A 144,179-nucleotide genomic window follows, 5' to 3' on the forward strand; every position below is an offset into this window, starting at 1 on the left:
ATGTATGAATGACATGCATTATACCATTATTGTCTGGAGTCAATATATATGACTTTACTAGTACAGTCTTAATCTGATGCTGATGATACCATGATTGTTGACTTTTCATGGAAATAAAAATATACGACAGGTTAAGGACTGGAGGCATCCATCTGACAAAGAAAGACTGGCTGAAGAATCTGGATAAACATCAAAGTTTGGTTCAATCTGTGAAATTTTGAGTAACTGTGTGCCATGGATATGTCATCCATAGATATCCCTGAAAATATTAGAAATATTTTAGTTTTCCAACCTCACCATTTAAAAGTATTCCAAGCATCTGTCATGGCTATTTGGGTTCAGATAAATCCCATTTCCCACTTAGGAATTTTACTGGCTATTACTTATAAGATTGCCAAAAATGAATAGAAGTTGGGATTGGATTCTGAGCAGAGGGGGAAAAAAAAAAAGATTAACAAAAGGCAGTTATTCAGGAACTCTCAGTAGTACATTATAACGGCTCAAAAGATTTTAAATATGCTTGTGATCAGAGCTTTATGTAGACTGAATTCTTTGGCAGAAATGAATTCATCCAAAACTTCTTGTGTTTTGAGCTCTAAAATAGCCTGACACAGGTACCTTTCTTTGAAAGACACTTTCTAATTTGTTAGTGGGTGTTGAAGGAAACTGCTATTGCCACTGAAGGATATCAGATAATTCTGAGACCATAAATATCTATCATGTTTTAGGTAACACTGGAGAAAGTCCAATAGAGAGAGTAGCTATGTTCATTGATAAAATGGAGCTAGTGTTTCATTATGAGTTCACACCTCTGAAACCTGGTTTCTTCACTGCTTTCAGAGTTCTATGATAGAGTCCTTGAAGGGCCTCCCTGTCCTTATCCCAGAATAGTCTGAAGACGATATTTCCTTTTCAGCAAAGCTAAATCATGCTGTTTGGCTCACATTAGTGTTTTAAAATTAAGAGTTGAATAGGTGTTTTGGAAACTGGCTGCAGTATACTTGATAGAAAGTATAAAAACTTATCGGGGAAGGACAGGACACAGTTAATACTACTTGAAGCTGGGAACAGTTTATTTAGCAGGCATGGGTGGAATTAGGCTCCCACACTGAGAACAGCATTTGGAACTTTGTTGACCCTGTGTTATAGCCAGTGGCCTTACAGTATAGATTGATAAGGAAGTCTAGCTAGTGAGATAAAAAACTCTACTCCTGTTTGAATTACTCAGTTATGGAAGTCTGTTTGGAAATTTACAGAAATGATGAAGGGTAATTCATGTAGATGCCCTCCAAAATGGCCAAATTGCCAGATAAGAAAACAGATGGAAAACTCTGGAGATACCTAGATGAGATCCAATTTGTTATTTGATCTCATAAAATGAATAGGCATGGGTATGTTTGGGCTTGTCACCCTGCTTATTTAACTTATGTGTAGAGTACATCATACAAAATGCTAGGCTGGATGAAGAACAAGCTGGAATCAAGATTGCTGGGAGAAATACCAACAACCTCAGATGCGCAGATGACACCACCCTTATGGCAGAAGGCAAAAAGGAACTAAAAAGCTTTTTGATGAAAATGAAAGAGGAGAGTGAAAAAGCTGGCTTAAAACTCCACATTCAAAAAACTAAGATCATGGCATCTGGTCCTATTGTTTCATGACACATAGATGGGGAAACAATGACAAATTTATTTTCTTGGCCTTCAAAAATCAATGTGGACCATGAGTGCAGCCATGAAGTTAAAAGATGCTTGCTCTTTGGAAGAAAAGCTGTGACAAACCTAGACAGGATATGCAAAAGCAGAGACATTACTTTGTCAACAAAAGTCCATATAGTCAAAGCTATGGTTTTTCCAGTAGTCATGTACAGATGTGAGAGCTGGATCATAAAGAAGGCTGAGCACCAAAGAATCAATGCTTTTGAACTGTGGTGTTGGAGAAGACTCTTGAGAGTCCCTTGGACTGCAAGGAGATCAAATAAGTCAATTCTAAAGGAAATCAAACCTGAATATTCATTGGAGGGACTGATGCTGAAGCTGAAGCTCCAATACTTTGGCCACCTGATGCAAAGAGCTGATTCATTGGAAAAAACCCTGATTCTGAGAAAGATTAAAGGCAGGAGGAGAAGGGGATGACAGAGGATGAGATGGTTGGATGGCATCACTGACTCAATGGACATGAGTTTGAGCAAGCTCCAGGAGATGGTGAAGGACAGGGAAGCCTGGCAAGCTGGTCTCAAAGAATTGGACATGACTGAGTGACTAAACAACAATAACAACAATGCTCAAGCTGTGTAGGGTTCAACCTCAAGTCAAGTGAAACCACTAATGTGGTAAGAGACTCTCAGCTCCTGCCAATAGGAAAGAAATGTCCTTAAGATGCCACTGTGTAAAATTCTTATTTCTCAGGAACCAGCACTTTGTTGGAATACATGGACTCCTATTAGGGGCTTTAGGGGACTACAAATGGGTATTGTTTAGAATTGAGACTTTTTTTCACTCTATGTATGCTAAGTCATTTCAGTCATGTCCAACTCTCTGCGACCCCATGGACTATAGCCCACCAGGCTCCTCTGTCCATGGGATTTTCCAGGAAAGAATACTGGAGTGGGTTAGCATGCCCTCCTCCAGGGGGTCTTCCTGATCCAGCGATTGAATCCATGTCTTTTATATTTCTTGAATTAGCAGGCAAGTTCTTTACCAGTAGCACAACCCATTTCACTCTGTTTTATTTATTAAGTTTCATAAGCATCGTGGAAAATATAATTGAAGTTTGGAATAACAAATAGGCTATCAAATTTCTCCACCAGCCTGTATTTCTTTAGATCAACATACAAACTTTACTGTTATCAATGTATGGTCATACCGAGAAAATATATTAAACAGATATATATCCTATTCCTTAATATACTGTGAATTGTGATTTCATTGAATATACAATTTACTCAGTTCAGTTCAATTCAGTTGCTCAGTCATGTCTGACTCTTTGGGACCCCCTGGACTTCAGCACACCAGGCTTCCCTGTCCATCACCAACTCCCAGAGTTTACTCAAACTCGTATACATTGAGTTCGTGATGTGATCCAACCATCTCATCCTCTGTCATCCTCTTCTCCTCCCACAATCAATCTTTCCCAGCATCAGGGTCTTTGCAAATGAGTCAGTTCTTCACATCAGGTGGCCAAAGTATTGTAGTTTCATCTTCACATCAGTCCTTGCAATGAATAGTTAGGACTGATTTCCTTTAGGACTGGTTGGATCTCTTTACAGTCCAAGGAGCTCTCAAGAGTCTTCTCCAACACCACAGTTCAAAAGCATCAATTCTTTGGTGCTCAGCTTTCTTTATAGTGCAACTCTCACATCCATACATGACTACTGGAAAAACCATAGCCTTGACTGGATGGACCTTTCTTGGCAAAGTAATGTCTCTGCTTTTTAATATGCTATCTAGGTTGGTCATGGCTTTTCTTCCAGGGAGGAAGTGTCTTTTAATTTCATGGCTGCAGTCATCATCTGCAATGATTTTGCAGCCCAATAAAATAAAGTTTGACACTGTTTCCACTGTTGCCCCTTCTATTTCACATGAAGTGATGAGTCCAGATGCCATGATCTTAGTTTTCTGAATGTTGAGTTTTAAGCCAAATTTTTCACTCTCCTATTTCACTTTCATCAAGAGGCTCTTTAGTTCCTTTTTGTTTTCTGCCATGAGTGAGGTGTCTTCTGCATATCTGAGGTTACTGACATTTCTCCTGGCAATCTTGATTCCAGGTTGTGCTTCATCCAGTCCATCATTTCTCATGCTGTACTCTGCATATATGTTAAATAAGCAGGGTGATGAACAAGCCTTGCCATACTCCTTTCCCAATTTGGAACAAGTCTGTTGTTCCATATCCAGTTCTAACTGATATTTTTTGACTTGCACAGATTTCTCAGAAGGCAGGTCAGGTAGTCTCGCATTCCCATCTCTTTAAGAATTTTCTACAGTTTCTGGTGATCCACACAGTCAAGGGCTTTGGCATAGTCAATAAGGCAGAAATAGATGTTTTTTTTGGAACTCTCTTGGTTTTTTTGATGAGCCAATGAATATTGGCAATTTGATCTCTGGTTCCTCTGCCTCTTCTAAATCCAGCTTGAACATCTGGAAGTTCAAGATTCATGTACTATTGAAGCCTGGCTTGGAGAATTTTAAGCATTACTTTGCTAGCATGTGAGATGAATGCAATTGTGCAGTAGTCTGAGCATTCTTTGGCTTGCATTTCTTTGGGATTGGAATGAAAACTGACTTTTTCCAGTCCTGTGGTCACTGCTGATTCTTCCAAATTTGCTGGCATATTGAGTGTGGCACTTTCACAGCATCACATTTTAAGATTTGAAACAGCTCAACTGGAATTCCATCACCTCCACTAACTTTGTTCATAGTGATGCTTCTTAAGGCCCACTTGACTTTGCATTCCAGGATGTCTAGCTCTAGGTGAGTGATCACACCATTGTGATTATCTGGGTTATGAATATCTTTTTTGTACAGTTCTGTGTATTCTTGCCACCTCTTCTTAATATCTTCTGCTTCTGTTAGGTCCATACCATTTCTGTCTGTCATTGTGCCCATCTTTGCATGAAATGTTCCCTTGGTATCTCTATTTCTTGAAGAGATCTTTATTATTTCCCATTCTATTGTTTTCCTCTATTTCTTTGCACTGATCATTGAGGAAGGCTGACAGAAATCAGAAAGTATCCCTAAGTGAACTTTAGGTTAAGACATAATTCTGGCCCTTGTAACTGTTTTAGATATGACACTGTCCCCATTACCAAGTGCTAAGGACAGTCTTGTAATTTTTATTCAAGTCTTAAGACTTCCTCCTGGAAAGAGGTAAAAGCTGGACTTCTAGCAATTATTTTTGACACTTATGTCTTTGTTTAGATAAGCACTTTGTCCAACCAGAGCCCTCCAGTAAGAAGTGTATGAATTAAAACATGTAATAAAAAGAAAAATAAATTTATGGGAAATATGAAGAACACCCATATATAGGTTGTAATTTCAGGGAAAGATGCAGTAACTTTATTCCCATAAAATGTCTCAGAGCAATAGAATAATACCTCTAGCTGTCTCTAAGATCTAGTATTCATTATTGGAAAATGTTGGAAGAAATATCTCACTTGTTTTGTACAAAGAATGGAAATTGACTTATGCTGACTTATGTGTTCTGCCTAAAAGCTCAGTTTTGACAATTTGGAGAAAAAATATGGTCACACAGCACCTTCATGATTCAATTAATTAGAACTAATATTGAATTCATGATACATAGGAACTTTTTGTTACTTTGTTTCTTTTAGAGTGTGTCACACTGCTTAGCTTCTGCATATGACATGGATTTGAAATGAGTATGATGAGAAGCCAATTGATGTCATTTTCCCATAAGGTTAGGACTTGACTTGCTTCTTTGATATACTAAATGGGAATGTAGATTAAATGACTTTTTAGAGAAGCAACATGGAAGTGAGGTAGTCTCAGGAGAAAAAGATTTCAGGTTTATTTAGCAGACATATCACAAATAACTATCTTTTTGAAATGTGTATGTCCCATTTATGGTAACTCATAATAAGCTGTATTCAGGTTTACACTCTGCCCAGTGGAGAGTTAATGGGCTCCACAATTTTTCTGCACGTGTATCCAGCCTATCCTTTGTCAAAACCACCCTGGTAACAATATATGTGGTGACTTGATGAGAACAGACGTGTTCGGCAAAATGTGGTACAACTTTTAGTTTAGTGTCTCATGGTTCTAAGAGTATAATGGGAAAATTATTTCAGGAGACACATCAGCAGTCAGTTAGGGAAGATGATGAATAAATTATGAGTTGTCTAGGCATGCTAGTAAACTAATAAAATACCAAACTCATTAATAGTTCTGACAGAGGGCTTATTCCTTCTCTTAAGGAAGGACAGAATGGATTCTGGTATTTTTGAAGATCTGTAGTAAGCAATGTTAATGTCCCAGATTAAAGTGGTCTATTTTTAAGGATACTTTACTTTGGAAAGCCTAACCTATGAAAAGATGCCACAGGGGGCAAGATCCTGGTTTGCTATTGTTCCAGGTGCCAAAGATAAAGAGAAACCCTCCCCCCCCCCCCCATTATTCAACTGAGATTGAGTACATAAAGAATCAATGCCATGCTGTCCCATGTGGGGAACTGAAGTGTTAGTTGCTTAGTCATGGCCTGCTCTTTGTGACTCCATTGACTGTAGCCCACCAGGCTCCTCTGTTCATGGAATTCTCCAGTCAAGAATACTTGGATGGATAGCCATTTCCTCCTCCAGGGGATCTTCCCAACCTATGGATCAAACCCAGGTCCACTGCATGGCAGGAAGATTCTTTACCACTGAGCCACCAGGGAAGCGCTTTATGTGGGGAGGCAAGGACAATGTCATTTGGTTTTGAAAACCTATATCTGTGAAAGTTTATGGTATGATATTTAGGATATGCTTATATTCATAAGTCAGAGAGAATCTGTACTTTCCTGAATAATGGCCTCTAGTTGCGAACCTCACTACTGAGAATATGGGGAAAGGTCATTTCTATGGAGATGAAACAAAACATAATAGTGTGACTTTTTAATTTCTCTGTCATGTCTATGTGATGTAATAAAAATTTGTATATTCATTAATAGAATTAAATGAAGTAAAACCTATATATATGATGCCCCTATAACATCCAAATGAGAAAATATTTAGGAAGACTGATTTGAAACACACTAATGATGAAAAATTATTGTCCAGGGAAAAAAGTGAAAGTGGCTTTAAATTATATAAGAAGATAATGACAGCAGTATTTCCTTTCTCTGAGATCCAGGGTACAAGCAACTGATCTAAGACTCTGTTCCTAAACATGATAGGATATTTACTAGTGGAAAGGTAGGGGTGGTGTTCTCTAGTTAGGAAGAAATGCCTTTTATTTGGATCTGTTAGTAGGCCTAGATTGCTGATTGTATAGTACACTTGAGAGTTTATAGATTTTTTGAAGAACAGCTGACTGTAGAATAGTAGTAAGGCATGTAAACATATTTTATGTGTGAAACTGAGGAGCCCCTAAAGCAAATGACTTCTTCTGAGAATGTTTCCACACACATTGTTCAGAACTTTTCCATTAATCCAAAACCACAATGCCTAGTAAATTGGGAGTAGTGATTTGTTTTTCTCTGAAAGTATATCCAAGATTTGGTTTATTTTATATAAAATATATCTATCTATATCAATAGAATTATTATTTATCTTTGGTATTGGCTAAGAACTATATTTTTTATGAGTCTTTGACCACCTAACTTCTGTGTTATTATGTCATGAATTTAAATGTTACCTATGTATAGGATAATTTCACTTTATCCAGCTGGGACCTATATACTGACCTGCAGACTCATAAATTTTGTTTCCTTGATGTGTCCACTTGAATTTCTTACTTAATTTAAAATTTCATCACTTGATTTACATCTCTTTGATCCATTTCAAATCTGATTTTTTTTTTGCCTTTTTTAACCCCCATTTTACATTTATTCTCCCCCTTATAAATGGGCCAGACATAGAAATTTTCATTTATTTCTCCCTTGCCATTACCTTTAACACAAAAAATCCATGCTATTTTCCAATATCTCAACCATTTATCTCAGAGTGAAAAACATGAGTCTTTCTCACACAGATCATCACAGACCATCAAATTCGGTTTTCCAAGTTCCCATTTGCAACTATGGCCATACATTGTAATAAATATTATTGGAAAACTTAAAACGTGTTTACCAATTTGTTAATCACGACTGATCTCAAATAGCAGTCCCTATATCCCAGCAGAAATCCTAGTATCACTAATCTTCTTAGGTGGATGGAATATAAGATAAAAAGGGTAAAAACCCTAGCTAGGAAAAGCCAATAAGAGAATAATAAGAGCTTTAAACTTATTATCTCACTTAATCCTTGCCACACTCAAGCCTGTTAGATACTGTTATTGTTCCTGTTTTGTAGATAATGAAACTGAGGTGCTTAGAGATCAGTGGTAGCACCAGAATTCAAAATTGCAGCAGAAGCTGCTGCAGGGTACTATACGAAAGGAGGAGGAAAAGAGCCAGACACAAGAAAATGGAGAAACCCGAGAATCTGAAGTAGGAGATGGAGTAACCGAGACAGGATTTATCTTCCCGCTTAATCAACAAATAAAAATATATGGAACAGTAGTTTATACGACAGTGGGCATCAGACAATGAAAGGCAGTAATCTCTGAAAGAAAGGACATGAATGAGGGTGAGTCATATGATTGCCCCAGTTTACTACCATGAGAGTAAGCTGTATTACAGAGAGGAGACATTCAGATGGAGCACAGTGAATTTGCTGGGTTGAAGAAGTGGTAGTCTAGGAAGACAAAAACAGCAGCAAGAAACACATGAGCTGTATAGACAGAGAGCTCCAGTGTATTCCACTATAGCTCATGATTTTAATGTCTTACCTAAGAAATCTTTACCTAACAAAAATTCCTCCTGTTTTCTTCCAGAAGCTTTATAGTTTTAAATTGTACATTTAAGTCTTTAATCCATTTTAAATTAAACATTGTGTGCAGTACAATGTATAGAAGTTTGCTGTGCATATGAATACCATCTATTCTAGTACCACTGGCAAAAGACAATATTTTTTCTACTGTATTCCTTTCAAAGACCACTTGACCATATGCATAATTCTGAACTATTCTGTTCCATTGATCTATTTGTCTGTCTTTAAACCACATTGTCTTTTCTTCATCTTTATTGAGCTGTAACTGACAGAGGATGAGATGGTTGGATGGCATCACTGACTCAACGGGCATGAATCTGAATAAACTCCCAGAGTTGGTGATGGACAGGGAGGCCTGGTGTGCTGCAGTTCATGGGGTTGCAAAGAGTGGGACACAACTGAGTGACTGAACTGAATTGAACTGACAAATGAAACAATAAGATATTTAACATGCATAATGTGATATTCAATATACACATATAATACACTGTGAAACAACTGCCCCCATTGAATTACTTAACACATACATTATCTCATCTACTTATATTGAATGTGAACAGGAATGTCAGATGTCATTCCTGTGATACATTATAGTATGAAAGGAAATTTTGCAGATGTAATTAAGAATACAGATGAACTGACTTCAGGTTAATCTTTGTTGTTCCGTCACTTAGTCATGTCTGACTCTTTGTGACACAATGGACTGTATCACTTCAGGCTCCTCTGTCCTCCACTATCTCTTGGAGTTTGTTCAGACTCATGTTCATTGAGTCGGTGATGCTGTCTAACCATCTTGTCCTCTGTCATCCTCTTCTCCTGCCTTCAATCTTTCCCAGCATCAGGGTCTCTTCTAATGAATTGGCTTTTTGCATCAGTTGGCCAAAGTATTGAAGCTTCAAATTCAGCAACTATCTTTCCCATGGATATTCAGTGTCAATTTTCTTTTGGATTGACTGGTTAGTACAAGGAACTTTTTAAGAGTCTTCTCCAACACCACAGTTCGAAGTATCAGTTCTTTGGCACTCAGCCTTCTTTATGGTCCAACTCTCATATCTGTACATGACTACTGGAAAAACCATAACTTTAACTATATGGGCAAAGTGATGTCTCTGCTTTTTAATATGTTGTCTAGGTTTTTCATAGTTTTCCTTCCAAAGAGCAAGCATCTTTTAATTTCATGGCTGCAGTCATGGTCCACAATGATGATGGAGACCAAGAAAATAAAGTCTGTAACTGTTTCTTCCTTTTCCCTTTCTATCTGCCATGAAGTGATGAGACCAGATGACATGAAATTAGCTTTTTGAATGTTGAATTTCAAGCCAGGTTTTTCACTCTTTTTCACTGTCATCAAGCAGCTCTTTAGTTACTCTTCACTTTATGCCACTAGGGGACAGAAATAGTAAGTACCTAATTGAAGCACAAGAGCGGTTAATCACAAAGCGGATTAAGAGTCAGTTTGAGTTAGTTATATTGTCGAAGACTCTACACATGGACATCACCAGATGGTCAACACTGAAATCAGATTGGTTATATTCTTTGCAGCCAAAGATGGAGAAGCTCTATACAGTTAACAAAAACAAGACCAGGAGCTGACTGTGACTCAGATCATGAACTCCTTATTACCAAATTCAGACTGAAATTGAAGAAAATAGGGAAAACCGCTAGACCATTCACATACGACCTAAATCAAATCCCTTATGATTATACAGTGGAAGTGAGAAATAGATTTAAGGGACTAGATCTGATAGATAGAGTGCCTGATGAAGTATGGAATGAGGTTCGTGACATTGCACACAAGACAGGGATCAAGACTATCCCCATGGAAAAGAAATGCAAAAAAGCAAAATGGCTGTCTGGGGAGGCCTTACAAATAGCTGTGAAAAGAAGAGAGGTGAAAAGCAAAGGAGAAAAGGAAAGGTATAAGCATCTGAATGCAGAGTTCCAAAGAATAGCAAGAAGAGATAAGAAAGCCTTCTTCAGCAATCAATGCAAAGAAATAGATAAAAACAAAAGAATGGGAAAGACTAGGGATCTCTTCAAGAAAATTAGAGATACCAAGGGAACATTTCATGCAAAGATGGGCTCGATAAAGGACAGAAATGGTCTGGATCTAACAGAAGCAGGAGATATTAAGAAGAGGTGGTAATACACGAAAGAACTGTACAAAAAAGATCTTCACGACCAAGATAATCATGATGATGTGATCACTAATCTAGAGCCAGACATCTTGGAATGTGAAGTCAAGTGGGCCTTAGAAAGCATCACTATGAACAAAGCTAGTGGAGGTGATGGAATTCCAGTTGAGCTGTTTCAAATCCTAAAAGATGATGCTGTGAAAGTGCTGCATGCAATATGCCAGCACATTTGGAAAACTCAGCAGTGTCCACAGGACTAGAAAAGGTCAGTTTTCATTCCAATTCCAAAGAAAGGCAATGCAAAAGAATGCTCAAACTACTGCACAATTGCACTCATCTCACATGCTAGTAAAGTAATGCTCAAAATTCTCCAAGCCAGGCTTCAGCAATACGTGAACTGTGAACTCCCTGATGTTCAAGCTGGTTTTACAAAGGAAGAGGAACCAGAGATCAAATTGCCAACATCCGCTGGATCATGGAAAAAGCAAGAAAGTTCCAGAAAAACATCTATTTCTGCTTTATTGACTATGCCAAAGCCTTTGACTGTGTGGATCACAATAAACTGTGGAAAATTCTGAAAGAGATGGGAATACCAGACCACCTAACCTGCCCCTTGAGAAATCTGTATGCGTGTAAGGAAGCAGCAGTTAGAACTGGACGTGGAACAACAGACTGGTTCCAAATAGCAAAAGGAGTACGTCAAGCCTGTATATTGTCACCCTGCTTATTTAACTTCTATGCAGAGTACATCATGAGAAACGCTGGACTGGAAGAAGCACAAGCTGGAATCAAGATTGCCAGGAGAAATATCAATAACCTCAGATATGCAGATGACACCACCCTTATGGCAGAAAGTGAAGAGGAGCTAAAAAGCCTCTTGATGAAAGTGAAAGAGGAAAGCAAAAAAGTTGGCTTAAAGCTCAACATTGAGAAAACGAAGATCATGGCATCTGGTCCCATCACTTCATGGGAAATAGATGGGGAAACAGTGGAAACAGTGTCAGACTTTATTTTTTTGGGCTCCAAAATCACTGCAGATGTTGACTGCAGCCATGAAATTAAAAGACGGTTACTCCTTGGAAGAAAAGTTATGTCCAACCTAGATAGCATATTCAAAAGCAGAGACATTACTTTGCCGACTAAGCTCCGTCTAGTCAAGGCTATGGTTTTTCCTGTGGTCATGTATGGATGTGAAAGTTGGACTGTGAAGAAGGCTGAGCACTGAAGAATTGATGGTTTTGAACTGTGGTGTTGGAGAAGACTCTTGAGAATCCCTTGGACTGCAAGGAGATTCAACCAGTCCATTTTGAAGGAGATCAATCCTGGGATTTCTTTGGAAGGAATGATGCTAAAGCTGAAGCTCCAGTACTTTGGCCACCTGATGCGACGAGTTGACTCATTGAAAAAGACTCTGATGCTGGGAGGGATTGGTGGCAGGAGGAGAAGGGGACGACCACAGAGGATGAGATGGCTGGATGGCATCATGGACTTGATGGACGTGAGTCTGAGTGAATTCCGGGAGATGGTGATGGACAGGAAGGCCTGGCGTCCTGCAATTAATGGGGTCGCAAAGAGTCGGACACGACTGAGCGGCTGAACTGAACTGATATGGTCTACAGATAAGGGACAGAGAAAGACAAAATTTGGAAGCAACAAATACGTTCTTCAGTTCAGTTCAGTTCAGTTCAGTCACTCAGTCGTGTCCGACTCTTTGAGACCCCATGGATCCCAGCACGCCAGACCTTCCTGTCCATCACCAACCCCCGGAGTTCACTCAGACTCACATCCATCGAGTCCGTGATGCCATCCAGACATCTCATCCTCTGTCGACCCCTTCTCCTCCTGCCCCTAATTCCTCCCAGCATCAAAGTCTTTTCCAATGAATCAACTCTTCGCATGAGGTGGCCAAACTGCTGGATTTTCAGCTTTAGCATCATTCCTTCCAAAGAAATCCCAGGGCTGATCTCCTTCAGAATGGACTGGTTGGATCTCCTTGCAGTCCAAGGGACTCTCAAGAGTCTTCTCCAACACCACAGTTCAAAAGCATCAGTTCTTTGGTGCTCAGCCTTCTTCACAGTCCAACTCTCACATCCATACATGACCACAGGAAAAACCATAGCCTTGACTAGACGGACCTTAGTCGGCAAAATAATGTCTCTGCTTTTGAATATGCTATCTAGGTTGGTCATAACTTTTCTTCTAAGAAGTAAGCATCTTTTAATTTCTTGGCTGGTTTTTATGAAGAAGCAAATGCTATAATGTACAAAAGACCACATGGCTAGAACGGTAGGCACCTACTAAGATCCAAAAACAACCCCTGTTTGAAATCCAGCAAGAAAATAGGGTCCTCAGTCCTACAGCTGTAAGAACTTTAGTTATACCAACCATCTGAATAAGCCTGGAAGAGGCTCTTGAGCCCCAGATGACTTCTCGATTTCCACCATGTGAAACCTTCAGCACAGTACCCAGCTATGATATGGCACACTTCTGACCAATGAAAACAGTGAGATAAACTTGTTTTGTGTTTAGCTGATGAGTTTGTGGTAGTATTTTTGAAGTAAAATAAGCTAAAATAGTTATAAATTGTGTTTATAAGATACATTACATGACAGCAATATCACATGCTATTTGTTCTCTTGGACTGTCTAAAGAAATGGCAAGACTTAATTCTCAAATAGTTAAAAACATGATTCTTATGGAAGTACTTTGTTAGTAATGACTAAATTTTACTTAACTAGTTAAGAATGGAATCAGGAGGGCAAAAATCTTTGTTTAAATAAATATATAAATGGAAAACAAAGAATGGTATAATAAGACTGCTCTATGAAGAAAAAGGAACACTTCTACACTGTTAGTGGGAATGTAAATTGGTGCACTCACTATGGAAAACAGTCTGAAGATTCCTCAAAAAACCAAAAATAGAGTTCCTATATGTTCAGCAATCCCATTCCTCTGCATATTCCAGACAAAACTGTGATTAAAAAAGGTACATGCACCCCTATGTTCATACCAGCACTATTTACAATAGCCAAGACATGAAAGCAATCTAATGTCTGTCAAAAAATGAATGAATATAGAAGATGTGGTATATGTGTACAATGGAATTCTACTCAGCCATTAAAAGAATGAAACAATGCCATTTACACCAACATGGATGGACCTAGAGATTATCATACTAAATTCAGTCACACAAAAATAAATACCACGTGATATTACTTATATATGGAATCTAACACCTGACTTAAACAGATTTATCTGTAAAAGAGAAATAGACTCACAGACCCAGAGAACAGAGTTGTAGCTGCCAAAGTAGGGTAGGGGAGGAATGGATTGGGAGTTTGGTAAACTGTAATGAAAAGGAATATGAAAAATAATGTGTTATATATATAGCTGAATTGCTTTGCTATACAACAGAAATTGACACAATATTGTAAATCAACTACATTTCAATAAAATAAATATTTAAAAATCAAAGATTGCTCTATGAGATCTAAAAGTTGTCAGTATCCTAAATGGACACTAAAGAAATACCTCCTCTACCAGACAAAGAATCATTTTCACATTAATTCTCTACAAATTAACCCCTGATGTAGCATTTGCTTTCTAATCAATAGCAACTTCAAGTCAAACAAATTAGATCCTCTAAACAAATAATCCTTAGGTGATTTTGTTAGGCAGTGTTCTAGTATGATATTGAAAGGACATGAAATCACTTTTCCCTTTCATTTATAAGTTTGATTATTATTTATTAATGAGTGCTATTGGGTATGGGATAAAATGATGACAGAGGGCCAGCCCTTTAATGAATTAATGATCTGAATATTAAAGTGATTTTATGGAAACAACCTAGATGTCCATTAGTAGATGAATGGATAAGAAAGCTGTGGTACATATACACAGTTCAGTTCAGTTCAGTCGCTCAGTCGTGTCCGACTCTTTGCGACCCCATGAATCGCAGGACGCCAGACCTCCCTGTCCATCACCAACTCCCGGAGTTCACTCAGACTCACGTCCATTGAGTCCGTGATGCCATCCAGCCATCTCATCCTCTGTGGTCGTCCCCTTCTCCTCCTGCCACCAATCCCTCCCAGCATCACAGTCTTTTCCAGTGAGTCAACTCTTCGCATGAGGTGGCCAAAGTACTAGAGCTTCAGCTTTAGCATCATTCCTTCCAAAGAAATCCCAGGGTTGATTTCTTTCAGAATGGACTGGTTGGATCTCCTTGCAGTCCAAGGGACTCTCGAGAGTCTTCTCCAATACCACAGTGCAAAAGCATCAATTCTTCGGTGCTCAGCCTTCTTCACAGTCCAACTCTCACATCCATACAAGACTACTGGAAAAACCATAGCCTTGACTAGACGGAGCTTAGTCGGCAAAGTAATGTCTCTGCTTTTGAATATACTATCCAGGTTGGTCATAACTTTTCTTCTAAGGAGTAACTGTCTTTTAATTTCATGGCTGCAGTCACCATCTGCAGTGATTTTGGAGCCCCCCAAAATTAAATCTGACACTGTTTCCACTGTTTCCCCATCTATTTCCCATGAAGTGATGGGACCAGAAGCCATGATCTTCGTTTTCTGAATGTTGAGCTTTAAGGCAACTTTTTCGCTCTTGTCCTTCACTTTCATCAAGAGGTTTTTTAGTTCCTCTTCACTTTCTGCCATAAGGGTGGTGTCATCTGCATATCTGAGGTTATTGATATTTCTCCTGGCAATCTTGATTCCAGCTTGTACTTCTTCCAGTCCAGCGTTTCTCATGATGTACTCTGCATAGAAGTTAAATAAGCAGGGTGACAATATACAGCCTTGACGTACTCCTTTTCCTATTTGGAACCAGTCTGTTGTTCCAAGTCCAGTTCTAACTGTTGCTTCCTGATCTGCATACAGGTTTCTCAAGGGGCAGGTTAGGTGGTCTGGTATTCCCATCTCTTTCAGAATTTTCCACAGTTTATTGTGATCCACACAGTCAAAGGCTTTGGCATAGTCAATAAAGCAGAAATAGATGTTTTTCTGGAACTTTCTTGCTTTTTCCATGATCCAGCGGATGTTGGCAGTTTGATCTCTGGTTCCTCTTCCTTTGTAAAACCAGCTTGAACATCAGGGATTTCACAGTTCACGTATTGCTGAAGCCTAGCTTGGAGAATTTTGAGCATTACTTTACTGGCATGTGAGAGGAGAGCAAAGGTCTTGTAGGTCTTCATAAAACCATTCAACTTCAGTTTCTTCAGCATTACTGGTTGGGGCATAGACTTGGAGAACTGTGGTATTGAATGGTTTGCCTTGGAGATGAACAGAGATCATTCTGTCGTTTTTGAGATTGCATCCAAGTACTGCATTTCAGACTCTTTTGTTGACCATGATGGCTACTCCACTTCTTCTGAGGGATTCCTGCCCTCAGTAGTAGATATAATGGTCATCTGAGTTAAATTCACCCATTCCAGTCCATTTTAGTTCACTGATTCCTAGAATGTCGACGTTCACCCTTGCCATCTCTTGTTTGACCACTTCCAATTTGCCTTGATTCATGGACCTGACATTCCAGGTTCCTATGCAATATTGCTCTTTACAGCATCAGATCTTACTTCTATCACCAGTCACATCCACAGCTGGGTATTGTTTTTGCTTTGGCTCCATCCCTTCATTCGTTCTGGAGTTATTTTCCCACTGATCTCCAGTAACATATTGGGCACCTAATGACCTGGGGAGTTCCTCTTTTGATATTCTATCATTTTGCCTTTCATACTGTTCATGGGGTTCTCAAGGCAAGAATACTGAAGTGGCATGCCATTCCCTTCTCCAGTGGACCACATCCTGTCAGACCTCTCCACCATGACCTGCCCAACTTGGGTTTGGAGTATTAGTCAGCCATTAAAAAGAATACATTTGAATCAGTTCTAATGAGGTGGATGGAACTGGAGCCGATTATACAGAGTGAAGTAAGCCAGAAAGAAAAACACCAATACAGTATACTAATGCATATATATGGAATTTAGAAAGATGGTAAGGATGACCCTGTATGCGAGACAGCAAAAGAGACACAGATGTATAAAATGGACTTTTGGACACTGAGGGAGAGGTTGGGATGATTAGAGAGAATGGCATTGAAACGTGTATACTATCATATAAGAAACGCATCGCCAGTCTATGTTTGATACAGGATACGGGATGCTTGGGGCTGGTGCATGGGGATGATCCAGAGAGATGATATGGGGTGGAAGGTGGGAGGAGTTTCAGGATTGGGAACTCATGTACACCCGAGATGGATTCATGTCAATGTATGGCAAAAACAATACAGTATTGTAAAGTAAAATATAGTAAAAATAAAAAGTTAAAAAAATACAAAATAAAAATTAAAAAAAATATTTTATACTGGAAGAAGTCTAGAAATATTCAGAGCCTATAATAATCAAAGAGACTTAATCTATTAAATAACTGTATTTGTGATAACTAAATATAATCACATTAAAATTATTTTAAAATTAGTGCATCTATATTTCTATATTATTTGAATACATATTAGCAAAATAACAATAAACAATTCCTTTTTTATGTCAATTAGTTGATTGAGAATATGTACAAGAATGTTTTTTCAAATTATTTGCCTTAGATTTGTAATGAGAACTCTAGATTCATTTATTATTATTTATTTATTTTATTTATTTATTTTTTAATTTTAATTTATTATTATTTTACTTTATAATATATTATTGGTTTTGCCATACATCAACATGAATTTGCCACGAATGTACACTTGTTCCCAATCCCAACCCCCCCTTCTCCCTCCCCCCACCACACCATCCCTTTGGGTCATCCCAGGGCACCAGCCCCGACCATCCTGCACCCTGCATTGAACCTAGACTGGCGATTTGTTTCTTATATGATATTATACATGTTTCAATGCCATTCTCTCAAATCATCCCACCCTCTCTCTCCCACAGAGTCCAAAAGACTGTTCTGTACATCTGTGTCTCTTTTGCTGTCTCGCATACAGGGTCATCATTACCATCTTTCTAAATTCCATATATATGCATTAGTATACTGTATTGGTGTTATTCTTTCTGGCTTACTTCACTCTGTATAATAGGCTCCAGTTTCATCCACCTCATTAGAACTGATTCAGATGTATTCTTTTTAATGGCTGAGTAATATTTCATTGTGTATATGTACCACAGCTTTCTTATCCATTCACCTGCTGATGGACATCTAGGTTGCTTCCATGTACTGGCTGTTATAAACAGTGCTGCGATGAACATTGGGGTACATGTGTCTCTTTCTATTCTGGTTTCCGTGGTGTGTATGCCCAGCAGTGGGATTGCTAGGTCATAGGCAGTTCTATTTCCAATTTTTTTTTAATGGTTTTAAGTGAAAAAGAATTTTTTTTTAATTTTTACTTTATTTTTCTTTACAATACTGTATTGGTTTTGCCATACATTGACATGAATCAACCACGGGTGTACATGAGTTCCCAATCCTGAACCACCCCCCCCGCCCCTTCCCACCTCCCACCCCATATCATCTCTCTGGATCATCCCCATACACCAGCCGCAAGCATCCTGTATCCTGTATCGAACATAGACTGGCAATTTGTTTCTTACCTGATAATATACATATTTCAATGCCATTCTCCCAAATCATCCCACCCTCTCCCTCTCCCACAGAGTCTAGAAGTCCATTCTATACATCTGTGTCTCTTTTGCTGTCTCGCATAGAGGGTTATCATTACCATCTTTCTAAATTTCATATATATGTGTTAGTATACTGTATTGGTGTTTTTCTTTCTGGCTTATTTCACTCTGTATAATAGACTCCAGTTTCATCCACCTCCACACTGTTCTCCATAGTGGCTGTACTAGTTTGCATTCCCCCCAACCATGCAAAAAGGGTTCCCTTTTCTCCACTCCCCCTCCAGCATTTATTGCTTGTAGACTTTTGGATCGCAGCCATTCTGACTGGCATAAAATGATACCTCATTGTGGTTTTGATTTGCATTTCTCTGATGATGAGTGATGTTGAGCATCTTTTCATGTGTTTGTTAGCCATCTGTATGTCTTCTTTGGAGAAATGTCTATTTAGTTCTTTGGCCCATTCTTTTGATTGGGTCGTTTATTTTTCTGGAATTGAGCTGCAGGAGTTGCTTGTATATTTTTGAGATTAGTTGTTTGTCGGTTGCTTCATTTGCTCTTATTTTTTCCCATTGAGAAGGCTGTCTTTTCACCTTGCTTATAGTTTCCTTTGTTGTGCAGAAGCTTTTAATTTTAATTAGGTCCCATTTGTTTATTTTTGCTTTTATTTCCAGTATTCTGGGAGGCAAAACTGGTCAACCACTTGTAAAAGAATGAAACTAGATCACTTTCTAACACCATACACAAAAATAAACTCAAAATGGATTAAAGATCTAAACGTAAGACCAGAAACTATAAAACTCCTAGAGGAGAACATAGGCAAAACACTCTCTGACATAAATCACAGCAGGATCCTTTATGACCCACCTCCCAGAATACTGGAAATAAAAGCAAAAGAAGATCCAATTAATATTTTAAGATTTCTGTCAATTAATCATTTCCTCCTAAGTCAGTCTCATTTTTATCTGATTTCTTCTCAGCGCTTTCACCCACTTGATAATATAGTCATAATGTAAGTTCAACAGGTTAGTAACATTTGTCTGGGCAAGTTGACACCAATCCATTAATCACTAACCTTTACTGAAGAAAATCTCACAATACAATGTATTTATCTCCATAAGGATATAAGAATACTGTGTTTTATTGTTTTATAGTTATTTCCACCAGAATATTTCTCAGAAGGAAGAAAATATACATTACTGCTTTTTATTTACACAATCTAATACAATGAATACTGGCATGTATTCAAAGAGTAGGTGTAATTTAAGAGAGAGGTTAGTTAAGGATGAAAGCTTACATTCTAGTGGGTGATTACTGACCATACCTATGAAGGAAACAGCTTCTTGAGAAGGTTGGAACACCCTGTGTTGAACTAACTAGATTTAGGATTCTAATTTAAGATTTTTTAAGCTTCTGGAAGCTCCCTAGTATTATTCTCTGTTAAATCTATTACTATCATCACAAGTTTCTATGGTGTTAGAAACCTGTCTAGAAATCCAATGCATATAGATCAAATAAATATTAAAGAAAGAAAAGCAGTTACATTAGTGTTCTCTTTGTTTCTTCAGCAGCATTTGTCATTTTAACTCATACTGACCCCAATTGATGTCTATTTTATAATAGTAGTTTAAATTTATTATAAATTAAGGATATATGCCTGTGTATTCTAATAGAAATCTCCAGTGTGATACAAGTCAGTTGCTTGCTTGTTAGGATCGTGACCAATTGTAGTATAGAGACTGTGGAGTTTAGTCTTTGTTTACATTTAAATTAATATAAAAATTTTGTTCTTGGAGGACTTTGAACTGGTGTCACTTTTTCAAGCTCTTTCACCTTGTGCTAAATGAGAACATTATCCCTAATATTGCTTTGCTCTTCTCTATTTCCTGTTGGATGGATCAATCTACCCTCTTTCAAATATGATTACCCTCTCTTCACTTTTACTATTCTTGTGGAATTAGATCACCTTATCAAGTACAGCAGTTCAATAATAGCCTTCCTTAAATAGGTACATGAAGGTCAACTTGAGACTTCCTTCTCCACAGGGATCAAAAAGAGGTATGAAATGCCATTACAGCCTAAATTCTGATTGTCTCTAACCAAGCGGAAGGTGTTTTTATAAATAAATCCAAGTTTATAACAGATGGTTTAGCACAAGCAGAAAAAGAATCAATGTGAAATGTGAAAACATCTATAAGCCAGTGAATATTAACAGCTTAATATTAAAAGGCCTGCATGAATTCACAGCAAGTATGTATGTTATCAATATTACTTCAGAACTCTTATTTTTAATAAAGAAAGGATATATTACAGCCATGTGATACAGTTTATTCTTTCAGTATATACTTATCTCTAACAGCTGTTTTCATACAATTCTAAACTAAGGCAAATTACAGATAAGACTATAAATAAATGGCATGCTTATATTTCTGCATAATCTGTGAATATACCATTTATTGCTTTTATAACTATCAGAATGCCATGAGTTTTCAGCTCTACCACCTGCAATAGAATTTGTTTAAAATGATTTTTATAATTTCCCAGATGGTAGGATAGAGAAGTTTTTGTACATGTTTATGAATTTTTATGTCCTTGAATATTTTTTCTTTAAAAATGGAATGAATTTTTCTCTTTTCATTCAAAATTTTATTGCCAGTGAAGAGCTTAATGATAGAAAATCTCCCCTGAAAGTGAACTAGAATTCAATTACTTTCAATTTCATTTTAACTTTCTCTTAAGCTCTAGATAAAAATATGACTTGTTATGTAGTCATATATTTCCACTGAACTGAATTTCTTGTCAAACTGACTTCTTTTGCAAATCCGTAAGAGAACTATAGAAAAAAGATCTTCATGACCAAGATAATCACAATGATATGATCACTTGCCTAGAGCCAGACATCCTGCAATGTGAAGTCAAGTGGGCCTTAGAAAGCATCACTATGAGCAAAGCTAGTGGAGGTGATGAAATTCCAGTTGAGCTGTTTCAAATCCTGAAAGACGATGCTATGAAAGTGCTGCACACAATATAACAGCAAATTTGGAAAACTCAGCAGTGGCCAAAGGACTGGAAAAGGTCAGTCTTCATTCCAATCCCAAAGAAAGGCAATGCCAAAGAATGCTCAAACTACCGCACAATTGAACTCATCTCACACACTAATAATGGAGAAGGCAATGGCACCCCACTCCAGTACTCTCGCCTGGAAAATCCCATGGATGGAGGAGCCTGGTAGGCTGCAGTCCATGGGGTCACGAAGAGTTGGACATGACTGAAACGACTTAGCAGCAGCAGCAGCGCACTCTAGTAAAGTAATGCTCAAAATTCTCCAAGCCAGGCTTCAGCAATACATGAACTGTGAACTTCCAGAAGTTCAAGCTGGTTTTAGAAAAGGCAGAGGAACCAGAGATCAAATTGCCAACATCCTCTGGATCATCAAAAAAGCAAGAGCGTTTCAGAAAAACATCTATTTCTGCTTTATTGACTATGCCAAGCCTTTGACTGTGTGGGTCACAATAAACTGTGGGAAATTCTTCAAGAGATGGGAATACCAGACCAGCTGACCTACCTCTTGAGAAACTTATATGCAGGTCAGGAAGCAACAGTTAGAACTGGACATGGAACAACAGACTGGTTCCAAATAGGAAAAGGAGTATGTCAAGGCTGTATATTGTCACCCTGCTTATTTAACTTATATGCAGAGTACATCATGAGAAACAATGGACTGGAAGAAGCAAAAGCTGGAATCAAGATTGCCGGGAGAAATATTAACCTCAGATATGCACATGACAGCACCTTATGGAAGAAAGTGAAGAAGAACTAAAGAGCCTCTTGATGAAAGTGAAAGACGAGAGTGAAAAAATTGGCTTGAAGCTCAACATTCAGTAAATGAAGATCATGGCATCTGGTCCCATCTCTTCATGGGAAATAGATGGGGAAACAGTGGAAACAGTGTCAGACTTTATTTTTTTGGGCTCCAAAATCACTGCAGATGGTGACTGCAGCCATGAAATTAAAAGACGCTTACTCCTTGAAAGAAAAGTTATGACCAACCTAGATAGCATATTGAAAAACAGAGACATTACTTTGCAAACAAAGGTCCATCTAGTCAAGGCTATGGTTTTTCCAGTGGTCATGTATGGATGTGAGAGTTGGACTGTGAACAAAGCTGAGTGCTGAAGAATTGATGCTTTTTAACTGTGGTGTTGGAGAAGATTCCTGAGAGTCCCTTGGACTGCAAGGAATTCCAACCAGTCCATTTTAAAGGAGGTCAACCCTGGGTGTTCATTGGAAGGAATCATGCTAAAGCTGATATTCCAGTACTTTGGCCACCTCATGCGAAGAGTTGACTCATTGGAAAAGACTGATGTTGGGAGGCATTGGGGGCAGGAGAAAAATGGGACGACAGAGGATGAGATGGCTGGATGGCATCACCAACTTGATGGAGGTGAGTTTGAGTGAACTCTGGGAGTTGGTGATGGACAGGTAGGCCTGGTGTGCTGCAATTCATGGGGTCGCAAAGAGTGTGACATGACTGAGCGACTGAACTGAACTGAACTGAATACTACTGCAGACACATTCTATCTTTTCCATATTCTCTCGAGTCTTGAAACCTGTTTGTCTCATATAATTATTATGCTTTCAGTTCAGTTCAGTCATTCAGTAATGTTCGATTCTTTGCAACCCCATGAACTGCAGCACACCAGGCCTCCCTGTCTATCACCAACTGTTAGAGTCTACCCAAACCCATGTCCATTGAGTTGGTGATGCCATCCAACCATCTCATCTTCTATTATCCCCTTCTCTTCCTGTCCTCAATCTTTTTCAGCATTAGGGTCTTTTCAAATGAGTCAGCTCTTCGCATCAGGTGGCCAAAGGATTGGGAATTTCAGTTTCAACATCAGTCCTTCCAATGAACACCCAGGACTGATCTCCTTTAGGATGGACTGGTTGGATCTCCTTGCAGTCCAAGGGACTCTCAAAAGTTTTCTTCAATACCACAGTTCAAAAGCATTAATTCTTCTGTGCGCAGCTTTCTTTATAGTCCAAGTCTCACATCCATATATGACTACTGGAAAAACCATAGCCTTGATTAGATGGACCTTTGTTGACAAAGTAATGTCTCTGCTTTTGAATATGCTATCTATTTGGTCATAACTTTCCTTCCAAGGAGTACGTGTCCTTTAGTTTCATGACTGCAATCACCATCTGCAGTGATTTTGGAGCCCCCAAAATAAAGTTAGTCACTCTTTCCACTGTTTCCCCATCTATTTGCCATGAAGGGATGGGGCCAGATGCCATGGTCTTAGTTTTTTGAATGTTGAGCTTTAAGCCAACTTTTTCACTCTCTTCTTTCACTTTAATCAAATGGCTCTTTAGTTCTTCTTACTTTCTGCTATAAGGGTGGTGTCATCTGCATATCTGAGGTTATTGATATTTCTCCTTGCAGTTTTGATTCCATCTTGTGCTTTCTCCAGTCCAGAGTTTCTCATGATGCACTCTGCATATAAGTTAAATAAGAGGGTGACAATATACAGCCCTGATTTACTCCTTTTCCTATTTAGAGCCATTTTACACTTTAGTGAAACTTTAGTTACACTTCAGTGAAACTTGATTCTATCTCTGAAATGTCTAGGACACTGTAACTCCAGAGTGGAATATTTGTAACCTGGGGTATGGGGACAAGATTAAATTATTGGCCAGGTCCATGAAGTCTCTTCTTAGCAAGTAGTTAGAGTATTTGTATGGTCAGGTCGTTCGAGATGACTGTTCTCTTGCTCTCTGTACATGCCCTGCTCCATCAGGTCCTGCTTCATTCACATGACCATACAATCCTCTCAATTATAGGGCTTCTTCAATACTCCCTATGTACTTACATGTGGTTTCCCTGGTAATTGATGAGCCAACCTGATGTCAATTCCCTCTGTAAATTGCAGTTTCTTCCCCCATTAATGAGGATTGCTGCTGATTCCTGCCTCTCAGCTGCACATACAATGAGAGCATCACTTCAGGACATTCTCCTTCAAATAAGTAAGTTGCCTGGATCCATAAACCACCGATGCGCCTGTCACTGTCTCTGGGCTCTTTTTTGTCTTGAAGCTGAACAACTACAAAGCTTACAGGCCTGAAGTGTGCAGCCCAGTGATACCACGTTTCAAATATATTGTTAGCCTACATTTCTGCTCAGAACCCACCAATGGTTTTTCTGCATTATTCAAACATAACTGTCCGAAAAGATGACTGAGTAAACTCATCTCTTACTTTTCTCTACTTTGCTCATTTAGCTCCAGCCACACTGGCCTCCATACTCTTCCTTCACTACTCAGGACACACTCTACCTCAGTTTTTGCATTTGCTGTTGTCTTTGCCTGGTCCACTCATCTCAGGTACACGGCAAAGCCATGGCTGGTCTGTCGCCTCTTTTGGGTCTTAATATAAATACTGCCTTCTCAGTGAGGCCTTTTCTGTCTGCTATGCTACTTAATATTGTAACCATACTGCACTATGTTATTTAGTCTTTTGTTGCTTTAAGTTTTACTTATTATTATCTAATATTGTGTGTGTCTATGATGTACTGGGTTGTCCAAAAAGTTTGTTCAGGTTTTTCTGTAAGATGTTACAGAAAAGTTCAAAGGAACAATTCGGGCAACCCAATATTTCCTTACTCTCTCTATATATTTTTAATTATCATTCTCTCTCTCTCCCTGCTCCTATCTTCATTTTCCTGACCCTGTGTTCCAGTCTGTAAATAATCCTTGGTTTACCTTCCAAGTATAGCTAAGGTCCTAGGCACTTGTAGACATCCTCTGACATTCTGGTTACATTTCAGTTTCTTGTACTGCACTATTCTGGCATGAGATCGCAGGTCTTTATTTCCTAAACTTGGTTTTCCACCATTCCCTTCAGATGAATTCCACAGGGGGCCTGCCTCTGCTATTGACTGTGGATTCTCTTAGAACGCTGCCTCTTGCATCCTTTCTCATGACTCAGATTGTATCAACTGTAACCTGAATCAAGCAGGTGGACTCACCTCATCACATGTGTGTTTGTAGATTAGGTAAGGGAGGTGTCAGATAATTTATTAACATGTGGAAATGAAGTGGAGTATGGATAGCACCTTTCTGAAAGTAGTGGTAAGTGAGCCTGTAACTGGCTACTTGTAGTGAGGACAGGTGCCGACAGGCAGAGAGCTGAGCCAGCAGCCTCCTATCAACAGACGATCAGCGTGCCCTGCTAGCCTGTCACAATCGTCTCCAATAGAAACAGGGAAAAATAAGATAATTTTTCTCTTATTTTGTTATCCCAACAAATTCTTCAAGGTAATATTTCTTTCAGTTCAGTTCAGTTCAGTCGCTCAGTCATGTCCAACTCTTTACTTAATACTTAATATTCAGATAATACTTTACTTAATATTCAGATCAATAGTTTCCAAAATAGATTACGATTTTAATTTGGATTTAAAAGGAATTCAGCCTTTCAATTAATCTTTAAAACATGGCATTGCCTTTACATTTCAAAATACACTAGATAAAAATGTATTTTGGGGGAAAAACCCATCATTTTAAGATGTTATTTGCCTGATACTAGCTGATAATAATCATTTGCTCTTTGCAAATTTATTAACAAAATATTTCTTTTGTAAATGATTAATGATTTTGAATAGTTTTCCATTCACAATCAGCATAGATTTCTATTTGAAATAGAAATCTGAAAGAGAAATTGAAATAGAATTTCTATGAAATCTGTTTCTAATCATTAATAAAGCAAAGACATCATGTCTGAGGAGTTAGATTACACAAAGCTTTAGCTAAAGTGAGTGCTCATTAATGAGAGAAAAGATGGCATTTTCCCCAAAGATAGATATCATTATTTTTAGAGCGAATTCAATATTTAACAGAAAACGAAGTTGCTTGTAGTTTCTATTTCCTTCTATTGCTTAGAGAAAGATTATAATCTGACGTGTGAATGAAGGAGAAATAATGGAGAACCTAACTATAGAATGTTAAAGATGCCAGAGTCTCTAGATAAAATCTAGTTTGGCAATCTTTATACAGGTGAAAACAGTCTGAGACCTGAATAATAACACTAGTTAGTATCAGATGCAGGTCTGAAATCCAGTTACCTGGACAGCCTAGTCCTGCTTTTTTTCATCTGATGTAGATAAAACAAGATAGTTAAAGAAACAGCTCACTAAATCATCAGTTAAAAAGAAACAAGTTAAAACATGTTTTTGTTAGCTTGAAGTCATAGAATATAGTCAAAGCCATTAAAGGATTTAGAAAATACCTAAATCTATGGAAAGACAAAAAAGAATTAGATTTGAATGAGAACTAATCTCCCAAACACTAGTATAAAAATGAAGATAGGAATTATAGCATTTACTGTATTGACTCTATAATTTTCTTTCTCTCTCTCTCTCTTTGTTTTTTTGCTACATGTAATTTTTGCTTGGTGTGATTTAGGAATTGTATATAAGTATTTAATGTATATATTTAGATATATTTTTTATGAATCTAGAATCAATAAGCCTGTTGCCATGTATCTTCAGAGTCAATGAGTCACAATTTTGCTAAAGAATTACACCAGGCACCAATAAATATCAATTTAGATGGAGGAGCAATTGTGAGTAATCTCATTCTTTTTTTTTTTTTTTAAGTTTTTAAATTGAAGGGTAGTTGACTTGCAATATTATACTACAGTGATTTCAGGTGTACAACATAGTGATTTAATATTTTTATAAATTACATACCATCAGTTCAGTTCAGTACTCAGTTGTGTCCAACTCTTTGCGATCCCATGAATCGCAGCATGCCAGGCCTCCCTGTCCATCATCAACTCCTGGAGTTCACTCAAACTCATGTCCATTGAGTTGGTGATGCCATCCAGCCATCTCATCCTCTGTCGACTCTGTCTCCTCCTGCCTCCAATTCCTCCCAGCATCAGGGTCTTTTCCAATGAGTCAACTCTTTGCATGAGGTGGCCAAACTGCTGGATTTTCAGCTTTAGCATCAGTCCTTCCAAAGAACACCCTGGACTGATTTCCTTTAGGATGGACTGCTTGGATCTCCTTGCAGTCCAAGGACTCTCAAGAGTCTTCTCCAACACCACAGTTCAAAAGCATCAATTCTTCGGTGCTCAGCCCTCTTCACAGTCTAACTCTCACATCCATACATGACCACAGGAAAAACCGTAGCCTTGACTAGACAGACCTTTGTTGGCAAAGTAATGTCTCTGCTTTTTAATATGCTATCTAGGTTGTTCATAGCTTTCCAAGGAGTAAGCGTCCTATAATTTCATGGCTGCAATCACCATCTGCAGTGATTTTGGAGCCCCCAAATATAAAGTCAGCCACTGTTTCCACTGTTTCCCTATCTATTTCCCATGAACTGATGGGACCAGATGCTGTTAAACATCTGTTCCTGTGCCGATTGACCACATGTATGTCTTGAGAGTAATGCCTATTCAGTTCCTCTGTCCATTTTTAAATTGGATTTTTAAAAATGTTAAGTTGTTTGAGTTTTATATTTTTATCAACCCCTTGTGGGACATATAACTGACAACTATCTTCTCCCATCCAGTAGACAGCCTTTCTGTTTTGTCAATTGTTTACTTCACTGTACAAAAACTTTTTAGCTTGATTTTCTCCCATTTGTTTGTGTTTGCTTTAGTTGTCCCTGCCTGAAGAGATGTTACCAAACATATCACTAAAATTGATGTGAAAGAGCATATGGCCTATGTTTTCTTCTGGAAGAGCCATGGTTTCTGATCTTACACTTAAGTGTTAACCCATTCTGTGTGTGTGTGGGGGGGGGGGGGGGCGGGGGGGGGGCGTTGCTTGTTTTGTATATGATATGAAAAAAATGGTCTAGTTTTATTCTTTCACATGAAGCTGTCCAGTTTTCTTAATGCTATTTATTGAAGAAATTGTCTTTTCTGCATTGTATATTCTTGCCTTTTTTTGCTGTAGAGTAACCTCATATGTGTAGAGGGTTCCCTTTTATCCACACACTCTCCAAAATTTATTACTTGTAGACTTATTAATTATGGCCATTCTGACGGATCTGAGGTAGTACCTCATTATAGTTTTGATTTGCGTTTCTCAAAAATTAGTCATGTTGAGCATCTTTTCATGTAGTATTGGGCATCTGTCTATCATTGGAGAAGTCTCTGTTTAGGTCTCCTGCTCATTTTTTTCATTTTTCACTGGGTTGCTTGTTTATTTGATATTGAACTGTATGAGCTTTTTGAAAGTTTTGGAGATAAATCTTTTGACAATTGCTTCATTTGAGAATATTTTCTCCCATCCTGAGAATTGTCTTTTCCTCTTGTTTATGGTTTCCTTTGCTGTTCAGAAGCTTTTGTTTTCTCTCTGATCTTTATTTCCTTCTTTCTGCTGACTTTAGGATTTGTTCTCTTCTAATTCTTTTACAATTCACACGCTAGCAAAATAATGCTCAAAATTCTCCAAGTCAAGCTTCAATAGTACATGAACTGTGAATTTCCAGATGTTCAAGCTGGATTTAAACAAGGCAGAGGAACCAGAGATCAAATTGTCAGCATGCATTGGCTCACTGAAAAAGCAATAGAGTTCCAGAAAAACATCTACTTCTGCTTTATTGACTTCATCAAAGCCTTTGACTGTGTGGATCACAACAAACTGTGGAAAATTCTTCAAGAGATGTGAATACCAGACAACCTGACCTGCCTCTTGAGAAATCTGTATGCAGGTCAAGAAGCAACAGTTAGAACTGGAAATGGGAAAACAGACTGGTTCCAAATTGGGACAGGAGTGCATCAAGGCTGTATATTGTCACCCTGCTTATTTAACTTATAAGCAGATTACGTCATGAGAAATGCTGGGCTGGAAGAAGCACAAGCTGGAATCAAGATTGCCGGGAGAAATATCAACAACCTCAGATATGCAGATGACACCACCCTTATGGTAGAAAGCAAAGAAGAACTAAAGAGCCTCTTGAAAGACGAGAGTGAAAAAGTTGGCTTAAAGCTCAACCTTCAGAAAACTAAGATCATGGCAACTGGTCCCATCACTTCATAGCAAATAGATGGGAAAACAATGGAAACAGTGACAGACTATTTTTGGGGGGTCTCCAAAATCACTGCAGATGGTGACTGCAGCCATGAAATTAACAGACACTTGCTCCTTGGAAGAAAAGCCATGATCAACCTAGACAGCATATTAAAAAGCAGAGACATTACTTTGCCAGCATTGGTACATCTAGTCAAAGCTACATTTTTTCCAGTAGTCATGTATGGATGTGATAGTTGGACTATGAAGAAAGCTGAGCATCAAAGAATTGATGCTTTTGAACTGTGGTGTTGGAGACAACTCTTCAGAGTCCCTGGGACTGCAAGGAGATCCAACCAGTCCATCTTAAAAGAAATCAGTCCTGAATATTCACTGGAAAGACTGATGTTAAAGCTGAAACTCCAATACTTTGGCCACCTGATGTAAAGAATTGAATCTTTTGAAAAGTCCCTGATGCTGGGAAAGATTGGAGGTGGGAGGAGAAGGGAATGGCAGGGGATGAAATGGTTGGATGGCATCACCAACTGAATGAACATGAGTTTGAGTAAACTCCAGGAGTTGATGATGGGCAGGAAAGCCTGGTGTTCTGCAGTCCATGGGGTCTCAAAGAGTTGGACATGACTGAGTGACTGAACTGAACTGAATTCTTTTACAGGTTAGGATAGGTTGTTTGGAATTTTTCTTGTTTCTTATTGCCTGTATAATTAATTTCCCTTTAGAACTACTTTTGCTGCATAGATTTTGTTAGGTTATATTATCATTATCAATTATCTTGAGGTAACATGATTTCCTCTTTAATTATTGACCCATTGGTTTTCTAGTATTATGTTTAATTTCATGTGATTTTTCTTTTTTTCTCTTTTCCTTGCCTGTGGTTGATTTTGAGTTTCATAGAGTTATGGTCAATAAGTCACCTGAAATAATTTCTATCAAGGTAAATTTTAATTTTGAATGTGTCATGCCACTTCCTTCTGACCGGAAAAGTTTCTGCAGAGAAGTCAGTTGATAGGCTTATGGTGTTTTTTGTTTTGTTCTTGTTTTCAATAACTGAATCTGTTTTTCTCCTGTTTCCTTTGGAATCCTCTCTCTCTTTATCTTTTGCCGTTTTAATTATAGCATATCTTGATGTGAGTCTTTTTGAGTTTATCTTGTTTAGGACACTCTGTGCTTCCTGAAACTAGACATCTGTTTCCTTTAGGCTTGGGAATTTTTTAACCATAATTACTTCAAATACATTTTCAATCCCTTTCTCTCTTCTCCTTCTGGAACACATGTTATGCATAGGTTGGCATGCTTTGTATTATCCCATGGATCTCATACGTTGCTTTTCTTTCCCTTATTCTTTCTGTCTCCTGTTCTGATTGGGTGTTTTTCGTTATTCTAACTTTCAGACCGCTTATTCATTCTGTGTCATTTACTCTGCTACTCATTGCTTCTACATCGTTACTCTGCTGTTCATTGCTTCTACATTGGTTTTTATCTCAGCAACTGAGTTGATCTAACTTTTCATTGATTCCTGTTTGTAGTTTCCAGCTTCCTATTTTAGTGATCTACATTTCTCTAATAATCTTAATTTCTTAAGCATTTCATTACCTCTTTTTGAACTTAGGGTCTAGACTGTTGAATTCTGTTTTCTTGTTTGTTATTTCAGGATATTCCTCCTTTTTAATGGAGTAGCTCCTCTGCTTTTTCATTTCACTTAACTTTCTCTGTCTCTGTGACTTAAGGAGATACAGCTTCCTACTGTGATCTGGAAGGAGTTTTTTCTTTTTCTTTTTTTCAATTCCTCATTCAAATTTATTTTTGTGTATTTTTGACTCACAGAGTGTCAGACTAGTACTGTTTGGGAATAGGCTGAAGTCATCAGCATTTTTGGGGGGGGGTCGGGGGGAGAAGTGGCCTTATGCAGACTGGGTGAGTGTAGTGTTTTTGTGGAAGGTCTATTCTTGGTACGCATGCCAATCATGTTTTTACTCAGTGTGTCCTTGATAAAGAGTGTGATTGGTATCCAGGTTCTGGTATCCAGAACCTGTACCAGATTTTGGATGGGGACTCCTCTTTGCTCCATGGCTGTTACAACCATTTTGGGGGTGGAGTCTCCTTCCCAATTGTTGGATTAGAAGGCCTAAGGGTCCAGTTCAATAAATATGTCTTTAAGTGCATATTCTGTGTCAAAGGAAGTGAGCATGGGAGCAAGTGAGGCCTGTGTAGTCACAGGGAACCTATTCACTGCCCTTGTAGGCATCCACAGTTCTTCCTATCAGCAGCCCGAGATTGTGTCCCTTTCTTTGTTGTGTTCATCTCAGACCTAATGCTAGGTTAGGGACTGTGGCTAGAGCACTGTGACTGCCTGAAGCAAGGTGGTTGTGCTATTGCCTGGGACCTGGGCTACCACTGTGACTTCAAAGGAACTGTTTGCCTCTGATCCAACTCCAAGTTGGGGTATGAGGTGGGAAGCAGAGAGCTCCTGCTAGGAAAGGAGCCACTGCATATTCCTTCCCAGAGGCGACCTGCTGGAAACCCGTGATTCCACAGCACCACCTGGTGAGCATACCAGCAAAGTCTGTCTCTATGGGACCCACCCCCACTGTTCACAAGCTGACAATGGGTTCTGAGTTTTAAGCTAAATCACAATCAATGCCATCCTGGCTTTCTGCACGCAGTTCCACCAACACCAAATCTTCTCCCAGAGCCTGAGATTCAATGCTTAGTCACTGGGCATATTAGCAGCCCTGCCCAACATGAGTTTTTGCTAGGAAATGTGGCAAAGTGGTAACTGTCAGTGCCTATCTTTCTCTACCCTGATTTCTAGCAAGCCAACACATGCCCACTCTTCTAGTAGAAAGTCCAGACTCCTCCAGGCTCTCTGTCTGTCTCAGTGGACCTTGTAGTAGTTAGGAGAACTTCCCAGGGTGAGGCTTGCCTATGCTCTTTACATATTCTTCCTAGGGTCACCAGTCCCTTTCTGATGCTTTTTTTTTTTTTTTTTTTGGTGGGAGGGGGTGGGAAGAAGTCCTACCCAATTATGTGGGAATTTTTCTTGCATCTTTGGTTGTATAATTCTGCCAATTTCCTGGAGTTTTTCCTGTGTTTGTGAGTGTGTATGTGTGAGATTTGTTCTAATTCTGATGTATTTCAAACTGGACATCAAAAAAAAAATCAATGTATTTTCATATAAGCTTTTCTTTAGATATATAAAATAGAGGCCAAGATTAGATCATGTCTGCTCTATGATTATTGTTCTTTATTAAAGAAAATGACCAGTAAAATCAGGGAAAATCTGAAGTTGAATAGTTATTGCTCATGATTTAGGGACAAAAAGTATTGTTGTTCAGTTGCTAGAAAATAAATGGAAGACATGAACTGAAATAATATAACATTCTAGCTTTTATAAATTAGATTACTATAATGAGATAATGGATAAAATATTTCAAGCAGTTTGCTTTTGGGCTATCTGGTGCCAGACAAAACTGCTTCATGATTTTCATGCAATGCACATGAGTCTAATTTCCCCATCTTTCAGGGGTTACTATTTGAATAATATGTAACTAAAGGAACTCCCCAGGTCATTAGGTGCCCAATATGCTACTGGAGATCAGTGGAGAAGTAACTCCAGAAAGAATGCAGGGATGGAGCAAAAACAAAAACAATACCCAGTTGTGCATGGTAATAGAAGCAAGAGCCGATGCTGTAAAGAACAATATTGCATAGGAACCTGGAATGTCAGGTCCATGAATCAAGGCAAATTGGAAGTGGTCAAACAAGAGATGGCAAGAGTGAACGTCGACATTCTAGGAATCAGCGAACTAAAATGGACTGGAATGGGTGAATTTAACTCAGATGACCATTATATCTACTACTGCGGGCAGGAATCTCTCAGAAGAAATGGAGTAGCCATCATGGTCAACAAAAGAGTCCAAAATGCAGTACTTGAATGCAATCTCAAAAATGACAGAATGATCTCTGTTCATCTCCAAGGCAAACCATGCAATATCACAGTTCTCCAAGTCTATGCCCCAACCAGTAATGCTGAAGAAACTGAAGTTGAATGGTTTTATGAAGACCTACAAGACCTTTCAGAACTAACACCCAAAAAAGATGTCCTTTTCATTATAGGGGACTGGAATGCAAAAGTAGGAAGTCAAGAAACACCTGGAGTAACAGGCAAATTTGGCCTTGGAATGTGGAATGAAGCAGGGCAAAGGCTAATAACGTTTTGCCAAGAAAATGCACTGGTCATAGCAAACACCCTCTTCCAACAACACAAGGAAAGACTCTACACATGGACACCACCAGATGGTCAACACTGAAATCAGATTAATTATATTCTTTGCAAGCCAAAGATGGAGAAGCTCTATACAGTCAACAAAAACAAGACCAGGAGCTGACTGTGGCTCAGATCATGAACTCCTTATTACCAAATTCAGACTTAAATTGAAGAAAGTAGGGAAAACCACTAGACCATTCAGGTATGACCTAAATCAAATCCCTTATGACTACATAGTGGAAGTGAGAAATAGATTTAAGGGCCTAGATTTGATAGATAGAGTGCCTAATGAACTATGGAATGAGGTTCATGACATTGTACATGAGACAGGGATCAAGACCATCCCCATGGAAAAGAAATGCAAAAAAGTAAAATGGCTGTCTGGGGAGGCCTTACAAATAGCTGTGAAAAGGAGAGAGGCAAAAAGCAAAGGAGAAAAGGAAAGATATAAGCATCTGAATGCAGAGTTCCAAAGAATAGCAAGAAGAGATAAGAAAGCCTTCTTCAGCGATCAATGCAAAGAAATCGAGGAAAATAACAGAATGGGAAAGACTATTAGAGAAATCTCAAGAAAATTCGAGATACCAAGGGAACATTTCATGCAAAGATGGGCTCAATAAAGGACAGAAATGGTATGGACCTAAGAGGAACAGGAGATATTAAGAAGAGGTGGCAAGAATACACGGAAGAACTGTACAAAAAAGATCTTCACGACCCAGATAATCATGATGATGTGATCACTAATCTAGAGCCAGACATCTTGGAATGTGAAGTCAAGTGGACCTTAGAAAGCATCACTACGAACAAAGCCAGTGGAGGTGATGGAATTCCAGTTGAGCTATTTCAAATCCTGAAAGATGATGCTATGAAAGTGCTGAACTCAATATGCCAGCAAATGTGGAAAACTCAGCAGTGGCCACAGGACTAGAAAAGGTCAGTTTTCATTCCAGTCCCAAAGAAAGGCAATGCCAAAGAATGCTCAAACTACCGCACAATTGCACTCATCTCACATGCTAGTAAAGTAATGCTCAAAATTCTCCAAGCCAGGCTTCAGCAATACGTGAACCGTGAACTTCCAGATGTTCAAGCTGGTTTTAGAAAAGGCAGAGGAACCAGAGATCAAATTGCCAACATCAGCTGGATCATGGAAAAAGCAAGAGAGTTCCAGAAAAAACATCTATTTCTGCTTTATTGACTATGCCAAAGCCTTTGACTGTGTGGATCACAATAAACTGTGGAAAATTCTGAAAGAGATGGGAATACCAGACCACCTGACCTGCCATTTGAGAAACCTGTATGCAGGTCAGGAAGCAACAGTTAGAACTGGACATGGAACAATAGACTGGTTCCAAATAGGAAAAGGAGTATGTCAAGGCTGTATATTGTCACCCTGCTTATTTAACTTATATTCTGAGTACATCCTGAGAAATGCTGGGCTGGAAGAAACACAAGCTGGAATCAAGATTGCTGGGAGAAATATCAATAACCTCAGATAGGCAGATGACACCACCCTTATGGCAGAAAGTGAAGAGGAGCTAAAAAGCCTCTTAATGAAAATGAAAGAGGAGAGTGAAAAAGTTGGCTTAAAGCTTTACATTCAGAAAATGAAGATCATGGCATCCAGTTCCATCACTTCATGGGAAATAGATGGGGAAACAGTGGAAACAGTATCAGACTTTATTTTTTGGGGCTCCAAAATCACTGCAGATGGTGACTGCAGCCATGAAATTAAAAGACGCTTACTCCTTGGAAGAAAAGTTATGTCCAACCTAGATAGTATATTCAAAAGCAGAGACATTACTTTGCCGACTGAGGTCTGTCTAGTCAAGGCTATGGTTTCTCCTGTGGTCATGTATGGATGTGAGAGTTCGACTGTGACAAAGCCTGAGTGCCGAAGAATTGATGCTTTTGAACTGTGGTGTTGGAGAAGACTCTTGCGAGTCCCTTGGACTGCAAGGAGATCCAACCAGTCCATTCTGAAGGAGATCAACCCTGGGATTTCTTTGGAGGGAATGATGCTGAAGCTGAAACTCCAGTACTTTGGCCACCTCATGCGAAGAGTTGACTCAGTGGAAAAGACTCTGATGCTTGGAGGGATTGGGGGCAGGAGGAGGAGGGGACGACAGAGGATGGGATGGCTGGATGGCATCACGGACTTGATGGACATGAGTCTGAGTGAACTCCGGGAGTTGGTGATTGACAGTGAGGCCTGGCATGCTGTGATTCATGGGGTTGCAAAGAGTCGAACATGACTGAGCGACTGAACTGAACTGAACTGAACTGAATATTCTGTAATCCCTCAAACAGTAAATGCAGAATTTTCAGTTTTTTCTCACCTTTCCTTAGAATCACTGATCTCTGTATGGAACTGTTCAGAAGTTGCAGAAATGTGTCATAGTTTCCCCCTTGTCATATTCTACTAATGGTCACTGCTCATATTTCTCATTTTGCTTCTTTCCTTCTTATAAATAAGTTCTTTATTTTGTTTCAGCCTAATTCCCAAACAGCTCTAAGCTGAAGTACAAAAATAGGTAGAAAGTTTAAAAATACTAATACTATAAGGGAATTGCAGTGCTGTCACAAAGTACAGTGTATTCATATACACCAAATTGTCAATATTTATAAAGTTTACATTCTTTACCCCTTTAACAGTGTGCTGTGAACATTTTATATACCATTATATATGATCCAAAGACATATTATAATGCCTACAAATTAAAGTCAATCCTTTTTGTTGTTATAACTAAAAATGAGACATGTATTTTATACTTTAATCATTTCTTTTAAACTCTTATTTCATAAACTCTACTTTAAGAAGGGGTAAGATAACATATGCTGGGAAACATTTTCAACTGGCCAATGTAAATATTTATTACATATGATATCACCTGTTTCAATCCCCAAAACAACTAAATTAGAAATCAAGATTACTGTAATTTTTTTTTTTCAGAGCCTGTAATTTGTGTACTGGTTTTTTGCTCATTTTTTGCTTGTGTAGAATAAGTGATGAGAATTGGGTCTGTGATGCTCAGTATCCATACACAAAAGCAATATACATTTAGAACCCCTGATCATTCTTCTGGCTTAGGAAAATAAGCCTATTTCCTATTTTACTTAGGAAAATGGTAGGTAAATACAGACTATAACAGAAGCTTAAAATGACAGATTTCTATTATGAAATCTGTAAATTAATCTAGTTTATCCTGTCCAAAGAATTTTCCGAGTTTCATTCAGTTCGAAGAGCTGCAACATTTGTGCAGAAAAGATTCAATGACTGATTTGATTCTGAACCAGCTTATCTGAGGAAATTTCACACTTTTCTGAAGATAGTTAGAAATTATTTTTCATAAGTATGTATATTTCAAGCTAGACTTTGCTTGGAGGATCAGTGTTTTTTGGGAGTCATTATAGTGGAGTTTATTTCCTGTAAAAATACTAATCATCATATAGTGTTTATAGCTATTAAGGAGGAGTTTATGAAAAGAAAGGATAAAATTAAGTAATTAAAATTGTCACAGTTTAAGTTTAAAAATAAGATATAAAATCCCTCTTCGGTTATTGGTATAAGATGAGACTTGGTGTGAAAGTCATTTAAGTGGAAAAAAGCAAAATTCCAGCTTTTTGGTTAGGAAATATTTATTAGAACTTCTTCAAACTCAGTCAAATAGCCAGAGTTCTCATGGACCACACTGTGGCTGATATAATTGAAAGTTTATTTTTACTCTATAGTGTCCATTTGAAAAGTATCTGTGAAACCATTACTAATAGTTTCCATCCTGAACATAATGATAAATGAAAATAAAGACTTCCAATATTTTTAGATTAAAAATAGTATAGTTTTAATCATTTTTTTCAGAATTCCATTTAATCACACAAATACCTTGCTTAAGAGAGTCAAGTATAGAATGTTAGCTTTCACCTTGCTCTTGAATTTTGGGGAGGAAAGCTGCAGTTTTGAGTAGAGGAGGACATGTCTGGGTGTAATAAAAGCCAAAAGGGTAGATAATAGCATAGCTGTTTGTTCTGGTCACGGAAAAGACACATATTCAATATCAGTCAAGATTTTAAAAAATAAAAGTATTTTAGGAAGTAATCATGTCAATTTTTCTCAGAAACTCCCCACATTTCCTGATATAGAAAAATAAGTGATTGCTTAGAGTATCAAGTATTTTGAGGAAGTAAACACAAGTCTTGAGAAAGATAAACAAATAATAAGCCAATTATTTGGTAGGTGCCAGCTTACTTCCTTATGCTGACATGTAAGGAAATGTAGTTTACACTGATATTTTCACTAATTAAAAACTGTGTTACACCAATCTAAATTTACATTAGCCATTTAAGTAATAACAATCTGTAAAGCATCACTACTGTCATCTACCCTGTTTCACAGCAGCACAAATCTAAATTACCACAACTGGGTCAATCAGTGATCAAAGAGAGAAAGACACTCAGCAACTTACACAACCACATAGGTGCTATGTTCAAAAGAGGATTTTATTTCAATGTCATTTACAGAAAAAATTTAAACAGCTTCATTTAGAGCTTTTAATATCAATATGCTTTAGTAAATACATTCATTCACATTCATTTCCAGGACCTCAACATGACAAATTCTGTCACAGAACTAGAATATACTGAGCAATGTTGAAGTCAACATGCTATTTATTTATTAAAGTTGAGTTTCAAAGTATACAGTCTTTTATTTAAACCAGTGTGTGTGTGAATTTTCTGTGTAATTTAAGATACTTCCAACTTGTGATTTAGGGATAGAAATCTTCACAGTAAATCTATATATTATCTATATAGGTTTACAACATAGTATTTGATAGCATTATATAAAATAATCATAATATATTCCAGTGTCATCTGAATTATAAACAATTAGCTAGCATCTGATTTTCACATTATGGGAGGTGACTAGCACTGTGTACTTTACACTACGTCATCTTTTGTGGTTGGTCAAAGGTAGACATTCATGAGCACGCATATCTAAACCTCAGTCAGTGATTGGCTTAATGTTTATAGAAAAATCATTTTAGTTGGGGTAAGACTTGAATTATGGTGCTTGATTGTTACATAGAAAAGTCATGACAATAAATTTTCCATGTGGCATTGGTTTTTATTTAAAATGCTAAAAAAAGATGTTAAGAGCAAGAAAGAGAAAGGGTCATTTTTTAATGAACCATGTATTATGGTTGACGTCTCTTTAAAAAGGGAGTAACTTTGTTATCAATTCAAGAATTACCGTAAAAGTGAGACTCTGTGCACTTAACCTTTAAAAAATATATATAATGGAGAAGATATCTATTTTTTTACGATTTTTGTGAAATACCAGCTTTGAAGTTATAGCTGTGCAAAATGCCAACCTGAAATGTTGGGTTAAATGACAGCAAACAATGTAAATTGACAGCATTTCCCTTTGCAACACCAGACGCACAACTAAGCATTAATCTCTAAATCAGATCGAAAGAGTAAAAAAGAAATGTGAACTTTCTGAGGGTTTTAACTACTTGACCATATCCTGATATGCTTAGAAATGAACTGATTTTTATCACATGAGTGGTTTCAAAAAGTATAGTAGCAGAAAATTTTCTTAAACCCTGTGAAATACCCCAATATGTGTTTAAGTGAGATGGAATTCCAGAACCTCCAAACTCCTTCACCATAGTTATTTTTCTCTGCCAAACACCAAGGGAACTTTCTTGGGAGCTCCTGAGACTACACTGCTAGCCATGAGAGCAACTTTCAGTTTTAAAACTTTCTCCAAATCCTCAGCTTTGAAATTTTTTCCTGTATTTCTACCAATGAAAATACCTTTTTCGATTTATGCTGCTGTGAGGTCCATGACAAATGTTTGATACACATTGGGGAAAAGATTTCTGAAGAAGCTGGAAGGAGACTGAGGGTCTTGATGGATGTCTCTTGTAAAATACCCTCAATGAGGTGATTGCAAGGTGCCTTTGGATTTACAAAGGAAGGTAACCCTTAGCTCTGAGCCAATCTCTGACACAAAATCTAAGGTATACTACTCCCTTCGAACTGACTTAAACTGTTAATACTCAGTCTAAGAGTAAAGTTGGAGGAATGCAGTTTTAAGTGACTGCTCTCAATGAATCCAGTTCTGAAATGCAAATAACCATTAGGAGCATTGTGAAAGCTTCAGCCAAAGGAAATAAGCTATCCTATAAAAAGACAGACAATATTAAGATCTTCAGGTTGGAGAAGTCACATATAAACATTCTGACTGACAACCTGGCCCAATGGCCATCTGGGAGTAAGTCACTTTGAATGTGCAAATGAGGCAAACCTTCAGACTTCAACTCCATTGACATCTTATGACAATTTTATGAGAGGGCTCAAGTGAATACTTCCTGCCCAACTTTTCTAAAGTTCTGACCTACAAAATTTTGAACTTAATACAGTAGTTATAAGGCACTGAGATTTGAGGTAATTTGATATATACGTTCAGAAAACAAAGATTATGGCATCTGGTCCCATCACTTCATGGCAAATAGATGGAGAAACAGTAGAAACAGTGGCTGACTCTATTTTTTGGGGCTCCAAAATCACTACAGATGGCGACCACAGCCATGAAATTAAAAGATGCTTACCCTTGGAAGAAAAGTTGTGACCAACCTAGACAGCATATGAAAAGGCAGAGATATTACTTTGCCAACAAAGGTCCATCTAGTCAAGGCTATGGTTTTTCCAGTAGTCATGTATGGATGTGAGAGTTGGAAGATAAAGAAAACTGAGCACCGAAGAATTGATGCTTTTCAACTGTGGTTTATGGAGTAGACTCCTGAGAGTCCCTTGGACTTCAGGGAGATCCAACCAGTCCATTCTAAAGGAAATCAGTCCTGAATATTCATTGGAAGGACTGATTCTGAAGCTGAAACTCCAGTGTTTTGGCCACCTGATGCAAAGAGCTGACTCATTTGAAAAGTCCCTGATGCTGGGAAAGATTGAGGGCAGGAGGAGAAGCGGGTGACAGAGGATGAGGTGGTTGGATGGCATCACCAACTCAATGGACATGAGTGTGAGTAAAGTCCGGGAGTTAGTGATGGACAGGGAGGCCTGGTGTGCTGCAGTCCATGGGGTCACTAAGAGTCAGACACAGAGCAACTGAACTGAACTGATATATATCAAGAAAAACTGGAATGGCAATTTTCAGTCACACTTGCTTACATGAGCATAAGAATTTTATATATATATATACCGATTCTGAATTTGATTATATTTTACTTTAAACCCTATAGTTAAGGTAAGTTGAGGTTAAGATGTCAAATTTGGTTTTTATAAGTTGATTTAGGGAAGCACGCCGTTCAAGAGGAACAAAAACCTCTTGGTTCTACACTCTGAGGAAAACTGATTTACATCAATCATTAAATAACAGAATTTGAGCAGTGTGCATTTAGTTATTCAGCAATGATTTTTGAGGACTGTTAAAAGCCAGACATTATTTTACTAATTTTAAAATGAACAGTGTCCTTTTATATTGGGGCTTATAGTTTTTGAATTATGTGTGTAGGAATTCATTTCTCCAATCTCTTATTTTTCAATTATCCAGACAGTGAAAAATTGGAAGTATAGCATAATGAACCTACATTTATTAAAAACTGTCTGAATTAGTATTTTGTTAAATTGCTTTCTTTTCTTTTTTGTAAATTCTCCTCCTCTTTGTTCCCTTCATATCTCTGCTTTCTTTTCCCTCCACTCCCCCAATTTTAAAGGTACGATATAGGAATAAATTCTAAGCAGGTTGCTTCTATCAATTAATGGGGTAGACATTTAAGTTACATCAAATGTAAAAAGGTCCACAAATTAGGCTATTTTTCAAGCTATTAAAGGGATAATATAATGGGAGACCAATTCGAATTTTGTGGTCAGGGGAGCCCTATCTGCGGAATTGGAATAAACTAAGATGAATAAGAAAACATCCTGGTTAAAGAGGCAAGTGGGAGGATAGGAGAGTGTGCTGTGCTCACAGATTTAGAATGTGATTGCCAACATGTATAGAGCAAAATGCAAGCTTGATTTCATATGACTTAGGAAAGTTAGGTAGAAGTAAGATCATATGTGGTCTTCATGATTATTTTATGAAGATTGCTTTCCATCCCAGATGTGACAGTCACTGAAATGTTTTTAAACATTCATGTGATGGGATTTAATTAACATTTACTTAACATGCACTCTGAATGCTGTGTAGAAAGATCTTTGGAATAGCCAAGAATATGTTTAAAAATACTAGGTTATTACAGTATGAAATAAAATACGATAGTGGATTGGACTGTGCTATGGATAGAAAGAAACATATTTTAGATATATTTTTAGCAGTTTTGAGATAAAGTTCACTTTATAATTTACCAATTTAAAACATGCAACTCAACCGTTTTTAGTATATTCACAAATATGTACAATTATCACCAGAGGTAATTTGAGAGCATTTTACTATCCCCAAAAGAAGCTCTGTATGGTTAGTTAGCACTGACCTTCTGTACCTCACACTACCTCCCTCACCCAGCCATAGGCAGCCACCAATAAACATCTTTATAGATTTCCCAGTTCTGAACATCTCATACAAATGAAATCATATGTGATCTATTGTGACTAGCTTTTTATCATTTAGCATAACATTTTCAAAGTTCATTTATGATGTACATGTGTTAATGTTTTATTCTTATGCCTAGATAGCACTCCACAGTATTTTCATACCACATCTTGCACCTTTATTCATTGATGAACATTTGGGTTGTTTCCGCTTTCGGCTACTATGAGTAATTTTGCTATAACAGTTATGTACAAATTTTTATGTTGATTTGATTTTGTTTCTTTTGAGTTTATACCTGAGGGTGGAATTTCTGGGTCTTATGGTAACTTTTGAATCATTTGAGTGACTGGCAAACTCTTTTCAACAGAGTAGTATCATTTTATATTACCATCAGTGGTGCATGAGGGTTCTGATTTCTCCACATCCTCAGGAACACTTGCTACTATCTGACTTTTTGATCTTGCCTGTTCTAGTGAGTGTAAAGTGGTATTTCATTGTGGTTTTAATTAGCAATTTCCTGATGAATTTGACCATTTTTTCATGTGTTTAGGATCATTTTGTATGTTTTCTCTGGAGCCTGTTTGAATAAGTACAGACATGATTCCATTAATAAGTGGAAAAAATCAGAAGATACAGTCACTAAAGAGAAATCCCTAATATAGAAATAAGTAGAACATAGTAGATAAATGAAGGAATGGAAGAAAAATATGTATACCACAACTATATATATTTTATGAATTTGATTCCAGAAAGATGCCATCCCTCAGACACACCAGCTGAAAGTGAGATGGGAACAAGAGATTTGAGGAATGTTTTGTGGCCCAGCTGGTAAAGAATCAGCCTACAATGTGGGAGACCTGGGTTTGATCCCTGGGTTGGGAAGATCCCCTGGAGAAGGGAAGGGCTATGCACTCCAGTATTCTGGCCTAGAGAATTCCATGGACTGTATAGTTCATGGGGTCACAAACAGTCAGACTCTTTCAGTTAGGAGAAAGAAATTGATGTTGTACTGTTGGAAGAGCATAGTTACTAGGAACAACAAAAACAAAAACTAAACAGGTGTTCTGGGTAGTGTGGAGTGACAATTTAAAAATAGTGATCATGAAATAAAATAAGGAAAGAATAACAAAAGGATAGTAAAGTTTAGAAAGTTATCATGATACTAATAACAGTGACTGTTACTATTTACAGCATGTCTGGAATGTTCCAGGAATTGTTGCAAGCATTTTCTTAATAAATTAAAAAAAATGTTTATTATATTTTGACTATGGTGAGTCTTTGTTGCTGCGTGGACTTTTCTCTAGTCACTGAGAACAGGGGCTACTCTCTTGCTGCGGTGTATGGGCTTCTCATTGCAGTGACTTCTCCTATTGTGGAGCATGGGCTTTAGGGTGCATGGGCTACAGTAGTCCTGTTGCATGGGCTCAGTAGTTGTGGTTCCCAGGCTCTAGGGAACAGGCTTAACAGTTGTGGCATGTGGCCTTAGTTCCTTTGCAGAGTGTGGGATCTTCTTAGACCAGAGATTGAATCCATGTCTCCTGCACTGGCTGGTAAATTCTTTACCATTGAGCCATGATAGAAGTCCCTGTTTGAAGCATTTTATTAAAATTAACTAACTTATTCTTTATATCTTTATATTAAAAGAACAATTATGTTTATTTAACATGTTATGGACAGATGTCAAATAGCCTATTGAAGATCAGATAGCAAGATCTGCAAGATCACTATATTTGAGTTTTGTTGATGTTGGGAACATATTATAGTAGGAAGTTTAAATTAGTGATTCAAGAGAGTTTATGATAATGACAGTATGCAGAGTGTGACAATGATAAGGTAAAGTAAAGGAAAAGTCTTTGGAGTTGAATATGTTAAGGAGCAAGCTGAGATACACAAAGAGTACTGAAATAACATAGAATAAAGTTGAAGTTAAGTTCCATGGGCTACCAGGTAAAGTCTATAATGAAGGGAGTAATGCCCGAGACTTTGGTTGAGAATCTTTTAAAGTAATAGTGCAGTATGAAGCTAAAAAGCTAAATGTTGAGAACTTCCATGACAGAAGAAATAATCTGGAAGAAACAATGGAGAGGAAAAGAGGATACCAGTCCTGGTCTCAAGTGTATGATATATGGCATGTGAAAAAGTATTTTCTTATTGAAAGGACTGCAGGGAATGTTATATCAAGGAGGAAAACTATTTCATTGAAGGAACATGTGAAGGGAAAATTCAGCAATGAGTTTGAGAGTATATGGTATTTGATGAGCAGACAATCCAGAGAACAAAGTAGGGGAAGGAGCTGGGGAGAGGAAACAAATCAGCTCCATTGGTGAATTAGACAGATGGGAATGAGCACTCAGAAATGAATGGGTGAGCAGAGAGGTTGTTTACTCCCATGCTGACAAACAAGTAAGGATGATGTGACATTTGGTGGACTTCAACTTGCTTGTATCTGTGGATGCAGTGGGCATTTTCAGGCCTATAGTAAAAGGGTATTGGCCTGGACAATAGGGCCTATGGGTATAATCATTTTTAATCCTTCAAATGGAGAAAAATATCTTAATATGGTGAAAATTACTTTTGTATGTGATATCTCACTTTATCATCCTCCTCCCAAATATTCTGACTTTTACTCCTATTAGATAGTAGAAACAATATTAGAGTTTCCTGGGCAATGTAAGTTCAGATTTGTAGCAAGTTTTCCTGAAGAATCAGAGCACCTAGTTGCCTCATAGTTCGTTTTTAGAATTGTCATATTGCAACCTAATAACTGGTGCTTTAAGTATTAGAAATAGAGTTCAGTTCAGTTCAGTCACTCAGTCGTTTCCGACTCCTTGTGACCCCATGAACCACAGGACACCAGGCCTCCCTGTCCATCACCAACTCCTGGAGTTCACCCAAACCCATGTCCATTGAGTCAGTGATGCCATCCAACCATCTGTTGTCCCCTTCTCCTCCAGCCCTCAATCTTTCCTAGCATCAAGGTCTTTTCAAATGAGTCAGCTCTTTGCATCAGGTGGCCAAAGTATTGGAGTTTCAGCTTCAACATCAGTCCCTCCAATGAACACCCAGGACTGATCTCCTTTAGGATGGACTGATTGGATCTCCTTGCAGTCCAAGGGACTCTCAGGAGTCTTCTGTAACACCACAGTTCAAAAGCATCCATTCTTCAGTGCTTAGCTTTCTTTATAGTCTAACTCTTACATCCATACATGACCACTGGAAAAACCATAGCCTTGACTAGATGGACCTTTGTTAACAGAGTAATGTAATGTCTCTGCTTTCTAATATGCTGTCTAGGTTGTTCATAACTTTCCTTCCAAGGAATAAGTCTCTTTTAATTTCATGGCTACAATCACCATCTGCAGTGATTTTGGAGCCCAGAAAAATAAAGTCTGATACTGTTTCCACTTTTCCCCCATCTATTTGCCATGAAGTGATGGGACTGGATGCCATGATCTTAGTTTTCTGAACATTGAGCTTTAAGCCAACTTTTTCACTCTCCTCTTTTAATTTCATCAAGAAGCTCATTAGTTCTTCTTCACATTTTGCCATAAAGGTGGTGTAATCTGCATATCTAAGGTTATTGATATTTCTCCTGGCAATCTTGATTCCAGCTTGTGCTTCTTCCAGCCCAGCGTTTCTCATGATGTACTCTGCATATAAGTTAAATAAGCAGGGTGACAATATACAGCTTTGACATACTCCTTTTCCTGTTTGGAACCAGTCTCTTGTTCCATGTCCAGTTGCTTCCTGACCTGCATACAGGTTTCTCAAGAGGCAGGTCAGGTGGTCTGGTATTTCCATCTCTTTCAGAATTTTCCACAGTTTATTGTGATCCACACAGTCAAAGGCTTTGGCATAGTCAAGCAGAAATAGATGTTTTTCTGGAACTCTCTTCCTTTTTTGATGATCCAGCGGATGTTGGCAATTTGATCTCTGGTTCCTCTGCCTTTTCTAAAACCAGGTTAAACATTTGGAAGTTCATGGTTCATGTATTGCTGAAGCCTGACTTGGAGAATTTTAAGCATCACTTTACTAGAGTGTGAGATGAGTGCAATTGTGCTGTAGTATGAGCATTCTTTGGCATTGCCTTTCTTTGGGATTGGAATGAAAACTACCTTTTCCAGTCCTGTGGCCACTGCTGAGTTTTCCACATTTCCTGGCATATTGAGTTCAGCACATTCACAGCATCATCTTCCAGGATTTGAAACAGCTCAACGGGAATTCCATCACCTCCACTAGCTTTGTTTGCAGTGATGCTTTTAAAGGTCCACTTGACTTCACATTCCAGATGTCTGGCTCTAGGTGGGTGCTCACACCGTCGTGATTATCTGGGTCGTGAAGAACTTTTTTTTTTATAGTTCTACTGTGTATAGGAGAACTTCCCTCGTGGCTCAGCTGGTAAAGAATCCGCCTGCAATGAAGGAGACCTGGGTTCAATCCCTGGGTTGGGAAGATCCCCTGGAGAAGGGAAAGACTACCCACTCCAGTATTCTGGCCTGGAGAATTCCATGGAATTTATAGTCCATGGCATTGCAAAGTCAAGTCCATGGACATGACTGTGTATAGGGGACTGTAATGCAAAAGTAGGAAGTCAAGAAACACCTGGAGAAACATGCAAATTTGGCTTTGGAGTACAGAGTGAAGCAGGACAAAGGCTAATAGAGTTTGGCCAAGAGAATGCACTGGTTATAGCAAACACCCTCTTCCAACAACACAAAAGAAGACTCTACATGTGGACATCAACAGATGGTCAACACAGAAATCAGATTGATCATATTCTTTTCAGCCAAAGATGGAGAAGCTTTATACAGTCAGCAAAAACAAGACCGGGAGCTGACTGTGGCTCAGATCATGAATTCCTTATTGCCAAATTCAGACTTAAATTGAGGAAAGCAGGGAAAACTACTAGGCCATTCAGGTATGACCTAAATCAAATCCCTTATGACTATATAGTGGAAGTGAGAAATAGATTTAAGGGACAAGATCTGATAGAGTGCCTGATGAAATATGGATGGAGGCTCGTGACATTGTACATGAGACAGGAATCAAGACCATCCCCACAAAAAAGAAATGCAAAAAAGCACAATGGCTGTCTGAGGAGGCCTTACAAATAGCTGTGAAAGGAAGGGAAGCAAAAAGCACAGGGGAAAAGGAAAGATATACCCATTTGAATGCAGAGTTCCAAAGAATAGCAAGGAGAAATAAGAAAACCTTCCTAGGCAATCAATGCAAAGAAATAGAGGAAAACAATAGAATCAGAAAGACTAGAGATCTCTTCAAGAAAATTAGAGATACCAAGGGAACATTTCATGCAAAGATGGGCTCGATAAAAGAAATAGAATAGCATCTCAAAAAAATCTTAATTTCTGCATCTGCCAACCTGCCTCCTTTTTCTTACTTTTGTATCTGGTTGCTTTTGACTCTGTTACACAGGGAGTTCAGTCATCTAATCTTCAACTGATTTGAGAGACATTGATTTGTTTTACTAATTTTTAGGTTGATAGCTAATAAATAAAGAGAAATAATGTCAAAGTTTGTTTTTATCCTGTGTAAAGTAGTACTTACCTGGTGAGTAAATTAGTTATTGGGTAACACAGCAGGTTGGTTTTAGTAAAACGTTGTAGTTAAGTCAGTCCCGTTATGACTACCATGTTTCTTTTTTCCTTTTTAATAAAAATTAAGAGAAAAAGAAAAAGAGTTTAAGGGTATTTCAGAAATTGCTTATAGATAAAAAAAATATTATTTTAAACTTTCAAGCACAGCAATGCAACAGAATTCGTGTGGTGAGAAGCACTTCTCACAATGCACAAGCTGTGAAAATCACACATTTCATTAAAAAAAGCATCTGAGCAAACACCAAGTCACACAAGCAAACATGGGAGGGAGAAAGGAGTTTTAGGAAAAGCAGTTATTCTCTAGAGATCCTGAATCAGCTGCTTTCAGCTGTAAAAATTCCCTATTCTTATTGTTTTGTTATCCTCAGGTCCCCTGAGCTTCCATTAAGTAATGGCAACTCTTGGAACTTTGAAAAGGGATTTTAAAATTTGTGGTTTATATATATATATATATATATATATATATATATATATATATATATATATATTTGGGATGGAGTGGAAGGAGCAGAGATGGGGAATGATGAAGTGAATAATATTGACCTTATACCAAGAATACTTCATCAGGGGTTATGTAAATGAGCCCTCTCCACCACAGATTTAAGAACTCAGGCAGAAGGGACTTGAACAAAAATTGAGGCAGCAGATGAAGAAATTTACTTTTCAAAATATTTGCAAGAATTCTTTAGAAATACACATAGCCTTTTTCTGCTTATAAAGTTAAAGCATGTTTCTTATTGAAATGTATGTTCAGTTCATTTCAGTCGCTCAGTTGTGTCCGACCCTTTGCGACCCCATGAACTGCAGCATACCTGGCTTCCCTGTCTATCACCAGCTCCTGGAGTTCACCCAAACCCATATCCATTGAGTCGGTGATGCCATCCAACCATCTCATCCTCTGTTGTCCCCTTCTCCTCCAGCCCTCAATCTTTCTCAGCATCAGGGTCTTTTCAAATGAGTCAGCTCTTTGCATTAGGTGGCCAAAGTATTGGAATTTCAGCTTCAACATCAGTCCCTCCAATGAACACCCAGGACTGATCTCCTTTAGGATGGACTGGTTGGATCTCCTTGCAGCCCAAGGGACTCTCAAGAGTCTTCTCCAACACCACAGTTCAAAAGCATCAATTCTTTGGTACTCAGCAAGCTCTTTATAGTCCAACTTTCACATCCATCCATGACCACTGGAAAAACCATATCCTTGACTAGACAGACCTTTGTTGACAAGTAATGTCTCTGTTTTTCAATATGCTGTCTAGGTTGTTCATAACTTTCCTTCCAAGGAGTAAGTGTCTTTTAATTTCATGGCTGCAATCACCATCTGCGGTGATTTTGGAACCAAAAAAATAAAGTCAGCCACTGTTTCCACTGTTTCCCTATCTACTTGCCATGAAATGTATGTAGAAAGGGCAGAAAACTGTAATAACAAAAATAAAGTGATCCATAATCCTATACCAAGGTATGTAAATATTAATATTGAGGTGAACTTATTTCAGAAATGGGAGTGTATATTATCTCTGTAAGTTAATGCTTTATATGCACAAAAATAACCATATATAATGATGAGTATCTGAATATATGTATAAATATATTTCAAATATATTAAACTTGCTTAAATTATTCAAATACTCAGTTTTTACACATGTATAGTGACTGTGTCCTAGGTAAAATGATTAATTTTGCAAATTTAGTTTACTTGACAAAGAAAGGAAAGAGAAATCTAATGATGAATATTAAAACCTTTCATAAAACATTTTTACATTGGTTTTATAATAATTATGAATATTATACTATATCTAACACAGTTCATTATTTAGTATCTTCCATTGATTAACTCATTTTTCTGCATTCTTCAGCATTTATTTTGTTTAATATCTATTTCAGCAGAATTCTATTTAAGTAGCTATTTTAAAAATATAAAAGAGATGTTTTGTTTTCTAAAAATTTACCTATGTAATTATTTTTCATTGTCATCACACACACAAAAAATAAATCTTCTGGGATTTTAGTTTGTGGATGAGACATTTTTCCAATGTAAAAATTCAAAAGGTGCTCTATTCTCTTAAGTATCAATGTTTTATTTTATTTTTTGTTAATATTTTATTTATACATCAACTACTGAAGTATAGTTGATGTACAATATTATGTAAGTTTCAGATGTATAATAAGTGAGTCATGACTTTAAAGATTATACTCCATTTATAGTTATTCAGAGAAGGCAATGGCACCCCACTCCAGTACTCTTGCATGGAAAACCCCATGGATGGAGGAGCCTGGAGGACTACAGTCCATGGAGTCAGTAAGAGTCAGACACGACTTCACTTTCACTTTCACTTTTCACTGTCATGCATTGGAGAAGGAAATGGCACCCCATTCCAGTGTTCCTGGCTGGAGAATCCCAGGGACGGGGGAGCCTGGTGGGCTGCTGTCTATGGGGTCGCACAGAGTTGAGCACGACTGAAGCGACTTAGCAGCAGCAGTAGCATAGTTACTCTAAAATATTGACTATATTCTTGTTTTGTACAATATATCCAGTAGCTATTTTATACATAATAGTTTGTACTTGAGACCCTAACCCTACATTGTCCATCCCCCTTTCCTCTCCTCACTGGTAACCACGAGTTTGTTTTCTATATCTGTGATTCTTCTTCTTTTTTTGATTATATTCATTAATTTATTGTATTTTTTAGATTTCATGTTTAAGTGATATCATATTTGTCTTTGCCGGATTTATGTCACTCAGCATGATACCCTACATGTCTATTCATATTGCTGCAAATGGCAAAATTTCATTTTAAAGGTTGATATTGGATGGCATCACCAAGTTGATGGACTTGAGTTTGAGCAAACTCTGGGAGTTGGTAATGGACAGGGAAGCCTGGTGTGCTGCAGTCTATGGGGTCACAAAGAGTCGGACATGACTGAACAACTGAACTGAACTGTACATTGCACTGTGTGTGTGTGTATGTGTGTGTATACTACATGTGCATATATATATATATATATATATATATACATATATATATACACACCACATCTTTTTTATCCACTCATCTGTTGATGGATATACTTAGGTTGCTCCTATGTTTTGGCAATTGTAAATAATGCTGCTATGAACACTGGTGTGAATGTATCTTTTCAAATGAATGTTTTTGCTATTTTTAAGATACATACCCAGAAATGGACATGCTGGGTCATATGATGATTCCATTTTTAGTGTTTTGGGGAGCCTCCATAATGCTGCAATAATTTACATTCCCTTCAATGGCTTGCACAGTTTCCATTTTCTCCACAACATTGGGTATTGGTATTCTTTTTGATGATAGCCGTTCTGATAGGTACGAGGTGATGTCTCATTGTGGTTTTGACTTGCATTTCCCTTGTAGCATTAATGTTAAAGAATAAATCTAAGGACAACACCCTTTAAAAAGAGACACTAGTTCTTTTAAAGGAAAAATTGCGAAAAAAAGTTGGCAGCATTCTTTTTCCTGCTTCCCTCCCTTATTCTCAAGTCTAACTTAACAGAAGACAACTGTGACATATTCAGTGTGGACTATTGGCTGTGAAAAATCCATTGCTGATGATAACCCACAGGAGATACTAAATTTGCCTCACCTAACCCACCCCTGAACTTCCTTCCTTGAAGCTAAAACAGACAATATATGAAAAAATGTAAGCAGTTTATTGTATCAGCTTGTGATATAAAGTCTAAATTTAAGGCTGATAAAATGTACTACCTTGTTTTTTGGTAAAATTGGGAGGACTTTGAGTGACCTAATCACGGGTTCTCCTTCCCTCGGCTCCTGCCGAAAGGTCCCCTAACCAAACAGGCTTCCTTACTAAAAGGACAAAGCAAGATAAACCTATTTATCCCTGAGGAGTGGGTTTCAGCCCACCAAATTATTCAAATACAGCAATAAGTTCCTCCTGTGGGGACCCCAGGGAGAGCCCCACTCTATCGGTACTCCAAAGTTTACCTTCCACAGACCCTAGTTCCCTCTCTTCCCAGGTGTAACCCCTATGTCTCCTGTGTGGGGTTTGGTGTCCTCCTCCCTTTGGCTGTGGCATATATGTCTTTCCAGGGTCAGGTATAGTGTGTTTGGCCATCTCACAACCCCTTGGGCAGGGATGCCTCCCTCATTAATGGGGTGAATAAGCTGTAATTAAACATTGGTCACCCTTATAATTCAAAACCGTTTTCAGGATTTACCGCCTATGAATCTTTTTTTGTTTTTGGTAATTTTAAATGGAATTTTATAATTCCCTCTGAATTCCTTTTGAATTATCTTTTCACATCTTCTAATTTCCCCTCTGTTCTAAAGTTTTCCTTCACTTAAATTTTTATTGAGCAACTATTTTATACTAGACATTTATCAAGGTACTGATAAAATAGTAGTGAATACGGAAAGACAAAAATCAACGTGCTTATTGAGCTTTTATGCTAGAGAATATATAGTGTATGAGATAGCAGTGTGGGTCATAGAGAAGGGAGATAGGAGCTGAATGTGGTAGCTACAAGTTTAGTAGGGTGATATTACAGCTCTGACCTGGAAAAGTGAAGGGAAAATCACATGGATATTCAAGGAAGAGTTAATGTGTCTTTTCATCTTGAGTACTTAAATGATTGGTTTGATCTCCATTTCTTTGCATCAAAGCCATCTACATAGGTATGATCTTTTATCACTACTATTAATTTTTTTTTCCCTCCCCAAGTGTGTGAATAGGTTCTTGACATGACAGAAAATTGTTAAGGCTAGGGAAATATTTTTCAGAGTAAATTAATTTTACCCTCTTTTCTCTCAGAACCTTCTCAAGGGGCAAATATGCATTTTATGCAGGCATCTTACACATTTTATATGCCCATTCATGGCTATTCGAGACAATACATGGTATTAATGGAATTAATGAGTAACAGTCTTTGCACAGATGCTTAATACATTTAATATAAAATATACAGACATGTAGGTTTGGCCCTGGAGAGTTTGCACACTCATTTACATGACAAGCCTCCACTCTAATACAGGGATTATGAAAAACTCTGATTTCAATCTAGTTAAATTGAAAATTTAAATTAAGCTTTTAATTTGAAGTTAAATTCAGCTTTTGACTTTGGAACTATATTCAGTGTGGTCAGAGATCTCTAAATAAACCTAAGTATTTGAAATTAGTGTAAATTCAAATTTAATTTCTCCTGGGTGACTTTGGGCCAGCGACATAACCTGTAATACTTAGATTCTCATCTGAATGTAGTAACACATTTTACACTTTCTTGTTAAAATACAATAATGCATGGGAAACAGATTATATAAACCAGCAAAAAAAGCTTACACTTATTACACTGTATGCCTTATGCCTGTATAAATGTCTCACATTCACTCACTTCTGGAGAAAATTATGCAGAGCATAAAAGTGTGAGAGAGTGAAAGGATTTTATTATATATGTATTTTCAAGAGGAGAAAAAGGAAGATGTAAATTTCACACCTGTATATTTTCTAAGTGAGTTGTTGATATGTAAGGGAATGCTGGGATTTGGAACTATAAGAGTGAAGAAAAAACAATTAGAAAATGTGTCATAGGAAATTCAAAACAAATGAATTGTATAAAACAATTGAACTAAAAGGGGAAAAAAAAACAAACCTAGAAGGAGTAAAAGTGTTTAAGAAACTATTTGCTTGAATATAGGAAAAAAATCCGTGACAATCTGCTCAAGAATAGAGTTAAAAATCAGAATATTCTGTGAATGTTGGTTTTAAAGTCTTCCCTTGTAAACAGTAGTAGCATAAATGGAAATTAATTCTTGTTAATTTATTAACCTAAATTTGTCTGTAATACAAAGTTACTTGATGCAAAACTAACAGACTAAAGCAAACTACAACCTTATAAGTTAGCATACCTAATGAAAGACAAATCAGTTAAAATGCCCATCAATTAAGTTAACTGTTATTTCATGCCAGTATAGCAGGTAATTAACATGCTATAACCTTACAGAAATTGCTTTTACTTCTGCCCATTCATCCTCACCCCAGTTTATGATCTCATTTATCTACACCTATGAGTGTCAAATTAGATTGTACTTGGGAACATATTTCTGTTTTTACTAAAATATACTTAACCCTGAAAAGATGTGAGGCTTGGCATTTAGATAGCAATATAACATGTGTTTTATTAGATACACTGAGTTTTTTCCTGGGGTTTTCTTGACAATTTGAAACTCCAATACTTTGGCCACCTCATGTGAAGAGTTGACTCATTGGAAAAGGCCCTGATGCTGGGAGGGATTGGGGACAGGAGGAGAAGGGGACGACAGAGGATGAGATGGCTGGATGGCATCACCTACTTGATGCACATGAGTTTGGGTGAACTCCGGGAGTTGGTGATGGACAGGGAGGCCTGGTGTGCTGTGATTCATGGGTTCACAGAGAGCTGGATGTGACTGAGCAACTGAATTGAACTGAATTGAACTGAAAGTTTTAGAAATCCCACTGTGTTCTGCAGAATGGCATTTTTATTCTCTTGGATCATCTCTATCATTTGAGTTCATTAACTATCAGATATTTTTCTGACATTTTCTGTTTATATTTAAAGTAACTTTACCCATTTTCTTCCCCAAACTTATTTTCCTCTCAACAATATATATTTCTGACCTTAAAGAAGGGGTAGGTTTAATAGATAATCTCAGTTAAGTTTGAGTTTTAATTAAACAAAATAGATGTTTTACATTTAAATATGTCCCAATTTTTTGTGGATTTATCAATTAATTTTTATTGTTCTTACCAAGTCTAGAAACCCTAAGAGAAATAAACAAAACTGAGATACAGTAAATATAAAATATTTAAAAATTCAAATGAGGACACTGCTTATAATGTAATGTTAAAAAGATGTGCATGTGTACACTAATGTATTCCTATTTTTTTTCTCACATTATATTGTTGTTGTTTAGTCACTCAGTCATGTTCATTTCTTTGCGACCCCACAGGGTGTAGTCTACCAAGCTCCTTTGTCCGTAAGATTTCCCAGGCAACATTACTGGAGTGGGTTACCATTTCATTCTCCAGAGGATTTTCCCAACCCAGGGACTGAATCCAAGTCTCTTAAGTTTCCTGCATCGGCAGGTAGAGTTTTTACCACTAGTGAGAGGGGAACCGCTCAACATATGTATTTCTTGCAAGACTGAATCTCCAAAAAGATGCTTTAATATTATATCATAAATAAAATTAGATTTTCCTATATTTTACTTTTATAAAATTTTCTCTCTAGGAAAGACTTGAAAACAGTTGAAAACTGTTAATATATAATCATGATAAGTAAAGTAATATTTTATTGGAAGCCTTAAGAAGCCACATTTCTTTTTGGTGAAAATGAATTAAAATTTCTAGAAAGTGGCGCTTCCACTTTTAGGTCATATGGAATAGTAAAGGAAAACATTACTCCCACTAAAAAGAATCTTCTGTTGAGAGACATCAAAGAGTAGTTAAAACAACATGGGCTAGAAAAGCTAAAATTCTGGAGAGGTGAGGTCCATGGAAAGATGAGCTGAGTTTTATAGCTGGTTATCCATGGGTTCATTAACAAGTACAAGGAAGTCATAGTTTGAATTTAATTAAATACATAAGATTAGAAGCTGGGAATTCAAAGTTTGCCCGGTTAGATGGTTAATGCTGGAGAAGAAAAAACAGCAGAAATTTTGGTTATTACATGAAGCTAGAGAGACAAAAGTAGCAGTTTGTTAGCTTGTAGTATTGAGTTTTTTCCATCAAGACATTGCAGGTCTGAAACTAAGCTGCACAGAGAGAAAATGCTAGGCAAAGAGCCTCTGGAAATTAAAGGATGCTATTCTACTTACTGTGTTCTGCAAAACTATCACAGCTTTTTTTATTAAAAAAAAAAAAGTTATTTGGCTGTGCCAGGTCTTAATCATGGCATGCATGATCTTCAATATTTGTTTAAACATTTGGGATCTTTAGTTGCAGCATACATGATCTATTTAATTGTAGCAACAGTCTAAATATTTTGTGTTGCCTAGTAAACACTTCCTCTATTTTTTCTTAACTCCTCTGAATCGTTTGAAATCAAGCTACAAAAATGATGCTTATCATTTTCAATGAAAGTTAAAGTCACGTAGTTGTTTCTGACTCTTTGAGAGCCTATGGACACAGACCACCAGGCTCTTCTCTATGGGATTCTCCAGGCAAGGATACTGGAGTGGGTTGTCATTTCCTCCTTCAGGGGATCTTCTCAACCCAGGGATCAAAGCCGGGTCTTTTGCATTGCAGGCAGATTCTTTACCACCTGAGCCACCAGGGAAGCCCATTATTTTCAAATACTTCAGTATTATTTTGTGTATAAATAAGGATGTGGTGGTTTAGTCACTCAGTCATGTCTGACTCTTTGTGACCCCATGGACTGTAGCCCATCAGGCTCCTCTGTCCATGAGATTATCCCAGCAAGAATACGGGAGTGGGTTGCCATTTCCTTCTCCAATGAATAAGGATATTGTTCTATATAACCACAATACAACCACCAAAATCTAGAAGTGAATATTGACATATTGCTATCATCCAATCAAGAATAATTCCATCCTAAATATATTACGTAAGGCCATGAAAGATAGCTGACTATACTGAGTTGGAGAGGAGCATGGTTTGCAGATTGCTGTGGTGAAATCTGAGAAGACTGAGAAAGAGATTAACAGTGGTGACAAAGCCTAATGCAGGGCAGCAAAAGCCAAAGTGAAGAAAGTTGTATCCAGTTGGAGAGACAGCCTGGTGTATGGAGGTCAGAGACTGAGTATATTAAGAACATCTTTTGCTTGAAAGGGTAGCCTGGCTAAAGACATCATGGTCGGACAGAGCAAATAATGTATCCATAAGGGGCAAAGTGCAAGGGACAGGCTATTATAAGTGATTGAGGCAAAAAGAATATCCATGTGATGGAGAGTGGACTGTTGCAGGGTGAAGACAGAGCAGGGTGAAAGGAATACTCCATGGGGCTGGATATCAGAATTCAAGTATAGTAAGGAAGATGTCCCCAAAGATCAAAAGCCTATGATGGCATGTTGGCATTGTGGTTTATTTACACTTTGGCTCAAATCATGTGAAATTTGAGTGAGTTTGAACCTCTTCTTTGTTTTTAACTTTGATCATCTGTGGCTTGTTCCTTTATATTTATTTCAGTTGGTGTAGGGTAGATATTTTGGTAAATCAATGGTTAGGTCCTTATTTTTGCAGGGCAGATTATGAATTTTATGTACTTTATAATCTAAGTAGTTTTTAGTCATTTTGAGAAAGTATTTTATAATCATTTCAAAAAGTATATATTATATATTTCTGTGATAAAAGTTTTATATGATTGATATAAAGTCAATTGATATTTTGAAAATTTGACTGATAAATAATAAGAACTTGAGAGTACAGACTCATAATTATGTTACTCAGTATCCAAAATGGGTTCCAGATTGAAGTTCTTATATGAGGTATATATAAATAACATATATCCATGTACAAAATTGATCAAAACTATCTACTTCTTGTTGTCATTTTGGGGGTAGCTTTACACTTAATAATTAACATTTGAAGGTACTGAATATGATAAACTAGGAGAAAACAGATGGTCAACGTCATCATATTTATAGAATGCAATGTATAAATTCACTTCATCTCTTCAGTGTAGATACAAAATAGAAATTTTAGGGCTTTTTTAAAAAAACTGGTGTCTAGTAACCAATGTATGTTTTCTCATTTAGTTCTTTTTGACTATGTGAGCGTTTCAGATGATCAATGCCAACTCTTAGAAAATTAATATGGCACATTAATGAACTGAGCTAATTCAGAATAGAGGATTACAGATGGTTTTATAAATGCATCTGAATTTTCAAAATCTTGACAATTAAAAAGAAATATGTGATATTTTCAGTTAGATGAAAATGGTACTTATGTATCTTTCCTTAACATAAAAGATGAATATTTCCTAAGCAATGAGAAAATTAAGAAAAAATATGAAATATTTGGAAATGTTTATAAAGAATTATTCATAGGTAATTCAAATTCCAACTCTGTATCTATGCATAGTTAATCATAATATATACTAAGAAAAATCAAAGTCTAGGAAATGATTACTAAAGTGAAAGATTTCTTTAAAAATGAGAATATAACAAAATAACAAGGACTTACATTTTGGCAGGGAAGGAGCAATAAGAGAGATGGAAACAAGGAACCAAGTGGGTCTCCATGGACATAATTTCTATTGCCGTCTAAGTGTGAGTTTATAGCCCAAGCAGACAATGGGGTGAGTTAATATGAAGTGATTAAAAAAAGCACATAAAACTTACATTTATATCATCCATAGAAAGAATCATAAGCCCAGAATCAAAAAGTATGCAAAGTATAGAAAAGGCTATAAAGATGTATGGGGCAAGGGAAAAAGTCCTCATCTCTGTGTAACTGAAGTCTTAGAAGGAGAATAGAGAGAGATGAGAAGACAAATATTTATTAAAACACTGGTTAAAGATTTTCAAATGCTGATTGAATACATCAAACTATGGATTCAATCAATTATTTAAACTTCAAATAGGACAAATATAAAGGAACTCACATATAGGCTTTATCATAGTCAAATTGCTGATAGAGACAAAAATAAAAGTTTGAAAACTATTGGAGAAAATTCATCATTAGTTTCAATAGTACTGGAAAACAAATCTGCTAGCCTAGAATCCTATACCAGCAAATAAGTTTTTCTTAAATAAAGGTAAAATAATAACATTTTCAGAATAAATGAAAACCAAAGAACAGGTATGTAATAAGGGACTATTAAGAGTTCTGGCAGAAGAAAACTGATCCCAGATGAATCCATAGAAAATATGTGAAAGAACAGCAAAGGAAGGATGAAATAACATCCTTCTTTTCAAGTAAATTCTTAAGGAGTCTAAGACATATGTGGAAATACCATGTATAGTAATTGCTTAGGGGTTTCCTAAGACTCAGTTCAGTTCAATCGTGCTGATGTGTCCAACTTTTTGTGACCCCATGGACTGCAGCATGCCAGGCTTCCCTGTCCATCACCGAATCCCAGAGCTTGCTCAAACTCATGTCCATCAAGTCAGTGATGCCATCTCATCCTCCATCGTTCCTTTTTCCTCTTGTCTTCAATCTTTCCCAGCATTGGAGTCTTTTCCAATGACTGTTCTTCACAATAGATGGCCAGAGTGTTGGAGTTACAGCTTCAGCATCAATTCTTGAATATTCAGGATTGATTTCCTTTAGGATTGACTGGTTTGATCTCCTTGCAGTCCAAGGGACACTCAAGAGTCTTCTCCAAGACCACAGTTCAGAAGCATAAATTCTTTGGTGCTCAGCTTTCTTTATAGTCCAACTCTCACATCCATACATAACTGCTGGGAAAACCATAGTTTTGAATAGACAGATCATGGTCGGCAAGGTAATGTCTCTGCTTTTTAATATGCTATCTAGGTTGGTCATAACTTTCCTCCCAAGGAGCAAGCGTCTTTTGATTTCAGGGCTGCAGTCACCATCTGCAGTGATTTTGGAGCCCAAGAAAACAAAGTTTCTTACTGTTTCCATTGTTTCCCCATCTATTTGCCATGAAGTGACGGGACCGGATGCCATGATCTTCATTTTTTGAATGTTGAGTTTTAAGCCAGCTTTTTCACTCTCCTCTTTCACTGTCATCAAGAGGCTCTTCAGTTCCCCTTCACTTTCTGCCATAAGGGTGGTGTCATCTGCATATCTGAGGTTATTGATATTTCTCCTGATAATCTTGATTCCAGTTCATGCTTCATCCAACCCAGCACTTTGCTTGATGTACTCTGTATGTAAGTTAAATAAGGTAGGTGACAATATACAGCCTTGATGTACTGCTTTTCCAATTTGGAACCAGTCCATTGTTCCATGTTCAGTCCTAACTCTTGTTTCTTGACCTGCACAGATTTCTCAGGAGGCAGGTCAGGTGGTCTGGTATTTCCATCTTTTTCAGAATTTTCCACAGTTTATTGTGATCCAAACAGTCAAAGGCTTTGGGACAGTCAGTAAAGCGGAAGTAGATGTTTTTCTGGAACTCTCTCACTTTTTCGATAATCCAACAGATGTTGGCAATTTGATCTCTGATTCCTCTGCCTTTTCTAAATCCAGCTTGAACATCTGGAAATTCTGTGTTCATGTACTGTTGAAGCCTGGCTTGGAGAATTTTGAGAATTACTTTGCTAGTGTGTGAGTTGACTCTAATAGTGCAGTAGTTTGAACATTCTTTGGCATTGTCTTTCTTTGGGATTGGAATAAAAACTGAGCTTTTCCAATCCTGTGGGCACTGCTGAGTTTTCCAAATTTGCTGACATATTGAGTATAGCACTTTAACAGCAGCATCTTTTAGGATTTGAAATAGCTCAACTGGAATTCCATCATCCACACTAGCATTTTTTGCAATGATGTTTCCTAAGGCCCTCTTCCTTTTGCATTCCAGAATGTGTGGCTCTAGGTGAGTGATCACACTTTCATGGTTATCTGGGTCATGAAGATCCTTTTTATATAGTTCTTCTGTGTATGATTGCCACCTCTTTTTAATACCTCTGCTTCTGTTAGGTCCATACCATTTCTGTATTTATTGTGCCCATCTTTGCATGAAATGTTCCCTTGGCATCTCTAATTATCTTGAGATCTATAGTCTACCATTCGATTGTTTCTATCCTTTTGCATGATCACTGAGGAAGGCTTTCTTATCTTTCCTTGCTGTTCTCATTGGAACTCTTCATTCAGATGGGTCTATCTTTCCTTTTCTCCTTTGCCCTTAGCTCCTCTTCTTCTCTCAGTTGTTTGTAATTCCTCCTCAGACAACCATTTTACCTTTTTGCATTTCTTTTTCTTGGGGATCGTTTTGATCATCTCCTGCACAGTGTCAAGAACCTCTGTCCATAGTTCTTCAGGTACTCTGTCTATCAGATCTAATCCTTTGAATCAATTTGTCACTACCACTGTATAATCGTAAGGTATTTGAGTTAGGTCACACCTGAATGGTCAAGTGGTATTCCCTACTTCTTCAATTTAAGTGTGATTTTTGTGATGAGGATTTCATGATCTGAGCCACAGTCAATTCCCAGTCTTGTTTATGCTGACTGTATAGAGCTTCTGCATCTTTGGCTACAAAGAATATAATCATTCTGATTTTGGTATTGACCATTTTGTGATGGTCATCATGTGTAGGGTCATCTCTTGTGTTGTTGGAAGAGGATGTTTGCTATGACCAGTGCGTTGTCTTGGAAAAACTCTTTTAGCCTTTGCCCTGCTTCATTTTATACTCCAAGGCCAAACTTGCTTGTTACTCCAGGTATTTCTTGACTTCCTACTTTTGCATTCCAGTCCTCTGTGATGAAATTGACATCTTTTTGTGAATGTATGTTAGTTCTAGAAGGCCATGTAGGTCTTCATAGAACCGTTCAACTTCAGCTTCTTCAGCATAGTAGTTGGGGCATTGACCTGGATTACTGTGATATTGAATGGTTTGCCTTGGAAATGAACAGAGATCATTCTGTTGTTTTAGAGATTGCACTTAAGTACTGCATTTCAGGCTTTTTTGTTGACTATGAGGAATGCTCCATTTCTTCTAAAGGATTCCTAAGACTACCCACATCTATAATAACTCACTCAAAGTATTCATAGTCTCAGCACAGTTGTCCCTGTCGCTCAGGTTTATTTCAGAAACACAGCAGCATAGTGACATAGTAGCGTAGTACACAGTAACATCAGATACCCAGCTGGTTCAGCAAGGGAAAAAGATAAGCAGAGTATGGAGTAATCCATGTGCAGTCTTCCTACACTCTCTTCCTGACATGGGAAATTACACAGGGTATCCCAACCCTGTAGCAAATAAATACAGCTTCAAGGTGCAGTGCTTCTGCCCAGAGAGGTCCATCTGAGTCTCGGTGTTTAGGCTTTTTTATTGGTAACTTTTCATGTGGGCATACTTTGCTCAACTACTAGACTCTCAGAAAAAAAAGCAGATGTTCACTATAAATCACACAGTAACACAGAGAAACAACTTATCAGTTAGGGAGCATTTCCGAATCTGTTTCCAGATGCAGTGAAGCATGCCCTTCCAAAGACAGCAGCTTCAGGTCTGCTTTGTTAAGTATTTTCTGCATAGTATCAGTAATCCCTAAAATAGGAAGGGGGAGGTAAGTTAAATTTTTAAAGCATTCTTTCATTGCTCAGAGAGTGATACAAAAAATTTTTTATTGTAATCTCTAGGTTATCAACTAAAGGAAAAAGTAGGGATTGTGACACTTAAGATGAGTAAAGTGAAATATATGAAAATACCTGGCTGATGTAATAGAAGGAAAGAAGTAAGAAATCAAAGAAAAAAAAAAAAAAACTAGTGCTGTAAATAGATAACGCAGAACAAGTTAACAATGATGATACCACATACTGATGTAATAGCCCGCCATAAAACAGATTACCAGACTGGGAAAATAAATAAAAAGACAAACTAAAACCAAACTATAATGTTTATAAGAGATACACTTTAAATGCAAAGATGTGGAAAACTTGAAAGCAAAGGTACGGAAAAGTTGTGTTATATAAACGTAACACCAAAAATCTAGTAATAAAATCAGACAACAGGATGCATCCAACAAGAATAAATAGCAGTCCTAATTTGTATGCATCAAACACTGTATAAAAAACCCAACAGACACATAATATTAAAATAGTATTTATGGTTGCAAATGCCAAAGGAAAAATTTAATGAACTATTTTCAACACTTCTACGTTGAAATCCAGAAATCATGATTGAGGAAAATTTTAATAAGACCTAAGTAGATAAAGGAAAATACCATGTATACTGACATGAACTATATTGTTGTAAAAATATGTTTCCCACAAATTATAGATTAAAAGCAAGCTCAATAAAGAATCTGAAACCAAAGCAATCTCTAGAGGAACAAATCTAGAAGATTATACTATCAGATATCAATCTCAGAAAATTATATTAATTAAAACTGTTGTACAGCTTTGGAAAATAAAAAGACCAATAAAAGTATTAATAAAGAAACTGGCTGCATATGTGTCATCATCTGTCTGACAGTGAATGGGGGAAAGAATGGTCTTTTCTATTAATTATGCTTGGCCACATGATTGGGAGAGGCATATGAAAGTTTTCTGGGTTGCTGTAAACATTTCTCACTTGGTCTAGATCATGGTTACACAAATATAGACATATGTAAAGACTCATCTAGCTGTTTTCCTAAGATCTATGTACTTCAAGAATGAAACAGTGTTTTATGAATTCCATAGCAGTAGTTAATATCAGTTAACAAGGCAGGGGTTGATTTCATGTGGAGTGATTCCAGCAGCAGAGAAAGATCCAAAGGTTAAAACTCTGCATAACAAAGGAAACTATAAGCAAGGTGAAGTGTCAGCCTTCAGAATGGGAAAAAATAATAGCAAGTGAAGCAAATGACAAAGAATTAATCTAAAAAATATACAAGCAACTCCTGTAGCTCAATTCCAAAAAAAAAAAAAATGAAAAACTCAATCAAAAAATGGGCCAAAGAACTAAACAGACATTTCTCCAAAGAAGACATATAGATGGCTAACAAATACATGAAAAGATGCTCAACATCACTCATTATCAGTTTAGTTTAGTTTAGTTCAGTCACTCAGTTGTGTCCGACTCTTTGCGACCCCATGAATTGCAGCACGCCAGGCCTCCCTGTCCATCACCAACTCCCAGAGTTCACTCAGACTCATGTCCATCGAGTCCGTGATGCCATCCAGCCATCTCATCCCTGTTGTCCCCTTTTCCTCCTGCCCCCAATCCCTCCCAGAATCAGAGTTTTTCCCAATGAGTCAACTCTTTGCATCAGGTGGCCAAAGTACTGGAGTTTCAGCTTTAGCATCATTCCTACCAAAGAAATCCCAGGGCTGGTCTCCTTCAGAATGGACTGGTTGGATCTCCTTGCAGTCCAAGGGACTCTCAAGAGTCTTCTCCAACACCACAGTTCAAAAGCATCAATTCTCCGGCGCTCACCCTTCTTCACAGTCTAACTCTCACATCCATACATGACCACTGGAAAAACCATAGCCTTGACTAGACAGAACTTAGTCGGCAAAGTAATGTCACTGCTTTTGAATATGTTATCTAGGTTGGTCAGAAGTTTTCTTCCAAGGAGTAAGCGTCTTTCAATTTCATGGCTGCATCACCATGTACAGTGATTTTGAAGCCCCCCAAAATAAAGCTTGACACTGTTTCCACTGTTTCCCCATCTATTTCTCAAGAAGTGATGGGACTAGAGGCCATGATCTTCATTTTCTGAATGTTGAGCTTTAAGCCAACTTTTTCACTCTCCTCTTTCACTTTCATCAAGAGGCTTTTTAGTTCCTCTAATTTCTGCAATAAGTGTGGTGTCATCTGCATATCTGAGGTTATTGATATTTCTCCCAGCAATCTTGATTCCAGCTTGTGTATCTTCCAGTCTAGCGTTTCTCATGATGTACTCTGCATAGAAGTTAAATAAGCAGGGTGACAATATACAGCCTTGACACACTCCGTTTCCTATTTGGAACCAGTCTGTTGTTCCATGTCCAGTTCTAACTGTTCCTTCCTGACCTGCATACAGATTTCTCAAGAGGCAGGTTAGGTGGTCTGGTATTCCCATCTCTTTCAGAATTGTCCACAGTTGATTGTGACCCACACAATCAAAGGCTTTGGCATAGTCAATAAAGCAGAAATAGATGTTTTTCTGGAACTCTCTTTCTTTTTCCATGATCCAGCTGATGCTGGCAATTTGATCTCTGGTTCCTCTGCCTTCTCTAAAACCAGCTTGAACATCAGGAAGTTCACGGTTCACATATTGCCCGGCTTGGAGAATTTTGAGCATTACTTTACTAGTGTGTGAGATGAGTGCAATTGTGCAGTAGTTTGAGCTTTCTTTGGCATTGCCTTTCTTTGGGATTGTAATGAAAACTGACCTTTTCCAGCCCTGTGGCCACTGCTGAGTTTTCCAAATTTGCTGGCATATTGAGTGCAGCACTTTCACAGCATCATCTTTCAGGATTTGAAATAGCTCAACTGAAATTCCATCACCTCCACTAGCTTTGTTCATAGTGATGCTTTCTAAGGCCCACTTGACTCCACATTCCAGGATGTCTGGCTCTAGGTGAGTGGTCACACCATCGTTGTTATCTTTGTTGTGAAGATCTTTTTTGTACAGTTCTTCTCTGTATTCTTGCCACCTCTTCTTAATATCTTCTGCTTCTCTTAGGTCCATACCATTTCTGCCTTTTGTCGAGCCCATCTTTGCATGAAATGTTCCCTTGGTATCTCTAATTTTCTTGAAGAGATCTCTAGTCTTTCCCATTCTGTTCTTTTCCTCTATTTCTTTGCACTGATCACCGAAGAAGGCTTTCTTATCTCTTCTTGCTATTCTTTGGAACTCTGCATTCAGATGCTTATATCTTTCCTTTTCTCCTTTGCTTTTTGCCTCTCTTCTATTCACAGCTATTTGTAAGGCCTCCCCAAACAGCCATTTTGCTTTTTTTGCATTTCTTTTCCATGGGGATCGTCTTGATCCTTGTCTCCTGTACAATGTCACGAACCTCATTCCATAGTTCATCAGCCACTCTATCTATCAGATCTAGGCCCTTCTAAATCTATTTCTACTTCCACTGTATAATCATAAGAGATTTGATTTAGGTCATACCTGAATGGTCTAGCGGTTTTCCCTACTTTCTTCAGTTTAAGTCTGAATTTGGCAATAAGGAGTTCATGATCTAAGCCACAGTCAGCTCTTGGTCTTGTTTGTGTTGACTGTATAGAGCTTCTCCATCTTTGGCTGCAAAGAACATAATCAATCTGATTTTGATGTTGACCATCTTGTGATGTTCATGTGTAGAGTCTGTGTGGGCACAGGAGGGTGTAGAGGAGCTATCCCACATTGAAGGTCAGGAAGGGCAGTGGTGAGGAGATGCCCTTTGTCCAAGGTAAGGAGCAATGGCTGTGCTTTGCTGGAGCAGCTGTGAAGAGAGACCCCATGCCCAAGGTAAGAGAAACCCAAGTAAGATGGTAGGTGTTGCAAGAGGGCATTAGAGGGCAGACACACTGAAACCATATTCACCTAAAACTAGTCAATCTAATCACACTAGAACCACAGCCTTGTCTAATTCAGTGAAACTAAGCCATGCCCGTTGGACAACCCAAGATGGGAGGGACATGGTGGAGAGGTCTGACAAAATGTGGTCCACTGGAGAAGGGAATGGCAAGCCACTTCACTATTCTTGCCTTGAGAACCCCATGAACAGTATGAAATGGCAAAATGATAGGATAATGAAAGAGGAACTCCCCAGGTCAGTAGATACCCAAGATGCTACTGGAAATCAGTGGAGAAATAACTCGAGAAAGAATGAAGGGATGGAGCCAAAGCAAAAACAATACCCAGTTGTGGATGTGACTGGTAATAGAAGCAAGGTCTGATTCTGTAAAGAGCAATATTACATAGGAACCTGGAATGTCAGGTCCATGAATCAAGGCAAATTGGAAGTGGTCAGACAAGAGATGGCAAGAGTGAACGTCAACATTCTAGGAATCAGTGAACTAAAATGGACTGGAATGGGTGAATTTAACTCTGATGACCATTATATCTACTACTGCGTGCAGGAATCTCTCAGAAGAAATGGAGTAGTCATCATCAACAAATGAGTCCAAAATGCAGTACTTGGATGCAATCTCAAAAACGACAGAATGATCTCTGTTTGTCTCCAAGGCAAACCATTCAATAGTACAGTAATCCAAGTCTATGCCCCAACCAGTAACACTGAAGAAGCTGAAGGTGAATGGTTCTATGAAGACCTACAAGACCTTTTAGACCTAACAGCCAAAAAAGATGTCCTTTTCGTTTAGGGGACTGGAATGCAAAAGTAGGGAGTCAAGAAACACCTGAAGTAACAGGCAAATTTGGCCTTGGAATGCAGAATGAAGCAGTGCAAAGACTAATAGAGTTTTGCCAAGAAAATGCACTGGTCATAGCAAACACTCATTATTAGAGAAAGGCAAATCAAAACCACAATGAGGTAACATTTCATGCCAGTCAGAATGGATACTATCCAAAAGTCTACAAGCATAAATGCTGGAGAGGGTGTGGAGAAAAGAGAACCCCTCTTACACTGTTGGTGGGAATGCAAACTACTACAGCCACTGTGGAGAACAGTGTGGAAATTTCTTTAAAAACTGGAAATAGAGCTGCCATATGACCCAGCAATCCCACTGCTGAGCATACACACAAAGGAAAACAGAGTTGAAAGAGACAGGTGCACTCCAATGTTCATTGCAGCACTGTTTATAATAGCCAGGACATGGAAGCAACCTAGATGTCTGTCAGCAGACAGATGGATAAGAAAGCTGTGGTACACATACACAATGGAGTATTACTCAGCCATTAAAAAGAATGCATTTGAATCAGTTCTAATGAGGTAGATGAAACTGGAGCCTATTATACAGAGTGAAGTAAGCCACAAAGAAAAACACCAATACAGTATATTAATGCATGTATATGGAATTTAGAAAGATGGTAACCATAACCTTATATGTGAGACAGCAAAAGAGACACAGATGTATAGAACAGTCTTTTGGACTCTGTGGGAGAGGGCGAGGGTGGGATGGTTTGGGAGAATGGCACTAAAACATGTATATTATCATATGTGAAATGAATCACCAGTCTAGGTTTGATGCATGATACAGGGTGCTCGAGTTGGTGCACTGGGATGACCCAGAGGGATGGGATGGGATGGGGAGGGAGGTGGGAGGTGATTTTAGGATGGGGAACACATGTACACCCGTGGTGGATTCATGTTGATGTATGGAAAAACCAATACAATATTGTAAAGTAAAAAAAAAAAAAAAAAAAGGTTAAAACTCATACAGAGCCTCTGCACTGGGTGACAAGTAATGAGTCCACTGGACCCAGTGGAGAGTTAGCGTCCCACAAGTGATTGAATTGAAATAAACTAACAACGGAAGGTGAATATGTGTTGGAGAAATGGTGTACAAACAAATTTAAAGACAAAAGAGTACAAAGTTTTCTCTTAGTAAGAATTATGCTATGAAAACTTTGGAAACACGATATTTGGGGCCCGTCTTGTGGGGTAAAGATTGTCATGGGAGTTAATGATCAAATGATTGGAGATCTGACAACGTGTCAGAAAGCAACTCTGAACATGTAGAAGGTTTGGGAGCACAGAAAACTCAGATGATATGGAGAGCAGAAGCCCAAGTATTAGCACTGAAATCCTAGTGTGGTATGCGGATAGCATAACCTATTTCCACAACCAGATGTTTTAGGAAAAATTGAGAAAAACTGAAATAGGCAAGTGAGATTACTGTTTGGTATCTCTAAGGCAATATTACTTTACTGCCACTTTCCATTGTCCTAAAATACTTTGTTGTTGTACAGTGGCTCAGTTGTGTCCAACTCTGTGACCCATGGGCTGTAGCACTCCAGGTTTTCCTGCCGTTCACCAAATCCTGGAGCTTGTTCAAACTCGTATCCATTGACTCAGTGATGTCATCCAACCTTCTCATCCTCTCTAGTCACCCACTCCACCTCCTTTCAGTCTTTCCCTTCCTCAGGGTCTTTTCTAATGAGTTAGATCTTCATATCAGGTGGCCAAAGTATTGGAGGTTCAGTCTCAACATCATTCCCTCCAATGAATATTCAGAATTGATTTCTTTTAGGATTAACTGGTTGGATCTCCTTGCAGTCCAAGGGACTCTCAAGAGTCTTCTCCAGCACCACATTTCAAAAGCATCAATTCTTTTACACTAAGACTTCTTTATGATACAGCTCTCCACATCCATAATGACTACTGGAAAAATCATAACTTTGACTGTATGGATCTTTGTCAGCATAGTAATGTCTCTGCTTTTTAATATGCTGTCTAAGCTGGTCATAACTTTTCTTCCAAAGAACAAGTGTCTCTTTTTTAAAATATAAATTTATTTATTTTAATTGGAGGTTAATTACTTTACAATATTGTATTGGTTTTGCCATACATCAACATGAATCCACCACAGGTATACACGTGTTCCCCACCCTGAACACCCTTCCCTCCTCCCTCCCCATACCATCCCTCTGGGTCGTCCCAGTGCACCAGCCCCAAGCATCCAGTATCATGCATCAAACCTGGACTGGTGATTTGAATACATCACATTAACAAATTGAAAAATAAAAGCCATATGATTATCTCAATAGATGCAGAGAAAGCCTTTGACAAAATTCAACATCCATTTATGATAAAAACTCTCCAGAAAGCAGGAATAAAAGGAACATACCTCAACATAATAAAAACTATATGTGACAAACCCACAGCAAACATTATCCTCAATGGTGAAAAATTGAAAGCATTTCCCCTAAAGTCAGGAACAAGACAAAGGTGCCCACTTTCACCACTACTATTAAACATAGTTTTGAAAGTTTTGGCCACAGCAATCAGAGCAGAAAAAGAAATAAAAGGAATCCAAATTGGAAAAGAAGAAGTAAAACTCTCACTGTTTGCAGATGACATGATCCTCTACACAGAAAACCCTGAAGACTCCACCAGAAAATTACTAGAGCTGATCAATGAATATAGTAAAGTTGTGGGATATAAAATCAACACACAGAAATCCCTTGCATTCCTATGCACTAACAATGAGAAAATAGAGAAATTAAGGAAACAATTCTATTCACCATTGCAACAAAAAGAATAAAATACTTAGGAATATATCTACCTAAAGAAACTAAAGACCTATATATAGAAAACTATAAAACACTGGTGAAAGAAATCAAAAAGGACACTAATAGATGGAGAAATATACCATGTTCATGGATCGGAAGAATCAATATAATGAAAATGAGTATACTACCCAAAGCAATATATAGATTCAATGCAATCCCTATCAAGCTACCAATGTTATTTTTCACAGAGCTGGAACAAATAATTTCACAATTTGTATGGAAATACAAAACACCTCGAATAGCCAACGCAATCTTGAGAAAGAAGAATGGAACTGGAGGAATCAACCTGCCTGACTTCAGGCTCTACTACAAAGCCACAGTCATCAAGACAGTATGGTACTGGCACAAAGACAGAAATATAGATCAATGGGACAAAATAGAACAAGTGTCTCTTAATTTCATGGTTGCAGTCACCATCTGCTGTGATTTTGGAGTCCAAGAAAATAAAGTTTCTCATTGTTTCCCCATCTATTTGCTATGAAATGATGGGACCAGATGCCATGATCTTAGTTTTCTGAATGTTGAGTTTTAAGCCAGCTTTCTTACTCTCCTCTTTCACCTTCATAAACAAGCTCTTTTGTTCCTCTTCTCTTTCTCCCATAAGGATGGTGTCATCTGTGGAGGTTATTGATATTTCTCCCAGCAATCTTGATTCCAGCTTGTGTTTCATCCAGCCCAGAATTTCTCATGATGTATTCTTCATATAAGTTAAATAAGCACGGTGACAATATACAGCCTTGACATACTCCTTTCCCAATTCAAAACCAGTGCATTTTTCCATGTCTGGTTCTAACTGTTGCTTCTAGACCTGCATAGAGGTTTCTTAGGAGCCAGGTAAAGTAATCTGGTATTCCCATTTCTTTCAGAATTTTCCACAGTTTGTTGTGATCCACACAGTCAAAGACTTTGGCATAGTCAATAAAGCAGATGTTTTTCTAGAACTCTCTTGTTTTTTCTGTGATTCTACGGATGTTAGTGATTTGATCTCTAGTTCCTCTGCCTTTCTAAATCCAGCTTGAACATCTGGAAGTTATCAGTTCACATACTGCTGAAGCCTAGCTTGGAGAGTTTTGAGCATTACTTTGCTAGTGTGTGAAATGAGTGTAACTGTGCAGTAGTTTGAACATTCTTTGGCATTGCTTTTCTTTGGGGTTGGAATGAAAACTGACCTTTTCCAGTCCTGTGGCCACTGCCGAGTTTTCCAAATTTGCTGGCATATTGAATGCAGCACTTTCACAGTATCATCTTTTAGGATTTGAAATAGCTCAGTTGGAATTCCATCACTACCACTAGCTTTGTTTGCAGTGATGCTTACACTTAACTTTATATTCCAGGATGTCTGGCTTTAGGTGATCACACCATCGTGATTATCTAGGTTATTAACATCTCTTTTGTATAGTTCTGTGTATTCTTGCCACCTCTTCTTAATATCTTCTGCTTCTGTTAGGTCCATACCATTTCTGTCCTTTATTGTGCCCATCTTTGCATGGAATGTTCCCTGGTATCTCTAATTTTCTTGAAGAGAACTCTAGTCTTTCCCATTCTAGTATTTTCCTTTATTTCTTTGCACTGATCACTGAGGAAGGCTTTCTTATCTCTCATTGCTATTCTTTGGAAATCTGCATGCAGATGTGTACATTTTTCCTTTTCTCCTTTGCCTATCACTTCCCTTCTTTTTTCAGCTATTTGTAAAGTCCCTTTAGATAACCATTTTGCCTTTTTCATTTCTTTTTCTTGGGAATGGTTTTGATCAAAGCCTCCTGTACAATGCTATAAGACTCTGTCCATAGTTCTTCAGGCAGTCTATCAGATCTAATCCCTTGAGTCTATTTGTCACTTCCACTGTATAATCATAAGTTATTTGATTTAGGTCATACCTGAATGGCCAGGTAGTGTTCCCTACTTCTTCAATTTAAGTCTGACTTTTGCAATGAGGATTTAATGATCTGAGCCACAGTAAGTTTCCAGTCTTGTTTATGCTGACTGTATAGAGTTTTTCCATCCTTGGCTACAAAGAATATAATCATTCTGATTTTGGTATTGACCATCTGGTGATGGTTGTCATGTATAGAGTTGTCTCATGTTGTTGGAAGAGGGTGTTTGCTATGACCTGTGCATTGTCTTGGAAAAACTCCTTTACCTTTGCCCTGCTTCATTTTATACTCCAAAGCCACACTTGCCTGTTACTCCAGGTATTTCTTGATTTCCTACTTTTTCATTCCAGTCCTCTGTGATGAAAAGACATCTGTGTGTGTGTGTGTGTGTGTGTCTAGAAGGTCATGCAGATTTTCATAGAACCATTCAATCAGCTTCTTTAGCATAGTGGTTGAGACATTGGCTTGGATTACTGTAATATTGAATGGTTTGCCTTGGAAATGAACAGAGATCATTCTGTTGTTTTTGAGAGTGCACACGAGTACTGTATTTCAGTCTCTCTTATTGACTAAGAGGAATACTCCATTTTTTCTAAGGGATTCTTTCCCACAGTAGTAGATATAATGATCATCTGAATTAAATTCACTCATTCCAGTCAATTTTAGTTCACTGATTCCTAAAATGTTGATGTTCACTCTTGCCATCTCCTGTTTGACCACTTCAAATTTGCCTTGATTCATGGATCTAACATTCCAGGTTCCTATATAATGTTGCTTCTTACAGCATCAGACTTTACTTTCAGCACCAGACACATCCACAACTGGGTATTTTTTCCACTTTGGATCAGCCCCTTCGTTCCTTCTGGAGCTATTTCTCTGCTCTTCTCCAATAGCATATTAGGCACCTGATGACCTGGGAAGTTCATCTTTCAGTGTCATATCTTTTTGTCTTTTCATACTGCTCATGGGGTTCTCAAGGCAAGAATGCTGAAATGGTTTGATATTCCCTTCACCAATGAATCACGTTTTTTCAGAACTCTCCACCATGACCCAGTCTATCTTGGGTGATCCTATATGGCATGGCTTATAGTTTCATTGAGTTAGACAATGCTGTGATCCATGTGATCAGCTTGGACAGCTTTTAGGTTATTTGGTTAAAATACTTTATAAGATGATAACTGTAGAAAATAAGATATTATTTTCTATAAAAGTACTTGCATTTTACTGGATACAAGTTAATTGTGATGGTTCACTTGTGGATATTGTCCTGTTTTGCATCTAGTTGAAAATTCATTTCAGCTTTCATGATTAACTATTTTAAGTGCATTCATTGAATTCTCCTTTGAATCAATATTAATGTTATGTAAAATTTTGATATGTGTTCATTTCCTATTTGCGTGCAAGTCATGATACCTTTTGTAAGAAAGTATTCTTCAGTAGGTAGACGATAAGGCTCTCAAACTGTGAATAGCATCTATTAAAATGGTGCTTTGGACTTCTGAGGTTAAAATGTCAGATTAAAGATCTTTCTGCTCTCTTGTACTTTTTACTATCATATGACATAAAATGGGGCAGCAGCTATGGAAAACAGCATTAATATTGCTCAAAAACATTTAAAATAGAGTTACCGTATGATATAGAAACTCTATTTCTGGGTATATAGCCAAAAGAATTGAAAGGAAATGTGGAATTCTTGTTCTAAGGATAGAGAATTTCATATATACTAGGTGAAATAAATCCTAGAGGTTTGCTGTATGATGTAGTGCATATTGTTAACAATGTGGCATTTTGAGTTTCAAAATTTGTTAAATGCATAGATTTCATGTTATGCTTTTGACATACATACACACATCAAACAAAGGAACACAAAGAAACTTTGGGAGGGTTGGATATGTTTAATACCCTGATTGTGGTGATGATATTTGCAAACTTATCAAATTGTACACACTAAATGTGTTCAGTTTTGGTGTATCAATTATACCTTAAGGAAGCTGTTAAAAATATAACATGGAAAATAATAAACTTATTTCTAATAAATTTCTATTAAATCAAAGAAAAACTGTCTAAAAATGTCTATGTAGAAAACAAAGAAACACTTTGAAAAATAAGACCTAAAAAGTTCTTCAATATAGTGCAGCAGTTGTTTAAAAAATTCTTTATTGTAAAGCTGTCAATTAACTAAAAATTTATCTATAATTTCAATGCAATTCAAATTGACAATTCCAATATAACTGATTTAGTTTATAGTGAAATGCAAGTGCCAAATATGGGTATGACACTTTTCAAGGAAAATTAAAGTGGAAACTGTATTGGATATCAAGTCTCTTTGTACAGTCTCAATAATTAAGATTGTCGTATTGGGCAAAAATAGATTAACAAAACAGAATAGAGAGCTCATAAAAAGACGTAGGTGTATATGGTCACTTGATAAATGATCAAATGTAACTTAACCAGTTAACATGTGAAACAATGCCCAACTCTATTAGTAAAGAAGGAAATGTACTTAGTCTTTTTTTAAGTGGAAAGATCCAGTCAGCTTTCTTAAAACCTGTATTGTCTGCCCTCCTGGTTACTTATGGCTTGTGGATACCTATGCTGTGCAATGGGTTTTGTTGCATCACTGTTACCAAGATTTTGTCAAACTGGATGCTTACCCAACTCCTAGTAATCCCGATTTCAGTTTTGTGAGATTTGTACTGTTTATATTATCAGTAGTACAATATGAAATAAATAAGACAATAAGTATATAACTATTATGTTGTACTTAGATGATTTATTTTGGATGTTTCACTATGATCATTTTGTATTTTTAAATACCTCTTAAACTTTTGTCAAAGGATAAAAATTCTAGGTTCAAGAACTTTGCACATTTCTTCTTCAGTTATAATCTGTGACTAATTTGCTGACAAAATAACTAAAATTCAGAAATATTTGAATAAATATTTTAAAAATATTTAAATAAATAAATATTGGTTGCATTTTTATGTGTCACTTTACCAAAAATAAGCTTCTGACAGTTTAGCCTGTTGAGCTCTCTATTAACTAAATTTATCTCATAGACATATATAGAATTCACCAGAGTGCAAGGGGACCTACCATCAAGATGAATATCCTCACATTTTGAATAGTGGTGGGGCTGAAAATTATTAATGTTGGACACTCTCATATGATAACAAAGTGTTAAAACACACATTTTAGAAGATACTTGAATTATTATGTCTTGATTTATATATTTCTTCAATAATTAATTTTGTATATTTTCAAGTAGGAAAAAAAATAGCAAAAAGGAAAAGAAGCATTTCCTTTGTTCTTTTTAAAAAATGATTTGTCAAAATTCAACAACAAAGATATACCATTTCCACTTGAGCCATTTTCAAATACTGGGGTCAGAGAAGGAGGCATTTCATAATATTAGGCTTATAGGAATTTGACTTCACAAAATAATTTCCAAAATGGGCAATTTTTTTTCCATTTGAGTATTAATTTTTACTGTATCTTGTAGGAATTGTTTTTATTCATAGGTTAAAACTATCAAATTTACATAATTTTGGATTTCCATGTTCTTTATTCACCAGAATCTATTTCACCTCAGTATTTGTACTGGTCTCAGACAAGTAAGAATTTTATATTTAAAGGAATTCTATATTTAAAATTCTGTATTTATTCTATCTGTTGAAATAGCCTATTATAGAGATTTGTTAAAAGTTATTTATTCAAATAATCTTAGATTATTTATATAGCATTACTTATTAAATGATTTTCTAGTTATATTTTCCCTAAATTTGCAAAGTAATGTCTGCACTAAAGTGGATTTTACATTAATCTTTTTGATCTCTTGATTTCCTCAGGTTAAAACAGTTAATAAGTTAGTGCTTTTACAGATGTTTTAAAGCTGAACTGACTCACCTAATATCAGTTTTGTTTCTGGAATTCTATTGTTTCATTTTTTATCTTTCTTTGTGACTACTTTACGTTTTAAAAAGTGTACCTAATGGAAGTAATTAGACAATCTATTACAAAACCATCAGCTGTGCATCAAAGTCATGTTCTATTTTGCCTCATTGACAAAAATTTCCTGCATCTGACATGTTCTTTTTTGATAGAGTCATGATCCAAAAATGGCAAATTACCTGACATAAAATCACGTAAAGCACATCATAGCTTAATATATTTATTTCTCTTCCAACTATGTTACTATTTTTTATTTAATTGAAATTTATTTTGCTGATTATATAATGGCTTGGGAGTTTTTTTTAAATATAAATATCAATGATTTAAGCAAATGAAACATTCAAGATTTGATTTGAAATTTTTATTATTTGAGATATTCTATTTATAATATCTATGTTTATCATTTCTTACAGCTGAAATTTCTTCATCTATTAAAAAAGTTTTGTTTCCTAAACATTTTTCCTTCAAGTTAATGAACTCATCTTTATAATTGGATATTTTAAATACGATTGTATGATTTTATTACTTTCATTCTTTCAATTTGAAACTTAAAATATGAAAATAAATTTGATAAAGAATCAATAGTTCCATTTCTGGTTTCTCAGTAAGACAAAAAATTAGACAAGGCTACTCAAATATGGACATGAACAAAAGTGAGAATGAAGTGTATGAATCTGAATAAAAATATTAAAATGTTGGAAGAAGCTGCTGGGAGAGAGAATATTCTTTATCTTCTACTCCTTTGTTGATTTTTTTGTTTGTTTGTTTTAATTGAGCATTTTGTGTGATTTCATTTCTCTCCTATTTTAGTATTTCCACTATACTTCCTGTTTAGTGGTTGCCTCCCATTTTGCAATATACATTTACAACTAATATAAGTCTACATTTCAATAATACTCTACAGTTGGCTTTTTGTATCCACTGGTTCTGCATCTAAGAATTATATTTGGGGAAAAATCCAGAAGGTTTCAAAAAACAAAAATGGAACTTGCTATCGGCCAGCAACAATTTACATGGCATTTATAGTGTATTAGGTCTTCTAAGTAGTTCAGAGAAAATTTAAAGGGTGCAGGAGGATTTTGACAGGTTAGATGCAAATACAATATTATTTTATGTAAGGGATTTGAGCATTTCCAAATGTTGGCATCTTCAGAAGGTCTCAGACCAATCACCTATGGATATAGAGGGTAGAAGGTATATACCACATCATAGGTGGTATGAGTTCCTTATAGTAACAAAATTCTTATGTTTCCTCCCAGTCCTTGTTATCATAGTAGTAATTAATTTTACTTACACATAAACATACATAAGTACACATTATATAAATATATATACATAAGGGCTCTCTGGGTGGCTCAGTGGTAAAGAATCTGCCCTGCAATGCAGGAGACCTGGGTTTGATCCCTGGATTGGGAAGATCCCTGGAGGAGGGCAGGACAACCCACTCCAGTATTCTTGCCTGGGGAATTCCATGGACAGAAGAGTCTGGTAGGCTACAGTCCATGGGTCATAAAGAGTCAGAGATGACTGAAACAACTGAGTTTGCATATATATATATATATATATAAGCATGCATGGGCTTTCCTCATAGCTCAGTCGGTAGAGAATCTGCCTGCAATGTAGGAGACCTGGGTTTGACTCCTGGGTTGGAAAGATCCCCTGGAGTCAGACATGACTGAAATGATTGAGCTTGCATATATTTACATGTATCAGCATACATGGGCTTCCCTCATATTTCAGTCGGTACAGAATCCGCCCTGCAATGCGAGAGACCTGGCTTTGATCCCTGGATGGGGAAGATCCCCTGGAGGAGGGCAGGGCAACCCACTCCAGTACTCTTGCCTGGAGAGTACCATGGATACAGGATCCTGGCAGTTTACAGTCTGTGGGGTCACAAGAGTCAGATGCGACTTAGCGAGTAAACCACCACCAAAGACATAAGCATACATAATCAAATATTTTGCTAAATTATTTTCTACAAACTGTCATCTGTTAGATCAATTAAGAAAAAGAAAAAGAAAAGTTGTTATTTTATCTTCACTTATTCCTTCTTCTATACTCTTCAAATTTGTTTTTATAGATTTCAAGTCTAATCTGTATTATTTTCTATCCCTACCAAGGACTTATTTTAATATTTCTTATAAGGCAGGCCTACTAGCAACGAATATCTTCAATTTTTCTTTGTTCAAGAAAGTCTTAATCTTTTCTTTCACATTTGAAGGACAATTTCACAGGTTACAAAATTGGTATAATAGGTTGGTTACAGGTTGGTGTTTTTATCTCTCAACACTTTAAATATTTTACTCCACTCTCTTTTTGCTTATAGGATTCCTGAGAAGTCAGACATAATTCTCATCTTTGAACTTCCAATTGTAAGGTGATATTTTCATTTTCTTTTTTTCAGGATTTATTTCATCTTCTATTTTCTGTAGTTTGAAAATGATATGTGCTGGTATAGTTTGTTTTTGCCATTTTTACTGCTTGGTGTTCTATGAGTTTGCTGAATGCACTCAATTAGAATTTCCTTTTTTTTTTTTTTTTTTTTCCCTTGCCTAATTGCTAGAGTTAGGACTTTCAGTGCAAAGTTGAGTAAGAGTGGTGAGAGTGGGCATTCTTATCTTGTTTCTGATTTTAGAGGAAATTCTTTCAGCTTTTCACTGTTACATATGATATTACCTGTGAGTTTATCATGCATGGCCTTTATTATGTTGAGTTGTGTTCTGTACCTAATTTGTTGATAATATTTTTTATGAAAGATGTTGAATTTTCTCAAATGTTTTTTCTGCATCTATTGAAATGGTCCAATGATTTTTATCCTTTGTTTTGTTAATGTGGTGTATCACAGTACTGATTTGCATATTTTGAACCATCCTTGCATTTGAGGGACAGACCCACACTTGATCATGACTTATGATTCTATCAATGTGTTGTTGAATTTGGTTTGCTGCTATTTTGTTGGGAACTTTTGCATCTATTCATTTAGAGATGTTGACTTACAGTTTTCTCTTTTCTGTAGTACTCTTATCTGGCTATGGTATCAGGATAATTATGGCCTCATAAAATAAGTTTTGGATTATTTCCTTTTGTTCAAATTTTTGGGAAGAATTTGAGAAAGATTGGCATTAATTTGTCTTTAAATATTTGGTAGAATGCACTAATGAAACCAACTCATCTTAGATTTTTCTTTTGTTGGGAAGATTTTGATTATGATTTCAATTTCCTTAATTCTTATTGATCTGTTCAGATTTTCAGTTGCTAAGAGAACAGAACTTAAATGTTCTCCACACATACACACACAGACACACACAGACACATACATGCACACACACATATACAAGGAAGTATGTAAGGTGACGGATATGTTAACTGCAATATGCAGTAATCACTTCCCAACATATACATGAACCAAATCATCAGGTTGTACACTTTAATCTTATACACTATATGTCAATTATATCTCAATTAAAGCTATAAAAAAGAATAGCATATTAATATTGTCTCATCCTTAGTAACAAATGCACTGTACTAATGCAGCATGTTACTAACAGGGGAAATGAAGGAGGGGAAAGGAACTAGAAATAGTGTCACTTTCTGTGTGTTTTGCTCATTTTCTATAAATCTGACACTGCTCAAAAAAGAAGTCTATTGTTTTTCAAAAGCCATCATTCACAATAGCAACCAAACGCATAGAATATCCAAGAAGTTAAACAAGAAATATATCAAATTTATTAGAGGGAAAACTATGGGTCATCAATGAAGTATATATAACAATACAAAAATATAAAAATGTGTCTTACTTAAAAGGGGAATATAAGAAAGTTTACAGTTTTTTAAATTGAGAATTTAACTTATTTTTTAATCAACATTGTGCTTTGAAATATGCCTAAAACTACTAATAATAATCTATTTTAGATCAATTTTATTGAGGGTAAACATATAAAATTAATTTATTTTAGTTGAGCAGTCATTGCATTCTGTACACAGTCCTTTCTACTGTTACCATAATGAAAGTAAATATTTCCATAATCCCAATGCATTTCCTTATGTTTTTTGCAATCAATCTCTGTCCCAATTCCAGACAATGACAATCACTGATTCTTTTCTTTTTCTTTTTTTTTTTGAGCTAAGATTTGCCTTCTTTTTAACTTCAAATAAATGGACTCACATAGCATTAAAAAAAAGAAAATTGGTATTGGACCTCAAGAATAGCTTGTGCCTGTAGAAGTTAAGCAAAGCACCTGACACTGACTCTTTAGTGATAGGCCTTATCAGTGTCAAAACAAATGTCTGCACCTTCATATCTAAGCAATGCTTTGTCCACCTCTTTGTGACTCCATTGACTGTAGCTTATCAGGCTTGTGTGCATGCTCAGCTTTGTCCACCTCTTTGTGACTCCATTGACTGTAGCTTATCAGGCTTCTCTATCCATTGGATTTTCCAGGCAAGAATACTGTAATGGGTTGTCATTTTCTCCTCCTGGGAAACTTGCTGACCCAGAGATTGAATGCCAGTCTTCTGTGTCTCCTGCATTGTCAGGCAGATTCTTTAAACAGTTTAGTCCTTGCCGAATTCAATATTTTTAGCTCAACAAATATGATCAATCAGAAGAATGATCTTTATCTACTTCTGAAACACAGGATTCCAAATAGAAATATGGTCTACAACTTAGCAATATAAAATGGGAAAAACTATCCTTGGAACCAACTACCAGGATGAACCATTTTATTACCTAGTTATGTTGTCTGGATCTATCATTAAACTTCTTTGAGACTCAGTTTCTCAAAACAAGGACACTCTATGATCCAAGGCTTCCACTATTGTAGAAATACAGGGAAACATTCAGGCACACAAATATTATTATTTCTGATTCTGACGTCCAAAATTCTTGTTCTAAAGGTGAGAAAATCTGTCATATTGTAAAACAGATACCCACTGTTACTAAAGAATGGATTCAATTTTTCACTGAATAAACTCAATATATCACTGAATGATATATTGTCTGTTTGCATGTTGAATATACATATTTTTATATACATATACACATATATATTGTATTCAAACATATATAATCATGTATAAGAATATATGAACTACATGCATTAATATACATAAACATATATATAATCATTTAAAGTCTTTTAATTAGTTATGGATAGCATCACAATAATATATACTTAATAAAATATTGTTTATGATCTTACATTAAATACTTTCATTTGGTCTGAATATAGAGACATATTTTCCACTTTTTACTGTGAAATCATGCTGTTCCTTTATCCTTGTTTGAGATTTACTCTGCCATGATCAGTGTTCTTTCATCTTCTTTGTCTTGGAAGTGTCACAATTTTGACAACTAAGCAAATATATTCAACATTTTGCAAAAATTTATGGAGAGATGATGACATCACACAGCTATATTCAAAGCATTACAAAGAAATGTTGCCATTTTTTGTGTGTCTAAGTAATTGAACTGTGACAATACGGGGAATTACTTGTTAATTATAATATAGAATGGTTTATATGATCTCAGTTGTCCCGAAATGCATGCTTTCAGAGCAGCTGTTAGGAAGACACCTTACCACTACTACTACTAAGTCGCTTCAGTCATGTCTGACTCTGTGCGACCCTGTAGATGGCAGCCCACCAGGCTCCCCTGTCCCTGGGATCCTCCAGGCAAAAACACTGGAGTGAGCTGCCATTTCCTTTTCCAATTCATGAAAGTGAAAAGTGAAAGTGAAGTCACTCAGTTGTGTCCAACTCCTAGTGATCCCATGAACTGCAGCCTACCAGGCTCCTCTGTCCATGGGATTCGCCAGGCAAGAGTACTGGAGTGGGGTGCCATTGGCATCTAAAGCTTCATCTCATTAATGAATTTTGTATAAAGAAATTTCTGTGCAGAAAGAGTGATTGTACCTTCTTTTTATATTTGAATGAACATTCATATGAAGAAAAATGTTTAAGAAAAAATATTTTAGATCGGGAAAAAGGAGGGATTTTTGAAATAAAAATTTCCAAGTTTCAGGTAAATTAAAACATATTAGTGTAATGTGCTAGTAATTTTTATAACTCTAAGTACTTATTAGCAAGTAATTTTATCTATTTGGCATCAGTTGTTTTATTGATGGGGGCTTCCCTTTTGGCTCAATGATTTTGAAACCCACCTGCAATGAAGGAGATGCTAGTTTGAACCCTGGGTTGGGAAGGTCTCCTGGAGGAGGAAATGGCAACCCACTCCAGTATTTTTGCCTGGAGAATCCCATGGACAGAGAGCCTGGCAGGCTGTAGTCCATGGGGCTGCAAAAGAGTAGGGATGCAGCATAGTGACTAAACAGCAGTAACAACAAAATTATCTTTATAAATGGGGACCCTAGTCTAGACAATCTCAAATTTCCCTTAAACTCTACTTTGTGTATAGTTTATATAATTAAGTTTAAACATTCGAGCCTATATTAAATTTTTATTTTGTAATAAGGAAAAAACTATGATAATTTAATACTACAATCAAAGATAATTATTGTATTAAATTTTTTCCTTCAATAATTACCAATATATTGTTGATAAGCATACCATTAGCATAAAGTTGGCTTTAGCTGCCTGCATATTAAAAGTCTGTATAAATCGTGGGTCAGCAAACTATGGTCCATGGGTCAAATCCTACCTGCCCTCTGCCTTTGCAAATAAAGGTTTGTTGGATAATAGTCCCAACTTTCATTTACATGCTGTCTGAGGTTGCTTTCATACTACAACAGCAGAACTGAGTGGAACTGGCAGAAACCTTATGGCCAAAAATACACACAATCTGTCCCTTAATAGAAAAAGTGGGTCAAACCTTGTTCTGTAATCAGATGTAACTCCTAACCACCTTAGGCTGAAGTATTCAGGTCAACTTTTAGTAAGTGAAACAAAATCACAAGGAGCCAACCAATAAAATCTAGATAGAGAGTAATTTTATAAAACAAAGGACACTGTCTGTGTTAGGGGTGTGTGTGAGAAACCTAAGATTTAACAGAGGTTAAGAGACAAAAGTAACCAATTGCAAGGCATGAATACGGTTTGAATCCCAATTCGAATAATTTTTTTAAAATGTTGAGGAAACAGATTATGGGAACTTTCTTGAATATATAATCATATTTTAAAAGTATTATTTGTGTGTGTGACAGTATTTTATTTTTTTATTTTTATTTCTTATAATTTTTTTAATTTTATTTTTTTTAATTTTAAAATCTTTAATTCTTACATGTGTTCCCAAACATGAACCCCCCTCCCACCGCCCTCCCCATAACATCTCTGTGGGTCATCCCCATGCACCAGCCCCAAGCATGCTGTATCCTGCGTCAGACATAGACTGGCGATTCAATTCTTACATGATAGTATACATGATAGAATGCCATTCTCCCAAATCATCCCACCCTCTCCCTCTCCCTCTGAGTCCAAAAGTCTGTTATACACAGCTGTGTCTTTTTTCCTGTCTTGCATACAGGGTCATCATTGCCATCTTTCTAAATTCCATATATATGTGTTAGTATACTGCATTGGTGTTTTTCTTTCTGGCTTACTTCACTCTGTATAATCGGCTCCAGTTTCATCCATCTCATCAGAACTGATTCAAATGAATTCTTTTTAATGGCTGAGTAATACTCCATTGTGTATATGTACCACAGCTTTCTTATCCATTCATCTGCCGATGGACAGCTAGGTTGTTTCCATGTCCTGGCTATTATAAACAGTGCTGTGATGAACATTGGGGTACATTGTGTCTCTTTCAATTCTGGTTTCCTCAGTGTGTATGCCCAGCAGTGGGATTGCTGGGTCATAAGGTAGTTCTATTTGCAATTTTTTAAGGAATCTCCACACTGTTCTCCATAGTGGCTGTATCAGTTTGCATTCCCACCAACAGTGTAGGAGGGTCCCCTTTTCTCCACACCCTCTCCAGCATTTATTGCTTGCAGATTTTTGGATCGCAGCCATTCTGACTGGTGTGAAGTGGTACCTCATTGTGGTTTTGATTTGCATTTCTCTAATAATGAGTGATGTTGAGCATCTTTTCATGTGTTTGTTAGCCATCCATATGTCTTCTTTGGAGAAATGTCTATTTAGTTCTTTGGCCCATTTTTTGATTGGGTCGTTTATTTTTCTGGAATTGAGCTGCGAGAGTTGCTTGTATATTTTTGAGATTAGTTGTTTGTCAGTTGCTTCATTTGCTATTATTTTCTCCCATTGAGAAGGCTGTCTTTTCACCTTGCTTATAGTTTCCTTTGTTGTACAGAAGCGTTTAATTTTAATTAGATCCCATTTGTTTATTTTTGCTTTTATTTCCAGAATTCTGGGAGGTGGATCATAGAGGATCCTACTGTGATTTATGTCTGAGAGTGTTTTGCCTATGTTCTCCTCTAGGAGTTTTATAGTTTCTGGCCTTACATTTAGATCTTTAATCCATTTTGAGTTTATTTTTGTGTGCGGTGTTAGAAAGTGATCTAGTTTCATTCTTTTACAAGTGGTTGACCAGTTTTCCCAGCACCACTTGTTAAAGAGATTGTCTTTACTCCACTGTATATTCTTGCCTCCTTTGTCAAAGATAAGGTGTCCATATATGTGTGGATTTACCTCTGGGCTTTCTATTTTGTTCCATTGATCTATATTTCTGTCTTTGTGCCAGTACCATACTGTCTTGATGACTGTGGCTTTGTAGTAGAGCCTGAAGTCAGGCAAGTTGATTCCTCCAGTTCCATTCTTCTTTCTCAAGATTGCTTTGGCAATTCGAGGTTTTTTGTATTTCCATACAAATCTTGAAATTATTTGTTCTAGTTCTGTGAAAAATATGGCTGGTAGCTTGATAGGGATTGCCTTGAATTTGTAAATTGCTTTGGGTAGTATACTCATGTTCACTATATTGATTCTTCCGATCCATGAACATGGTATATTTCTCCATCTATTAGTGTCCTCTTTGATTTCTTTCATCAGTGTTTTATAGTTTTCTATATATAGGTCTTTAGTTTCTTTGGGTAGATATATTCCTAAGTATTTTATTCTTTTCGTTGCAATGGTGAATGGAATTGTTTCCTTAATTTCTTTTTCTACTTTCTCATTATTAGTGTATAGGAATGCAAGGGATTTCTGTGTGTTGATTTTATATCCTGCAACTTTACTATATTCATTGATGAGCTCTAGTAATTTTCTGGTGGAGTCTTTAGGGTTTTCCACATAGAGGATCATGTCATCTGCAAACAGTGAGAGTTTTACTTCTTCTTTTCCAATTTGGATTCCTTTTATTTCTTTTTCTGCTCTGATTGCTGTGGCCAAAACTTCCAGAACTATGTTGAATAGTAGCGGTGAAAGTGGGCACCCTTGTCTTGCTCCTGACTTTAGGGGAAATGCTTTCAATTTTTCACCATTGAGGATAATGTTTGCTGTGGGTTTGTCATATATAGCTTTTTTAATAGTTTAAAATTCAGTTCTTATCTGCAGAGATACGAATTCAGATCTAAATTCAGAGATAAAATTCAGATCTTATCTGCAGGCAAATTAGTTAAAGGAAAATGATGTTTTTCACATTTGCTTCAAAATAATTGTATTATTGTTGGTGGGATGAAGTGAAACAGAAGTTTCATATTATTAATATTTATAAATTATAATTTTATAATTAAAATTATTTAAAATGTCTGTATTTGAGGAATGGTGCTGAGGATGGGGTGAGGCGGATTGGAATAGAGAACCGCTATTCTCATGATCAAATTGTTCATGATATTTGACTCTGTTTAGTTATGTGACTGTACTGCTGCTGCTGCTGCTGCTGCTAAGTCGCTTCAGCCATGCCCGACTCTGTGCGACCCCATAGACGGCAGCCCACCAGGCTCCGCCATCCCTGGGATTCTCCAGGCAAGAACACTGGAGTGGGTTGCCATTTCCTTCTCCAATGCATGAGAGTGAAAAGTAAAAGTGAAGTCGCTCAGTTGTGTCTGACTCTTCGTGACCCCATGGACTGCAGCCTACCAGGCTCCCCAACACATGAGATTTTCCAGGCAAGAGTACTGGAGTGGGTTGCCATTGCCTTATCCAGTGACTGTACTGCTAGAAACTAAATATCTGCAGATGGAATTCCAGTCGAGCTATTTCAAATCCTGAAAGATAATGGTGTGAAAGTGCTGCATTCAATATGCTAGCAAATTTGGAAACCTTAGCAGTGGCCACAGGACTGGAAAAGGTCAGTTTTCATTCCAATCCCAAAGAAAGGCAATGCCAAAATTTGTTCAAACTAGCACACAATTGCATTCATCTCACATGCTAGTAAAGTAATGCTTAAAATTCTCCAAGCCAGGCTTCAGCAATATGTGAGCCGTGAACTTCCAGATGTTCAAGCTGGTTTTAGTAAAGGCAGAGGAATCAGATCAAACTGCCAACATGGATCATAAAAAGAGCAAGAGAGTTCCGGAAAAAACATCTATTTCTGCTTTATTGACTATGCCAAAGCCTTTGACTGTGTGAGTCACAATAAACTATAGAAAATTCTTCAAGAGATAGGAATACTAGACCACCTGGCCTGTCTCTTGAGAAGCCTGTATGCAGGTCAGGAAGCAGCAATTAGGACTGGACATGGAACAACAGACTTGTTCCAAACAGGAAAAGGAGTACGTCAAGGCTGTACATTGTCACCCTGCTTATTTAAATTCTATGCAGAGTACATCATGCAAAATGCCATACTGGATGAAGCACAAGCTAGAATCAAGATTGCCAGGAGAAATATCAATAACCTCAGATATGCAGATGACACCACACTTATGGCAAAAGTGAAGAAGAACTGAAGAGCCTCTTGATGAAAATGAAAAAGGAGAGTGAAAAAATTGGCTTAAAGCTCAACTAAGCCAAGAAAACTAAGATCAGACAACTAAGATCATAGCATCTGGTCCCATCACTTCATGGGAAATAGATGGGGAAACAGTGGAAACAGTGGCTGACTATTTTTCTGGGCTCCAAAATCACTGCAGGTGGTGATTACAGCCATGAAATTAAAATATGCTTACTCCTTGGAAGGAAAGTTATGACCAACCTAGATAGCATACTGAAAAGCAGAGACATTACTTTGTCAACAAAGTTCCATCTAGTCAAGGCTATAGTTTTTCCAGTAATCATGTATGGAAGTGAGAGTTGGACTGTGAAGAAAGCTGAGTGCCGAAGAATTGATGTCATTTTTGAACTGTGGTGTTGGAGAAGCTTCTTCAGAGTCCCTTGGACTGCAAGGACATCCAACCAGTCCATTCTAAAGGAAATTAGTCCTGGGTGTTCTTTGGAAGGAATGATGTTGAAGCTGAAACTCCAATACTTTGTCCATCTGATGCGAAGAGATGACTCATTTGACAAGACCCTGATTCTGGGAAAGGTTGAGGGCAGGAGGAGAAGGGGACAACAGAGGATGAGATGGTTGGATGGCATCACTGACTCAATCAACATGAGTTTGGGTGAACTCCGGGAGTTGATGATGGACAGGGAAGCCTGATGTGCTGCTGTTCATGGAGTCGCAAAGAGTTGGACAGGACTGAGTGACTGAACTGAACTGATGATATTTAATTAATGACCAAAAGTCTTTCTCCTTCTCTCATAAAGCATAATGTCCAGATGGTCTTATGTGTTAAATTAAGTAAAGTTTATTTAAGATATCACAATTGATTAATCAATTTAATGAGAATAGACACTCAATTTTGAATTAAACTGCTACAAATTCTAATAAATTAAACTAAAGAAAATGTTAAGAAAAACATCATGAGCTAATTGACACTTCTGAGAGATGTTTTTTGCTCTAAAGCCTTTTCCCAGATTAATCAAAATTCACCTCCTTACTTCATTTTTGTCCCACTTCAATTATCACTTTATGAAAGGCTTTCCTCAACCACCTTATACTAAATCCTCAACTCATCCTAAACCAGGCTGTGTGTGTGTGTGTGTGTGTGTGTGTGTGTGTGTTTTCCTATCATACAACTTCCCTAACATATAGTATCCCTAAAGGTGTGTTCTGTCTGACTCTGGGTCCTTTGAGCCAACAGTGTTCTTCTCAGCAGGTAGAAAGTACACATACATTTAGATAGATTAATATAGTATAAAAAGAAAACGTAAGCATTTAGATAGCTTTCATTCTGTATAAGTATGATTTTCAGGAAATGCATAGAACATTTTTCCATGAAATATGTTTTTGTGTGTTTACCTCAACTATATAAAGTATTTGAACATGACCAAAAAAGGCTATCAAATTCCATTCTGAAAATGTTAGTGGTCTAGCTAGACTTTGTCCCCTATATCAATAAGTTCATTTTTATTTCTAACTAGCAAAATTCAGGATTGTCTCTAATATATTTGTATACTGTTGATAGGGAAATGCAATAGCTATTACTATGAAAAAGGGAAAATTAATGATTTCTGGCAGTGCTTTTTATTTCTCCTTTCATGCTTGGGAGAATAATTAAGAGTCTATCAGGTTTTTTTTTTTTTTTTTTCTTCACTTTTTTCTTTAATTTTGTACATAGATTTTGGAGTCAGGGTAAAAAGAATGGGATAATTACTCATGAAAATTAGATTCAAAATGCTATACCATAAATGATTGTTTTATTTTCAAAGCACATAAATACTATTTATCTTCCAAATGCTTTCTGTACAATTTATGTCATAACCAATTATCCTTTTCTTATCAGCATGCTTTAGTGAGCATTTATTTTTAAAAGATCAAAAATGATTTAGAGTGGTTAATGTTGCATGAGCTTGGCTAGAGATTTCTTATAGTAGTTATGTCTCGAACTTTCTAAAGTGAATTAGCTACATTTCCTTCTAAAAACTAAGTGTGATTTAAAATTTAAAATTGACTACAATTTTATTAATCTTTTAATAGGCATAGACTGGAATTGTTAAAGAGTTGAGTTAGCTATAATGATATTTTTTTTTAAAATTATGTCTTCATTGGATTACTTCTTTCATGTGTATTAAAACTAATTTCACTTAATGGTTCATCATCATGGATTTTTTTTAAAGTATATGATGTATGTAAGTAAGAATATGTGATTGTGTTTGTAATGTCCTTAGTGCTGGAGAGATATTAATGAATTGCTAGAAGGAAATGTTAAAAAAAAAGGAATTAAAAAAAGAAGCAATTAAGAAAAAAGTAATGATAACAGGAAAGGATGATGGAAGGAAAGGAGGGAGGGAGGAGGAGAGAGGAAGGGAAAAATGAAAAAAAAAAAAAGGGAACAAAAATGGGAATGAAGTAAACAGAGAAAGCCAAACTGTAATGGAACTTCATTTTAGACTCATTTGATAAAGCTGTGATTAAATAAAATAAAATTTTGGTTTGTGAAAATTGCCATAAGGAAAAAAAAATTGTAACTTCAGAGCTTAATAGAGTTGTGGTGGGCTAATTTTAGATAAGGCTTACTTGGTAGCTCAGTTGGTAAAGAATCCACTTTCAATGCAGGAGACCCAGGTTCAATCTCTGGGTCAGGAAGATCCCCTGGAGGATGAAATGGCAACCTATTCCAGTATTGGATTAAAACTCAACATTCAGAAAACTAAGATCATGGCACCCAGTTCTATCACGTCATGACAAATAGATTGGGAAATGGTAACACTGACAGACTTTATTTTGCGGGGCTCCAAAGTCACTACAGATGGTGACTGCAGCCATGAATTTAAAAGACTCTTCTCCTTGGAAGAAAAGCTATGACCAACCTAGATAGCATATTAAAAAGCAGAGACATTACTTTGCCAACAAAGGTCCATCTAGTCAAAGCTAAGGTTTTTTCAGTAGTCATGTATGGATGTGAGAGTTGGACCATAAGAAAGCTGAATATCGAAGAATTGATGCTTCGAACTCTGGTGTTGGAGAAGACTCTTGAGAGTCCCTTGGACTGCAAGGACATCAAACCAGTGTATCCTCAAGGAAATCAGTCCTGAATATTCCTTGGAAGGACTGACGTTGAAGCTAAAAATCCAATACTTTGGCCACCTGATGCAAAGAACTGACTCATTGGAAAAGGCCCTGATGCTGGGAAAGATTGAAGGCAGGAGGAGAAGGCAATGTTAGAGGATGAGATGGTTGGATGGCATCACTGACACGATGGACATTAGTTTGACTAGGCTCCAGGAGTTGGTGATGGACAGGGAGACCTAGCATGATGCAGTCCATGGGGTCTCAAAGAGTTGGACACAACTGAACAACTGAACTGAACTGAACTGACTCCAGTTCTTGCCTGGAAAAATCCCATGGACAGAAGACCCTGGCAGGCTACAGTCTATGGGGTTTCAAAGAGTCAGACACACCTTCCTGACTAAATCACCCCATTATTTGGGAAGGTCTATCTCAGACATTGACCAAGTGGGCATGAATTTGAGCAAACTCCAAGCGATAGTAGAAGACAGAGGAACCTGGCTTGCTACAGCCCATGGGGTTGCACAGAGTGAGACACAACTTAGCAAAAACACAATAGCAAAATCCCCCAAATTAGTTTATATATATATATATATATATATAATGTAAGAGAAACCATAATCAAGTGACAGTGAACTATGGAGCTCTGGGAAAAGATAGCTCCCTGAAGAGGAGAAAGCAAGAGTTAAATTATTGGGTAGGAGCAAACTGTTGATCTAGGAATAAGACAAAGTGCTAGTATTGTACCCAGGAAGGAGTGGGAGAAGAAAGCATTATGGGTGGAAGTTTCAGAAAAGTGAGAAGGGAATTCTTCATTTATATTTTTGCAGTCTACCATAAAAAGTTAGATTTTATTCTAAATGTGTGTCAAAGCATTTAAAGTTTTAAGCAGGGGAGTAATAGAACTATTTCTCTAACAGTTGTACTGAGAACAACTTGGCTGTTAGGAGCAAACTGAAGTAAGAAATGAAATATAGTATTATAAGAGTCAGGTGAAAGACTTTGGTAGATAATATCAGAGGGGTAGATATGGTGATTGTGAGATGTGGTCAGATGAGATGCATTTTAAAATTGGAAAGGATGAGGTTTGCAGGTAAACTGAATGAAGAGTGGAGAGAATTTTGGCCCAAATAATTGGAAAGCTCATGATATCAAATAAAGGAGATGGGGGTGGAGATTTGGGAAAAAAAAATTAAGTGGTCTGTTTTCTCCATGACATTTATTGCACCAATTAGACAACCACATTGAGAATCTGAAGTAAGCATTTGCATTATTATGAAATGATGCTCAAGAAAGAAGCCACAAATTGTGTAAAACAAAGGATACAGTTAAATATAAATACATAATCATTAGCATACAGATCAAGTAAACAGGAAACAGAGTAGAGACAATCCTGGGATGTTACGGCATTTAGAAAACTAGCACATGAGGAAGGGCATGCAAAGCACCTGAGAGTAAGCATTTAAAGAGAATAGTTTATTAATTACATAATTATAACAGGTACAATGTAGATTATGAATATATATGGATATTTGCAGGCTTGTAGTTTGGATGAGTAGTTTAGTTCAGTTCAGTTCAGTTACTCATTCGTGTCCAAATCTTTGAAACCCCATGGACTACAGCACCCCAGGCCTCCCTGTCCATCACCAACTCCTGGAGTTTACTCAAAGTTGGATGAATAGAGGGTATGTTCATTCTACAAATATTTATTGATTAAAATCAAAGATGAAATAATTCATTTTTGAAAGAAAATTATGGCTGCTTTGACTAATTCTTTTTTTTTTTCTTTTTCTTTTTTTCTTTTACTTTATTTTACTTTACAATACTGTATTGGTTTTGCCATACATCAACATGAATCCACCATGGGTGTACATGAGTTCCCAATCCTGATTAATTAAAATATATTTCTATTTGTACTTTAAATATTCATATGTATATACTCATAGTTACTGTGTATGCCAAAAAAGATCTGTATAGTCAAAGCTATGGTTTTTCCAGTAGTCATGAATGGATGTGAGAGTTGGACCATAAAGAAAGCTGAACACTGAAGAATTGATGCTTTTGAACTCTGGTGTTGGAGAAGACTCTTGAGAGTCCCTTGGACTGCAAGGAGATCAAACTAATCAATCCTAAAGGAAACCAGTCCTGAATATTCACTGGAAGGACTGGTGCTGAAGCTGAAACTCCAGTACTTTGGCCATCTGATATGAAGAACTGACTCTTTAGAAAAGACCCTGATGCTGGGAAAGATTGAAGGCAGAGGAGAAGGGGATGACACGACCTTGGCATCAGTGACTTGATGGACATGAATTTAAGCAAGCTCCAGGAGTTGGTGGTGGACAGTGAAGCCTGGCCTGCTGCACTCTGTGGGGTCACAAAAAGTCTGACAAGACTGAGAGACTGAACAACTTCTGTATTCATTCAGGCCAAGAAGCAATGATCAAATTTTATAGAAACTGAAAAATATAAATAATTTTTCCTCTTGCAAAAGTTTATTAAAAACTAGAACCCAGTTCCTCTAATTATTTACACTTTATATTGGCAAGGGAAATGTGTTACAAGTATTGAACAAATATTGATATTCTATTATTAACTAAAGGGCATACTTTATTCAGATTTTCTTAGTTTTACCAAATGTCATTCTTTTGTGCCAGAATCTTAACCAGGATGTCATATAATATTTCATGGCCGTGTTTCCTTAGAATTCTCTGGGCTGTAACATTTCCTCAGCATATCCTTGTTTTAATGCCTTTGTCAGGGGTATGGTTCAGGTATTTTATAGAGTTTCCCTCAATTGAAATTTTTCTTTTATTTTGTTTTTTGCTTATCATTAGACTGAGTTATGGGTTTTAGGGCAGAAGATTACAGAGGAAAAGTATTCTTTTCATCTCATCACACAGAGTATACACTATCAATATAACTTTGCATTGTTGATGCTGATCTTGATCATCTGGCTGAAGTAAAAATATTGCAAATATATTTTTAAAAGAAAGAACTTATTACTTGCAGGAGGAAGAAATAAAGATAAAATATAATATATTCAGTTTAATTTCTCTGATTAGTTAGGTGGTAGTAATTTAGCATTATAAAAGTTATCTGGTTAGTAAAAACCTAATATAACATCTACCAATTCAACTGCAATTTAAGAGAATAAGATACAGAAAGGAAACTTATGTAAACAAACTTATTTTGAAGATTCTTGAAAACAACGTACGAAGGATTTGAGGATGTACACTATCATAAACTATCAAAAATTCAACTAACATTTTACCATGAAATTGAAAAATGTTTATTGACCAACATAATGGGTTTGAACTTATTGTGCATACAGTCCCAAGCTAATGATATGCATCTTCCCATTTGACTTTTGAAAAGATATCTGCAAGACTTACAATAGCTTAGGGAAAAATAAATGGAAATAAACCAATTTCAGTTTACAGGCATTATTAGGACTTCTTGACATTTTGCTTAAATTTTGCTTTCATTGTGCCATGAGCTCTAGCAAAGAAATAGAAAAATATAGATGTATACTTTTTTAGTACATGTTTATGTACTAAATGACATAATGACCCCAGGAAACTGAGATCCTAAGAGATTAACATGGCATACCAAAATATTATAATGAGGGCTTTCAAAAAGATTGCTCACAATCTGGGAAAAAAAATTACACCCATATACATTCTAACAAACTCTCCTTTGTATCTCCTATGGGATATACTGATTCTCATAAGAAGTTTTATAAAAGCTCACATGAAAGAAAATGAAAATCACTCAGTCATGTCTGATTCTCTAGGCCATAATACTGGAGTGGGTAGCCTTTTCTTTCTCCAGGGGAACTTCCTAACCCAGGGATCCAACCCTGGTCACCCACACTGCTGGTGGATTCTTTACCAGCTGAGCCACAAGGGAAGCCCAAGAATGCTAGAGTGGGTAGCCTGTCCTTTCCCTAGTGAATCTTCCCAACCTAGGAATCGAACTGGGGTCTCCTGCATTGCAGGTGGATCCTTTACCAACGGAGCCATCAGGGACACCGAAAGGTCACAGAATTATTGCCAAAGTTTTTACTGAAATTCTTATTATCTTGAATTTATATTTTAATTGGGCATGTTCACACACTCAATAGTCATATAAAAATGAGACCAGTCAGTTCAGTACAGTCACTCAGTTGTATCCAACACTTTGCAACCCTATGGACTGCAGCAGGCCAGGCTTCCCTGTCCATCACCAACTCCCGGAGCCTAGTAAAACTCATGTCCATTGAGTCAGTGATGCCATCCAGCCATCTCATCCTCTGACATCGCCTTCTCCTCCTGCCTTCAATCTTTTCCAGAATCAGAGTCTTTTACAATGAGTCAGTTCTTTGCATTGGGTGGCCAAAGTGTTGGAGTTTCAGCTTTAGCATCAGTCCTTCCAATGAATATTCAGGACTGATTTCCTTTAGAATGGACTGGTTGGATCTCCTTGCAGTCCAAGGGACTCTCAAGAGTTCTTTCCAACACCACAGTTCAAAAGCATCAATTCTTCCATGCTCAGTTTTCTTTATAGTCCAACTCTCACATCCATTCATTTACTACTGGAAAAACCATAGCTTTGACTAAATGGACCTTTGCTGGCAAAGTGAAACCAGGATAATGAGATAAAAATGAGACCAAGAAAGTGGAATTATTTTCTGGTTAGCAATTAATCTTTTAATTGGTCACATCTTCTTACAGCATTACCTCAAAATTACTTCAGTTTAGTATATTTTGGGAGAAATATTTACATCTAAAATGAAAAAAAAAACTGTAAAGTTAGCTTTCATTCATAAATAAATTATTTTCTAAGAATAAACCAATAAAAATTTATTCCTATTTACAGTTTTGGGAGATATAATGTTAGTGTAAGTCTTCTTATTCTTAAAAATATAATTTTAAAATATGGTTATAAACTATTATTACCTGAAATAACATTTAAAATAATTCATTCATTTTGAAGAATGTTTACGTATAATCAGATTTTTGCATATGCTTGTTTATATACAATTTTTATTTCAAGTTTTTAAACACTGTATGCCTTTTTATATGCAAAAATTATTTCCCTAGACTTCTGGTCTCTCATTTGAGCAACTGTTTAGAGGAAATAGCTGGCCTTTGGTGTACAATAGAATCTATATATCATGAGTTAAATACTTTTATGATTAGATACAGTTTTGTCTACAAAAATAACAATTTTTATGCAGCTGAAATTCATGTTCATAAATTATAATGTTTTCATTTTAGAGTGTAATATACTAAATTAATTAACTATAAGAGATAGCTGAAACTCCAATACTTTGGCCACCTGATGAGAAGGGCTGACTCATTATTTCTATTTTTCCTTGAATTTATTTTCATCTATATCCAATGGACAGAGGAGCCTGTCAGGCTATAGTCCATGGGGCACAAAAAGTCAGGCATGACCTTATGACTAAACAACAACAAGGACTGATGCTGAAGCTCCGATAGTTTGGCCACCAGATGTGAAGAACTGACTCATTGGAAAAGACTCTGATTCTGGGAAAGATTGAAGGCAGGAGGAGAAGGGGACGACAGAGGCTGACATGGCTGCATCACCGACCCCATGGACATGAGTTTGAGCAAGCTCTGGGAGTTGGTGATGGATGTGGAAGCCTGGCATACTGCAGTCCATTGGGTTACAAAATGTTGGACATGACTGAGTGACTGGACTGAACTGAGTATGAAATATAAGTAGAATCTAGCTAGTTTATTTCATTTTTCATCAATGAAATTGTTGATACTTAAAAAAATTATTTTCTACTGAGAACTTCCATGTGTAAATATTTGAAGATAGGTAGGTAGATATTTTACATTTTTTGTATACTTAATCAGGCACACCCTTTTGACAATCTTTTTTTCTATAATGCATTTTTCAGTCTATACTAAATACCAAGTAGAGCACAGCACAGATACAACTTATCTTCCCAAAGTTATAAAATGATTATAATAAAAAATAAGAATAGAAGAATGCAAAAGTTTTGCATTTGAAGATAGAGACTATTTTGTGTAAATTATCTGAGAAAAGGCAAATCAACAGACCTAAGCCTGGGTACAGACACAAGTACAGTAGAGTTGACACACTGGTTATAAGGTGGGATGAGTAATGGCAAGAAATGAAGGTAGAAAGAGTCCAGGTGAAAGGAAGCTGGTAACCTTGTTGAGGTGTTTGAACAATATTTGGAGAATGATGGGGAGAGTGAAATGAAGAAGGTGTGAAGGTTAAGAAGACCAAGTTTCATGTAGTTATGTTAAAGGTTTTGGTCAGTATCTGAAGATCAGATATAAACAAGGAAGATTTCAACACAGTAGTGCCTGAGATTTAGTTGTATTTAAAAATAATCTAATTATACTGGAGAGAATAAAATGAGGGAAATCTCTAGAATAAAGTTTGCTACAGCAGTGCAGATGAGAAGTGATAATAGCTTAGAAAGAGGGGGGATATTGAGATAGAAAGATATTTACAAATTTAAAATGTACTAAGTAGGAGGATAGACTCTGTATAGAGGGAGAGGCTGGTGGTAGGAAGAGAAGTCAAATGGTAATTTACAGATTTCTGGATTGAACAACTGAGTGGAGAGTGTTACTGAGTTTGGAGATTGATTAGTAGGAAGAAAATAGTGAGTTTGATTTTATTTTATTTTATTTTTATTTTTTAATTTATTTTTTTTAAATTTTAAAATGTTTAATTCTTACATGTGTTCATCAGCAGTTTTATACATTTTGAATTGTAGATGTGACAAGATTGAATTTGGCTTGAGCCTTGTGCTCTTGGAAAAGAGCAATGATGAAGAAGTCTCCCTGCAAGGAACTACCCTTCCTCCTCAAGATTTAGATATGACTCATGAATATCCCCTTAGTTACCTATGAAGAGTTTAGACACATGTCATCCTGCTGTGCTTCAGACATGATGAGCTGAACTCTTTTGTCCCCACTGGTCAATTGGAATAAAATGCCTGTTTAAAAAAATGAAAACTTCAAATATATTTCCCTTTTTTCAGGTCCCTGAACTTTGACACACCGTCACCTTAAGCCAGCATCCAGGCCTTTCTTATAGGCACTTCTAAGAATAGACTGACTTCAGCTTCAAACATTCTGTGGTCTACTGTCACATCGTGTCACCTTCACTCATCTCACTTCGCAATACTTGGTTATCTCTAGATTGGTTTACTTCTCCCAATAAAAGAAAAGCACTTTTCTGCCTAACCATTAAAATGCTTGCAGATCTCATGCCTTGTTTTCCCTATTAAAACAGCTTTATTCATCCTGACCTCTGCTTCCATTTTCCCCTCACCTCCTTTCCCCACTCCCTCCTTTCACAGGAATAAACAAAAGTCGAGAGACAGAACTCACATTGAGGAATCAAGGCAGACTTTTGCTTAACAGATTAAATTGGACATAGCCTTTTTAATTTCATCTAGAATTTTAGAAGAAGATGAAAGAAGACATAATTCCTCCGTTTGCTCTTATCATAAAAAACTATAATCTTTTAATTTATTTATTTTCATGCTGCATGAAATGGTCTATTGCTACGTAAATTGACCTTTGAAATTTTCTCATTTATCACTATCATCTTCTGTCATCAGTTCAGTTCAGTCACTCAGTCATGTCCAACTCCTTGCGACCCCATGGGCTGCAGCACACCAGGCTTCCCTGTCCATCACCAACTCCAGGAGTTTACACAAACTCACGTCCATTGATTCGGTGACAGCATCTAAACATCTCATCCTCTGTTGGCCCCTTCTCTTCCCACCTTCAATCTTTCCCAGCAGCAGGGTCTTTTCCGATGAGTTAGTTCTTCATATCATGTGGCCAAATTACTGGAAATGACTTCAGCATCAGTCCTTCCAATGAATATTCAAGGCTGATTTCCTTTAAAATTGACTGGTTGGATCTCTTTGCTGTCCAAGGGACTCACAAGAGTCTTCTCCAACACCACAGTTCAAAAACATTAATTCTTTGGTGCTCAGCTTTCTTTGTAATACAACTCTCACATCTGTTCATGAATATTGGAAAAATCGTAGCTTGGACTAGACAGATTTTTGTTGGTAAACTAATGTATCTGCTTTTTAATATGCTGTCAAGGTGGGTCATAAATTTTCTTCCAAGGAGAAGCGTCTTATAATTTCATAATTTCATGCAATCACCATCTGCAGTGATTTTGGAGCCCCCCAAAATAAAGTCTGCCACTGTTTCCATTGCTTCCCCATCTATTTGACATGAAATGATGGAACCAGATGCCATGATCTTAGTTTCCTGAATGTTGAGTTTTAAGCCAACTTTTTCACTCTTCTCTTTCACTTCCATCAAGAGGCTCTTTAGTTCTTTTTCGCTTTCTGTCATAAGGGTGCTGCAATCTGCATATCTGAGGTTATTGATATTTCTCCCAGCAATCTTGATACCAGCTTGTGCTTCATTCAGTCCAGCATTTCTCATGATGTACTCTGCATATAAGATAAACAAGCAGGGTGACTATTACAGCCTTGATGTACTCCTTTCCCAATTTGGAACCAGTCTATTGTTCCATGTTCAGTTCTAACTGTTGCTTCTTGACCTCTATACAGATTTCTCAGTAGGAAGGTCAGGTGGTCTGGTATTCCCATCTCTTGAATAATTTTCCACAGTTTGTTGTGATCCACATAGTCAAAGGCTTTGGTATAGTCAATAAAGCAGAAGTAGCGGAGAAGGCAATGGCACCCCACTCCAGTACTCTTGCCTGGAAAATCCCATGGATTGAGGAGCCTGGAAGGCTGCAGTCCATGTGGTCGCTGAGGGTTGGACATGACTCAGCGACTTCCCTTTCACTTTTCACTTTCATGCATTGGAGAAGGAAATGGCAACCCACTCCAGTGTTCTCGCCTGGAGAATCCCAGGGACGGGGGAGCCTGGTAGGCTGCCATCTATGGGGTCGCACAGAGTCAGACATGACTGAAGTGACTTAGCAGTAGCAGTAGCAGATGATTTTCTGGAACTGTCGCTTTTTCAATGATACAACAGATGTTGGCAATTTGATCTCTGGTTCCTTTGCGTTTTTAAATCCAACTTAAACATCTGTAAGTTCACAGTTTGTATACTGTGGAAGCCTGGCTTGGAGGATTTTAAGCATTACTTTGCTAGTGTGTGAGATGAGTGCAATTGTGCGGTAGTTTGAGCATTCTTTGGCATTGCCTTTCTTTGGGATTGGAGTGAAAACTGACCTTTTCCAGTCCTGTGGCCACTGCTGAACTTTACAAACTTGATGGCATATTGAGTGCAGTACTTTCACAGCATCATCTTTCAGGATTTGAAATAGCTCTACTGGAATTCCATCACCTCCACTAGCTTTCTTCATAGTGATGTTTCCTAAGGCCCACTTCACTTTGCATTCCAAGATGTCTGGCTATAGGTAAGTGATCACACCATCATGATTATGTGGGTCATGAAGGTCTTTTTCGTATAGTTCTTCTCTGAATTCTTGCCACCTCTTCTTAATAGCTTCTGCTTCTATTAGGTTCATACCATTTCTGTCCTTTATTGAACCCATCTGTGCATGAAATGTTCCTTTGGTATCTCTAATTTCATTGAAGAGATCTCTAGTCTAGTTCATTCTATTGTTTTCCTTCTTTCTTTGCACTGATCACTAAGGAAGGCTTTCTTATCTCTCCTTGCTAATCTTTGGAACTCTGCATTCAAATGGGTATATCTTTCCTTTTCTCCTTTTCCTCTAGCTTGTCTTCTTTTCATAGATATTTGTAAGGCCTCCTCAGATGATCATTTTGCCTTTTTGCATTTCTTTTTCTTGGGGGTTGTCTTGATCTCTGTCTTCTGTGCAATGTCACGAACCTCCTTCCATAGTTCTTCAGGTACTCTGTCTATCAGATCTAATCCCTTGAATCTATTTGTCACATCCACTGTATACTCATAAGGGATTTGATTTAGGTCATACCTGAATGGTCTAGTGGTTTTCTCTACTTTTTTCAATTTGAGTCTGACTTTTGCAATGAGGATTTAATGATCTGAGCCACAGTAAGTTTCCAGTCTTGTTTTTGCTGACTGTATAGAGTTTTCCCATCTTTGGCTACAAAGAATATAATCATTCTGATTTTGGTATTGACCATCTGGTGATGGTCGTCATGTATAGAGTTGTCTCTTGTGTTGTTGGAAGAGGGTGTTTGTTATGACCAGTGCATTCTCTTGGAAAAACACTTTTAGCCTTTTCTCTGCTTCATTCTGTACTCCAAGGCCAAAGTTGCCTGTTATTGCAGGTGATTTTTGATTTCCTACTTTTGCATTTCAGTCCCCTGTAATTAAAAGGACATCTTTTGGGGGTATTATTTCTGGATGGTTTTGTATGTCTTCATAGAACCGTTCAGCCTCAGCTTCTTCAGCATTACTGGTTGGTTTATAGACTTGTATTACTGTGATACTGAATGGTTTCCATTGGAAATGAACAAAGATCATTCTGTTGTTTTTGATATTACATCCAAGTACTGCATTTCAGACTCTTTTGTTGACTATAATGGCTACTCCATTTCTTCTAAGGGATTCTTGCCCATTGTATTAGATATAATGGTCATCAGAGTTAAATCCACCCATTCCAGTCCATTTTAGTTCACTGATTCCTAAAATGTTGATGTTAACTCTTTCCATCACCTGTTTGATGACTTCCAATTTGCCTTGATTCATGGACCTAACATTCTAGGTTCCTATGCAATATTGCTCTTTACAGCATCAAATTTAACTTTATCACCAGTCACATCCACAACTGGGTGTTGTGTTTGCTTTGGCTCTGTCTCTTCATTCCTTCTGGAGTTATTTCTCCACTGATCTCCAGTAGCATATTGGGCACCTACTGACCTGGGGCTTCCCCAGATGCCATTTTGCTTTTTTGCATTTCTTTTCCATGGGGAAAGTCTTGATCCCTGTCTCCTGTAGAATGTCATGAACTTCATTCCATAGTTCTCATCAGGCACTCTATCTATCAGATCTAGGCCCTTAAATCTATTTCTCACTTCCACTGTATACTCATAAGGGATTTGATTTAGGTCATACCTGAATGGTCTAGTGATTTTCCCTGCTTTCTTCAATTTCAGTCTGAATTTGGTAATAAGGAACTCATGATATGAGCCACAGTCAGCTCCTGGTCTTGTTTTTGTTGACTGTATAGAGCTTCCCCATCTTTTGCCACAGAGAATGTAATCAATCTGATTTCGGTGTTGACCATCTGGTGATGTCCATGTGTAGAGTCTTCTCTTGTGTTGTTGGAAGAGGGTGTTTGCTACGACCAGTGCATTTTCTTGGCAAAACTCGATTAGTCTTTGCCCTGCTTCATTCCAAATTCCAAAGCCAAATTTGCCTGTTACTTCAGGTGTTTCTCGACTTCCCACTTTTGCATTCCAGTCCCCTATAATGAAAAGGACATCTTTTTTGGGTGTTAGTTCTAAAAGGCCTTGTAGGTCTTCATAAAACCGTTCAACTTCAGCTTCTTCAGCATTACTGGTTGGGGCATAGACTTGGATTACTGTGATATTGAATGATTTGCCTTGGAAACGAACAGAGATCATTCTGTCATTTTTGAGATTACATCCAAGTACTGCATTTCAGACTCTTTTGTTGACCATGATGTCTACTCCATTTCTTCTGAGGGATTCCTGCCCGCAGTAGTAGATATAATGGTCACCTGAGTTAAATTCACCCATTCCAGTCCATTTTAGTCCGCTGATTCCTAGAATGTCCACGTTCACTCTTGCCATCTCTTGTTTGACCACTTCCAATTTGCCTTGATTCATGGACCTGACATTCCAGGTTCCTATGCAATATTGCTCTTTACAGCATGGGACCTTGCTTCTATCACCAGTCCCATCCACAGCTGGGTATTGCTTTTGCTTTGGCTCCATCCCTTTATTCTTTCTCAAGTTATTTTTCTGCTGACCTCCAGTAGCATTTTGGCCACCTACTGACCTGGGGAATACCTCTTTCAGTATCCTATCATTTTGCCTTTTCCTACTGTTCATGGGGTTCTCAAGGCAAGAATACTGAAGTGGTTTGCCATTCCCTTCTCCAGTGGACCACATTCTGTCAGACCTCTCCACCATGACCCTCCCATCCTGGGTTGCCCCACGGGCATGGCTTAGTTTCATTGAGTTTGACAAGGCTGTGGTCCTAGTGTGATTAGGTTGACTAGATTTCTGTGAGCATGGTTTCAGTGTGTCTGCCCTCTGATGCTCTCTTGCAACACCTATCATCTTACTTGTGTTTCGCTTACCTTGGGCATGGAGTATCTCCTCACGGCTACTCCAGCAAAGCACAGCTGCTGCTCCTTACCTTGGATGAGGGGTATCTCCTTCCGCCACCCTTCCTGAACTTCAACGTGGGATGGCTCCTCTAGGCCCTCCTGTGCCCGCACAGCCACCACTCCTTGGGCGTGGGGTTGCTCCTCCGGGTTGCCGCCCTGGCCTTGGGCACCGCCCCTGGCCTCCAATGTGGGGTATCTCCTCCCAGCGGTTGCCGCTGACCTCGGACGTGGGGTATCTCTCAGCCACGCTTAGTGCACCTATCTGGGGAAGCCTTACAAATAGCTGTGAAAAGAAGAGAAGTGAAAAGCCAAGGAGAAAAGCAAAGATATAAGCATCTGAATGCAGAGTTCCAAAGAATAGCAAGAAGAGATAAGAAAGCGTTCTTCAGCGATCAATGCAAAGAAATAGAGGAAAACAACAGAATGGGAAAGACTAGAGATCTCTTCAAAAAAATTAGAGGTAACAAGGGAATATTTCATGCAAATTTGGGCTCGATAAAGGACAGAAATGGTATGGACCTAACAGAAGCAGAAGATATTAAGAAGAGGTGGCAAGAATACACAGAAGAACTGTACAAAACAGATCTTCATGACCCGGATAATCATGATGGTGTGATCACTCATCTACAGCCAGACATCCTGGAATGTGAAGTCAAGTGGGCCTTAGAAAGCATCACTATGAACAAAGCTAGTGGAGGTGATGGAATTCCAGTAGAGCTATTTCAAATTCTGAAAGATGGTGCTGTGAAAGTGCTGCACTCAATATGCCAGCAAGTTTGTAAAGTTCAGCAGTGGCCACAGGACTGAAAAAGGTCATTTTTCACTCCAGTCCCAAAAAAAGGCAATGCCAAAGAATGCTCAAACTACTGCACAATTGCACTCATCTCACACACTAGTAAAGTAATGCTCAAAATTCTCCAAGCCAGGCTTCAGCAATATGCGAACCATGAACTTCCTGATGCTCAAGCTGGTTTTAGAAAAGGCAGAGGAACCAGAGATCAAATTGCCAACATCCACTGGATCATGGAAAAAGCAAGAGAGTTCCAGAAAAAACATCTATTTCTGCTTTATTGACTATGCCATAGCTTTTGACTGTGTGGATCACAATAAACTGTGGAAAATTCTGAAAGAGATGGGAATACCAGACCACCTGACTTGCCTCTTGAGAAATCTGTATGCAGGCCAGGAAGCAACAGTTAGAACTGGACATGGAACAACAGACTGGTTCCAAATAGGAAAAGGAGTGTGTCAAGGCTGTATATTGTCACCCTGCTTATTTAACTTATATACAGAGTACATCATAAGAAACACTGGGCTGGAAGAAGCACAAGCTGGAATCAAGATTGCTGGGAGAAATATCAATAACCTCAGATATGCAGATGACACCACCCTTATGACAGAAAGTAGAGGAACTAAAAAGCCTCTTGATGAAAGTGAAAGAGGAGAGTGAAAAAGTTGGCTTAAAGCTCAACATTCAGAAAATGAAGATCATGGCATCCGGTCCCATCACTCCATGGGAAATAGATGGGAAAACAGTGGAAACAGTGTGAGACTTTATTTTTTTGGGCTCCAAAATCACTGCAGATAGTGATTGCAGCCATGAAATTAAAAGACGCTTACTCCTTGGAAAAAAAGTTATTATCAACCTAGATAGCATATTCAAAAGCAGAGACATTACTTTGCCAACAAAGGTCCGTGTAGTCAAGGCTATTGTTTTTCCAGTAGTCATGATGCTAAAACTGAAACTCCAGTACCTTGGCCACCTCATGCGAAGAGTTGACTTTTTGGAAAAGACTCTGATGCTGGGAGGGGTTGGGGGCAGGAGAAGAAGGGGACGACAGAGGATGAGATGGCTGGATGGCATCACTGACTCGATGGACGTGAGTCTGAGTGAACTCTGGGAGTTCGTGATGGACAGGGAGGCCTGGCGTGCTGCGATTCATGGGGTCGCAAAGAGTCGGACACAACTGAGTGATTGAACTGAATTGACCTGAGGAGGTCATCTTTCAGTGTCCTACCTTTTTGCCTTTTCATACTGCTCATGGGGTTCTCAAGGCAAGAATTCTAAAATGGTTTTCCATTCCCATCTCCAGTGGACCACATTTTTCCAGAACTCTCCACCATGGCCTGTCCATCTTGGGTGGCCTTACAGGGCATAACTCATAGTTTCACTGAGACATGGCTGTGGTCCATGTGATCAGACTGGATATTTTTCGGTGATTGTGGTTTTCAGTCTGTCTGCCTTCTGATGGAGAAGGATAAGAGGCTTATGGAAGCTTTCTGATGGGAGAGACTGACTGAGGAGGAAACTGGGTTTGTTCTGATGGGTTGAGCCATGCTCAGTAAATCTTTAATCCAATTTTCTGTTGAAGGGCAGGGCTGTGTTCTGTCCCTATTATTTGACCTGAAGCCTAACTATGGTGGAAGTAATGAAGATAATGATGACCTGCTTCAAAAGGCCCCATGCAGGCACTGCTACACTCAGTGCCCCTAACCCTGCAGCAGATCACCACCAACCTATGCCTCTGCCGAGATTCCTGGACAAGCACAGGCAAGTCTGGATCAGTCTCTTGTGGGGTCATGGTTCCTTTCTCCTGTGAATCCTGGTGCACACATGGTTCTGTTTGTGCCCTCCGAAAGTCTGTTTCCCCAGTCCTGTGTAAGTTCTGGCAGCTCTATGGTGCAGTTAATGGTGACCTCCTCCAAGAGGGCTTATGCCATACCCAGGTCTGCTGCACGCAGAGTTCCTGCCCCTGCAACAGTCCATTCCACCCATACTTCCTCAGGAGACACTCAGATACAGTTCTGTCTCAGTCTCTGTTGGGTCTCTGGGTCTTGGTGCACACAAGGTAAGTTTGAGCCCTCTGAGCGTCTCTGGTGGGTTTGATTCTAAATGTGATTTCGCCCCTTGTACCATCTTACTGGGGCTTCTCCTTTGCCCTTGTACATGGGGTATCTCCTCACAGTAGCTGCAGTGCAGCGAAACTGCCACTGTCGTCATCTCCCATTAATATAATATTAGTTTATATTTATTAACTACAATGTATATCTATTTTGTATTTATATAGTTTAGATAATCTTAGTACTTTAAAAGCCCACAAAATTATTTTACACATATAAATTATTAGTTGGAAATATAATTATTTTCCAGTGTACATCATAATATGCTCCAATCATAGATTTATCTAAAAATCCCTGAGTAGGTATGTGTTCTAACAAGCCCTAAGATAAAACTAAGAAACAGTCTCTACCATGTAATATGTAAGTATGCATGGAATACAATTATTGCCAGAAGGGAGTTCTAAATTAAAGTAACTCTTTGATGCAAAAATTGTTTAGTGTATAATCTGAATACTTATCAAAATGTGTACTATATAACATTGTATGTAAAGATACTTGATTTTAAAGAATATAGAGTTTTCTTTCTTCTCTTTCCCCCTCATTTTGTACGTTAGAAAGACACTTGTTGTATCTCAAATTCTAAAATAGCATTAATACTATATAATAGATATTTTTAAAGATTTTAAGATACAGAATGGGATTATGTTAAATGGTTGTAATGCTCTGTGACCCCATCCTCTAGTGCATGAAGGGACTGAAGTACTATTAAAAAGCCCACATAACCTTGATTTCAGGGAATATTCTGAGTGTCAGAACTGCTTCATTAGGCACACTGATTGTCATTGCTCTGGGGTGATACAGAATAAGAATTTACTCTTTGTCCTTTTTAGTTGCAAAATTCAATAAAATTATCCTGAAGAGAGAAACAACGTTAAAAAAAAAAGTAATTATGTTAAATGCCTTCTTCCTAAGTATGACAATGGGATACATCTATGAATTATCCATGTAACTTTAGCTGGCTGATAAATGTAATACAATTTTAGAATTTTTAGAAATTCAATTTAGAATACAATTCTAATTGTATTCTACAATACAATTTAGAATTTAAATTAGAATACAATTTTAGAAATTTTACAATTTTCTAGTCAGGAAATAATGAAAACCGTGCTGTTTTTGACAAAGTCAGTTGGTGGTGTGGATGCAAGTGACAGAGAATGTGACTAGGTTTATTTATAATGTGAATATTTTATTCTTGTTTTGACTTTTCATTTTTAAATTCTGAAGAAATTATAATTTAAAGTATTAGATTTCACTGCCTCATATTTGAATGACATTTGATATATGCCAAATCTGATACTTCTAAGAGAATTGTTTCAACACCTTAGAAATGCAACATTCTGTTAGGTTCATAAATGTTTTGTATTGTTACATCATCTTAAAGAATGTCCTTTACACTTGATAATCTTCCTTGTTCTGAAATCTGTTTTGTCTGAAATTGTTATAGCTATTCCCCCTTCACTTTTAAATTTGCTCCTTTTTTTTTTTTTTTTTAACTCTGAATCTATTAGAATGTTTATATTTAAAATCAGTATTAGGTAGAAAAAATACAGTTAGATTCTCTCTCTCTCTCTCTTTTTTAATCCACTCTGATAATCCCTCTATTTTAATTGGTATGTTTAGAAAATTCAGATTTCTGTATATTCCCCTATTGTTTCTTTTTCTCCTGAGAGGTCGTCAATAAGCCAATTGGACCTGGGGGCTACCAGGGCAGTTTTAGACTTTAAGTAGAACATTACAAATCATTAACCAGCTAGGTTTTCCCACTCCCCACTTGGTGGCCAAAAGTTAAAGTCAGTCGTTTTCTAGGGATTCCTAGAGTTAAGCATAAAGTATTCCCAATTTAGTTGCACATAATGCATGAATTCCTGTTTGAAATTTCAAAACATGTGATCAAGTAAATGATATATGGGTTTCCCAGGTGGTGCTAGTGGTAAAGAACCAACCTCCCAGTGCAGGAGAGGTAAAAGATTCAGGTTTGATCCCTGGGTTAGGAGGGTCTCCTGGAGGAGGGTATAACAACCCACTCTAGTGTTCTTGCCTGGAGAATCTATAAGGCTGATTTGTCCAATTTGGCTTCAACTTTAAGCCCTATTGTGGCAAAGGGACTTTCATATCTCAGTGAAGCTATGAGCCATGCTATGCAGGGCCACGCAAGACTGGAAGGTCACGATGGAGAGTTATGACAAAACATGGTCTACAGGATGAGGGAATGGCAAACCACTCCAGTGTCCTTGCCACAAGAACCTCATGAGCAGTATGAAAAGGTTAAAAGATATGACACTGGAATATGAGCCCTTCAGGTTGGAAGGTGTCCAATATGCTACCAGGGAAGAGAAAATAGCAACGACTAATAGCTCCAGGAAGAATGAAGAGGCTGGATCAAAGCAGAATTGACGCTCAGTTGTCGATGTGTCTGGTGGTGAAAGTAAAGTCTGATGCTGATTTATTCGCATGTAAAGAAAGAACAATCTTACATAGAAACCTGGAATGTTAGGCCCATGAATGAAGGTAAAATGGACATGGTCAAGGTGAAGATGGTAAGAGGGAATATCAATATCTTAGAAATCAGTGAACTAAAATGGATGAGAATGGGAGAATTTAATTCAGATGACCATTATATCTACTACTGCAGGCAAAAATTCCTTAGAAGAACTAGAGTAGCCCTCGTTGTCAACAAAAGAGTCTGAAATGCAGTACTTGGGGCAAAAATGACAGAAATATTTTGGTGCATTTCCATTTGTTGAAAGGCAAACCATTAACATCAAAGTAATGCAAACCTGTGCCCCAAGTAGTAATGCCAAAGAAGCCAAAGTTAAGTGGTTCTATCAAGACCTTCTAGACCTAACACCAAAAGAGATGTCCTTTTCATCATAGGAGATTGGAATGCAAAAATGAGAAGTCAAGAGATATCTGGTTTAACAGGCAGGTTTAGTCTTGGAGTACAAAATAGAGCAGGACAAAGACTAACAGAGTTTTCCCATAGCAGATATTTTCTTCCAACAACACAAGAGGAGACTCTACGTATGGACATCACCAGATATTTGGTCAATGCCAAAATCAGATTAATTATGTTCTTTGCAGCTGAAGATGGAGAAGCTCTATATAGTGAGTGAAAACAAGACCTGGAGCTGACTGTGGTTCATATCCTGAGCTGGTTATTGCAAAATTCAGGCTTAGATTGAAGACAGTAGAGAAAACCACTAAGCCATACAGGTATGACCTAAATTAAATCCCTTATGATTATACAGTGGAGGTGACAGATTCAAGGGATTAGATCTGGTAGACAGAGGGCTTGAAGAACTATGAACAGACCTTTGTAATACTGTACAGGCAGCAATGACCAAAACCATCCCAAATAAAAATAAATGCAAGAAGGCAAAGTGGCTGTCTGAGGAGGCTTTACAAATAGCTGAGAAAAAAAGAGAAGCAAAAGGCAAGGGAGAAAGGGAAAGGAATACCCAACTAAATGCACAGTTCCAGAGAATAGCAAGGAGAGATAAGAAGGCCTTCCCAAGTGAATAATGCAAAAAATAAAAATAAAAAAATAGAGGAAAACAATATAGTGGGAAAAACAAAAGATCTCTTCAAGAAAATTGGAGATATCAAGGGAACATTTCATGCAAGGATGGGCATGATAAAGGACAGAAATGGTAAAGACCTAACAGAAGCAAAGAGATTAGAAGAGGTGGCAAGAATATACAGAAGAACTGTACAGAAAGGTCTTAATGACCCCAGTAACCACAATGGTATGGTCACTCACATAGAGCCAGATATCATAGAGTGTGAGGTCAAATGGGCCTTAGGAAGAATTCCTACAAACAAAGCTAGTGGAGGGGATGGAATTTCAGCTGATCTATTTAAAATCCTCAAAGATGATGCTGTTAACGTGCTCTACTCAATATGCCAGCAAATTTGGAAAACTCAGTAGTGGCTAGAGGACTGGAAAAGATCAGTTTTCATTCCAATCCCAAAGAAAGGCAATGCCAAAGAATGTTCAAACTACCACACAATTGTACTTATTTAACATGCCAGCAAGATTATGCTCAAAATGCAGTACATGAATCGAGAACTCCCAGATGTACAGCTTGGTTTAGAAAAGTCAGAGGAACCACAGATCAAATTGCCAGCATTCATTATATCATAGAAAAAGTAAGGGAATTCCAGAAAAACAACTACTTCTGCTTCATTAACTATGCTAAAGCCTTTGACTGTGTGGATCACAACAAACTGTGGAAAATTCTTAAAGAGATGGGTATACCAGACCACCTTTCCTGTCTCTTGAGAAACCTGTATGCAAGTCAAGAAGCAATAGTTGGAACTGGACATGGAACAATGGACTTGTTCCAAATTAGAAAGGACAACGTCAAAGCTGTATATTGTCACCCTGCATATTTAACTTATATGCAGGGTACATCACACAAAATTTCAAGCTGGATAAATCACAAGCAGGGATTAAGATTTCCAGGAGAAATATCAACAACCTCAGTTATGCTGATGATACCACTCTAATGGTAAAAAGTGAGGAAAATAAAACCTGGCTTAACACTCAGCATTAAAAAACTAAGATCATGGCATCTGGCCCCACCAGTTCATGGCAAATAGATTGGAAAAAAGTAGAATTATTGACAGATTTGATTTTCTTGGGCTCCCAAATCACTGCAGATTGTGACTACAGGCATTAAATTAAAAGATGTTTGCTCCTGAAGGAACATGGAGCCTGGCATGCTGCAGTCTGTGGGGGTGAAAAGAACTGGACATGACTTAGCAACTGAAGAACAGAAAAAATGATCATAGTTGCTATACATTGTTTAATGTATGCATATCTATGCACATTTGAATGCAGAGTTCCAAAGAATAGCAAGGGCAGATAAGAAAGCCTTCCTCAGTGATCAGTGCAAAGAAAGAGAGGAACAGAATAGAATGGACTAGACTAGAGATCTCTTCAAGAAAATTAGAGATACCAAGGGAACATTTCATGAAAAGATGGGTTCAACAAAGGACAGAAATGGTATGAACCTAATAGAAGCAGAAGATATTAAGAGTAGGTGGCAAGAATACACAGAAGAACTGTACAAAAAAGATCTTCATGATTCAGATAATCACGATGGTGTGATCACTCACTTAAGCCAGACATCCTGGAATGTGAAGTCAAGTGGGCCTTAGGCATTGTCACTATGAGCAAAGTTAGTGGAAATGATGGAATTCTAGTTGAGCTATTTCAAATCCTAAAAGATGATGCTGTGAAAGCATTAAAATTCTCCAAGCCAGGCTTTAACAGTACGTGAACCATGAACTTACAGATGTTCACACTGGATTTAGAAAAGGCAGAGAAAACAGAGATCAAACTGCCAACACCCACTGGATCATCAAAAAAGTGAGAGAGTTCCAGAAAATCATCTACTTCTGCTTTATTGACTATGCCAAAGCCTTTGTGTGGATCACAACAAACTGTTGAAAATTCTTCAAGAGATGGGCATACAAGACCACCTGATCTGCCTCCTAAGATATCTGTATGCAGATCAAGAAACAACAGTTAGAACTGGACATGGAACAACAGACAGATTCCAAATCGGGAAAGGAGTATCAATAACCTCAGATATGCAGATGACACCACCCTTATGGCAGAAAGCGAAGAAGAACTACAGAGCCTCTTGATGAAATTGAAAAAGGAGAGTGAAAATGTTGGCCTAAAACTCAACGTTTGGAAAACTAAGATCATGGCATCTGGTCCCATCACTTCATGACAAATAGATGGGGAAACAATGGAAACAGTGACAGACTTTATTTTTTGGGGGGCTCCAAAATCACTGCAGATAGTGATCTCAGCCATGAAATTAAAAGATGCTTCTCCTTGGAAGAAAAGCTATGACCAATCTAGACAGCATATTAAAAAGCAGAGATATTACCTTGCCAACAAAGGTTCGGCTAGTCAAGGCTATGGTTTTTCCAGTGACCATGTATGGATGTGAGAGTTGGACTGTGAAGAAAGCTGAGTGCCGAAGAATTGATGCTTTTGAACTGTGGTGTTGGAGAAGACTCTTGAGAGGCCCTTGGACTGCAAGGAGATCCAACCAGTAAATTCTAAAGAAAATCAGTCCTGAATATTCATTGGAAGGACTGATACTGAAGTTGAATCTCCAATACTTTGGCCACCTGATGCAAAGAACTGACTCATTTGAAAAGACCCTGATGCTGGATAAGATTGAAGGTGGAAGGAGAAGGGAACAACAGAAGATGAGATGTTAGAATGACATCATCAATGAGAATCAAATGAGTTTGAGTAGGCCCCGGAAGTTGGTGATGGACAGGGAGGCCTGGGGTGCTGCAGTCCATGTGGTCACAAAGAGTCAGACACTACTGAGTGACTGAACTGACTAGCACCTGAAGGACAAAAGAAAAAAGAAAAATTATTATTGCTGCTGCTGCTGCTGCTAAGTCACTTCAGTCGTGTCCAACTCTGTGCAACCCCATAGACAGCAGCCCACCAGGGTCCCCCGTCCCTGGGATTCTGCAAGCAAGAGCACTAGAGTGGGTTGCCGTTTCCTTCTCCAAAGCATGAAAATGAAAGTGTAGTCACTCAGTCATATCCGACCCTCAGCGACCCCGTGGACAGCAGCAGCAGCCTTCCAGGCTCCTCTGTCCATGGGATTTTCCAGGCAAGAGTACTGGAGTGGAGTGCCATTGCCTTCTCCATTATTATTGCTATCGACTGTTTAATGTATGCATATCTATGTGCTTACAGTAAAGAAAGCAATGGAATAATTAACATATTATCATTAATTAACGAATCCTCTTAGTTGGAGGAAAGGAAAAACGTGGGATTTGTGGCAAGAATATGGGTTTGCTAAGATATCAGTATGACTTTCTTAAGTTATGCAGTGAACATGCATGTGTTTCTTTTACCAGTAAGTATACTTCATATATATGTTTTATATACGCTAATATCCTTGGACTTATTGTTCATGAGCTAGTCTAAATATTCTTTGCATACAAATTACAAATATCCTCATAATGATACTGTAAATGAGGTATTTTTATCCTCATTTTACCAAAGTGATACAAGGTATCCTCATTTTACCAAAGTGAGAACTGAAGAATAGAGAGGCTAAGTAACTTTCCTGATACCACACAGTAAGTCACTGAGCCTGTATTCAAAACCTGGCATTCTGGCTCCAGATTTTTACATATTTTATCAAATACAAATTGAAGAGTGCTCTAAAATAAACAAGAATCAAATCAACAAATTCCTAGATTTATATTCTATGTTGGCATGTCTTTAACAGCTGTAAGTAGAGTAGTAAGTGAGGACTGCAGCAGTCTTTTCACACAGCAATATTCCATGGTTTCCAATGGTTTCTTGGGAGATAGTTCACCATGTGCGATTTGAAACAAGCAAGCAAGCAAGCAACACAGATATACTTCTTGTTGTTAGCTTACTGGGAAATACTGGGAAAATACAAAGCATAGTCTTAGAGGTCTGAATTCTACATTAAGTCACATTAAAAGCAAAATAAAAGACATTTTCTTGTATCATTTGATGGTACTATCTACTTTGCACAATCTTGACTAAAGACTTGCTTATCACAGGGAGTGTCATGTGGTTTTTCTGCCTATGGAGATGGAAGCTACTCCTTTATGTTCATGCTAAAAATGTAATGTACAATGCATTTATCTAGTTTATTTAGATTATGCTCTATTTCTTCCTCATCTTTCTTCTTTTTTTTTTTTTACACAAAAAGGTAGTATGTCAGTGTAGAAAAGGTATCAGTGGCCATGTTAATCTCTAGAATCAGTGGGATCCAAATTGTAAAAATGCAACCTTGGGTTGTGTCAGCTTGAACAACTTATCTAAATTCTCAGACATTTTTTATTTCATCTGTAAAATAAACATATAACTAGATTATATGTGATATAATGATTAAAAGAGAAAATAGAAGTTTCCTACCTAAGAAATTTTGTCTTAAACACTCAGGAACATTAATTTCAATCCTTATATCCTAATTCCACTGAGTCATTATTTCTAAAAATATTTAGATGCTTTTGTGTATATTTTTGCTTGCTCTGAAAATCTGAAAAGTCAAACTAATTTCCTGAGATTTCACTCAATGTGTCATGAATAAGATAAAGTCCCAAGAGGTACTGCTGCTGCTGCTAAGTTGCTTCAGTCATGTCTGACTCTGTGCGACCCCATAGATGGCAGCCCACCAGGCTCCCCCATCCCTGGGATTCTCCAGGTAAGAACACTGGAATGGGTTGCCATTTCCTTCTCCAATGCATGACAGTGAAAAGTGAAAGTGAAGTTGCTCTTAGCGTCCCCATAAACTGCAGCCTACCAGGCTCCTCCATCCATGGGATTTTCCAGGCAAGGGTACTGGAGTGGGGTGCCATTGCCTTCTCCGCCCAAGAGGTAAGCTACCTTCAATTTGAAGTTTCAGGGCACTGGCATTGTATTATGAGTTCAGATTTTGGCTTACCAACTGACATGCTTCACCTTTACAAATGGGATAGGTGTTAGACTTTATTGAATGTTATAGGAGTTTTGAAATATAGAGTTTATAACTAAGCCAATTAGATTGAAAAAATAAATATATATAAAGTAAGATTTTAAACAGCAAGAAAATACTAATGGGGTACCTGATAAATTTAACTAAAAAGCACTTGTTCTATATGTTAGGCTAATGGGGAAAATAAAATTGCAAAATATATTTAGTAAACAATATTTTATCCCACAAATATGATATGCTTAAGAGGTACCCATATGTTTAAAAAAGCAAACTGTTTATCATCTGGAAAAATGCCTTTGCCACTCAACTCTAACATATGCTGAGAGAGAGGAAAACCATGAAGATGATTTTTTTTAGCTTCACTTATATATGAGAACCTGCTTGCAAGTAAATTTTATAGGACAACTGCTAAAAACAGCTGTGAAAAGACACCATGAATTGTCATGTTTGGGGATGGTTGTCACATCACTTCAGTCTTACAAGCTGTTTTTCTTCACACTCTATTAAGACTGTTGCAAGTTATAACATCACTTTATCTATAACTTCACCCATTTTAATATAATATTAATTTATAGTAATATAAAATTTTATATTTAAATATAACTATTTCTAATATTTACTTATTAACAATTGCAGTGCAAAGGCAGTTAGCACTTTGGAGCCATGTGGAAGGGTATTTATATTTTAAATTTTGTTTTCAAATATCTATCTTAATGCATGTTTGACTTTACTAAAAGCATTGCATCAAATGATAGACACTTAACCACACATGAAGACAGTTATCTAAAATATTATTTTGTCCACTTAAGATAATGATTTGAGAGAAAAAAATTATTGATTCTCATAATACTCTGAAATATTTTGTTTAAATTCATTTGTAATTTGATAGGGTTTTAACACAACTTCCTGTAATTTATTAGTATGATCTGGACCAAACTCCAAACTTCATCTGTAAAATCAAAAAACAGTTTATACTTTCAACACACCACTTTTTAATGAGGAGGGAAAACATACAACTATATTAACGCTATTAATTAGTGATGGGAATATTAAAAAAAGCAAGTTTTAAAATTTTTTTCTTTTGCAAGGAATCTATATTATGAATTTTACCAAGTACAATGCAGGATGAATTTAATTATTGCTGTTGTGTAGGCTAGGCTGTGTCCAGCTGTTTTGTGACTGTAGCCTGCCAGGCTCCTTCTGTCCATGGGATTTTCCAGGCAAGAATATCAGAGTGTGTTACCATTTCCTACTCTAGGGGATAGTCTCGACCCAGGAATCGAGCCTGCATCTCTTGCATTGCCTGCAGTGGCAGGAATTTTTTTTTTACCACTGAGCCACCAGGGAAGTCACGTAGTTTATAATATGAGATAATTATCACCTTATGGAGGTAATAGTTTAAAATTATGAATATATTTCCTGCATAAATATTAAGACAACACTTTTATCTCTAATAATTCTACTAATCACTTCTAAGCTCTTAAGAAGTACAATGGCAAGAACTTTATATTTTTACAATTAGTGTTCCTGGAGGGAAGCCCATGAATACTGGAGTGGGTAGTCTATCCCTTTTCCAGGGGATCTTCCTGACCCTGGAATCGAACTGGGGTCTCCTACATTGCAGGCAGATTTTTTACCAACTGAGCTACCAGGGAAGCCCCTGGCAATCACATGAGTTAAATATTATTAGCTATAATTACCAGATAAACAGCAACAGCAAAAAGATTAACAACAGCAAAAGGAAGTGAAGTCTGGGGTGTTCAGAAGATCGCTGACATTCCTGGAGATAGTAAGTACACACAATATTCAACCAAGGACTGCTGGATTACAAGAACCCTGCCTGACACAGCGTGGCCCAGGTATAGGCTGCAGCAGCAGTGAGGAAAGAGGTGGGAAGCACTGTTGTAGGTTCTCTCCAAATAGTAGGTTCTTACCGTACATCCTGGAATTGAATTCATCCTATTGAGAGCCGGAAGCTCAAGTTTCATTTTGCATGTGTTTTGTAAAATAGCCTTCATTACCTGTTCTTAAAAATATTCACTTCAAATTTTCATACAAACTTAATCAATTTCAAAGCCCATAAGACTCTCTTAGCCCTTCATTTTTCCGGGATGCTAGTGCACAAATTCTACCCTAGAAATGCAATGGTAAGCATAAGCTTACCATGACCCCTTTCCATGTAAAGTACTATAGGATACATAGTCTTAGGCAACATGATAATTCAACAAAAGTGCTTCTGTAATGGCACACCCTGGTAACTAAAGCCATTTTATTTTTTTGAGTACTGATCTGAAATCTAACTCATAAAATTTTATAATGGGTCAAAATTTTAGCAATTTCATTGAAGGGTGTTTTATTTCTTGTCATAATATTTATATGTATTATACAAATCATTCATGGGTTTCTATTCCACTATGATGATCAGTCCATGGCAGAAGTGACTGATGCTAGAGATTCTTCTATAAAAGAAAATTGTACTCAATTATTTATAAAATCAAGCAATAGTCAGAACTTGTAATTCTAAATTAAAGATAACTTAAACCAAATCACTGGTGAAAATTGTCAGAGCAGCGTAAACATGCATCTAAATAGTGAATTATTTTTTCACTTTCATATATATTGGACAAAATTCTTCTTTCATGACTATATATGCAAGAAATATTGTGCATATCAAGTTCAAAATATTGAATAAATTAAGTTGTTTCCTTATATATAAATTTCTTTTTATCACACACACAAAATAGGTGGGTTTTTTTCATTTTAATAACTTTTTTATTATTTAATTGGAGGCTAATTACTTTACAGTATTGTAGTGGTTTTTGCCATACATTAACATGAATCAGCCATGGGTGTGCATGTGTTCCCCGGTAGTGTTTTATACTTTATTTCACAGTCACCTTTATGCTCCCTGCCCTTTCAGGTGGTTAATTTAAAAGTTACAACTTCAGGAAAGCCAATAGAGAGCTCACTGCAGTTTTCAACTTCACAGCACCACTCAATTAGTTATGTGCTGATCACTGTTTGAAAGTGAGTTGAAATGTGTCCTGGCAAATTATCGAACAAATGTTCCAATACATCTGTTCCAAATTAGACTACTCAATCCTTTTATACTGAGGGCCTCACCAAACCCTTTGCCGGTAGAAAGTCACACAAGCTCTCCTCGAGACACCCTAAAATAAAACTTTTATAAAGGAAAGATCATAGACACTAAAGAGAAAGAGGCATATTACATTAAAATTAAAAAGTAATTGCAAATTCACAGAAAGAACCTTGATGAACTCATTAGTGGTGAAGGTTGATTTCAAGTACTGTCCCTCCCAGCTGTTACAGTTTATGGTGAATGTAAATTTTGCATGTGTTTTATTTTAAAAGAACAAGAAACATTCATGTTCTTCCACTTATCTTGACCTAATTTTACAAATGAAAAAGCTGTGCAGCCATCTAATTGTGATTTGATATTCATTTTTTAAAACACTTTTTGGCAACTGATTTGGCAACTCCTCCACTAATGCCCTTCCCTCTAGCTTATTTTTCTTGCTAAAAGAGAGCATTGTGTTATGAGATAGTTAATTCATAGAAAAGTACCTTGAAATTACAGCTTAGTTGCTTTAACAAAGAAAATTCAAAATCAGTGTACCATTCATAATGCTTATGCTAAAACTTCCTAGAATATAGACTTGTTTGCACTCTAATGAGTGCAATCCTAGATTTCTTTTTCCTCAGGTAGAGAAAGGAAAAAAAAAAATGAGTAAAATGGAAGGAAGAGACCAAGACAAGTATTTCCTGTATTTTCTGTGGAGTGGAAATAAAGTGAAATTTAAGCATATTTCTGACTGTAGTCTTATAAGAATTCTAAAAAATAATCAGAGCACTTATTTCTTCCTGAAATGTAAAATTTATTTACAAATGGATGTAATAATAAAAAGAATAAAATAAGATAAAATATATATTGAAACTAATCTTCTAATATTTTATTCAGTAATTTTCAACATTTCCTGAGAACTCTTGGGTGACATCTTCAGAAAAACAGTGACTATGCCAGATTTTGCAATAGGCAAAATATATTTTAAATCTCCCTTTTATTTCTCTTTAGTCACTGGTTAATACTCCTATGTTTTCTATCTAGGTATAATTTTTTTTTCTAGGTATAATTTTTAATTTACAGTATTTTATTTTGTTAATGCTAATATCAATAACCTCAGATATGCAGATGAAACCACCCTTATGGCAGAAAGCGAAGAAGAACTAAAGAGCCTCTTGATGAAAATGAAAGAGAAGAGTGAAAAGGTTGGCTTAAAGCTCAACATTCAGAAAACTAAGATCATGGCATCTGGTCCCATCACTTCATGGGAAATAGATTGGGAAACAGTGGAAACAGTGGCTTTATTTTGGGGGGCTCCAAAATCACTGCAGATGGTGATTGCAGCCATGAATTTCAAATATGCTTACTCCTTGGAAGAAAAGTTATGACCAACATAGACAGCATATTAGAAAGCAGAGACATTACTTTGCCAAAAAACGTCCGTCTAGTCAAGGCTATGGTTTTTCCAGTGGTCATGGATGGATGTGAGAGTTGGGCTATAAAGTAAGCTGAGCACTGAAGAATTGATGCTTTTAAACTGTGGTGTTGGAGAAGACTCTTGCAAGTTCCTTGGACTGCAAGGAGATCCAACCAGTCCATCCTAAAGGAGATCAGTCCTGAATGTTCATTGGAAAGACTGATGTTGAAGCTGAAACTCCAATACTTTGGCCACCTGATGCGAAGAGCTGACTCATTTGAAAAGACCCTGCTGCTGGGAAAGATTGAAGGCAGGAGGAGAAGGGGATGATAGAGGACAAGATGGTTGGATGGCATCATCGACTCAATGGACATGAGTTTTGGTAAACTCCAGGAGTTGGTGATGGATAGGGAGGCCTGGTGTGCTGCAGTTCATGAGGTCGCAAAGAGTCAGACAGGAACTGAACTGAATGCTAATATATCTTTAGAGTAGCTTCACTTTAGGTTTTAATAAATAAATTTTATTTTAGCATAATTTTAGATTTACAGAATGATTGTCAAGATAATCCAGTCTCTATGTATTCCAACTGATGTCTTCCTATTATTGACATTCTATATTAATATGCCACATTTGCCACAATTAGTGAACCAATATTGGTATAGTATTATTAGCTAGAGTTCATACTTTGCTCAGATTTATTGTTTTTTCTCTAAAAGAGATCTGTCTCTTTTACCCATTTATTTATGTATTCAATCATTTATTTATCAATATGCACTTCACTCATAGATATTTTTAATATATTTTGTGTGATAACCCAACACTACTTTTTATTTTTATTAAATTTTTTCACCTTTGGCCATTGGGAGCTCTTTGAGTTGGCTCTGTGTCCCTTTGAAATGTTCATCACTGGGGTATCTTTATTTTGTTTTGAATGTTTAGCACCTTCTTAATTTCTGATACTATATGACGATTCAGGCTATCCTTTGTATCCTGGACTTATGTTTTAATTTCTTAGCAGTGGTTAGCTTGAGTATAAGAATTAGTTCAGTTGTGTGTTTTGTGTTAGTTACTCAGTCGTGTCTGACTCTTTGTGACCCCATGAACTATAGCCCACCAGGCTCCTTTGTCCATGGAGTTTTCCAGGCAAAGATACTGGAGTGGGTTACCATTTCCTTCTCCAGAGGATCTTTCCAACCCAGGGATTGAACCCAGGTCTCCTGCATTGCAGGCAGATGCTTTACAATCTGAGCTACTGGGGAGCCCATTAGTTAATCAATTAATATATCTATTTATTTGTATTATATATAGTAAAGAATCTGGAAAAGCATAGCATATACCAATTAAGACATAATGCATAAAAATATACAGATCAAAATATATTAGAAATGAAAAATAACATATATTACTATTACAGGTTAAATTTTGTCTTCCAAAAAAGATATGTTGACATCTTAATCCTGAGTCCCTTTGATCATGACTTATTTGAAACAGGATCTTTGCAGATGTAATCAAGTTAAATAAAGTATGATCAATCTGCATTAGGGTAAGTTATAACTTTGGCTGGTGTCCATTTTGAGGACACTTACAAGAGGAGAGGAAACAGACAAGACACACACAAGAAGAAGATGGCCATGTGAAGACCAGGGCAGAGATTAGAGTTATGCTGTCACAAATCAAGGAAAACTAGGGGTTTCCAGAATCTGGGAGAGACAAGGAAGGATCTGTCCCCTTGAGACTGAAGTGAGCATGACTCTGCCAATATCTTGATTTTAAACCTCCATTCTCCAGAGTTATGAGAGAATAAATTTCTATTGTTTTAAGCCTCTCAGTTTATACTACATTTGTAACATCAGTTCTAGGAAACTAATAAAATTGTTAAACATCAAAGTTAGTGCAAAATTCAAAATACTACATTTAGTCCTTAATGGATCATAAGGGAAAGTGCATGACCATAAAATATCAGAGTAAGTATATTATTAGAGGACATCTATTTGTGTTCAGTGATAGGTTCTCTTCTAGCATGGATTATGGCATAGAACTTCTGGGATGTATACTAGCTATTTCCATTTTATATGCTTACAGAGTGAAATCTAAAACAGTTAAATGGCTGACATGGATCAGTCAGGATCTGAAACTGGTCTATTGACACAATGATCAATAAACTTCTAACTTTCTCTCTCTCTCTCACTTACACGCACATGCACACACACACACTTCTCTGTCTACCTTTGAATTTATTTTACAGTCTTTGTGTCTATGTATTAATTCTTGTTTATTCCATGTCTCTTCCTCGGTGCCTTTTTGAATCTTTCTATTTTATCCATTTTTGTGCCCATCTTGTTCCCTTTCTTTTATTGTCAATTCACTCTTTCTCTGTTCTCTTTTCCTCTGAAATGCTAGCATTCTTCAAAGGGAACATATCTCTAGTTTTTAAAAAATATCTGTGGAATATTTGTATAAACTGGTCATATAAGACCAAAATGATACTCTCAATGAAATTCCTAAAATAAGACTTAATTTGTTGCATTCTTTGCCCTGCAAAAGGCAATTAGATTAAACATAACTGTCTATACTTTAAAGGTTTTTTTTTTTTTTTAACATCTGGTTTTACTTGTATATTTGCTTTTACAAAACCCTTGGAAAAAGGAAGTCAAACTGAAAATTTCAGGCTACTCAGAAAATCACCAAGTATAAAATATCAAAGCCTATGATAGCCTAAGGATGTTCTTAGATACAAAGTTGGAGCATTAAATATTTATTTTTTTTTAAAAAAATCATACAATCATGTTAGCTCTGTTATCAGCTGACTTACTTATCAGCAGTGGAGAAACAATAGCTAAACAGTGAAACAGATCAGAAAACATATTTCACACATTTGAAACTTCTTATTTTGTTGATGATTTATTATAAAAGGAATATTGGAAGGTGCTGTGTAGCTGTCCCACACAAAGATGCTGCATTAATCTAGAGCTTACAATGGGCAAGCTGTGACCATCTTTGTCTCAAGGATGAGTCATGGGAGGGATAGCTTGGTGGACAAACTGTGAGGCTACCATATAGAAGTGATTCTCCAAGGAGGGAGCCAAGGAAATAACAAACCTCAAACTCACTCATCCCTCCCTCTGACCTCCTTCCTGGAATGCAAATTGGCCCAACCCAACCTAAGCTGAAAACATGGAAGCCATTGATGCAGCCATTACAAGTGAGCCACTAGGAAAAAAGAGGTGCAAACAGATGGGCAGTAAATTTGAAAGGTAAAACTGATAAATTGTTATACTTAGTGAATAGCTTCTCTGATTGAATTCTGACTAAATTAAGCCTAGATGTTGTACTGGCAGAATTTATAGGGTTAAACTAGTGGGACTCTCATTGCTTAGTATATTGCCCTTCATTCCACGTCACTATAAACTCCTTTCACTCCCAGCAAGCTTGAGTCCTAGAGTCCAGTCTCTCAGTTTCAGCCTCTTCATAAATTGTATATATTCAGTATCTTACAGGAGCAATAGATGGAAATTGCTGTGCAGTGGGAAAAGATACAGAATTCTCCAGTCATACTTTTTCAGCCTGCCCTTAGCAGGAAAGAACTTCCTTTTAAGGAAAGAACTAATTCCTGTCCTTCCTAGGGTTCATTTGCTTCTACTGAAATCTCAGTTTGGATAGGTCTGCACAAGCTTGTGTGTTTTTATCTGCTAATCACTTCCAAAATTCAATTTATGTTTCTTTCTTTATTTTAATTTTTCTTCTACATTAAACTCCCTTTACCAAAGTTTTAATGCAACTTCAAGAGAGGGGGATGTAAAATTGGATGTCTATATTGCTATCTTTAATCTAAAAGCATGCTTTAAAAATGCCTCCAGCACTTGATATGTGCTAGCCACAGAAAAGAAAAAAACAAACAAACAAACATAAATCTCTACTGTAACTTACATAAAGTTGCTATTCACTTTTTTTTTGAAGTGAAATTATTAATGTATTCATCAAAAATGATGTTCTCTGTGAGGAAGGGATTGAAGTATAAGTGATGCAGAACAGTGACATAGGGAATAATTGTGTTACTAAAAATATTTTTAATGATCCATCAGGGGCAAACATATAACAACATCCTAGAGAGGCATTCAACAGTGAAAGAGATCCATTATATCCATATCCTAGATGGAGGAGGCTCAGCATGCCATGCAGGGGGCTGCTGAGAGAGTCAGACTTGGTAGAGTGAACGGAGAGACTCTACCAAGCAGGTAGGGAAGAAATAGAAAGAAAACCCATGGGCAAGTGTGTTTCCTGGGGGTGGCATATTAAGCGAAAGTCATGAGGAGATACCTTTGGCATGTTTGAGCACCATGAGGTCAGTCAGGGGAGGGAAAGGGAACTTGTGACTGGGTCCAGCTTTATCACACTGGTGGGATACTCACAGCCTATTTGTAAGGATGTTGATGTTCAAGAAAACATGAAATTTAAGCTAAAATGGAATGGATAACATTTGTTACCTAGGCTGTGGAGATGTTAAAAGTGAGATATTTTGATTTAGACACCAAAGGCAACTTTGATAAAAGTGACAACAGAGAACCCAGTTGGTAACCAAGCATTGCACTTGGTCAACCATAGATAATAGGACAGACATTTCTGATTTTAAGAGAATTTATTGGAAGATTTTAGTCATGTTATGAAAGATCATTATGTCTTCACTTATTCCTTATAGTTTGTTCTGTACCTGTCCAGATTCAAAATGTTCATACAACAGGAGGTACCCCAAATAGTACAAACCCCTCTTTTCTCGACTAGCAAGTAGTTGAGAGCCATCTGTTATCCCTTCCCACTTAGGCTAGAGACACATAGGCCTGTTGTATAAGGAACAATATTTCTTGCAGACTTTGAATCTGATCTGAGAGAGTTGTGGAAAGCTGCTGGTTGACATTTATGATTTTATTTTGTTTGACAAAGGCTGCTGTACTGGTGCCAAAGCTGGTGGCTGGCTCCTGTGGCTATGACAAGTTCTATTAAGATAGGAATAAATATCATGTTTTACCTCTAGTCCTTGAGTTGTTGGAAGTAGGGCAGTACCCAGAGAATAAATAACTATGGGAATCCCCAGTGAATTATGGTTTCATTAGGGAAAACACATTGGAGAGTCAGCAAGGAAAAATATATGAGGTGCTATGTCTTTGATTTTGGGCCATTATAAAACCCAAAGGTCCCATTACTTAGAGTATAATGTACTTGTTAGAATGTGGTGTTGTGCATAACCAGGGGAAAAGAGTGTCATGGTGGTAAGGGATGGAGATAAAAGGTGAGGGTTTGTGGTAGAAAGTTGGAAGGGTTAGGAGGAAAAGACATCCTAGAGTGGGTGGTCCTCTCTCCAGAGGGTCAAGAGATTGAGTGATATGAGTCAGGTACCTCCTGGGAAAAACAAAAAGCTTCATGAATTTTAGGAACCTCTACTAAATGCCTTATTAAGTATACAGGTATATGTTTTAGCAGAGAGCATGGAGTATGCTGTGCTTTCTTGGTGGTTCAGAGATATAGGATCCATCTGCCAATATAGGAGACACAGGTTCAATCCCTGGATTGGGAAGATCCCCTGGAGAAGGAAATGGCAACCTACTCTAGTATTCTGGCCTGGGAAATCCCATGGACAGAGGGTTGCAAATGAGTTAGACATGACTTGGTAGCTCAGATAATAAAGAATCTGCCTGCAATAGAGGAGACCTGGGTTCAATCCCTGGGTCAGGAAGACTCCCTGGAGAAGAGAATGGCTACCCACTCCAGTATTGTTGCCTGGATGGACAGAAGAACCTGACAGGCTACAGTCCATGAGGTTGCAAAGAATTGGACAGGATTGAGTGACTGACACTTTCACTTTCTGGTGACTAACAAACAAGAAGTATACTAGAATTGTGGGACAAGCAGACAGTGATTTTAGAAGAAATACATCCTGTGTCCAATTTGTGCCTTAGAGAACCATGGGCATCACTGAGGTGATGGTTTTAGTGTAAGAGGTGAAGTCATCTCTAGCACAGAAAGTCTTGGATTGGGGTGATAAAATCTGAGGTGAGGGCATCTTCAGAGGTGAGATTTGGGGGCCAAGGTGATGTTATCTGGAGTCTCGAACTGTGGAATCCTTTCTGAGTGGGAATCCACCAGAGTTGATAAGGGCCTCTTCTTTGTAAACCAGTGAAAGTACCTAAACTGGCAGCAATAAGCCCAACGTGATGGCAGGTTTGATTTTGATGAAAGTTTAAGTTCGGTTGGGTCCCAAATCAGATGAATATCTGCCTGGTTGGTCTATGAAACAATCTATGGTTAATGAGTTCTAGGAGAGTAAGTACCCGGATCTAGCTTCCAGTCTTCATGGGATAGGGGTAAGATGAAAATTTATAAAATTAGGTTAAGGTCTAGAACAAGATAAAGAATTTCAGGGGTTTATCAATAACTGGAATTTGAAAATCAATTGTTTGATACCATTAAACTGGCTATTTGGGATCTATTAGGAACTTTGAAGTTCTTTGGAATGCCTTTTCCAAGAGCCTATGTGCTGTACTTAAGTTATGTCTGACTCTTTGCAACCCCATGGACCACAGCCCACTAGGCTCTTCTGTCCTTGGAGTTTTTCCAGGCAAGAATGCTGGAGGGGTTACCATGCCCTCCTCCAGGGGATCTTCCAACCCAGGGATTGATCACAATTCTCTCATATTGCATGCAGATTCTTTACCATCTCAGCCACCAGGGAAGCTCAAGAATACTGGAGTGGGTAGCCTATCCCTTCTCCAGTGTATCTTCTGGACCCAGGAATCGAACTGGGGTCTCCTGCATTGCACGCAGATTCTTTACTAGCTGAGCCTCCCAGGAAGCCCTCCAAGAGCCTAACTTGTGTATTTTAGCAAGTGAAATATGTCGTGTGTCCTACCAATAACATCTCTAACTCTAGAGGGAATAAGAGTGTCCTTATACTCTCTGTATATGGGGAGGGAGGAGGGAGGGGGGTTCAGGATGGGGAACACGTGTATACCTGTGGTGGATTCATGTTGATGTATGGCAAAACCAATACAATATTGTAAGGTAATTAACCTCCAATTAAAATAAATAAATTTATATTTAAAAAAAAGCATCACAAAGCAACACCTTGTATTGTGGCCTAAGTAGAGGCAACTGTGATTTTTTAAAAAATTAAAAAAATATATTTATTTTAATTGGAGGCTAATTATTTTACAGTACTGTGGTGGCTTTCGTCATATACTGACATGGATCAGCCTTAGCTGTACATGTTTCGCCCCTGTCCTGATCCCCCTTCCCACATCCCTCCCCATCCCATCCCTCTGGTTTGTCCCAGTGCACCGGCTTTGAGTGCCCCGCTTCATACGTCGAGCTTGGACTGGTCATCTATTTCACATATGGCAATATACATATTTCAATACTATTCTCTCAAATCATCCCACCCACACCTTCTGCCACAGAGTCCAAAAATCTGTTCTTTACATCTGTGTCTCTTTTGCTGTCTTACATATAGGGTCATCATTACCATCTTTCTAAATTCCGTATATATGCATTAATATACTTTATTGGTGTTTTTCTTTCTGACTTCCTTCACTGATATCTATTTGTATTTTGGGTGCATGTTAAACAAGAGATTCCCAGATGGGTTTTTTTCCCCCCTAAATGGGACAATTTTTAGGCAGTAGCCCAACAGTTCATTATATAGGTGAAGAGGGGTCAGTGTTAGCCTGAGCATCTATCACTAAGATGACTGCCTGAAGTTTGGCCTAGTATCTGGTTTCTAGGTCCTGTCCTTTGCTACAAACATTCTGGCAAGGGGGTGGAAAGCAGCAACATCCCACTGAGCTGCATCATTTGAGAGTAGTGCCTTCATATAGCCCATGAACTCCCACTCTTGTTCACTCCGTGAATGTCAAGGGGCTCCCCAGGCTGCCAAGGTGTTGGGCGGGGAGGGATGACCTCCTCCAGCACCCTGACATCTGGCAAGGAACTGATGACAGGGGGAGCCACCCCCTCATGAAGGTGAAATACACCAACGGGTCCAGATCTAACTTCCTCCTGTCTTAGGGAGGCCCCTGTAGCTGTACCAAGCTAGTGGGGTGCTGTTTCCATGACCCAATGTGTAACAAAACGCTGGGCACTGAGGGTGACAGATTCAGGGTCTGTTGCTGCTGCTGCTAAGCCACTTCAGTTGTGTCTGACTCTGTGCGACCCCAGAGATGGCAGCCCACCAGGCTCCCCTGTCCCTGAGATTCTCCAGGCAAGAACGCTGGAGTGGGTTGCCATTTCCTTCTCCAATGCATGAAAGTGAAAAGGGAAAGTGAAGTCACTCAGTCGTGTTCGACTCCTAGCAACCCCATGGACTGCAGCCTACCAGGCTCCTCCGTCCATGGGATTTTCCAGGCAAGAGTACTGGAGTGGGGTGCCATTGCCTTCTCCTCAAGACCAGGAGGTAGGCAGTCATTGTTTGGTGTATAGAATGAGGCCGAGAGGGGCAGGTTTTGTTTCTTTCCCTTTTTTGCATCAGAAGCCCTGGGGCAGTTTATGGTCATCATAAGTGACCAGAGACTCCAGGAGGCAATGCGAAGAGCCTGCCAAAGTCTCTCTAGTGAAGCAGTGCTTTGAGGGCACTGGTAGGGGTGACTGTGGATTTTAATCTGCAAGTAAGACTTGTACATTAGGAACATGTTGCCATCAGGACTCAAAAAAGGACCAAAAGATGCTGGATTTTATGTGTCCTTAATGAGTATATCAAACAAATCTCCTTGAAGGAGAATGTTATGTGTACTGTCATACCTGTCCTCCCGCAGAAAGGAGGATGTAGCTAAGATCTCGTCTGCAGAGATTGTATGTGATGGCAAAGCTGATGAAGCACATCCACAGCGAGGCTGGAAAGGGAACACTCTGTCCCTTTGGAGGTGAAGGCAAACTGAAGTTGAGAGGATGTTGAAATAGGTGTTGAATAGAATGCATCAGTCAGTTTGTAAAAGCAAAATATTTACCCATTGTTGTTGGAATAGAATCAGTAATTTTAATAATACTGAGTATTGAGTATAGGGGCTTTGACAGATGAAATCATAGAGTTAGGGTTGTAGTAATCCATTAGGAGGCACTATTTGTTTACTTTTTTTTTTCAGATTTAGAACAGGTGAAATTGAGCTGTCAAGTGGAGAAGCAGTGGAGATAATCACCCTTTTATTTATTAGGTTTTAGATAATAAATTTTAATCCTTAAAGCCCTGTTTTGACTTACTTTGGGCCCCATTAGATATTTTAACTGGAGGATCACAGAGTCTTATTTTATGAAGCCAGTTGGTAACTGTTAAAGACTTACATTAATCTTAATTATTTATTGTTTCAGAGCATCTCTGCCCAATGTAAGATATTTAGTGTAATGAATATCATGACTGTGGGAAATTTAGCCAACACTACAGTTAAAGTGAGGCATATTCATTTCCCCCCCTGCTTTCTATTTAGTTACATTCTTAAGATAATAGAAGGTAGATGCTTAAATTTAGGAGGATCCCTGGTATAATTATAATCTGAGTTTAGTGTTAAATCCATGATGCTTGTTAATTGATACATTTTTAGGAAATATTAAAGTTATGCTAGAACAAAAGCCAATCAGTGTTCATTTCATCTCTTGTTACATAAGTTCTTCTAGTATATAAATGTTGGATTTCCCATTATAACAAATTATAGAATGTTGTTTATATATATTATACATACATATACAATTTCTTTTATTTTTATATTAAGATATATGTTCATTTAACAGCCTTTTATTTCCTTCCCTTATATTTGGAAATTTGTTTTTTAAATTGATAAGTAATTTAGGGCTAGCATTATGTTTGCTAGACTTAATTTTCTCACAGTTTCCCCACCCCCTTTGGCTAAGCTACCTAAAAACCATGGTTTGTAGTTGTTGCCTCTGATTGATAAGAGGGAAAGGGGGGAAGGTGGATGGGTCCTGGTGCCTGGGACACCCCACCACAATATAATCAGTCCTCATATCACCTCCCCAACCTTGTTTTTTCTCTCCTAAGCAAAATCTTTTAGAAAAGCTTGTTTTTCTAGAAGGAGTTTTCCCCTTCTCTCTTTGAATGCTATCGAAAAAGTTCTTGGTGGTCCCTGAGTAGTCTCTATTGGGACTAGGGAGCTTCCTTTTTTGAGTCTCCCATTCAACCACAGACGGGCTGATGTCTACATCTAGGACAGCAATGGTGGGCTGAGTTTACCTTTAAAATATTTATTTTATGACAATGTAATTTTAAGAGGGCACTCTTGTCCACTTGATGCAAAGAGCCCACTCTTTGGAAAAGACCCTGATGCTGGGAAAGATTGAGGGCAGGAGAATAAGGGGGCAATAGAGGATGGAACAATTGGATGGCATCACGGACTCAGTGGAGATGAGTTTGAGCAAACTCAGGAGATAGTGAAGGACAGGGAAGCCTGGCATGCTGCAGTCTATGGGGTGGCAAGGAGTCAGACGTGACTTGGCAACTGAACAATAACAACTCTTGGCATGTCAGTCAGAAGCAGTACTTGCAAATGGGCATTGACCAGGAGATGTGTAATCTCAAAAGAGCTGAGAAACCTCCTCAGGTGTCTTGGGGGAGTCAAATAAAAATAACCCCAGCCATTTTCCAGCCTTCATGGATGGAATCTGTGATACCCTATGGGGATGTGGGATGAAGACTGACGGCAGGAAGAAATCTAGCTGAGAAGGGGCTGGCAGCTGGCAGCGTCAACCCTCTAGGGTGTGCTGTTGGGCTCTCTGAGAGAAGGGACACTTCTGACACCAAACTGAAAGGGAATAGTACTTTTCCTTCACAAGTCTCAGTCAAAGGCACACTGACCCATGTGACAGGGTCATCCAACCAGTAACTGAGTGCACACTCACACCTCTGTTTTCCTGGCTAATCCTCAGCTTTCTCGGTGGACTTTCAATGCCTCGATTAAGACCTGGCAGGGAGTCTTTCCTCATTAATCTCAGTGAGGAGACTGTAGGGGGTCTAATCTTAGGCACTGTTTATGTAAAATGATAGTCAATGTGTCCAGTGCCTTTGTGTCTTGGAGAGAGATAGAATGACATTACCCCTTTTCCCAAGATCATTGTCTGGAAAACAGGATCTTGGGGTGTTCTACCTGGGGTTGGGGCACGATCTGTAATTGAGGGTGGCGAGTCTTTGTAGCTTTTTCAAGGGGAAGCAGAAAGCAACATAAATCAGTGTAGAACAATCTTAGGGGTTGAGGGGCCCAATTGGGACATTCAGTTTAAAAGCATGAGCTCACCTCAGTGGGATTTTTTCATCCATTATTTAGATTGTTATGCTGATGCTGGGAGAGATTGCGGGCAGGAGGAGAAGGGGACGACAGAGGTTGAGATGGCTGGATGGCATCACAGACTCGATGGACATGAGTTTGAGTGAGCTCTGGGAGTTGGTGATGGACAGGGAGGCCTGGTGCGCTGCGATTCATTGGGTGGTAAAGAATCAGACATGACTGAACAACTGAACTGAACTGAACTGATGCTGTTGCTGTGATGTAAGGAATAATTAAATGACTTTAAAATAGGATCTTCCAGTGCACTTATATGCAGAGTATATATATTTAGATTATATGCAGAGTACATCAAGCAAAATGCCAGGCTAGATGAATTACACGCTGGAAGCAGGATTACAGGGAGAAATATCAATAACCTCATATATGCAGATAACACCACCCTTATAGCACAAAGTGAAGAACTACAGAGCCTCTTGATGAAAGTGAAAGAAGAGAGTGAAAAAGCAGGCTTAAAACTCATCATTCAGAAACTAAGATCGTGGCATCTGGTCCCATCACTTCATGGTAAATAGATGGGGTAACAGTGGAAACAATGAGAGACTTATTTTACTGGACTCCAAAATCACTGCAGATGGTGACTGTAGCCATGAAATTAAAAGATGCTTGCTCCTTGGAAGAAAAACTATGGCCAACCTAGATAGCATACTGAAAAGCAGAGACATTATTTTGGCAAGGGAGGTCAGTCGAGTCAAAGCTACAGTTTTTCCAGTCATCAAGTATTGATGTGAGAGTTGGACTCTAAAGAAAGCTGAGTGGGAAGAATTGATGCTTTTGAATGGTAGTGTTGGAGAAGATACTTGAGAGTCCGTTGGACTGCAAGGAGATCAAACCAGTCTATCCTAAAGGAAATCAGTTCTGAATATTCATTGAAAGGACTGATGTTAAAGCTGAAACTCCAATACTTTGGCCACCTAATGCGAAGAAATGACTCCTTGGAAAAGACCCTGATGCTGGGAAAGATTGAAGGCAGGAGAAGAGGACAACAGAGTTTGCGATGGTTGAATGGCATCAATGACTTGATGGACATGAGTTTAAGCAAGCACCGGGAGTTGGTGATGGACAGGGAAGCCTGGAGTGCTGCACTCCATGGGGTCACAAAGAGTCAGACACAACTGAGCAAGTGAACTGAACTCTGGTGCACAGTCAGGTGAAGACACAAAATAACATGTAGGGAGGAAGATAAAAATGAAAGAAATTCATTATACTCACAAGTCTCAGAAGAAGGAGTCAGCACACCATGCCAAGGGTTATATGGGAGAAGCACCTGGGGAACTCACACCCTGTTTGTGGGAATGTTGAGACATTAGGGGAATATGAAGTTATATAAATTTATAATATAGGTACTTATGCTCTTCAAGGCAGGAGTTCAAATATGGAAGATGATATCTCTGATCTGGTCAGGAGTAGAATTATGATTTTAGCAGAACAGAAAACATAAACATAGAAAAGGAGTTAAACTCTGAAAAAAAAAAAAAAAAAGGAACACATATAGCCCCAGTAAATGTTACAGAAGTCTTTAATAATCAAAAGATTTAAAATTCAGTAGCTCCTAATCTGAATTTGAATTTCAGTTGGAATCTAAGCAGAGCATGTTGATAGCAAGTCTCTTTAAACTGCTTTTGGGGAAGACAAAATATACACATTTCCATTGGAACTTGTGATATATTTACAGTAATAGAGCTTTCTTTTTGTTGTTGTTGTTGTTATTCTCTAGGGATTCACTTGTGACATACATTGAACTAATCTATAGAAGGATCTTATAGTAACTAATAATATAGATATTTATTAAAGAATATTCTATAATTTATATTGTAATAATGTTAACCTAAATTTAAGACAATTTAACAGGTGAAAGCTGTATAACTATACATGAAAGTATACATATAATTTTAGTGTTTTCAGAAAAAAAATAGATTTTAAAGTGTTTTTTCTTTTCTTATAAAAATATTTTTTTTTGCAATTTTAACTTTGAGAAATTTTATTATGCTATGATTTTTTTCATTCTGTTAAGTCTTGAATTGTCCATGTGTATTTTCTTTCAATCTATGAAAATATGTGTCCTTTAGTTTTTTTGTGTTTTTTTTTTAATTATTATTTTTGTTAGAGACTATTGGCTAAATACTGTGCTAAGGTATCATTGGTGCTGTCTTCCAGATCTTTTTTTGTCAGATTTACTAGCTGCTATAAACAATAATGTAGGTCACATGAGAAGTGTTTGATGCCTGTTGATAGTTTTCCCTAAGACTGACATGCCCTATGGAAGTGTTTCAGTATTTGTATCTCCCAGAACGACTGCTCTGTGTTTATGGATTAGACGACTTTCTTCCAAGAGTATTTTGAAATATGTTGTGTTAAAAACCTGAAACTGCAGCCTATTACACAGAGTGAAGTAAGCCAGAAAGAAAAACACCAATACAGTATACTAACGCATATATATGGAATTTAGAAAGATGGTAATGATAACCCTGTATGAGAGATAGCAAAAGAGACACAGGTGTATAGAACAGTCTTTTGGACTCTGTGGGAGAGGACAAGGGTGGGATGATTTGGGAGAATGGCACTGAAGCATGTATAATATCATATATGAAATGAATCACCAGTCCAGGTTCTATGCATGATACTGGATGCTTGGGGCTGGTGCACTGGGAGGACCCAGAGGGATGGTACGGGGAGGGAGGAGGGAGGGGGGTTCAGGATGGGGAACACATGTATACCTGTGGCGGATTCATGTTGATGTATGGCAAAACCAATACAGTATTGTAAAGTAATTAACCTCCAATTAAAATAAATATATATTAAAAAAACCTTATATAAACAATATTACAGCTTGAAATCTAATGTTATCTTGTCAACAGATTAGTGCACATGTGTTTCTTCCTCATAATTAACAATGAGACAAATATTATTCTATATTTTTCTTAAGTTTCTTTGGAAAATTAAGCTGGTTGACTGGGCAAACAATTGTCAAGATCTATAAATGCTACACCATAAAATCCCTCTTTTGCAACCAAATCTGATTCTTCTTAACTGGCAACAGACTATCGCAGTTATCAGAGATTAGACATTTTGAATTTTTGTATCAAGAATCTATTCTTATTATTTACAGTTTTCATGAATCTTAAACTTTTTAATTCCCAATTTTAATACAAAGATAATATGGAAGGATAAATTTATCCTTATTAACTTGTAAGAAATAATACTAATGTTCATATTTTGACTGTAAAAATTGAAAGCTATGCAGGAATATAATTATTTATAGTTGTGGAATTAATATGATGTAATCTTTAACAATTTATTAAATAGAATTGAATTATAAAAAATGTCTGTATAACCTAGGATGGCTTATTTAACTATGTGAAAACATTTGAAACTTACCTATAAAATGTGAAAAATACCTATCAGGAAGAATTTTGTAAAGCTTAAATGAAAAAATATGTGTAAAGCAGTTAGCAAAGTTCCATGTATAGGATAGGCATTCAAGAAATAAAAAGTGTTATTTGGCTTAGGGATTAAAATAATTTTACAAATTTTATGCATAATTCTGATGATTAATTTTAATGTATTTTCCATCATATACACTAGGGAGTATTTCATATTTCCAAATTTAAATATTAGTAAAGTGTTAAAATTTGATTCAGTAATAAATAGACAAATCAGGAAAAATCATTAAATCTTGTTTCTTATGCAAATTAAGACAATAAAATATCATGGAAGAAATACGGGTGAATATGTATATGAGCAGAATGCAATGAATTACTGCAAAATATAAATTATCCAGACTAGTGTTATCTTCACTGCAAGATCTACAGGAAAAGAAGTTTAATCATCCAGAAGCCTAAATCTGTAAAAGCCAATGTTAGACCTTTATACCCAGGAAGTAAAACCCCTGGCTCTGTCTTTAAGTATAGATAAAATGAAGGGGTGGTTATATAAATGGTTACTATGATAAGTATATTCACTAAACATATGCAATTATATGTTGAATTTAAATTCTCTGATTATATAATGGGAATCAAATCAGACACATAATTGACATGTCAGCCATTTCTCTCTTCTGCATATAAAATCAGAGCGGATAATGAGAATTATGTTTTTTTCTTGTCAATATACATATTATAATAGTTACATTTAAAGAACATGATATAATATTTATAATACTTTGATTAAATTTTATAACATATTGCTGATAAATACAACTAGATCATATAGTTGAAAGTTATCAAATGGCAAGCAAGGGGAATCATTGCTAGTGGGTTGTTAAGTAACCAGTAGCATTCTTTAAATTGATCAAGGAGAATTTCCACTTTGATTCCTGTTCCAGAAAATCAAAATTTTAATATTTTCAAAATATGTTATTATACTGAAATGATACATAAACATTTTTGCAAATGATTTTATAGTTCATGATTTCAAAAATACATCTTACTTACACTAAAGGATTTTTCTCTCTGAGTGGATGTTCAGCAATACAGACCTCTCTTTTTCAATAAATGTATGTCATAATATTAAATGTTTCAGCACACAGAGTTAAACTCTCTGGGTCTATGTGGATGGCACCATCTGTTTAGTCAACATTATGCAACTGTAAGTTTAAATTTACTTTTAAAAAATCTCGACTAATGTCTTACAATTGCCTTCATGTTTTCTGTGTGAGTTCAGTGTACCCTAAGGGATTTAATCTAAGTCCTGCATCTCAAATGCAAAGACAGCTGAGGAATCAGTTCAGTTCAGTTTAGTTGCTCAGTCATGTCTGACTCTTTGCTACACCATGGACTGCAGCACGCCAGGCTTCCCTGTCCATCACCAACTTCCTGCAGCTTACTCAAACTCATGTCCATCGAGTTGGTGATGCCAACCAACCATCACATCCTCTGTTATCCCCTTTTCCTCCAACATTCAATCTTTCCCAGCATCGGGGTCTTTTCCAATGAGTCAGTTATTCACATCAGGTGGCCAAGTATTGGAGTTTCAGCTTCAGCATCAGTCCTTTCAATGAATATTCAGAACTGGTTTCCTCTAGGATTGACAGGTTGGATCCCCTTGCAGTCCAAGGGACTCTCAAAAATTTTCTCCAATACCACAGTTCAAAAGCATCAATTCTTTGGCGCTCAGCCTTCTTTATAGTCCAACTCTCACACCCATACATGACTATTGAAAAAACCATAGCTTTGACTAGATGGACCTTTGTTGGCAAAGTAATGTCTCTGCTTTTCAGTAAGCTGTCTAAGTTGGTCATAGCTTTTCTTTCAAGGAGCAAGCGTCTTTTAGTTTCATGGCTGCAGTCACCATCTGCAGTGATTTTGGAGCCCAAGAAAATAATGTCTCTCACTGTTTCCACTGTTTCACCATTTATTTGCCATGAAGTGATGGAATCAGATGCCATGATCTTAGTTTCCTGAATGTTGAGTTTCAAGCCAGCTTTTTTGCTCTCTTCTTTAACATTCATCAAGAGGCTTTTTAGTTCTTCTTTGCTTTCTGCCATAAGAGTGGTGTCATCTACATATCTGAAATTATTGATATTTCTCCCGACAATCTTGATTCCAGCTTGTGCTTTATCCAGCCCAGCTTTTCTCATGATGTACTCTGCATATAAGTTAAATAAGCAGGGTGACAATATACAGCCTCACCCTACTCCTTTCCCGATTTGGAACCAGTCTGTTGTTCCATGTCCAGTTCTGACTGTTGCTTCTTGAACTGCATACAGATTTCTCAGAAGGCAGATCAGGTGGTGTGCTATTCCTGTCTTTTTAAGAATTTTAAACAGTTTGTTGTGATCCACACAGTCAAAAGCTTTGGCGTAGTCAATAAATCAGAAGTAGATGTTTTTCTGGAACTCTCTTGCTTTTTCGATGATCCAATGGGTATTGACAGTTTGATCTCTGGTTCCTCTGGCTTTTCTAAATCCAGCTTGAACATCTGGTTTTCAGTGGTTCACATACTGTTGAAGCCTGGCTTGGATAATTTTGAGCATTACTTTAGTAGCATGTGAGATGAGTGCAATAGTGCAGTTATTTTGTACATTCTTGACATTGCCTTTTTTTGGGATTGGAATGAAAACTGACCTTTTCCACTCCTGTGACCACTCCTCAGTTTTCTAGATTTGCTGCCATATTGAATGCAGCAATTTCACAGCTGCTGCTGCTAAGTCACTTCAGTCGTGTCTGACTCTGTGTGACATCATAGACGGCAGCCACCAGGCTCCCCCATCCCTGGGATTCTCCAGGCAAGAACAATTTCACAGCATCATCTTTTAATTTCAACTGGAATTCCATCACCTCTACTAGCTTTGTTTGTAGTGATGCTTCCTAAGGCCCACTTGACTTCACATTCCAGGATGTCTGGCTCTAGGTGAGTGATTACACCATCGTGGTTATCTAGGTCATGAAGACATTTTCTGCATAGTTCTTCTGTGTATTCTTGCCACCTCTTCTGTTCGGTCCTCACTGTTTCTGTCCTTTATTGTGCCCATCTTTGCATGAAATATTCCCTAGGTATCTCTCATTTTCCTGAAAAGATCTCTAGTCTTTCCCATTCTATTGTTTTCCTCTTTTTCTTTGCATTGATCTCTGAGGAAGGCTTTCTTATCTTTCCTTGCTATTCTTCGGAACTCTGCATTCAAATGGGTATATCTATCCTTTTCTCCTTTGCCTTTAGCTTGTCTTCTTTTTATAGCTATTTGTAAGGCCTGCTCAGGCAGCCATTTTGCCTTTTTGCATTTCTTTTTCTTGGGGATGGTCTTGATCTCTGCCTCCTCTGCATTGTCACGAACCTCCATCCATGGTTCTTCAGGCAGATTCTTTTCTCTGTATCGGATCTAATCCCTTGAAGCTATTTGTCACTTCCATTGTATAATCATAAAGGATTTGATTTAGGCCATACCTAATTGGTCTAGTGGTTTTCCCTATTTTTTTCAATTTAATTCTCAATTTGGCAATAAGGAGTTCATGATCTGAGCCACAGTCAGTCCTGGTCTTGTTTTTGCTGATTATAGAGGTTCTCAATCTTTGGCTGCAAAGAATGTAACCAATCTTATTTTGGTATTGACCATCTGATGATTTCCATGTGTAGAGTCTTCTCTTTTGTTGTTGGAAGAAGGTGTTTGCTATGACCACTGCATTCTCTGAGCAAAACTCTGTTAGCCTTTTCCCTGCTTCATTCTGTACTCCAAGGCCAAACTTGCTTGTTACTCCAGGTATCTCTTGACTTCCTACTTTCGCATTCCAGTCCCCTACAATACAAAGGACATCTTTTTGGTGTGTTAGTTCTAGAAGGTCTTGTATGTCTTTATAGAACTGTTCAGCCTCAGCTTCTTCAGCATTACTAATTGGGGCATAGACTTGGATTACTCTGATATTGAATGGTTTGCATTGGAAATGAACAGAAATCATTCTGTCATTTTTGAGATTGAACATAAGTACTGTATTTCAGTCTCTTTTGTTGACTATGAAGAATATTCCATTTCTTCTAAGGGATTCTTGCCCATGGTAGTAGGCAAGGTAGTGGTCATTTGAGTTAAATTCACCCATTCCAGTCCATTTTAGTTCACTGATTCCTAAAATGTCAGTATTCACTCTTGTCATCTCCTTTTTGACGACTTCCAGTTTACCTTGATTCATGGACCTAACATTCCAGGCTTCTATGCAATACTTTTCTATGCAGCATTGTACTTTACTTCCATCAAGTCTTATCCACAACTGTAAAGTAATTAGCCTCCAATTAAAATAAATTAATTAATTTTTAAAAACAAAAAAAATCACAGTTGCCTCTATATACACTAAGGTCACAATACAAGATGTTGCTTTGTGAGTTTAATTAAGCTCCAGGAGTTGGTGATGGACAGGGAAGCCTTATGTCCTGCAGTCCATGGAGTCACAAAGAGTCGGACATGACTGACAGATGTAACTGAACTGATCACATCCATACAAGACTACTGGACAAGCATAGCTTTTACTATATGGACCTTTGTCAGTAAAGAAACGTCTCTTCTTTTAAATATACTATCTACATTTGTGATAGCTTTTCTTTCAATGAGCAAGAGTCTTTTAATTTCAAGTCTGCTGTCACCATCCACAGCGATTTTCAAACCCAAGAAAGTAAAGTCTGCCACTTTTTCCATTGTTCCCCCATCTATTTGCCATGAAGTGATGGGACTGGATGCCATGATCCAGTTTCTTGGCTGTTGAGTTTTAAGCCAGCTTTTTCATTCTCCTCTTTCATCTTTATCAAGAGGCTCTTTAATTCCACTTCAATTTCTGCCATAAGGGTGGTGTCATCTGCATATCTAAAGTTATTGATATTTTTCCTGGCAACTTTGATTCCATCTTGTGCTTCACCCAGCCTGGCATTTCACATGATATACTCTTCTATAAGTTAAATAAGCAAGATGTCAGTATATAGCCTTGACATACTCCTTTCCCAATTTTGAACATATATTAGTTACTTGAGTATAAAGTGGGGCAACCACTTTGGAAAACTGTTTGGCGGTTTCTTACAAAACATACATACACTTATCATAAGGTACAATATTTCTACCAGAGGTATTTAAGAGAAATGAAAACATGTCCACATAGTCTTATTTACAATATGCACAGAAAGTTTTTTCATAATTGCCAGAAACCAGAATGACTAAATATTTATCAGCACTAAGTATATAAAAAGTTGTGGTAGGTATGAACTAATAGTAAAGAATCCACCTGCCAATACAGGGGATGCAGGAGACAAGGATTTGATGCCCAGGTGGGAAGATCCCCTGGAGGAGGAAACAGCAACCCACTCCAGTGTTCTTGACTGGACAGTCCCATGGACAGAGGAGCCTGGCTGGCTACAGTGCATGGGGTTGCAGAGTCGGACTCAACTGAACATGAGCATTTCATTTTACTGTATTGAATAATTCTAGAGCATATATTGATATTACATTTTATCATGTTCAACATTTACTAGACATATAATCTGAATACCAGAAATTCCAAACTAAGATTTAGAATATAATTTTACTGTTTTTTGTTATTATCACATTTTAGGTGTTATAATTCATTTTATAACAGTATAATTCCTGTCAGAAATTATATTTCTAATTATAATTTTCTGTAGGAAAATATACATGTTGCACTGTTCTTTTCAAGAAAACATTCTAAAGAACATCTTAGATCAAAGGAAGACTAGAAACTATGTTTAAATATTTGCTTAATTAATCTGTTAACTCTGAAGTTTCTGTACAAAAGGATGCAATAGAATTCCTTCAGAAATTTCACAATTTGGTCAACAAGCAAACGCAGGATGTCATATTTTACCTTGCCATGAAATTTCAGGAAATTAATACCTGTGGAATTTAATAATTGAATACCAGGGCAAGTTTCTACATATACTGCAATTACCAAAACAGCAGGAAGCCATTATCCCTTTTGTTGAAAAACTGAGATTCTGAAAGAGTGTATTATTGTTAAATGTAACTATGAAAAACTATACTATTTCCAGATCTGAACTTTACCATCTATCTGACAGTACAATAGCATTTATATTTCTTCATTTAATTTTTGAATTTGTAAAATGGGAATACTTATTTGTACTTTAAAGTCTTTTGAAGATCACGTAAAATTATAAATGTGAATATATTTTGATAATACTTTCATACACAATGAATGTGAAGTCTGCCTATAGAAAAAAAGTTGAATTCATTAAGAAAAATAAAAACTGATTTTGTTAATTTTATAAAGCCAAGAATCACAAACATTTATGATATTAGTAAGATACTCAATTCTAAGTTTTAAAATTAGTTCTTAAATTAGGAACTTAGAACTTAACAACATAGTGCTTAATGTTTTGCAGATGATTAAAATAGGTAAAATGCCTGTTACAGTATATTAGGACTTTTTTAGCCAATGTACTTATATTTCTTCACTATTGAAATTGAAAAAAATGTATGTAAATTTTCAATTAAGTTTATTTAGATTAAAAAAAAATTACAAAATAACAAAGATAAACTTTGTCAGCATGTCAAGATGATGGACCAAAGAAAAGAGTGAATTATTAATTGATGGATTGATTTATAGGTATATATTTAACAAATACTCTATGCCTGTCATAGTATGTGTTTCAGATACTGGGAATAGATCAGTGACCAAACTGACAAAAATACCTGCCCTCTGTAAGCTTATATGCCAATTCAGGAAAAAATGGACAAAATTAAAAATATGTATGGTATGATTCATTGTATTAACCTCACTAATATGAGACCACCAAAGACAGTAGTAATTATAATCTCTGTTGGAGATTTCAAAATAAAATGATATGAAGAAACACTAGTTTCTAATTTAAAAGCCATAGGAATCTATGGAAGCTATGCATGTCTTGATACAAACAATCAAGTGTGAGGGCAAGATGGTATTGGCTGACTCTCAGGATGAACTATAGCTGCTGCGTTACCCAGTTGTTTAGTCGCTAAGTCATGTCTGACTCTTGCGACTCCATGGGCCAAAGCCCACCAGGCTCCTCTATCCATGGGATTTCCTAGGCAAGGATACTGGAATGGGTTGCTATTTCCTTCTCCGAAAGAAACAAGCCAAGCCACTGAAAATGCAGGCCTGTGAAGATATTAATGTATCTTACTTCCAGAGGATTCATTTCTATCACATCACATCCATATCCAGTCAAACTTGTTATATGAGGCAGCAAGTTGATCGTGAGATTACTTAGGAAAAGAATGTAAAATTGAAGGATGACTCATTGTTGTCACTTATACGTTTCCTTTTTTTGCTTCTGCTTACCAAAAGTATAAGTCTGTTTTCTCAGTTTCTGGTATGCACTGTGCTTACTTTCATTAAATCTTTTGCCAGGTCTAAAGATAACTGAAATTTGCCAATGCCCTTTAGAAATTTTAAAGTCAGTGTGTACTATTTCTAGCATCTGGATCCTCTCAAGGATCTATTCCTCCTGTGTTATTTTTTCTGATTTCTTTTCCTTGGCATACTTAGTAATTTTTTCTTTTAATCTCATCTGAAACAAAAGGTCAGTTTTCATTCCAATCCCAAAGAAAGACAATGCCAAAGAATGCTCAAACTACTGCACAATTGCGCTCATCTCCCACGCTAGTAAAACAATGCTTAAAATTCTCCAAGCCAAGCTTCAGCAATACGTGAACCATGAACTTTCAGATGTTCAAGCTGGTTTTTAAAAAGGCAGAGGAACCACAGATCAAATTGCCAACATCCGCTGGACCATGGAAAAATCAAGAGAGTTCCAGAAAAACATCTATTTCTGCTTTATTGACTATGACAAAGCCTTTGACTGTGTGGATCAAGATAAACTGTGGCAAATTCTGAAAGAGATGGGAATACCAGACCACCTGACCTGCCTCTTGAGAAAACTATTTGCAGGTCAGGAAGCAACAGGTAGAACTGGACATGGAACAACAGACTGGTTCCAAATAGGAAAAGGAGTATGTCAAGGCTGTATATTGTCACCCTGCTTATTTAACTTCTATGCAGAACACATCATGAGAAACGCTGGACTGGAAGAAGCACAAGCTGGAATCAAGATTGCCAGGAGAAATATCAATAACCTCAGATATGCAGATAACATCACCCTCATGGCAGAAAGTGAAGAGGAACTAATAAACCTCTTGATGAAAGTGAAAGTGGAGAGTAAAAATGTTGGCTGAAAGCTCAACATTCAGAAAACAAAGATCATGGCATCCGGTCCCATCAGTTCAGTTCAGTCGCTCAGTCGTGTCCGACTCTTTGCGACCCCATGAATGGCAGCACGCCAGGCCTCCCTGTCCATCACCATCCCCCAGAGTTTACTCAGACTCACATACATCGAGTCCGTGATGGGAAATAGATGGCAAAAACCTGGAAACAGTGTCAGACTTTATTTTTTTGGACTCCAAAATCACTGCAGATGGTGACTGCAGCCATGAAATTAAAAGACATTTACTCCTTGGAAGAAAAGTTATGACCAACCTAGATAGCATATTGAAAAGCAGAGACATTACTTTGCAAACAAAGATCCATCTAGTCAAGGCTATGGTTTTTCCAGTGGTCATGTATGGATGTGAGAGTTGGACTGTTAAGAAAGCTGAGCGCTGAAGAATTGATGCTTTTGAACTGTGGTGTTGGAGAAGACTCTTGAGAGTCCCTTAGACTGCAAGGAGATCCAACCAGTCCATTCTGAAGATCAGTCCTGGGATTTCTTTGGAACGACTGATGCTAAAGCTGAAACTCCAGTGCTTTGGTCACCTCATGTGAAGAGTTGACTCATTGGAAAAGACTGTGATGCTGTGAGGGATTGGGGGCAGGAGGAGAAGGGGACTACAGAGGATGAGATGGCTTGATGGCATCACGGACGCAATGGACGTGAGTCTAAGTGAACTCCGGGAGTTGGTGATGGACAGGGAGGCCTGCCATGCTGCAATGATGGGGTTGCAAAGAGTCAGATACCAGTGAGTGACTAAACTGACCTGAACTGAAACAATTGTATAAAAGATCACAGATGCTCTGGATGAAGAAGTTTTTTTCTCACCTTGTCCTCTGTTAGGCAGAGGAATTCCTCAAGTAATGCAGAAACCAAGATGACTTGAGTAAAGTGTCAAACCTTGTAAGCCCCATTCTACCTCTCAGTTCATTTCAATTCTACCTCTGGTTTGAGCTTAATCTTTGGATCAAGACTTGAGGGTTCCTCAGCTGAGAGCCTGTGAATTTTACTGGGGCCACTTCTCTTTTGTTTTTCCATTTTTTCCTCCATATCGCAACAATAGCAAAAGGTCCTCTTAACTTTTTTGTCACTTTCTGCTGGTTTTCTTAGCTTTTCATCCTGAGCAGCTCAGAAATCACAAATGCTTGTGAAGGGAGTCAATACACAGACATGAGTTTAATTGTCTGAACCTCCTGCTTTCTTGGATCTTGAACCTGCAAGTCCTCCAAGCCCAGTTTCAGACTTCTTGCCTGTGACATAATATAATACTATATGTATATTAGTCTCTGATCCTGGTTCCTGCTAATATTGGTGTCTGACCCTGGTTCCTGACACAGAGCTCCTAAAATCCTTGTAATTTCCTGAGTGACCAAGTGATTGATGCAGAATTCCTAACTAAATCTCCTGGACTTCCCTGGATGATGGGAGTCTTTTGTTCTAATGAAGCAACTGTTGGATGGGCCTGCTCACTACTAGAAAGATCAGGTCATGACTAGAAGGAGAAGCTTCCAAATTTCAGCCCTACCCACACTCCATCCTCTGAAGAGGAGAGTAGGGCTGGAAAATGGGTTAGCAATTAATCAAGCCTGATGAAGCCTCCACAGAAGTCCCTAAAGTATGAGAATCAGAGCTTCGAGGTCCGTGAACACATCTAAGTGCTGGGAATGTGTTATACCTCACTGGGACAGAAAATCCTGCTTCTCAACCCTTTCAGACCATGCTCTATATATTTCTTCACCTGTCTGTTCATTTGTGTCCTTTAATATATCCTTTTGAAAACAAAAGTGTTAGTCACTCAATTGTGTCCGATTCTTTGCGACCTCATGGACTGTAGCCCAGCAGGTTCCTCTGCCCATGGGATTGTCCAGGCAAGAATACTGGAGTGCATTGCCACTCCCTTCTCCAGGAGATCTTCCAACCTAGAAATAGAACTCAGGTCTCCTGCATTGAAGGCAGATTCTTTACCATCTCAGCTACCAGAGAAGCCTAGTAAGTAAACTGTTTGTGTACTGTCTGAGCTACCTTTGAAAGCAGTGGTAAATAAACTGTTTTCCTGGGTCCCATGAGCCATCTAGAAATTTATAAAACTTGAGGAGGGATAGTGGGAACCTCCAATTTCTTTCCAGTGGGACAGAAGTTGTTGGTAACCTGGGGATCTGAAAAATTTGCAATTAAGGTTTCAAGTGTAGAAGAACTGGGCAATCAGTCGGTGAACTCTGGTTAGTGTCAAATGGAATCAAATTATAGGACACCCAGATGGTGTCAGAGAATTGCAGAGTGTGAGGAAAAAACCCACACATTTGGTATCAAGTGGAGAAGAGAAGTGTGAGAGTTAAGTGTATTGTTCTGTATATTGCTACATTCTATTTTCTTGTTGTTTTTGTTGTTCAGTTGCTAAGTCATGTCTGACTCTTTTTGTGACCCTATGGACAGCAGCATGTCAGGCTTCCCTGTCCTTCACTACCTTCCAGAGTTTGCTCAAATCCATGTCCACTGAATACCTGATGCTCTCTAACCACCTCATCCTCTTCCACCCACTTCTTTTGCTTCAGACTTTCCTAGCATCAGGGTCTTTTCTAATGAGTCGGTTCTTTGCATCAAGTGGCCAAAGTATTGGACCCTCAACATCAGCATCGTTCCTTCCAATGAATATTCAGGGTTGATTTCCTTTAGGATTGACTGGTTTGATCTCCTTGTAGCCCAAAGGAGTCTCAAGAATCTTATCCAGCACTACAATTTGAAAGCATCAGTTCTTCAGGATTCAGCCTTCTTTATGGTTCAATTGCACATTCATACATGACTATTGGAAGAAACATAGAATTAACTATATGGACTTAAGATAGCAAAGTGATGTCTCTGGCTTTTAATGTGCTGTCTAGGTTTGGCATAGCTTTCCTTCCAAGGAGCAAGCTTTTTGTAATTTTATGGCTCCAGTCACTATCTGCAGCGATTTTGAAACCCAAGAAAATACACTCTGTCAGTGTTTCTACTGTTTCCCCATCTATTTGCATGAAGTGGTGGGACTGGATGCCATGATGCAGTTTTTTGACTTGAGTTTTAAGCCAGCTTTTTCACTCTTTTCTTTCCCCTTCATTGAGGGGTTATTTAGTTCTTTGCTTTCTGACATTAGAATTGTATCATCTGCATATCTGAGGTTATTGATATTTCTCCAGGCAATCTTAATTCCAGATTTTGATTCAATTCATCCTTGCATTTGGCAGGATGTACTCTGCATATAACTTAAATAAGCAAGGTGACAATATAGAGCCTTGTTGTACTTCTTTTCCAATTTGAACTAAAACATTGTTCCATTTAAGTTTCTAACTGTTGCTTCTTGACCTGCATAACAATTTCTCAGGAGACAGGAATGGTCTAATTTTCATTCTACTTTCAGTTCAATTCAATTCAGTCACTCTGTTGTGTCCGACTCTTTACTACCCCATGGACTGCAGCACGCCAGGCCTCCCTGTCCATCAGCAACACTTGGAGTTTACCAAAATTCATGACCATTGAGTCAGTGATGCTATCCAACCATCTTATACTCTGTTCTCTCCTTCTCCCCCTGCCCTCAATTTTTCCCAGCATCAGGGTCTTTTAACATGAGTCAACTCTCCATATCAGGTGGCCAAATTATTGGGAATTTCAGTTTCGACATCAGTCCTTCCAATGAACTCCCAGGACTGATCTCCTTTA

This window comes from Budorcas taxicolor, chromosome 1 (assembly GCF_023091745.1).
Source record: "Budorcas taxicolor isolate Tak-1 chromosome 1, Takin1.1, whole genome shotgun sequence".
In the NCBI taxonomy this organism is placed as follows: Eukaryota; Metazoa; Chordata; class Mammalia; order Artiodactyla; family Bovidae; genus Budorcas; species Budorcas taxicolor.